General features: G+C 44.4%; 1 protein-coding gene across 5 annotated transcripts; it reads left to right on the top strand.

Annotated features, from left to right (window-relative positions):
* Nucleotides 1–50,350: 50,350 nt before the first annotated feature.
* On the top strand, nt 50,351–132,030 carry ZBTB40 (zinc finger and BTB domain containing 40). 5 transcript variants are annotated; one of them, XM_087446603.1, is made up of 20 exons: nt 50,351–50,487; nt 69,202–69,398; nt 73,753–73,844; nt 90,294–91,062; nt 91,503–91,636; nt 99,817–100,009; nt 100,625–100,767; nt 105,046–105,238; nt 107,034–107,167; nt 107,576–107,777; nt 108,153–108,286; nt 109,903–110,071; nt 110,391–110,855; nt 111,643–111,849; nt 115,432–115,596; nt 118,228–118,442; nt 119,683–119,845; nt 120,572–120,658; nt 121,890–122,116; nt 123,871–132,030. In XM_087446603.1, the coding sequence occupies exons 4-20, from the start codon at nt 90,378–90,380 to the stop codon at nt 124,063–124,065; spliced, it is 3,711 nt and encodes a 1,236-aa protein (XP_087302729.1). In that variant the 5' UTR covers nt 50,351–50,487; nt 69,202–69,398; nt 73,753–73,844; nt 90,294–90,377; the 3' UTR covers nt 124,066–132,030. The 5 variants fall into 5 exon arrangements, with proteins under 5 accessions (XP_087302729.1, XP_087302727.1, XP_004425752.1 ...); XM_087446601.1 differs by lacking the exon at nt 73,753–73,844; XM_004425695.3 differs by lacking the exons at nt 69,202–69,398; nt 73,753–73,844 and having other exon boundaries at nt 90,304–91,062.
* The last annotated feature ends 12,149 nt before the right edge of the window (nt 132,031–144,179 follow it).

Genomic DNA, 144,179 nt, shown 5'->3' with positions numbered 1-144,179 from the left:
CAAGAAAAATAACACTTCTTAACACCATGGGAAATGCTCATGCTATTATGCTGGGTTAAAAAGAAAAAGATGCAAAATGTGTTTCCAACTATATTCATATATAAAATAGAAAAAAGTTCAGAAGGAAAAACACCCAGAAGATAACAATAATCTCTGGTTGGTGGAATAATGGAAGATTTTCTTTTACTTCTCTATTTTTGCTTTTAAACATTCATTCATTCAATCGATATTTATTGAGAGTCTACTACAAGCCAGGCATTGTTTCAGGCCCTGGGGACAGGCTGTGTACAGGACAAACATAGGCATTATACAGAGCTCTGTGTTCACATACTTAAGTTCTATGGGGGGATAGACACCGAACCCAGATCCGACAAAGAACTATCTCTGAGATAGCGATGGGGGCTGTGAGGACCATAAAGCAAGGGGGAGGAGAGAGAACTGGCCTGGCACTTAGTACTCACTCGATGAGTATTTCTTGAATGAATGAAGAACTCTTAGAAGATTTTAAGTTAGAGGAGCTAAATTATCTGATTTCCATTTTAAAATAATTATTACTAAAAAGAATTTATTTTTGAAAAGATAATACATGTTTGTTCTTACAAAAATTCAAACAGCATCAAGGGAAAAATATAAGAGAAAATGTAAAAATCCCATGGAATGTAGCCACATCGAGAACAGCCACTGCAATCATTTTAGCGAACCTCCTTGCATCCTCCTTACTCACTCCCTCTCTGTTCCTGTCTCTCTCTGCCTCTCTTTATAAATATATAAAAACATTTTATGCAAGTGGCTTCAAACCATTCATGCTGATTTGTAAGTTGCTGTTTTCCTGCCTTTGTAATTTTATGCTCTTGTAAACTTTCCACAGCGGGCATATATTACTTTTATAATCCAAAGTGTAAAAAAAAGCAAAAGACCACAAAAAATAAAGCGAAACCCACAAATACAGGATGAGGGATCGCTGGCTGAGCACTAAGGCTGTGAAGAAAGGCTTTGGGGTTTAGCTGACCGCAAACTCAGCATGACTTGACGGCACAATGTGGTTTCTAATTTCAGTTCGGTTCATGTTATCAGACAATTCTCCAGCTCCTAGAATGGGAAAAGCAAGAGGCCACAGGAGCAGGCTTCTTTGGGTAACTCAGTTCTGCTCAATCCTCTGCCGTATAGCTTTGAAAGCACCTACTATGTGTAAAACCAGAATGGTAATAACAGCTGATGTTTAATGAGCACCTAATCTGTGCCAGGCGCTATTCTAAGAGCTTTACAAATATTAACTCATTTAATCCTCCCAACAACCCCATGACATGGATACCATTATTATTCTCATTTCACATATGAAGAAACTGAAGCCCAGAGAGGTTATGTAACTTGCCCAAGGTCACACAGCTTAGTAAAGCATCATGAGAAATACCAAGAGGAGCAAGCTATGAGTCTGCCCTCAAGGATCCGACAGTCAAAAAGGCAAATATAACAAGTTTACATTAATTCATTCAACAAACATTCACTGTGCAAGAGGTCCCATGAATACATTCTCAGCCTAGCCTCAGCAGATGTTCATTATTCAGTCATCTAACAAATTTTTATTGAGCACCAACTATGTACCAGGCATGGTGCTAGGCATTGAGGAAACAGTGGTGAACAGGACAGAGGCCCCACAGTTCAGCTTACAATTGAGTGTAAGAGACACTAAACAAGCAAATGAGTACATCATCTAATTCAATGTGGAAGTCGGTCCTATGAAGGAGAGTAAAGCAGGCCAGGGCGGGAGCAGATGGGTTTGCAGTTTGAGCAGGAGAGCCAATGTAGGCCATTTAGAGAAGGCTTTCAGGGAAGGCCTCTCAGATAAGGCAGCTTTGGAAAAGTGATCTGAACAAAGGGAGGGAGCAAGTCTTGGGAACACGTGGGCAGTGCTATTCAGGCAAGAAGAATGGCAAGTGCAAAGGCCCTGCGGTAAGAACAAGCTTAGAGAGGCCAAGAACAGCAGGGAGGCTAATGTGTCCGGATCAGAGCGAGTCTGGATCAGAGGGAGTGAGGCAGAATTGTAGGAGATACGGGCTGAGCAGCAGTCAGGAGTCAATACCATGCAACAGGGAAGTGACTGCCAGGTAGGACTGTATTACACCTCAGCCAGAATCACCTGAGAGTTTTAAGCAGGGCAGCGACAAAATCTGATGCCCACTTTCGAAAGATCACTGGACTGGAGGGTAGCAGGGGAGGGAAGCAAGGAGACAGTACAAGGCTAGTTCAGCAACAGGGGCACAAGCTAATGGGACAAGAGCGGGGTGGCAGTGGGGTGCCCGTGGGAGTCAAGAGTCCTTATTAAATCAGCACTTGCCAGGCCTGTGGATGGATTGGCTGCAGGAGGTGAGGGAAAGAGAGGAGGCAGATGGCTCCAGGGGGTGGGGCCATTGACCGGGAGGCAGAAGACCGAAGGAAGAGCAGGTTTCGGGACCTCGGTCTGGCTTGAGAGGCAGCAGGAACTCTCCTAGTGGGAAGCTGGATGTGACAGTCTGGAGCTCCAGGGGAAGGGCTGCCTGGAGATGGATGTTCGGGAGATGTCAGTGTATAGAGAGACCATGTCTACAACCTCAGATGAGATGAGACCACCCGGGACCGGGTGGAGAAGAGCCCTGGGTGCTCCCACATTTATCCATCTGGAAGAGGAGACAATCCTGGATGGGAGCCTGAGAAGGTGTGGCCAGAGGAGCAGAAGGAAAATCAAAAAGTGCAGAGGCTTGGAAGCCAGTGCTTAAGTTAGGAGGGAGCATGCAGCTTTGACACAGGCTGCTGAGAGGGTGAGGAAGATGAGGCCTGAGATTGCCCATTCCACAGCTGGAGGCCACGGTACGGGAGGCATCTTCTCTCTGGCATCCCGAGACCCAGAGTCCCCAATTCCCAGCTCCAGCCACAGACCCACCAGCAGCCCAGTGACCTCTCCTCAGCCCACAAGGGGTCTGGCACAGGGTCCCAAGAAAACTTCAGCAGACGTACTGGCACAGCCCTCACAGACCCCACCTGGCACAGCCCATCCTGCCAGGACGAGCTGACACACATGGAGCAATTTTCCAGAAGCCCTGCCCTGCAATATCTGCCCCCTGCAGCCCACCCAACCCTGATGCCCGAGATGACAGCCCCAGACACGGGAGTCAGAGCACCTCTCCCCACAAAGATTGCTGTGGGGACTAAAGAACCCGAGAGGAGTCCTTGTCAGCTCAAACACACTGAGCAACGTAAGCTCTGATCATGGTCGTCAGATATTAACTTCTTCCTCTAACGGACCTGGACCCAACTCACCAGCCCCCTGGCTCCCTGCCCCACCTCACTTAGCCCATCTCTGTTTTCAGCAGTCTCTCTGGTCTTGCAATTCACAGTTCTTCCCAATCTGCTCAGCCTTCCTCCCTCTCTCCTCATCACATTCTCTCCCACCCTCTGCTGGGGAGAAAGCAGAGCAAGAACGAGAGAAGTTGGAGTTAGAGTTGATGATGGTGATGATGATCATAATGATTGTGATGATGGTGATGATGATGATGGTGATGGTGGTAATGAGGATGATGATGGTGATGAGGATGATGATGGTGATGGTGGTGATGATGAGGATGATGATGATGGTGATGATGATGATAATGATTGTGATGATGGTGATGATGAGGATGGTGATGATGGTGATGATGATGGTGATGATGAGGTGATGATGAGGATGATGATGGTGATGATGAGGTGATGAGGATGATGATGGTGATGATGATGGTGATGGTGGTGATGATGGTGATGGTGGTGATGATGATGGTGATGATGGTGATGAGGATGATGATGGTGGTGATGGTGATGATGGTGATGGTGATGATGATGGTGATGGTGATGATGATGGTGATGATGATGGTGATGATGGTGATGATGATGGAGATGATGGTGGTGAGGATGATGATGGTGATGGTGATGATGAGGATGATGCTGAGGATGATGATGGTGATGATGATGAGGATGATGATGGTGATGGTGATGATGAGGATGATGATGATGGTGATGGTGATGATGATGGTGATGATGATGAGGAGGAGGAGGAGGAGGATGGTGATAGTAGTGAGGATGAGGATGATGATGGTGATGATGGTGATGATGAGGAAGATGATGATAGTGATGATGGTGATGATAATGATGATGATGGTGGTGATGATAATGATGATGGTGATGGTGGTGATGATGATGAGGAGGATGATGCTGAGGATGATGATGGTGATGATGAGGAGGAGGATGGTGATGGTGATGATGATGGTGATGGTGATGATGGTGATGATGATGATAATGATGGTGATGATGAGGATGATGATGAGGATGAGGATGATGATGAGGATGATGATGGTGATGATGGTGATGGTGATGATGATGGTGGTGACGATGATGCAGAGGACGATGAGGAGGAGGAGGAGGAGGATGGTGATGAAGACACTGATTCCCCTCACCGAGCATTTCTCCACGCCTGACCTGGTGAGATTTCTCGTCTCTTCTTCCCTGCAGCCACCGAGGCAGGTACTCCCCAAGTGGCAGTGGCCGTCCCTGACATCAGCAGGATAATGACAATGCCTACTATTTATTAAATACTTACTGTACGCCCAGTTTGGGATAAGCACCTTCTACTCACTCTCTCTTTTCAGCCTAACATCAGTGGTAGGAGATAAATTCTCTTAGTCCATCCATTTCGCAGGTGAGAAAAGTTTGAGTTAAGTAACAGAATAAATGTGGATCAGAATTCAAAATTTTAAGGTAAAAAAAAAAAAGGAGGCAGAGAGACTCCCGAAATGCCTGCTAACCATTGTGCCACCCTGAGTTCCTGGAGAAACATATGCAGGTGTGGGGGGGTGTGGTGTGTTGGTGGGGTAGCAGGGAAACACGCAGCCCCGCCCCCTGCGAGTCACACCCTGAGGAGGGACCCGTGGGTCCGTGGCTTCTGGCACTAGGTGTGCTGCTGGAGGGCCACGGGTGGCTTGAGTGCTTCCCAGCGGGACTCTGGCAGCCTTTGCATTTTTGTGGCATGAGGTGGAAATTTGAAATAAAGAAAGGGAGGAAAGAGACAAAAGAAAGAAAGGAAAACTGAGGAAACAATAAAATGTTACCATCTTGCAGGCGCCAGGCTGGGCGATGAAGCCACTACTGAACCCGAGGTTCTGCGGAGCCCAGCATCTAATTCAAACCAGACAGATAACAGCCACGGAACGCGCCCACCCCAGCGCTGAGAATGCGCCGCTCAAAGCAAGGCTGGGGTGCGAGTTCCCCCACCTGCTGCCCATCCGTCCATCCAGCAGCTCCGCCGGGTCCAGCCAGGTGCAGGGAAGAGGTGCGGGAGCTGGAGGCGGGCGAGAATACCCCGACCTGGTCCCGGGAGATGTCCTGCTGCCTCCTCTCCAGGGAATGATCCGGAGCATCACCTGAAGCCAGCTTACCCACAGCTCCACCCGCTCCCCATTTCATCCCCATCAGCGTTCCATGTTGGGGGCTGTAGACCCTGCTAAACTTTTAGGGAGCTTCTACCCTGTTTTGCCTACTTCTGAGCATTTGAAGGATTTTCTTTTCAGCTCATCTTTTCTAAAAGCACTTGCTCACTTGAATAATCAACTATAATTGTATTTTGATCATTATACTGTGAGTTTACTCCTTTCCAAGTATTTTGACTTCCCTTTAAGTATGTTAGAAGCAGGCTAGTGTAGGGATGTTGGAGTCGGGAGACCTGGGGCTGAATCCCAGCTCCACCAGCACTAGCTGTGTGATCTTGGGCAAGAATTAACCTCTCTGTGCTTCAGTCTCCCATCTTTAAAACGGAGATAGCGATAGTCTCTACCTCCTTAGGTTGTTATCAGAATTAAATGAGATGATATGTGTAAAATACTTGACACTGGGTAAGCACTCAATGAACTTAGCTGTTTTGTTTACTTTGACGCATTTTATTTATTTGTTTACTTGAGTATTAAATGAGTACTTCCTGGAGTCAGGTGCTGGGCTGGGAACTAGGGAGACAATGGTGAACACAACAGACAGGTCCCTGCCTTCTGTGGTGCTCCCAGTCCAGCAAGGAAAGCAGACCAGGAAAGAGGTAACTATAATACAGTGTATTGGGGGTAAGGGGCAGAGCACATAACAAAGGCACCCAGCCAGTCATAAGCAATCAGAGAAGGCTTCCTGGAGGAGGTGACATCCCAGTTAAGGCCTGAAGGACAAGGAGGCATTAGGCAGTATAGAGGGACTGGGTATCCCAGGTAGAGGGAACAGGGTTTGTAAAGGCTCAGAGGCATAAAATGCCAGGATGCTCTTAGAGAACTGCAAACAGTGCTGGAAAGTTGAGTGCGAGGGACAAAGCAGCTGACAAGGCTGTGGAGGGAGGCAGGGGCCAGGCCACGAGGGGCCTCCTCAGCCTCCAGTGCTGGGCTAAGGAGCTTGGACACAGTTATGAGGTTGGTTTGAGCCTTGTTTGTGAGCTTCTGTTTCCTCATGTATAAAACGGGGTATCTCGCAGAGCTGTTGACAAAACGACACGAGGCAGGTACTGTGCTTACCCAGGGTCTGCCGCGTCACCAGAGCTCCTCACACGCTAGCTCTAATGAGCGTTGCTATTGATCTGATCGAGCAGACCTATTATGAGACTAAATGAGATCACGTAGGCCAAGTTCTCAGCACACGGGAGAGCAGGATGTGAAGAATCCGAGCTCTGGAGCCGGACTGCTTGGTTTGTATCCTGAATCCACCACCCAAGGGTGGGCAAGTTACCTCCCCGTTCTGAGCCTCAGTTTCCTTTTTTGTAACATGGGGGCATTAACCTCATAATGTCGTGAGGCTGAAGGATGCACATAAAGCGCTGAAAAGTTCCTGGCAGGTGATAAGTGCTCAATAAAATAAAAATGTGGCAATGATTAGTGCTGATTCAACACGACCAGTATCTTGACAAAATCCACCTCCACGTCCAATTTCAACTCAATTACACACAAGACTATTTGATGAATAGTTGATCAGCTGCCAGATTTTTTTTTCAAGATGGTGGAATAAATCAAATCCAAATTCCACTGCTTTTTCAAATTGGGGGAGAATCACAAACCCCTTAAAGTTATTGTGGATTCGTAGGTAAAGAGAGAGACCCCTGCTAAATGCTCAGTCCTCAACACTCAATATACACGGTCCGTGTTATTAACAACGAGCACCTGTCCTCCATACACTTAGCAAAGGGCGTTCCTATCCACCACGCTTTGAGGTGGGCCGCATCCCCACGTGGCATTACGGAGGTGGAGCCTTGGAGAGATCCCTTGGCAGCCAGCACTCGAATCCCAAGCCTGTGTCCTGAGTCAGGCTGTGTGCTCTCACGGGCCACTTTTCTGAGCTGACTGCCAACGCCTTGGGTGGGAGTTGGCAGGGTCTTACCCTCCCTTACCAGCCTTACCCTCCCCCCAGGTCTTCTCTTCATAAGCAAGTTCCCCTTTCCCTGGGCTTCAAATAGCATCAGCCTCCCCCCTGAATTCTCCACGGAGCCGCCCTTTGGAGGTGGACTGGATGATTCTCCCTGTGTTCCTGCAGAGACCACAGTGACTTGTAGATCGTGGAGCTGGGCACGAAACATCACACTACCCAGCTTAGGAGGCCCCTGCAGGTCCCAGAATAACTGGAAACATTCCTTCCAGTGTGCAGGGTGGGTGCTACAGTCCACAGTGTAATGAAGGGGGCAAAGGAAAGCACCAGACTCGGGGTCGGCTCCCGACCTGCCATAGGAGGCCACTGCTCTCAGCATCAGTTTCCCCATCCAGGAAATGGGGACATTAATGCATGCCCCGCCTTCCTCACAGGTAGGGTGAGATTTTGCCACTGATAATAAACCTCAAGGAACAACATGCTGAAGGTCACCCAGCCTCTAAGCACCTAGAGGTGTGCTTAACACAGATAATAAGGGTGTCTACTGTGTGGGGCGAAATCACAAGACTTTCTTAAGCACGGAGGGCTAAAACTTCTCACGTTTCCTAAGCTGCCATTGATCCGATGCTCCAGTTCCATTGCATTCTACTGGTTGTAAGTGACAGACAATGAGAATTAAAAGGAAGACAGACAGAGACAGACAAAAAGAGACAAAAGAAAAATGCTGCGGAGAAAATGACAAGATGGAAGGGAGAGGGAGGAACAGAGAGGGGCCTAAGACAATCAGAGGGACTGAAAAAATAATGCATGAAAGGGCAAAAAATGCAGGACAGAAAGTGAGGATGGGAGAGGCTGAGGCTGAACGGGGAGAGGCAGAAGACTGGGGAAGCCAACCAGGGCCTGGACCCTGGGGCCCCGAGATGCGGTCCTCAGTGACAGGGGAAGAGTCGGAGGGTGAGTGGCCAGGGGCCGGTCTGCATGATTCCTTCACCTGCACGGCTCTGGTTTGGGTTCAGGAGAGGTCTGTGCTCTCCAGACCCCACCAGAGAGAAGACCATGTTTGGTTCCTGACGCCAGAGCCTCCTCTCAACCACCGAAGTCCAGTCCAGAAAACCAGCATGTGTTTACCACTCAGATATTAACCTTGTGCACAGATGGGTGACTTCTAGAAGGTCACAAGCAGGTGGAACCTCAAAAGCCAGGTTGTTCAACGCCCCCTCTCTCACTGTCCACTATGAGGAGACCTGCCCAGGTCACACAGGGAGATCGTGGCTGTCCAGAAGCACAGCCCTCGCCTCCTGGCTCTGGAGGGGGAGGGCAGAGAACAGGCGGAGGAGGAGGGTGAGCGGATGTCTCAAAGCTGGGAGGCTGGAGGGAGGAGGGAGGCTGAGACTGGAAGGATGGAGGCTGCGAGGAGAAGGGAGGCTCTGCCCTCTGCCCAAGGCTATGTTCACGCTCACAGATGTGTCCCCAGCACGGAGAAGAAGGCCTGGCACATAGGAAGTATTTAATAAATATTTATGTCAGACCCTGAGGCAAAGGAAAGCCATCTGGTGACCCCTCTGCCCTCGACCAGAGCATACCGCTGGCCAGCCTTGGGGCCAGGGCAAGCTGGGGCTGAGGCTGGCACCACGGTGTGCAAGAGCTGGGAGCAGGATGTAGGTGGGTTAGGGTAAGTGTTCGGGCTGGGCTGTCGCTGCGATGGGTCTGAGGCTGGGCCTGGGGTTGGCTGAGCTTGAGTTGAGTTTGGGAGAGAGCTGACGTCTGGATGAACTTGGGCCTACGGCAAGGTGTGGGTGGTGTTTAGAGCTGGGCTGGTGCCGAGTTCTGGCCAGGATGAGGGCTGAAGGGGGGTTTGAGGTGGGCGCTGATGTCCAGCCTGAATTGAAGCTGGTTTGGAGTGGAATGGCCTTGGGATTTGGGCTGGGGCTGGTTCTGGGACTTTTGGAGGAAAAGGATCTAGGGCCCCCTTCCTTCCATTGCCCCCGCCCTATGCCTCTCTCCACCAAGCTTGCCCAATGGGTCCTTCCCAGAGTCCTGCCCACAGCCCACTGGAGCTGTGAGCTGCAGAGACATGGAGGTGCTCCAGTGGGGACAGGCTGGGCCCCGGCTCCAGCAGGGACAGAGCATCCTAACAGCTCTGCTGAACAGGCCAAAAGTAATGGGGCCCTGCCATTTATTGCTTTTTCATGAATAAAATATATCAAGTGAGACTTTTTTTGAGGCAACAGTCAATATTTATCGGGGTTGTGGCTTCCTCGGCCCCTGATTTATAGGGGACCGGGCTGCGGGGCAGGATTCCCCCTGGGGCTTCCCCAGCCCCGAGCTTATGCGTTAATGGCTGGAGTCTGATTTCTATCCCTCAGGGCTGGGCAGGGAGGTGTGGGTGGAGCCAAGAGCACCCATCAGAATTCTGCAAACTGGGCAGAGGGGACACCCACGTGGGAGTCTCCGTTCCCGCCTCTGCCTAATAGCACAGGATTGGGATCAGCTCTGGGACCCATGAATCAGCTACCTCATCTCCCTGGGCCTCAGTTTTCATTTCTCTACAATAGGGACAATCTCTCCCACATAGAGCAGTTGGGAGAATATGCCCAGCTCAGTGTCCATCTTATGGGAAAGATTTGCTGTCCCTTCTCTCTTATTGAGGTTGAGAGAATGGGCTCTGGACTCTGACAGACCTGGGTCTACATCTTGGCTTTGCCACTCATTCTCTGGGGGGCCCTGCGCAAGTCACTTCACCTTTCTGAGCCTCAGTTTCCTCATCTGTAAAATGGGCAAAATAACAGCATCAATCGCATAGGGATACATTGTCAGAGCAAACGGTTGGAAGCAACAGAGCCTAACTCTGTCTCTCCTGAGTGCCAAAGGGCGTTTATCGGAAGGATATTGGGAGCCCACAGAATCTACAGAAAGCTGAAAGACCAGACCTAGAAAGTGGGCAGAGAACAAGGATTGGTAGAGGGCAAGGCAGAGAGACCAGCCCAGGTGCAGGCTGCAGCTGCCGTGATGACCAGGACTCCAGTGCTCCCCGAGCCTTCACATCATTTGCTCAGTGTTCACGGCCCAACCTGAGTTCTAGGCCTGTCCCCTGCCCATTTCTTTGGCTTCCATAGTGGGGGCAGTGTGACCTCCCACCAGTCTATGATCACTGAGGACTCCCCAGAAATTATCAGGGTGCTCACGAGAAGGGGGTTTGGAGCTAACAACAAAGGTCCGTGACAGGGGTCTGTGAGAAGGAAATAAGTCAACACACCTGGATCCGCTGTGCCTGGCACCGAGTCACACTCTGGAATGGCAGCTATTAGCTGTCATGACAGCCTCTTCTAACACAATCCCTGCCTGCAGAGACCCCTGACCTGAAGGTGGCAAATAGGACATTGCTGGGGGATTGGCTCATGAGGCATCGTCTACTCATCAGGCAGCCTGATGTGCAGGAAAGAGCACTTGACTAGGAGTCCGACTCTGCTTCTCAATCCCCTCTGCCGCTAATTAGCAATGCCGTCTTGACAGGTCCTTCACCTGTCTGAGCTCCCTGTCTCTCAGCTGAAAAACAGCATCATGCTCGATGTCCCCAGAAGCTGGGAAGAGCATATGTGATAACACATGGGAATATTGTTTTAAAATTTTTAATGTTTTCTAAGAACTTTTAAATCTTTTAAAATAATTCATGTACCATAAAATTCACCCTGTTAAAGTATACAATCCAATGGTTTTTATTATATTCACAAGATTGTGCAACCATCACTACTATCTAATTCCAGAACATTTCATCACCCCAAAAGGATCCCTGTGCTCATTAGCAGTCGCGCCTCCTTCCCCTCAGCCTCTGGCAACTGCTAATATACTTTCTGTCTCTATGAATTTGCGTGTTCTGGACGTTTCATACAAAGGGAATCATGCAATTTGTGGTCTTTCGTGTCTGGCTTCTTTCACTCAGCATAGTGTTTTCAAGGGTCGTCTATGTTGTAGCATGTGTCAATACTTCATTCCTTTTCAAGGCTGAGTAATATTCTGTTAAATGGATATACCACATTTTGTTTACCCATTCACGTTGGATTACTTTTAGTTCACACAGATCCAGGGCTGGGGCCTTGAGTGTTCTCAGAGGGAGGAAGACCAGAGCAGAACCAGGAGGAGGGGCCATGTCTGGATGGGGAGGTGTGTGCAGCCTGAGATCAGTCTGTGGCCCTGTACACCCTCAAAGTGCCTGAAAGCACTCCAGAAATTCCCTGGATTTCAAGCATGGAGAATTATTGCTCCCTAGACTCTGGGCTTTCCATCCTCTCTTCCTCAAACCCCAGGTTGGTATGGGCACTAGTGGGGACTTCCTGGGGTGGAAAGGTAGTGGGCAGAGTGCTGGACCAGGCACAGGGTAAGTGCTCAACAAATACTTGGATGAATAAATGGATGGAGAGAGATACATAGATGATTGGATGAAGGGCTGCAAAGGTAGGTGAATAGATGGGAAGATGGATGAATGGATAGGTGGATGGATGGAAGGTTGGATCAATGAATGGACTGGCAGGTGGAGTTGACTCTATGTTCTTGCCAGGAACTACTTTATGCAGGGGAAAGAGATAAACTTTTTACCTAGAGAGAAATCCTAGACCAAGGCATCCTTGAAGCAAAGGACCTATCTTTTATGCATTAACTCCTATTCAGGAGTAGGAAGGATTGAATCTCAAATCTTTGGAATTTCAAATCAAAATTATCTCATTGTACTTGGCTCATAGTTGGTGCTTAATACTGCAAGTGAGTGGATGAATGAATGAATGGCTTGAACAACTGAGCAAACCTATTTCCCACCATTTCATGAATTAGGAAAGTGACACTCACTTATAAATAAGGAAAGTGACACCTAAGGTCACCCAGGAGACCAGGGGCAGAGTGTGGAGTGGCATCTAGGTCAACTGGAAGTCCCACATTCTTTTCCCCACCCCAGGCTGGTTCCTGGTTCCTGATCTTGGTGGGGACATCCCCTGTAAACCAGACGAGTCACTTCCAGGCCTTGGATTTTGTGTTCTACCTGCGACCAGGAGGTCACCGACGTGAGCACATGTCTGTTTGATGTTTGTTTGAGGGTAGGGGTGTGTGCACACACACTCAAGAAAGGAAAGGCAAATATGTCATGTCAGTGACTTCCACCTTCCTGTTGTCCAGCTGTAGCGTGTCAGGTGTACGGGGCACTCGAGATAAGCTGGTTTTGACACATTGCAGATGCCTTCCTACCTCCCAGGGAGGTTGTGACAGCCCCATGTGACAGGGACAATGACATTCAACATCTGGGTAGCAGCTTCTATGAGCTAATGACTCTGCTGGCACATGGTAAGGGCTCATTGAATGGTGGCTGCTTTCACTAAATAATAACAATCCCCGTGGCCCAGGCATTCTTATCAGGCTTCATACTTTTCAGCGCCATTGGACTGGGAATCAGGAGGTCTGGTTCTAATCCCAACCCTGCCATGCACTCCCTGTGCAACTGCGGATGTCTAACCTTCCCGGGCCTCAGTCTTCTCATCTGCACAATGGAGATAATCATACTCTCCTCACAGGGCTGCTGTAGACTAAACAAGTGGGAGCTAACTACCATGGGCCACATCTGGCCCACCACTTTCTTTTGTAAATAAAATTTTATTGGAACACAGCCACGCTCATTTGTATGTGTATTGGCTATGGCTTCTTTCACACTACAACACCAGAGTTAAATAGTTGCAACAGAGACTGTAAGACCTGCAAAGGCTAAAATATTTACTATCTATCCGTTTACAGAAAAAGTCTGCCAACACCTGCTATTTAGCAATTATTCCCAGGTCTTAGCATAAAGACTGCCCACTTCCCTGGGAGCTTGTTAAAAGTAGCATTCCCAGGCCCACTCCAAGGTTCCAATTCAGTAGGTCTGGGGTGAAGCCTGGGTATCTCCTTTGTGACAAGTGTCCCTGGTGATTCTGATAAAGGGAGGTCCTAGCCCAGATTTTGAAACACACTAGGGTAGACAGACCCGGGATCAAATCCCTGCCCTGCTACTTCCTATCTGTATGACTCTGGGCAGGTTGCTTAACTTTTCTGAGCCTCAGTGTGCTCATCTACAAAATAGGGACAACAATGCCTGTCTCTTCGGGCTCCTGGGAAGATCACATGAGAATCTCTATAAAGTGCTCAGTCGGGCCCGGGTGCTCAGTGATTGATGGTTTTCTTTCCTCCTGTATCCCTGGACAGTCTCCTCCAGACCCGGGGCAAGCTGCATCTCCCCAGTCCTCTCAGAACCCGCCTAGCTGCCCCCCTCAGTCCCGCTGCAGCTTCTCAGGGGACCGTGCCCCCATCTTTGCTGACAGGTCCTGCTTCCCCATCACTTGGTGAGAGGCAGCCTCAGGGTGCTGGTCTGGTAGAGCCCGGAGTCCTCGGCCTGTTTCTGCCACCAGCTCTGTGTTCACACATTTACTTTCACAATATTTGCTTTCCGTGGCCATTATTGGCCCCGGGGCTGATGTCAAATGAAGACAATCAACCAGCCACCAGAGCTTCCAAAGAGCAAGGCCAGCCCCTCCAGTCCCCACTCCACTGTCCCGTCCAGGGACAGGTGGCAAGTGACTTAACAAAATGTGTGGGCGTGAGCCCAGGAGAACAGGCGTGTTCTGGTCCCCACCTGTCGCTGAGCTTGGGCCGGTCTGGTCCTCTCCCTGGGCCTCAGGTGCCTCATCTCTGCCCTGGGAGGTCTGGCTCACCTGGTCTCTACGGCTCCACCCGGCACCGCGATTCCACGACCCTGGGACTCCAAGAGCCCCCGGTTGGAAGATTCCAGAGTTCGCTTGGCTATTCCCTCCACCCGTCTCAAGCTGAGGGAAGGATAGGGAGAAAGAGACGGAAATTGTGAAAACTAAGCCACACTTCTATGTATCTACAACCATGGAAATAGCCCAATCTTTCTCTCATCGAGATAGAAAATAAAAACAGAGAGCAACTACAATCCCTTCCATTGGACCATCTCATGGAGGTGTGTTCCTCCACTGCAGCAAACGTCCCCACCCCAAACATCTTGGGGAGCTGCGGATGGACCAGAAGTCGAGCTTCTTCCACCCACACGCCACTCACTCATCCTGGGAGCCTGGGCAAGCTGCAGGGGAAGCCGCTGCCTCCCAGGGCCAGCTCTGCTCCCCAGGAGGAATCGCGTGCAAGCCCAGGGGAAGAGAAAACTGTCAAATCAATTCAGGGAGTCCCCGGCCCCACTGAAATGCGCTTCCACATCAAGGACATATTGGTCCGTGGGACAGCGGGGGAGGAAAGCCCACACCTCCAAAGGAGTAAATCAAGGATGTCATCTGAAACCTCAGCCTGAGAGACCTGAGGAGGAGGTACCAGCCCCTCCTGCCTTGGCTCAAGGCAGTGTGGGGCTGTGTCGTGGTCGAAGGCAAGTCTGTGGAGCCAGACAGACCAGGGTTTGAATTCCACTGAGGCCGCTCAGTGGCTGGGGGACCCTGGGCAAGCCGTGTCGCCTCTCTGGGCCTGCGCTGGGCCAGCTGTGAAATGGAGATGACAGCAGCTCCTAACTCATGGGGCCGCTGGGAGAACTGAAAGGACGTAGACCAGGGAAAGTGCCCGAGCCAGTCCTAAACGCGTGGTAGGCCCTTGCCAAGCATTGTTCTCCTCCCTTGAGAAGGGTCATTGAACAACTTTTTGAGGGTAATACCAATAGATACTTGCTCTGGCCTGGACAACATCCGTGATCTTGGAAGCACTCAAATGTGCTCCCTCGTTTACAGCATCTCTTACAACAGGCCCCTGAGGCAGACATCGCTGTCCCCATTCTACAGCTGCTGAAACTGAGGCTCGAAGAGGCGAAGCAATTTGCCCAAAGCTCATCCTGAGTCAGCGGCTGACTGAGGCCCAGGCTTCGTCTCCTGGTCCATGCTTTTGCACATCCTCTCACAGGGCAGATCTTACTGGCCCCATACGGCTTGAGTGGGCCTGGCTGTGTCCAGAGGCCTCCCAGTTCCTGGCCCCAGGTCTCCCAAGTTCTCTCCAGCCTGGGCGGACGTTCTGGGCCATCTGGGGTAAGTTCAGCCCCAACTGTGAGGACACAGCGCCCTCCAGTGGCTTCTGTGCAGCAGCGAGAGAGCAGAAGTCAGGGAGACCTCGATTTCACAAGGGCTGCAGCCCAGAGGAGAGGGGCGCAGATCAGGGGTACAGTCGGCTCCCGCCCTCGCCAGTCCAGCTGAGTGCCAGGGTCACTGGCTCCTTAACCCCCTAATATTCCCTCTGTCCAAGGCTGTTAGAATTGCATCACTTTAATCTGAGAAGAAACTTACCACCCTCTGTCTTTGCACAGAGGGAATTATTGAACCCAGAGTGGAGACAGCGCACCAAGGTCACACGGGGAGTCAGGGCAGAGTGGAGAACAGAGCCCAGATCACCTGCCTCCCCCTTCAGCCCCAGCAGGAAGTTTAGGGAGGCTGGATCCACCCCTGCCCCTGCCCCTGCCCCTGCCCCACCTCCATTTTCCCCCTCTGCCCCTGGGGCTGCCAGACACACCAGGTAGAGTGGGACAAGTTGAAGAAGAAGAGCGTCAGTGATGGGCACTCAAAGTCTTGATGACTGTGTGACCCTGTGCAGGGTACTTAACCTCTCTGTGCTCCAATTTCCTCCTCTGTGAAATGAGGAAAATAATAGTACCTATGCTACACGGTTGCTGTGAGGACCAAACAAGGTGGAAAGTAGGAAAGGCCGGGAGCACAAAACCTAGTGGGTAGTAAGCAGCCCCCAAACATGCAACCCCTGCCACGGTGTTTATTGTTATTTGTTTGGTGCTTCTAATTCACTGGCTCACTTCTGAGGGGCTACAAGCTCTCCCAGGCACATCTCCTCTCCTTCTCTCATTCCATTTCTTCTCACCAAACCCCAAAGTGGCAAATTAATCCTGTATCTCACGTCTGTCCCGTGTGAGGCGCTGCAAGAGGAGGTGGCCAGGTGGAGGACAGGAGAGCGAGCACCACGACACTGCCCCCTGCAGGTCATCAGGATGCTCTGGCCCAGGGTGAGCTTGGCCAAGGCTGAGTCTTGGAGAAGCGCTAAAACCCCAGAGGGTTTCTCTGGGGCCAAGAGGAGAACAGGTTGAGGGGCATGGTCAACACCTTCCTGGGCTTCTGGAATGATCCTGAGGGCCCAGCTCTATCAATTGGACACCAGCAGGCTCGAGTTTCAGGATGGGAGCCTTGAAAACCCCTCCTTGGTTTTTCCTTCCCACCAGGTTTGGAGCCAGGCAGATGTGCGTTCAAATCCTGGCCCTGCCACTCACGAGCTGTGTGATCTTGGGAAGAGACTTGACATCTCTGAACCTCAGTTTCCTCGTCTGTGCAGGGGGGATGGTGATAGGATTGTACAGAGCTGCTGGAGTCAGAATCAAGTGCCCAGTGCAGTATGTGGAACGTGGTACTTTGGTTTGCTTATTGAACAGCAATTCAAAATAATTTCACCATCTTTCCCCTCAAATTGTGCTCTTCCTCGTGGATTCCCTCAAGCCATCCAATGAGGAGCAGCCCATGTTGTCCCACCTGTGTCAACTCAGCCAGCGAGGAGGTCAATCCCGTCACAGCTTCCCTGCCCGGCTAATTCTCTCTGCCCCTTCAGCCACAGTTCTTGTTCCAGGACTGGGTTACGGCAAATTCCCCCTCGCCGGTTTCCTCCTTCCACCCCCCACACTGCTGCCATAGTGTTAGCCCCTTTCCATTCGCTCGCCTCACTCTGAAACCCGCACTCTCCCCTCCAGCCTAGAGTCCCAAACACTCAGCATGGCCGGGACACCCGAGGCCCTCCATGATCTGAGCCCCTTCTCCACCCCCTCCCCAGCGTCATCAACTCCCACCCTACTCCCTTGCCCCAGCCATCCCAAAGCACTCTGGTCCCCTGAAGATGCCCTGCTACTTTGGCCTCTAAGCGTCTGCCCACTGCCCCAACCACCCCAACCATCTCTCTCTTAACCCTCCTTTGCAAGCCCTCCGCCTGCCCCCACCTTCCCAACTCTCCCCTCCTGGAGTTGAGCACTCTCTCCTCTGGGCTCGCCAGCCTCTCTCAGACCTCCGCGATGGCCCTTCCGACCTGCCTTTGGCACACTTACCTGACCAGTCAGTCCCAGAAGACAGGAGAGAGCACTGGTTGAGACAAGGCCTCTGGGGCCACGTCACATGGCTTGGGCTCAAGTCCTGGGTCCTCGTGGGGATTTACCAAGAGGATGCGCGCGGAGCCCCAGCATCGCATCTGCTGCACAGTAGGTGCTCCATAAATGGACGTGGTTCTTTTCATTACTCTTCCCCCACAGGACTGCAAATCCCTGAAGGGCAAGACTCCTGCCTTATTTATCCTCGTAGCCCCAGCAACGAGCATGGGATGTGGCCCCTAGTCGAAGTTTAGCAGACACTTTTTAACGGATGTGGCTGGAAGAGGAGGAAGAAATATGTAAGGGCTCCCACTTACCCGGTAGCTAGGCGGTGACAGAAACACGCAGAGCACTTTACAAAGTGATGTCATTTAATCCTCACCCCAACTGTGGAGACAGAGTCTATTTCTGTTCCTATTTCGTGGAGGAGAAAACTGGCTCAGAGAGTGAGGACACCTGCCGGAGTCCCACAGGGACGATGTTGGTGACAGAGCTGATATTCAAAGTCACTTCTCTCTGGCTACAAAGCCCACGCAATTTCCATTTCTCTGCACTGCTTCCTAAAAGGGGCAGTCAGAATGACGGCCAGCATCCGAAGGAAATAATGACTAGCGTTTATTTGGAGTTTGCTAAAGTTGTCAGGTGCCTCACACTTATGATCTCATTTAATCCTCACAAGAAGGGAGGCTGCTGTCTGTCATCCCCATTCTACAGATGGAGATACTGAGGCACAGTGAGTTTGGGTCACTGCCGACAGAGGCAGGGCTTTTTACTGCCGCGTGAGCCCTTCTGCCTTCCGGGTGCTGGTGGTACCCGATGCAGCACAGAGGAGCGAACCTGAGGGGAGCATCCTGGGTCTGAAGGTGGGAAGCAAGCAGAGGCAGGCAGGTATAGATGTCTCCAGGTGTGCAGAGCTAGAGTATGAGGGTGCCCGGCCAATGTTGCTGTTGTTAGTGTTGTTAATAACACACTCTATTATTAGAGATGCTATGTAATAATATGCTATAAAATTACTTACAGCACATGGCACTGTATAATTTTCAGAGCACTTTTGCATGCACAACCAATTTTTCCTCACCAAAGTCCTTCAAGATATGCAAGGCAGGATTATCATCACAATCTTACAAAGCAAAGAGCTTCAGAGGAGTTACAGGAATCCCCTCGAAGGTCATTCGGCTAGTAAGTGGTTTCCCTGGGTCCCAACCTAAGTTTCTCTGACTCCTGAGCCATGCTGTTTCTCAGGCACCGGCAGCCTCTCTGAGACCCTCTGTGGTGGGGTACAGGTGTTCAGTGGGTTGATGTGAGTGTGGAAGGAGAGGGAGAGACAGCAGAGATGGACAGGAAAAGAGAAAGCAGGAGCATTAGGCAACTAGGAAGAGGGCTCTGTTGGGGTGGGAACAGGACTACAGTCCAGGCCTCTCCGGGCCCCTGCCGGCGTCCCAGCCTCCACTCAGAGCCACACACCAGGCTGGTCACCCAGATGCTGGCACAAGATGGCGCCCTTGGACAGGGGACCGACGGGAGCGAGCCTGGTCAGGCTGCAGGCCGACTGTGGGGACTGCTGATGCGGCAGCCTGCAGTTTCCACCCTGCCACTGGGGAGGAGGGCGTCTCAGCGTCAGCTTGCGTTTCAGAAAGACCCTCTCAAGCCTCCTCTCCTGAAATCCTAGGTCAGTCCACTCAAACCCACAGACAGTCAAGCCACACGGTTAATCAGCGGATCACTGTTATTACCAGTAAAGCGCACCCAAACATGAGTGAATGCAGATTTTAACCACAGTCCAGGCCTCCTAGGTGAGTCCCCGGGAAATGCAGAGTAGTGCGTTTCAGCAGAGATCTCCCTAAAGCTTACTGAGCACTTCAATGGGACAGGCGCTACGCCAAGTGCTTCCCCCGCACGTAAGGGTGTCGGATAAAATACAGGCACCCAGGTAAATCTGAATTCCAGATAAACAAGGAATAATTTATTAGCGTAAGTATGTCCCAGATTGTGCACGAGACACACACTAAAAAAACTATTCCTTGCTTATCTGGAATTCAAATTTAACCAAGCATCCCGTTTTTCTATTTACTAAATCTGGCATTCCTCTCTGTATTATGTCATCCTTACAGCCACCGAGGAGGAAGATTCTGGAGCCACCTCCACTTTGACAGGCATCATAATGAAGGTTCCACGAGGTAGAGGAACTTGCCCACGTCGCTCAGCAGGTGAGCGGTGGGGCTGCAGCTGGGGGACCAGTCCAGGCCCACCCAGCTCATGAATCTACCCCCTCACCCGTCTCCTCTGTAATCGACACAAGGGGCCGAGAGAGAAGGCTGAAGTCCTCTGTGCTCTCAGGGAAGTGGCCAGTTAAAAATGGGCTCTGGGGCCCGGCCCGGTGGCGTAGTGGTTAAGTTCGAGCACTCCGCTTTGGCGGCCCGGGGTCCGCAGGTTCGGATCCGAGGCAAAGACCTATGCGCCACTCATCAAGTCATGCTGTGGCGGCATCCCACATACAAAATAGAGGAAAATGGGCACAGATGTTAGCTCACGGCTAATCTTCCTCAGCAAAAAGAGGAGGATTGGCAACAGATGTTAGCTCAGGGCTGATCTTCCTCACCAAAAAAAAAAAAAAAAAAAAAAACAACAAAGAGGGCTCTGAAGGCAGCGAATGTAGATATCCTCAATACGAGGATAATCGAGTTTCCACTGTACAATAGGAACGCGTCTTCTAAATCATCCAGCTGAGAGGCAGCTCAGCTTTGGGGTGAAGAAGTGGGCTCTGGAAACAGATTGTTGGATAAAATCTGCAGCTCCATTTGTTACTAGCTATGAGATTTTGGGCAAGTTATTTAACCTTTCTGTGCCTTGGTTTCCCCATTAAGAATAAGAGGAAAATACTACCCATGTGGTAGGGCTGTTGTACGGATTAAATGAAGTAACACATATATAGCACTTAGCGCCTGGCACTTGTAAGAACCCAAAATTGTACATATTAGCTCTGTGTATGTATCCAACCATCTTACTTCAAGAAGGAGAACCCTGAAGCCCAGAGGGGGAGCTGTCTTGCTCAGGGCTGCACAGCAGATGAGCGGCTGAGCAGAGTCTCAATCCCAGGTCTCTGAGATGAAGTTGGTGACGACAGTCTCTAAAGAAGAAGAGAGAAATCAGCGTCACGTGGCAGGTGAGAGCCCGGTTCCTGGTCTCCCATCCTGCTTCCCCCCATGCCAGTGGGTACAAAGGAATCCTACTGCTGCGAGGTCTTTTGTGGAATTTAAATCTTCCGGTTCTTTTTCACCAGTACAGCATCGTGAATTTATTTCATTCCCTCCACAAACATTTACTGGGGGCCTGCCACATGCCAGACACTGTGTTAGGCACACAGGATAGGAAAGCAAGTAGATACCAAGAGAGACCAGCATGATTAGCACCAGGAGTGGGGAGCCCAGGGCCTGGGGCAGCCAGAGGAGGGACACCTGGCGAGCAGGTGGGAGTGACTGAGAGGCAAGTGATAGTTGATCTGAGCCCTTTGGGACAAAGACGGTTGGCCAGGTAAAGAACAGGCAGGAAAGGCCTTCCAGGCTAAAGGAACAGCATGTGCCAAAGCCTAGAGGCCAGACAAAAAACATGCCATCCCCCTCAGGGCCCAAGACAAGGAGACGGGGGTTATATCCGGATAAACCAAATGCTCCCCCAAGCCCCTTGACCTGTGCAGGTGGCAAGCCCCCTCGAGCAGGACGGCTGCCCCCATTGCTAAGAAGCAGAGCCAAGCCAAGGATGTTCTCACGTCATAAAGAAACCACTGCTCACCAACCTGCCAAGTAGGACCCGAATCAACAGCACTGAAGGAGTTACTCTGTCTTGGAGACGGCTCGGGTTTGACCTCTGTGCTGCTGTGGGTATGAGGGCATCCATCACTGGGTAACTGAAGCGGGAACGGAGGCCAGGTGTCACGGTGCGTCCTGAGAGTCACCAGAATAAAAGCGCGAGCGCCGGCTGAAGGCAGATCTTCGGCAAATCTCTACCTGTTTCATCTCGACGCGCTCAGTGCAGAAGAATTCTCACTGCTACCGGGCTGGAGAGGCGAGCAGCCACGCACTTTGAAGCCAGTGTGGCCACGGCCTCTGGGTCGGAGGGTTTCTTCCAGCTGGCTTTGTGCTCACTTGGATCTTCCTCTGAAGGTCATTATCACCAAGGTCATTGGCAGCACTGCATCTCTGGGAGCCAGGGGTATTTGCTGGTTGTTGGATGATGTTTATTCCAGGGTCCTAAGGGAGCCTCGATTGTGCAAATGCCAGGAAGCCTGAGATGCCTGCATTGCCAAAGTCACTGACGCCATCTCTGCCCAGCAGCCCCCTCCCCTGCAGGTGCTCTCCCCTCCTTTCCTGGGAGTCATCCCCCCCACTCCGCTCCCCGGGAGAAGAGGGAGGTGGATCTGAAGGGGGCATGAGTCTCTAGTCAGCGTCCTCTGAAGTCACCGGCAACCCCAGCATCACGATCATGGGCGTGAGGTGTCACCTCTGGCCGCAGGCCGGTTATAGCCACAAGCCCTAGGCGGCACCACAACCAGCCAGTTGTCCAAGTCAAAACTATGGAGACCATCTTTGACTCCTGCCTGTCCCTCAGCGCCCTGGTCATCATGTCCTGGAGCTATTCCCCCGTCAAGGCTCCCTGTCCATTCTCCACCGGCCCTCACTACCGCCCGGTCAAAGCTACCATCATCTCAAGCCTGGGTACCGTATTAGCCACACAGCAGCCTGCCCAACAGCCTACGGGCTTATCCCCTTGTGATCTATTTGCAATTCTACAACTAGAGTGATCGTCCTAAAATTAGAATATGATCCCCCTGCTTAAAACCCTCCCAGGCATTCATTCATTTAGTCAGTCAGTCAGTTATTCACTTCTCCAATAAACAAGGTTTAGCCTACCATGTGCCAAACATATCTATTGTATCACTAGGAATATATCAAGACAGACAAAGTCTCTGCCTTCTGGCCTTTACCTTCTAGTACATGTGTATCAGGAAATATCCAGCTACGCACGTGATAGATGTCGGGTAGTGATAAGTGCCAGGAAGAAAAATAAAGCAGAGAAGGAGACTGAGAGTGATGGAGAGAGGGCTGTTTTCTGTAGGGTGTTCAGGGAAGGCCTCTTTAAGGGCCGTTTGAGTAGAAACCTGAATGAAGTTGGGGCCCAGCCAGGCAGAGATGTGGAATCTTGGCGAACAAGTGAAAACAGTTGCTCTACTGTTCATCCAGACTTGGTACAAAGCTCCAGAAACTAAGAGTGAAGTGTGGGCACAAGGGTAGACAAAGAGAAGTACACAACAGAATAGAGAGTCCAGAAGCAGACCCTCCCCTATATGGAGATTAGATTTACACTCAGGGGTGACTATGGTCTTTCTGATAAATGGTGTTGGGAAAATTGAATATCTACATAGAAAAAGTTTATCTCCTACCATTCCTCCCACCACACGCACACACAAAATTTAACTGGACTGTAGATATTAGTGTGAAAGGCAAAACAATAAAACTTTAGAAGATAGTATAGGAAAATATTCTCATGACTTAATGGTAGGAGAAGACTTCAAATTGCACCCCGTCTGCTTACCAGCTGTGTGAACTTGGGGTTGTTTCATAACCTCTCTGAGCCTTGGTTTCCTCCTCTCTAAAATGCAGGCAACGTTACCCACCTCTGGTTATCGTGAAGTTTAAAAATTAGCAAACACGGTGTTTAGCACAAAGCTCGATGCAGAGCTGGATAACATGACCTGCCTCCCTTCCTGTTTACTCTTGCTACATGTTTCATACCTACATCCTCCCTTTGAAGGCTTCCCTGCGCAAGAAAGTCAGGCAGTGGGACTTCAGAACCAGAACCTTCCAACCTCTGTACTCCCTCGTGTGTGAAAAACGCACACACACACACATACACACACACCCCAGAGACCCTGATTCAGATCAGAGATGATCTGCAGCAGCCCAGGTGACCCCAAGGTGAGGTTCCCAGATCCGATTTTGAAAAGCACTGTTCCAGAGCCCAGAGAAGGCATGAACACTCAGGCAGAGACCAAGCTGGGCAGCCCAGGGGAAAGCAGAACCACGTAAGATGTGTCCTGGGCAAAGCCTGGTTAAAAAGTGCAAAATATCACTGTTAATGAAAAACAATATCCCATAGGAAACAGTATAATGTTTTCTGAGTATATAAAATTTAGCCAAAGAGAGCAGGTCAGTCATCCTTACAAAACCTAGGAGATGTTTAGAAAAGCATTTCTTAGCTGGACGACTTTCAGCAACTGACTTAACCACTCTGTTTATCTGTTTTCTCAGTTGTAAAATGAAGATTCTACCATTAGTACCTACTCATCAGGTTGTTGGAAGGAAATGAGTTAATGCATATAAAGTGCTGTAGCATGGCTCCTGGGGCACATCCGCTATGACTGGTATCATCATCACTTTGTAACGGGGATCACAGACCCCTTTGAGACTGATGAAGAATGTGCATGTGCACACCCACAATTCAGGACACAATTTTGGAGGTTCAGAGATACCCTGAAGCCTGTCCATGACTCTCCCCTGTGGTGGGGGAGGGCCACGTGGGCAGAGCTCTGAACCCCCAACTCCAGATTCAACTAGAGAAGCTCCGTGGTCACCCATTCTACATAGTTGCATACTCTATTTCTATATGTGATTTCATTTGAAGAAAGGGCTATTGTTTTTTTTTTTTTTTTTAAAGATTTTATTTATTCATTTTTTTCCCCCCAAAGCCCCAGTAGATAGTTATATGTCACAGGTTCACATCCTTCTAGTTGCTGTACGTGGGACCCGGTCTCGCGTTGGACGGAGAAGTGGTGCCTCGGGGCGCGCCCGGGATCCGAACCCGGGCCGCCAGCATCAGAGCGCGCGCACTTAACCGCTAAGCCACGGAGCCGGCCCTAGGGCTATTGTTTTTAAATATTAAAAATGCTCATCTTTCCCCTCTCATTTTTCAGATGAGGAAACTAAAGGTCAGAGTGGGGAAGACACATAGCCCAAGGTCACACTGTAAATTAGGGGCAAAGTCAAGACTAGACTCCAGATCTCCTGTCTCCCAGGTTAGCGACCCTACCCTCGGAGAGAAATATGATAGGGAAATTCGCAGAGGCTTCAATGGGTGAAAATGGTCCCATTAGAGTGGGCACAGCTCAGTGGATGAGAACATGGGTTTGGGGGACAGGCCTGGGTATGAATCCTGAATGGGCCACTTATTCACCTTGAGTAAGTTTCTTAACCTCTCTAACCATCAATTTTCTTGTCTCTAAAGTGATGTAAAAATACTAAGGTGTCTCAAAAGTCCTTTCTCATGAAGGGGCAGTGCTGAGCGTGGAATGGAAAAGACGATGGTACATAAACATGTTTGGCATCACGTTCAAATATGTCTTAAAGCCCTCATGACCGTGTACGTCTACATTTCTTCTGGATAAAAGCCTTGCGTGGTAGACAGTTGCTAAACAAATCTGTGAAGTTGAAGGCAAAGGCGTGCGTGATGTGAAAAGAGCATCAAAGTCCCTGGAGATCAGGTGGGGGGAGTGGGGGGTCTTCACAGGGGCTCTGCACCTACTCCATGTGGTTATGCCCTGCATGCCGCTTTCTGGAAGCCTCTCTGTGGTTTTGACAAATCATAGGCTGAATATTACAACATAATTCTGTTGTTCTATTTATTGCCCATAAACTGCATGCTTATAGGAAAGAAATTTTGAGACACTCTAATATCAACTTCATAGGATTGTTGTGAGGTTTGAAAAAGATAATGGATATAATGAGATTCACCCTGTGCTTGGCATGGAGCAAACTTTTAATAAGCGGATGCCGATTTTAGAAACGTGAGGTCATTGTCACTGTCGAAAGCAGAAACAAAAATTCTGAGGCATGGCCTGTCTTATTTGCCACAGGATCCCCCAGCACGTAGCACCATGCCTGGCACACAGTAGGAGCTCAATACATATTGAATGAATAAATATGTAGACAGGGTGGAAAGATTAACAGCAAAAGGGAGAAACGCTTATAGGGTTAATTATAAGAAATACACTGAACTGAATAGAAGTATAATGGAGAGGTTTTTACAAAACACTTCAGAAAATGCCTAATTCGTGCAGTCACTACATATTTAGTGAGCGCCTTCTCTGTTCCAGGCACTTTTCCCGATGTGGGAATAGAGCCATGAACAAAGGAAACAAAGTCTCCATCCTCATGGAGCTGACATTCTAGTGGGGAGACAGATAATAAGCGAATAAACACATAATATGATATAATAATAAGTGCCATGAAAAATAATAAAGCATAATCAAGGAGCTAGGGGTAATGGAGATGCTGTTATAAATAGCGAAGGCCTCTCCAGAAAAAGGACATTTGAGCAGATAGACGAGTGAAGCCATGTGGATATCTGAGGGAAGTGATTTCCACACTTGGAAACAGTTGAAAAGAGAACAAACGCAGTTCAGCCAGGACCTAGGCCTCCTGTTCAATCGACTGAAACAAAATAAAGATTCTTTGCAGGGCATTGCCTGAAAGTTGAAGGAAATATCCTCAACAGGAAAGGCAAGCCTTTAGTTAATCTGTTTTTGTTGTTATTGAAATCTTAAGTACCTCCTTTATCGCAGATGGCTCACAACCTGCCGGGAAAGAGCAGCTTTAGAAACACAATTCCAAATGAAAAACAAAAAACTCAGCAACGATAATGGCCTCACAAGAAATAACTTGAAATTGTGAGTGCACTGCTTGATGAGATTAAACAGTTGGAGGCAAATGATGCCAGCCCCAAAGAAGAGGATATTCACATGAATCATTACACAAATCTCATGTTGCAGCACAGCAGACTCAGCGACTTTCTGTTTGGGGAATAGTCATCCATTCACCCGAGAAACATTATGGAGCACCCGATTATTTGTCAAACTGGGTGCCTTGTGGGCGGAAAGATGAATCAAGCCCCCATCGATACTTAAGGAGCTTCAATCTTGCCCCAGGTTGGCGCATATTTATTATTTATTTTTATTTTATTTTTTAATTTAATTTTTTTCTGTTCATCTTCCATTTCCTGTCCATTCTCCTTTCCCCATAGGCATTGCACTCAAGTTCTCTGTCCATTTTATGTATACTTATAAATGCATTTAAATTTTAAATGCATATATATGCATTTATATAAACACCATACGGTATTGTTATGTGTGTATATGTAATATACATAAATGATACGTTGCTATATATCTCATTCTGCTTCTTTGGGATCTATTCATGCAGACTCATGTAGATCTAGTTCTCTTCTTTTTTCTTTTCTTTTCTTTTCTTTTTTTTTTTTGGTGAGGAAGATTGGCCCTGGGCTAACATCTGTTGCCAATCTTCCTCTTTTTGCTGAGGAAGATTAGCCTTGAGCTAACATCTGTGCCACTCTTCCCCTATATTGTATATGGGATGCCACCACAGCATGGTTTGATGAGCAGTGTGTAGGTCTGCACCCAGGATCAGAACCGGTGAACCCCCGGCCACCAAAGCGGAGCATGCGAACCTAAACACTACGCCACTGGACCGGCCCCTAGTCCTCTTCTTTTGCCTGTTGCATTACATTCCATCATTTACAGATATTATACTTTATTTAATAATTCCTTATTGAATAATATTTAAGTTATTTCCAACTCTGTTATTATTAAAAATGCTGCAATAAACATCTTTGAACATATCTCTTTGTGTACTTAAGGAAGAATTTCTCTGGGGTTTATACACAAGACAGGATTTGAAGTATAAGTGATATACATTTTGTCCATATCACTAAATCCCTCCAAATTGCTCTCCAAAATAACTGCACCAATTTTTCACTTCCCCTGGCAGTGCATAAGAGTTGCATTTTCCCCACATCTTTGGCAGTTTGATATTATCCCATATTTTATCTTTGGATGTAAAGAGGTATCCGTTTCTCATTTTATTGTGCACTTCTCTGATTTTTAATAAAGTTAAACATCTCTTTATCTGTTTTTTTACCAAGCAAGGGTTTGCTGCGCAATGCACATAGAAGCCAATACTCTGGCACCAGCTTTTGAGAAAAGAAAGGGCTTTGTTGCAAGGACACTGGGGGCAAAGCCCAAATCTGTCTCTTAGAGCTGAACCGAGGACAGACGTTTAAGGAGTTGGGAGTGGGAGTGGTTACGCAAAACACTAACGTGGTGGAATCTGATTGGATGGTGGGAGTGTAAGGGTCTTATAAGTCCGGTGTGCTACAAATCAAGGGAGCCTTACTTCTTATTAGGTTCCCTGTAGCCACTTTCTCATCACATTGAACATTTCGTTCCTAGGCTGCTCGAGGTCATCTGAGGACACGGTTTCCATTTTCTGCACGTGCTCCAGCTACATGACCCGCAGTTTTTGCTCATTGCCCCTGCAGGGTAAGGTTGATATTCTCTTATTGATACAATAGGGCCGGTACAGATGGGTCTATAATGGTTACATGTTTATTAGTCATTCTGATTTCTGGTTTTCCTCTTCTGTGAATTGCTTGCCCATATCCCTTTTTTCCACATTTTTGTATTGAATTCTCCCCCCACCACCTTTTTTTTGCTGATTTCCGGTACATTTCAGGTATTAATGTCAGTCATATATAATGAAAATATATTCTCCCAGTCTGTTAATTGCCAGTTAACTCTGTCTATGGTGTTTTTTTGTTGTTTAGCTACTAGCTATCCCCCACAACTACTCTCTTTTTCTTTCTTAAAACAAACAAATTCTGATTTTTGACTGGACACAAGTCTTCCTAGCATAAAGACTCCATTTCCCAGCATACCTTGCAGGTCTGGCCATATGACTAAGTTCTGGCCAATAGGATATAAAAGAAAGTATTATGGGAAATTTATAGGACATATTCTTAAAGAGAAAGAGCTTCCTTCTTTCCTCTTTTCTCCTCACTGGTTGGAGTATTGGATCATGAGTTGGGAGCCATGTGTTAGGGAAGGGGAAACCACAGTAGAAGGACTGGGTCCCTGATGCCAGCCCTAGCCAGCTTACTTCTAGACTGCTCACTTGTCTCAGAGCTAAACCTAAATCTAACTGATATAAGCAAAAGTTTTTTATTTTGAAGTAGTCAAATCCATCTGTTTTTCTCTCTAAGAAATTCTTGCCAATCCCAAAGTCACAACGACATTTGCCTACATTTTTCCTCTACAAGTTTTATAGCTCTGCTTTTCCACATTAGGTCTTTAATCCATCTGGAAGTATTCTGACTTGTTTTGTTTTGTTGTAGCGTATGATATATTCACTTTCTCCACATTATGAGCCAATTCTCCCACCATCATTTATTAAATTCATTCTTTCCTCACTGAATTGTGGTGCCACAACCCATTTGTTTATGTATTGTCTATGATTGCTTTCATGTTACAATGGCAAGTCAGCAAGTCAAGTAATTGCAACAGAGATTGTATGGCCTGCAAAGCTGAAAATATGTACTGTATGGTCCTTTACAAAAAAAAAAAGGCTTGTTGATCTCTGTTCTATATCTTGCTTTTTAAATTTAGCAGGATATACTGGAGTTCTTTCCCTATAAGGAAGTTAGAGCTCCCTCCTTCTTTTAAGCTGTATAATATTCCATTGAATGGACACATCACAAAATACTTAAGCCAGTCCTTTGGTTTAAATTCCATTTTTTTCCTATTTCAAGAATTACTTCAGTGAATAACCTCGTATATGCATCATTTTGTACACATGCAGGTATATGTATAAACTAAATACCCACAAGTAAAATTATTGGGTCAAAGGGAAAAAGCATTTTTAAATTGTGATAGATATTGTTGATCTACATTGGAATTGTACTAATTTATATTCCAACAAGCAATGTACAAGAGTACTTGTTTACCATCACGTTGTCAAATTTCCAGAATTTTTCCCAATTTGATAGACAGAAAAAAGATATTCCAGGATAGTTTTAATTTGCACTGCTTATATTATGAATGGATTGAGCAGCCTTTTTTTTTTTTTTTTGGTGAGGAAGATTGGCCCTGAGCTAACATCTGTTGCCAATCTTCCTCTTTTTACTTGAAGAAGCTTGTCCCTGAGCTAACATCTATACCAATATTCCTCTTTTTTTGTATGTGGGATGCCACCACAGCATGGCTTGATGAGTGGTGTGTAGGTCCACACCCGGGATCCGAACTGCAATTGGACATCTTTTTGTGTACCATCTTCACATCTTTTTGTGTGTATGTGAACTGCCTCTTCATGCTTTTGCCCATTTTTTAATATTTTCAAAAGACTTCTTGGTTTTGTTCTTGTGAATTTTGAGAAGCTCATCACGTATTAGGGAAATTAATCCTCTGTCTGTAACATGAGTTGCGGAATATATTTCCCCAGGTTGTCATTTGTATTTAGACTGTTTGTGGTTTTTAAAAATGTGGTTAAATTGATCAATCTTTTCTTTTTTGGTTTTGGATTTTGAGTCAGTTAGAAAGGCCTTCACCACCTCAAGACTATAAAGAAATTTGCCTGTTTTCTCTAGTACTTTAATGTCTACAATTTTTAAGCTTAAATCTTTGATCTATTTTTAGCTTATCCTAGCATAAGATGTAAGGTATAGATATAGAGGTGTAGTTAAAAGGTGTAGAAGTTAAAAAAAAAAACTTTTTCAAATAATTACCCAGTTATCCTCAAATCATTAATTATAAAGTTGATATTTACTCTCACACCTTTAGCATATACTAAATTTCTATATATATTTTGCTCTATTCATGGACTTTATTTCATTCCATTGGTTTATTTATTTATGTGCTAATTACCCACTATTTTAATTGTTGAGGCTTTAGAATATAGTGTAATATCTGGTAGGAAAGGTTCTGCATATTCTTTGTTGTTTATTTTCCATTTAAACTTTATAATCAGCTTCTTAGTTGCAGAAGAAACCTGTTGGTGTGTTTGCTGAGAACTAACATTTTTATGATATTTAGCCTTCTTGATATTTAAGGAATGGTATGTAATTCCACTCAAGTTTTTTGTTGCATCCTTCACCAATATTTTAAGTTTATACGTTGGCATTTTATCTTTTGTGGCTATTGTAAATACAGTCCTTTCTTCCATTATCTCTTTTAACTGGTTTCTGTATAAAGTTTATACATTAGTGTATTAGTCAAGGTTCCCCAGAGAAACAAAGCCAACAGGATATAAATAGATATGTAAGAGATTTACTATGGGAATTACAGAGGCTAAGATCTGCCATGACATGCCATTTGTAAACTGAAGAACAAGGAAAGCCAGTGCTACAATTTAATCTGAGTCTGAAGGCCTGAAAACTGGGGGAGCCAATGGGGAAGCTCTCAGTCCAAGGCTGAGGGCTTTCCTCTTCTGACTTATTTCTGTATATTATTTAATTTCCCACCACCACCTTAGTTTACTGCCTCTTCTCCCCATCCCCCATCTTTCTCTCTCTTCTCTCTCATTCTTTCTCTCATAATAGCTTATTCAGTTGACTCTCTTGGGTTTTCCAGGTATATATTCCTATTATCTCTCTTTTGTCTGATTGTGTTGAGTAATCCCAATTTAACGCTAAAAAATAGTGGTGATAGTGGCCACTCTTGTGTTGTTCCTAACTTTTAGAAGGAACTCACTGGGGTTTCCCCATTAAGCAGATGCACTGTGCTAATAGTTTTCCTCTTAAAAGAAATAAAATCGATAAACTGTATTTCATCAAAATTTAAAACCTCTGCTCTTTGAATGACACCATCAAGAAAATGAAAAGGCAAGCCACAGACTGAAATATTCATAATAACATATATCTGATAAAGGACTTGTATCCAAAATATATAAAGAATTTTTATAACTTAACAATGAGAAGAAAAACAACCCAACCAAAAACAATGGTAAAATATTTGGATGCTCCTCCCTCCCCCAAAATATTAATGGTCTATAAGCATGGGAAAGGAAATGCAAATGAAAACCAAAATAAGATACCACTTTATACCCATTAAAAGACTGCATTTAAAATAACTGACAATACCAAATGTTGATGAGGATGTGGAGTAACTAGAACTCCTATACATTGAGATTGGGAGTGTAAAGGGTACAACCACTTTGGAGAACTGTTTGGTAGTTTCTTACAAAGGTAAATAAATAGCTACCATATGACCTGGCCATTCCATTCCTAGGCCTTTACCCAAGAGAGATGAAAACACATGTCCACACAAAGACTTGCACACAAATATTCATAGCAGCATTATTCATAATACCCTAAAGCTGGAAACACCCAAATTAACAGGTGAATGAATACACAAATTGTAGTAGATCTATACCAATGGGCCCAGCAATGAAAAGGAATAAAGTACTGATAAATGCAACAACAGGCATAAAACTCAACTATGTTATGCTGAGTGAAAGAAGCCAGGCACAAAATACGACATATTACATAATTTCAATATATGAAATTCTATAACAGACAGAAGTCATCTATACTGACAGAAAGTAGACCAGTGGTTGCTGGGGGACTGGGAGAGGGAGGAGGGGAGTTGAACTGGGAAGAGGCACATGGGAACTTTTCAGGTGATGAAAATGTTCTAGGACTTCTGGTTTCCAGTCTGGCATGTAAGAAGCCTGGAAATCACCACTCCATCCTAACAACAAGTAAAAAGCTGAAGAAATTGAAAAATCGATAACTCTTCTTAGATCCATCAGAGAAGTGAGGTCACAGGGCAAACTGCTGCTCCAAAAATTGAAGAGACAGACAGGTGCATACAGAGAATCACAACTTACCTGAGCAGAAACCCACAAACATAAACCTCCGTGGGAATCAGTGCATGGACAGGGAAACCTGAACTGTAACTGATGAATTGCTGGGGGCTCAGTGTGGAAAAGTCTGAGAGTTAAAAACTCCAGAGGGACCCATTCATGGGGGGGACACTTTTGTGAGTTTTGCCTCCTGGAGCCCCACCAGGTTCTCACATTGAATATAAGAGAAAAATCCCCTGGTGTTTCTGGCAGGGGAAGGAAGAAAGGAACCATTCTGAAATACACCATCACTAAATGCCTCTTTGCAGCAGTTCCTTTTACCTAGTACATCGTGTCCACCTTTCAACAAAAAATTACAAGGCATACTAAAAGGCAAAAAACACACTTTGAAAAGACAAGCAAGCATCAGAAATAGACTTAGATATGGCAGAGATGTTGGAATTATTAGACTGAGAATTTGAAACAACTATGACTAACATGCTAAGTGCTCTAATGGATAAAGTAGGCAGCATGCAAGAACAGATGGGGAATGTAAACAGAGAGATGGAAATTATAAGAAAGAACCCAAAGAAATGCTAGAGATCAAAAACTGAAGAATGAAGTATCAGAAATGAAGAATGCCTTTGATGGGTGTATTAGTAGACTAGACATGGCTGAAGAAAGAATTTCTGAGCTTGAGGATATCTCAATAGAAACCTCTAAAACTGAAAAGCAAAGTGAAAAAAGATTGAAAAAAAAAACAGAACAGAATATCTAAGAACTGCGGGATAACTACAAAAGGAGTAACATATGCATAATGGAAATACCAGAAGGAGAAGAAAGAAAGTAACAAAAGCAATATTTGAAGCTATAGTGACAGAATTTCCCATAAAAATGACAGACACCAAACCACAGATCCAGGAAGCTCAAAGGACACAAAGCAGGGTAAATTCCAAAAATACTACACCTAGGCATATCATATTCAAACTCCAGAAAATCAAAGATAAGGAAAAAAGTCTTGAAAGAAGTAAGAGGAAAAAAGCACTGGACTTATAGAGGAACAAAGATAAGAATTACATCTGACTTTTCCTCAGAAACCACACAAGCAAGAAGAAAGTGTAGTGGAATATTTAAAGAGTTGACAGAAAAATCCACCAAGCTAGAATTATGCACCCTGCAAATTATCCTTTGGAAGTGAAGGAGAAATAAAAACTTTCTCAGACAAGCAAAAATTTAAGGATTGGTTGTCAGTAGACCTGCCTTGCAAGAAATGTTAAAAGTTCTTTAGAGTGACATCAGCATCATGGTGGAGTGAGTTGTTCCCTTAGTCTCTCCCTCCTAAGTTACAACTAAACAGACATTTGATAATCAACAGAGGATGCCCTACAAAGCACAATAGGACATCTGAGAGGTCCATGCAACCATACATCTAAAGGTGGGGGGATGGATCCCCAGGAAGCAGTGGAAAGAGGTGAGCAGATTGCTCCCCCTCCCCAGTGGCAGCAATCTAGGTCACGGGTCCTCACACAGCAGCTGGTGCACGACTGTAAGAGGAGGTGGGGGGTAGCCAGGCCTGTGCATGAACTCTTTCACTTTCAGAGTTGTGGTCCAGCAGTGGGAGAGCCCACTGTGCCACGGTGGCCCCACCCATGGGAATGCTCTCCACTGAGTGATGTGGCTCAGCCCCAGAGAAAGAGCCCCCACCAAGCGTAGCAGCTCAGGTGAACCACCCATGAGTGCAGAGCCGGCCTGTGGTCTGAAAGAAAGCACCCTTCCCCTCCTGCCTAGCACACCAGCTCAGCCGGTCACCTGACAAGGCAGTGGTCCCACACTATAGTGACTGCATGTGCATGTGTGACCCACCAAGCGGCTGAGGCCAGTGGGCAAATGCAGACCAGCCCTACCGGCACAACTTCCAACAGATGCAATGGGTTCAGAAAACACAACTCTTGCCCTCCCCCCAGAGGTGGCAGGTGGAATCTGTGACCTGATACCATTACAAATGCCCTGGCAAAGGATCAGTTCATGAAACACCATGAAAAACTACAGTAACACTTCAGAGCAGAAGGAAAATGACAAGTCTCCAGAAAGCAATCCTGAAGTCACAGAAATTTACAATCTAAATGACAAAGAATTCAAAATGGTTGTCATAAAGAAACTCAATAAGTTACAAGAAAACTCAGAAAGACAGTTCGACAAGTTCAGGAATAAAATTAATGAGAAGAAGGAATACTTCACCAAAGAAATTGAAACTCTCAAAACAAACAAACAAACAAACAAACAGCAATTATGGAGATGAAGAACACAATTAATGAGATAAAAAACTTCTAGGGGCTGGCCCAGTGGCACAAGTGGTTAAGTGCACGTGCTCTGCTGTGGTGGCCAAGGGTTCGCTGGTTTGGATCCTGGGCGCACCCCAGTGCACTGCTTGTTAAGCCACGCTGTGATGGCATCACATATAAAGTAGAGGAAGATGGGCACGGATGTTAGCCCAGGGCCAGTCTTCCTCAGCAAAAAAAAAAAAAAAAAGGAGGATTGGCATCAGATGTTAGTTCAGGGCTGGTCTTCCTCACCAAAAAAAAAAAAAAAATTCTAGAATCCTTAAATAACAAAGCTGACATTATGGAGGACAGAATTAGTGATTTAGAGGATAGAAATATAGAAATGCTTCAGGTGGAGGAGGAGACAGAACTGAGACTTTTAAAAAAGGAAGAAATTCTTTGAGAAACATCTGACTCAATTAGGAAATGCAACATAAGGATTACAGGTATTCCAGAGGGAGAAGGGAGGGAGAAAGGAGCAGAGAGCTTGTTCAAAGAAATAATAGCTGAGAACTTCCCAAACCTGGGGAAGGAACTGGACTTACAAGTACATGAAGCCAATAGAGCTCCTATTTACATCAGTGCAAAAGGACCTTCTCCAAGGTATATAATAGTAAAACTGGCAAAAGTCAATGACAAAGAAAAAATATTAAGGGGAACAAGGCAGAAGAAAATAACCTACAAAGGAGCCTCTATCAGGCTTTCAGTGGATTTCTCAGCAGAAATCTTACAGGCTAGGAGAGAATGGAATGATATATTCAAAATACCGAACGACAAAAACTTTCAGCCAAGAATACTCTATCCAGTGAAACTATCCTTCAGACACAAAGGAGACATAAAAGCTTTCCAAGATAAACAAAAGCTGAGGGAGCTCATCACCACTAGTTCTCCTTTACAAGAAACATTGAAGGAAGACCTCGTGCCTGAAACAAAAAGGCAAAGGTTTACAAAGCTTTGAGCAAGGAGATAAAAAGTCAGACAAAATCAGAAAATTGCAGCTCTTTATCAGAACAGGTTAGCAAACACTTAATTATAACATAAAAGATAAAGGTAAGGAAAGCATCAAAAATAACTATAAACACTTCAATTTAGTCACAAACTCACAACACAAAACAGAATAATTTGAGAACAATAACTCGGAAGTGGAAGGGGAGAGGGATGGAACCTGCTTAGGCTAATGGAGATAAGAAGCTATCATAAAATGGACTATCTCATCTATGAGATCTTTTATATAAACTTCATGGTAACCACTAAACAAAAAATCAGAGTAGAGCCACAATTCATAAATAAAGTGAAAACCATCACAGAAAACCAGCAAACTGAAGTGGCAGTCAGAAATACAAGGGAAGAGAAACAATGGAAATATAAAACAACTGGAAAACAGGAAATAAAATGGCAATATTAAGCCCTCATATATCAATAATCACTCTAAATGTAAACGTATTGAATTCTCCAATAAAAAGACATGGAGTAGCTGAATGGATTAAAAAACAAGACCCAACAATATGCTGCCTCCAGGCAACACATCTCTGCTCTAAAAACAAGCATAGGATCAGAGTGAAGGGATGGAAGATGATACTCCAAGCAAATGGCAAACAAAAGAAAGCGGATATTGCCATATTTAGATCAGACAAAGCAGACTTCAAGATAAAAAAGACAAGGAGAGACAAAGAGGGGCAGTATATAATGATAAAAGGGACATTTCACCAAGAGGACATAACACTTATGAATATATATGCACCTAATACAGGAGCACCAAAGTATATAAAGCAACTATTAACAGACGAAAAGGGAGACAATAACAGCAACACAGTAATAATGGGGGACCTGAACACCCCACTTACATCAATGGATAGATCATTCAAACAGAAAATCAACAAGGAAATAGTGGATTTAAATGAAACACTAGATCAGATGGACTTAATAGATATATAGAGAGCATTTCGTCCAAAACAGCAGAATACACATTCTTCCCAGTGCACATGGAACATTCTCAAGGATACACCATATGTTGGGAAACAAGGCAAGCCTCAATAAATTTAAGAAGACTGAAATCATATCAAGCATTGTTTCCAACCACAACACTATGAAACTAGAAATCAACTACAAAAAAAAAAAAAAAGCTGGGAAAGTCAAAAATATGTGGAGACTAAACAACATGCTACTCAACAACCATTGGATCAAAGGAGAAATCAAAAAATACCTGAAGACAAATGAAAATGAAAATACAACATACTAACTCTTATGGGATGCAGCAAAAGTAGTTCTAAGAGGGAAATTCATAGTAATACAGGCCCACCTCAACAAGAAAAATCTCAAATAAGTAATCTTAAACTACACCTAACAGAACTAGAAAGAGAAAAACAAACAAAGCCCAAAGTCAGCAGAAGGAGGGAAATAATAAAAATTAGAGCAGAAGTAACTAAATAGAGACCCAAAAACCCTAGAAAAGATCAATGAAACTAAGAGCTGGATCTTTGAGAAGATAAAAAAAAATTGACAAACCCTTAGCCAGACTCATTAAGGAAAAGAGAGAGAAGACTCAAATAAATAAAATTAGAAATCAAAGAGGAGAAATTACAATGGATACCACAGAAATACAAAGGATTATAAGAGAATACTATGAAAAACTATATGCCAACAAATTGGATAACCTAAAAGAAATGGATAAATTCTTAAAGTCATACAACCTCCCAAAACTGAATAAAAAATAAGTAGAGAATCTGAATAGACCAATCACAAGTAAAGAGATTGAGACAGTAATCAAAAACCTCCCCAAAAAACTAAAGTGCAGGACCAGATGGCTTCTCTGGGGAATTCTACCAAACATTCAAAGAAGATTTAATACCTATCCTTCTCAAACTATTCCAAAAAACTGAAGAAGTTGTAATGCTTCCTAACTCATTCTATGAGGCCAACATCACCTGATACCAAAATCAGACAAGGACAACACAAAGAAAGAAAATTACAGGCCAATATTACTGATGAACATAGATGCCAAAATCCTCAACAAAATATTGGCAAACCAAATACAGCAATACATTAAAAGGATCATACACCATGACCAAGTGGGAATTATTCCAGGGATGCAGGGATGGTTCAACATCCACAAATGAATCAATGAGATATGCCATATTAACAAAACGAGGAATAAAAATCACATGATCATCAATAGATGCAGAGAAAGCATTTGACAAGATCCAACATCTATTTATGATTAAAAAAAAAACTCAATAAAATGGGTATAGAAGGAAAGAACCTCAACATAATAAAGGCCATTTATGACAAACCCACAGCCAACATCATACTTAATGGTGAATAACTGAAAGCCATCCCTCTGAGAACAGCAACAAGACAAGGGTGCCCATTCTCACCACTCATATTCAACATAGTACTGGAGGTTTTGGCCAGAGCAAGTAGGCAAGAAAAAGAAATAAAAGGTATCCGAACTGGAAAGGAAGAAGTGAAACTCTCGCTGTTTGTGGACAACCTGATTCTATATATAGAAAACTCTAAAGAATCCACCAGAAAACTGTTAGAAATGACTGACAACTACAGCAAAGTTGCAGGGTACAAAATCAACTTACAAAAATCAGTTGTATTTCTCTACACTAATAATGAATTAGCAGAAAGAGAAGTCAAGAATACAATCCCGAGCCAGCCCTGAGGGTCTAATGGTTAAAGTTCTGTGCTCTCCACCTCCATGGCCGGGGTTCATTTCCCAGTCACAGAACCACACCACCCATCTGTTGGTAGTCATGCTGTGCTGGTGGCTCACATAGAAGAACTAGAGGGACTTACAACTAGGATATACAACCATGCACTGGGGCTTTGGAGAGAAAAAAAAAAAGGAGGAAGATTGGTAACAGATGTTAGCTCAGGGCCAATCCTTCCCTGCCAAAAAAAAAAAAAAAAAAATCATTTACTAAAAAAAGGAAAAAGAAAACAGTCCCATTTACAATTGCAACAAAAAAAATAAAATATCTAGGAATAAATTTAACCAAGGAGGTGAAAGACCTATACAATGAAAACTATAAGACATTATTGAAAGAAATCAAAGACAACGTAAAGAAATGGAAAGATATTTGATGCTCATGGATTGGAAGAATAAACATAGTTAAAATGTCCATATTACCAAAAGCAATCTACAGATTCAATGCAGTCCCAATCAGAATCCCAAAGACATTTTTCATGGAAATAGAAAAAAGAATCCTAAAATTTGTATGGAACAACAAAAGACCACAAATAGTCAAAGCAATCCTGAAAAAAAAAAAAATCCTGAAAAAGAACAAAGCTGGAGACATCATAATCCCTGACTTCAAAATATACTACAAAGCTATAGTAATCAAAACAGCATGGTGCTGGCACAAAAACAGACACACAAGTCAAGGGAACAGAATTGAAAGCCCAGAAATAAAACCACACATCTATGGACAGCTAATCTTTGACAAAGGAGCTAAGAACATACCATGGAGAAAGGAAAGTCTCTTCAAGAAATGGTGTTGGGAAAACTGGACAGCGACATGCAAAAGAATGAAAGTAGACCATTATCTTATACCATACACTAAAATTAACTCAAAATTGATTATAAACTTGAATGTAAGACCTGAAACCAGAAAATTCTTAGAATAAAATTCAGACAGTACACTCTTTGACATCAGTCTTAGCAGCATCTTTTCAAATACCATGTCTTCTCAGGCAAAGGAAACAAAAGAAAATAAACAAACATGACTACATCAGACTAAAAAGCTTCTGCAAGGCAAAGGAAACCATGAACAAAATGAAAAGATAACCCACCAACTGAGAGAAAATATTTGCAAATCATATATCTGACAAGGGGTTAATTTCCAAAATATATAAAGAACTCATAGAACTCAACAACAAAAAAACAAACAACCCAATCAAAAAATGAGCAAAGGATATGAACAGACATTTTTCCAAAGAAGATATACAGATGGCCAACAGGCACATGAAAAGATGTTAAACATCACTAATTATTAGGGAAATACAAATCAAAACTACAATGAGATATCACCTTACACCTGTCAGAATGGCTATAATTACCAAGACAAAAAGTAACAAGTGTTAGAGAGGATGTAGACAAAAGAGAACCCTCATACACTGCTGGTGGGAATGCAAACTAGTGCAACCACTATAGAAAACAGTATGGCGATTTCTCAAAAAATTAAAAATAGAAACACCATATGATCCAGCTATCCCACTACTGGGTATTTATCCAAAGAACTTGAAATCAGTAATTCACAGATATTTATGCACGCCTATGTTCATTGCAGCATTATTCACAATAGCCAAGATGTGGAAGCAACCTGAGTGCCCATCAACTGATGAATGGATAAAGAAGATGTGGTATATATATTCAATGGAATACTACTCAGTCATAAAAAAAGATGAAATCGTCCCATTTTCAACAACATGGACCTTGAGGATATGATGTTAAACGAAATAAGCCAAACAGAGAAAGACAAACACCACACAATTTCACTCATTTGTGGAAGATAAATAAACACAAAGATAAAAAGGACAGATTAGTGGTTACCAGAGGGGAAGGGAGTTGGGGGTGTGTGTGAAAAGCATAAAGGGGCACATATGTAGGGTGATGGATAAAAATTAGACTATTGGTGGCAAGCATGATGCAGTCTATACAGAAACTGATAAGCAATAATGTACACTTGAAATTACACAATGTTATAAACCATCATGACCTCAATAAAATAATTGAAAAAAAAAGTTCTTTAGAGAGGAGAAAAATTATATAGGTCAGAAAACTGGGTCTACGTAAAGAAAGGAAGAGAATCAGAGAAGAATAAGTGAAGGTAAAATACAAACTTTTATTTTTCTTATTTGTAATTGATTTAACAGATAACCGTTTGTTCAAAACAATAACAGCAACAATGTATTTGATTATGTATGCATATACATGCACTTATGTATGCTTATGTATAAATGAAATGAAGAACAGCAATGATACAAGGGACAGGAGAAAGGAATTAGGATTATTTTGTTATTATAAGGTACTCACACTACCTGTGAAGCGGTATAGTGTTATTTGAAAATGGACTTGGATTAGTTTTAAATGTATATTGCAAACTCTAAGGCAGCTACTAACAAAAGTAAAATAAGAAGTATAACTGATGTCCAAAGAAAGGAGAGAAAATGGAATAACATAAAAAGCTCAATTAAAACCACAAAAGAATGAGAAAGTGTGGAAGACAAAATTAGGAACAAAGAAAAAGGAGAACAAATAGAAAACAGTATCAAATATGAAAGATATTAATCCAACTATATCAATAATCACTTTGAATAACAGTGGTCTAAATGCACCAAGTAAAAGAGATTATCACAACATACAAAAATCAGTTGCATTTTTAAATACTAACAATAAACCATCTGAAAAGGAAATTAAGAAAACAATCCCATTTACAATAGCATCAAAAAGAATAAAATACTTAGGAGTAAACTTAACCAAGGAGGTGAAAGACTCATACACTGAAAACTATAAACCACCGATAAAAGAAAGTAAAGCAGACACAAATAAATGGAAAGACAGCTCATGTTCATGGATTGGAAGAATTAATATTGTTATAATGTCCATACTACTCAAAGTGATCTACAGATTCAATGCAATCTCTCTCAAAATCCCAATGACTTGTTTTTTTTCAGAAATAGAAAAACAATCCTAAAATTCATATGGAACCACAAAAGTCCCCAAAAAGCCAAAGCTTTTTTTGAGCAAGAAGAACAAATTTGGAGGCATCACACTTCCTGATTTCAAAATATATTACAAAGCCACAATAATCAAACAGTATGGCACTGACATAAAAACAGATACATAGATAAATGAAACAGAATTGAGAGCCCAGAAATGATAGTCTCTTCAATAGGTGGTGTTGGACAAACTGGATATTCACATGCAAAAGAATGAAATTAAATCCCATCTTACATCATACACAAGAACCAACTCAAAATGATTTAAAGACTTAAACGTAAGACTTGAAACCATAAAACTCCTAGAGAAAAACATAGGACAAAGCTTCTTGACATTGGCCTTAGCAATGATTTCTTGGATATGACACCAACATCACAGGCAACAAAAGTGAAAATATGCGTGGGATTGAATTAAACTAAAGAGCTTCTGCACAGCAGGGGAAACAATCAACAGAGTGAAAGGCAACCTATAGAGTGGGAAAAAATACTTGCAAACCATATATCTGATAAGGGGCTAAAATTTAAAATATATAAGGAACTCCTACAACATAATAGCAAAAATAAATAAATAAATAAACTTGATTTAAAAATGGGCAAAGGAACTGAATAGATATTTCTCCAAAGATATAAAAACGGCCAACAGATATATGAAAAGGTGCTCAACATCACTGATCATCAGAGAAATACAAATTAAAACTACAGTGAGCTATCACCTCATACTTGTTAAAAGGGCTATTATCAAAAAGACAAGCGATAACAGGTGTTGAAGAGGATTTGGAGAAAATGGAACCCTTCTGTTCTCTTGGGAGGAACGTAAATAAGTGTAGCCACTACAGAAAACAGTATGGAAGTTCCTCAAAAAATGAAAATAGAACTACCATATGCTCCAGTGATGGTAGCATATGGGTATATATCCAAAGGAATTGAAATCAGGATCCCAAAGAGATATCTGCATTCCCATGTTCATTATATCATTATTCACAATATCCAAGACATGGAAGCAAGCTAAATGTCCAACAACAGATAAATGTTTGTATCAAACATTTAGTTTGACACAAAATGTGGTATATACATACAATGGAATATTATTCAGCCTTAAAAAGAAGGAAATCTTGCCATTTGAAACAACATGGATGAACCTAGAGGACACTATGCTAAGTGAAATAAATCAGACACAGAAAGACAAATGCTACATGATCCCACTTATATGAGGAATCTAAATAGTCAAACTCATAGAAGCAGGGAGTAGAGTGGTGGTGGCCAGGGGCTGGGGGAAAAGGGAAAAGGAGAGGTATTGGTCAAAGGTGACAAAGTTTCAGTTATGCAAGATTAAGTCCTAGACATCTACTGTACACCACAGTTCCTGTAGTTAACAATACTGTATTGTATATTTAAAAATTTGCTAAGAGGATAGATCTTATGTTGTGTTCTTATCACAAAATAATAATAATAATAAACAGGGTAGGAAATAACTTTTGGAAGTGATAGACGTGTGTATGGCAATGACTGTGGTGATGGTTTCACAGCTGTATACATATCTCCAAACTCATCAAGGTGTTTACATTAAATATGTACACCTTTTTGTGTCAATCATACCTCAATAAAGTGGTTTAAAAAAACAGATTCTCAGAGTGGATCAAAAGATAAGACATAACTATATGTTATCTGCAAAAAAAAAACCTCACTTTAAATATAGACACATATAAATTAAAGTAAATGGATGGAGAAAGATATATCATGCTAACACTAGTCAGAAGAAAGCAAGGGTCACTATATTAATATCAGACAGAGCAGATTTCAAAGTAAGGAAAGTTATCACGGATAAAGAGGGTCATTACATCATGATAAAGGGGTCAATACTCCAAGAAGACATAGTAATCCTTAATGTGTATGCACCTAACAACAAAGCATCAAAATACATAAGGCAAACTGAAAGAAATACAAAGAGAAAGAGATGACTCCGTTATTATAGTTGGAAACTTTAAACATCTCTCTATCAGAAATGAACAGATCCAGCAGGCAGAAAATCAATAAGGATATAGTTTTAGTGAACAGCGCCATCAATCAACTGGATATAATGGACATCTATAGACAACTTCATTGACTTCCTCCAGCAATAGTAGACTACACATTCTTCTCAAGATCACATGGAACATTCACCAAGATAGACCATATTTTGAGCCATAAAACACATGTCAACAAATTGAATAGAAATCATACAATCTCTGCTCTCAGACCACAATGGAATTAAACTAGAAATCAATACCAGAAAGATAGCTGGAAAATCCTCAAATACTTCTAAAAAACACATAGGTCAAGGATGAAATATCAAGAGAAATGTAAGGATATTTTAAACTAAATGAAAATGTAAATACAACTTATCAAAATTTGTGGGGTGCAGTAAAAGCAGTGCTTAGAGTGAAATTTATAGCATTGAATGCATATATTAGAAAAGAAGGAAGATCTAAAACCAATAATTTAAGCTGCTACCTTAGGAAACTAGAAAAAGAACAACAAATGAATTCCAAAGTAAGCAAAAGCAAAGAAATAATAAGAATGAGAGCAGAATTAAATGACACTGAAAAGAGGAACTCAATGGAGAATATCAACAGTACAAAAGCTGGTTCCTTGAAAAAAAGATCAATAAAATTGTTAAGCCTCTAGCCAGGCTAAGAAAAAAAGGGAGAAAACACAAATTACTAACACCAGAAATGAAAGAGGGGTCATAACCACAGATCCCATGGACAATAAAAGAATAATAAAGGAATATTATGAAAACTCTATGACCACAAATTTGATAACTTAGATGAAACGGATCAATTCCTTGAAAGACAGTCTACCAAAACTCACACAAGAAGAAACAGACAATCCAAATAGCCCTATATCTATTAAAGAAATTGAATCAATAATTAATAACCTTCCAAAACAGCAAGCACCAGGCCCAGATGGTTTCACTGATAAATTCTACCAAATATTTAAGGAAGAAATTATACCAAGTACCTATAATCTCTTCCAAAGACAGAAACAGAGAGAATACTTCCTAACTTGTTCTTTGAGGCCAGCATCACATTAATAACAAAAACAAAGACATTTCAAGAAAAGAAAACTACAGACCAATGTCTCTCATGAAAATAGATGCAAAAATCCTTAACAAAACATTAGCAAATGAAATCCTACAATGTATAAAAAGAATTAGGCACCATAACCAAGTGGGATTTATCCCAGGTATGCAGGGCTGGTTCGGTATTTGAAAATCAATAAATGTTACCCATCATATCAGCAGGCTAAAGAAGAAAAATCACATGATCATATAAATAGATGCAGAAAAAGCATTTGACAAAGCCCAACACCCATTTGTCATAAAAATTCTCAGAAAACTAGGATTAGAGGGGAACTTTCTCAACTTGATAAAGAACATCTACAGCTAACACTATACTTAATGGTGAGAAACTCGAAGCTTTCCCAAAAATTATATTGTGGATTTTGACAAATTGATTCTAAAGTATATATGGAGGGGCAAAGACCCAGAAATAGCCAACACAATGTTGAAGGAGAAGAACAAAGTTGGAGGACTGATACTACTCAACTTCAAGACTTACCGTAAAGCTACAGTAATCAAGACTGGTCCTGGCAAAAGAATAGATCAATAGAAGGAATAGAGAGCCCCCCCAAAAAATAAACCCACATAAATAAAGTCAACTGATACTGGACAAAAGGAGCAAAAGCAATACAATGGGGCAAAGAGAGCTTCAACAAATGGTGCTGAAACAGCTGACATTCACATGCAAATAAATGAATCTGGACACAGATCTTACTCTTCACAAAATTAAGTCAAAATGGATCACAGACCTAAATGTAAAATGCAAAACTATTAAACTCCTAGAAAATGACATAGGAAGAAATCTAGATGACCTTGGTATGGCAATGACTTTTTAGATACAACACCAAAGGCACAATTCATGAAAGAAAGAATTGATAAGCTGGGCTCGTTATATTAAACTTTTCTGCTCTGCAAAATGCACTGTCAAGAGAATAAGAAGACAAGCACAGACTGGGAGAAAATATTTGCAAAAGACATACCTGATAAAGAACTATTATCCAAAATATACAAAGAACTCTTAAAATTCAACAATAAGAAAACAAACAACTTGATTAAAAAATGGGCCAAACATCTTAACAGCCACTTCACCAAAGAAGATATACAGATGGCAAGTAAGCATATGATAAGATGCTCCACGTCATATGTCATCAGGGAAATGCAAAATAAAATAACAATGAGATATCACTACACACTTATTAGAATGGCCAAAATCCAGAACACTGACAACACCAAATCCTGGTGAGGATGTGGAGCAAAAGGAACTGGCGTGAATGCAAAATGGTACAGCCACTTTGGAAGACAGTTTAGCGGTTTCTTACAAGACTAAACCTCCCCCTACCATAGTTCCAACAAGTGTGCTCCTTGGTATTTACCCAAATGAATTGAAAACCTATGTCCACACAAAAGCCCGCATGCAGACGTCTATAGCAGCTCTTTTCATAATTGCCAAAACTTGGGAGCACCCAGGATGTCCTTCAATAGGTGAATGGGTAAATAAACCGTGGTACATCTAGATGTGGAATATTACTCAGTGCTAAAAAGAAATGAGCTATCAAGCCATGAAAAGACATGGAGGAAACTTAAACGCATATTACTAAGTGATAGAAGCCAACCTCAAAAAGGCTGCATACTATATGACTCCGACTATATGACATTCTGGAAAAGGCAAAGCTAGAGAGTCAAAAGGTCAGTGGTTGCCAGGGGTTGGGGGGAGGGAGGGACGAATAGGTGAAGCACAAAGGATTTTTAGGGCAGTGAAACTACTTTGTATAATGTTATAATGGTGGATACATGTTATTATACATTTAACCAAACCCATAGAATGGACAACACCAAGAGTGAACCCTAATGTAAACTATGGATTTCGGGTGATAATTATCTGTGAATGTAGGTACATCAGTTGTTACAAATGTACCATTCTGGTGGGGGACGTTGATGGTAGGGGAGGCTATGCCTGTGTGGGGGCAGGGAGAACATGGGAAATCCATGTACCTTCCTTTCAATTTTGCTGTGAAGGTAAAATTGCTCTAAAAAATAAAAACATTCTACATCTTGAGATGGTAGTGGTTACACAGGTGAATATATTTGCAAAAATTACACTTTAAATGAGTACATTTTCTTGTCTGTAATACACTGAATAAAGTGGATTCTGAATGAAATGAAAGACTACGCTACTTGCTGTCTGCAGAACAAAGTCAAGGATATCAAAAGAGGCTGCGGGAGGAGGATATGCAGCAGGTGAGAGGTAGAGGTCATTTGGATTTTGGCCGTGGAAATGGAGAGAGTATATTTAGAGGTAAAATCAACAAGACTTGGTGACTGGTGGAAGGTGAGCGACAGAAGTGTCAAGAACACCCCCAGGTGTCTGACCTGAGCAATCTGGGCAGAGAATGGTGGGTGGGCTGTCCTCTTTGAGCTGGGGAACTGGAAGGGAGAAGCAGGCTTGGCTGGAAAATCAGAGTTGCTGTTCTGGATTAGATGAATCTGAGGGGCCTGTGAGCCATCTCCGTGGAGATGTTGATTCCGCATTCTGAATGCAAGAGAGCCTTTTGTCTCCGGGGGGAAACTGAGGTAAAGGATTCATTCACAATATACTATATTGGTAGGGCCAGACCCACAGAAGTGCTCCAGACTCTCATTGGCTGGCCAGCCCCGTTGGAGCCAGGCGGTCTCTCCCTCCTCCTGGTCTTTTGTCATCCCGGATGGATGAGCAGGCGGCTGACCTTTCCGAGTCATTTGGCAAATTCCAACAGCATCCTCATCTGAGACTCGCTGGTCTCCACTGGGCAAGCTCTGAAGACTAAGCTTCATTTGGATCGGAGAAAAGGGTAGTGAAATTCTAACACTTAGAAAGCCGGGAAAAAGAATGCCAAGGCCCAGATACCTACTCTAATAAATAAAAACATGTGTTGAGCCTCTAGCAAACTTCACTTCTACAAATAACACCGCTGCCTTGGGGAGCAGCAGAGACATCTGACTGGGCAGCAGCTGTGCAGAGGGTGCTATTTAAAGACTCAGCTCTTGCAGCCCAAGGATTCTGGGCTTAGGATTTGATTGGAAGGTGGCGAGAATACAGCAAAGACCGAGGAAAGAACCAGATTTGGGGAAAAACATCACCAGGTGGTTGGCTGCTGATGTGAAGCCTGAAGATGTTAAATGAGCTCATTTTAATAAAATTATATCTATCCATCTCTCTGAGTAAATTAAATGTGTTAATTCATGGAAAGCCCTTGGAACAGTGTGCAGCACATAGGGCTTACTGGAGGGAAACTGTCATTATTATCATTATCTCTCCATCTACCTACCTATATGTATATATGCTCAGAGATGGAGAAACGCTCGTCTATGATATGTTACTGCTAAGTGGTAGGATTTATAGTGATTCTGTTTTAACTCTCTTCTTTGTATTTTTCTGTAATCCTTAAATTCTTTAAAATGAACATATATATTTTGTAAAACACCACAATTAATTAATCTGGGGGAAAAAGTAAAGGCTCAGGAGTCAGACTTCTTAGGTTTCAACCTCAACTCCACTGCTTAGTGGCTGTGTGACCTTCAGCAAATTATTTACTTTCTCTGACTCTGTGTTTTCTCCTGTATAAAAGCAGGTAATGATGTTACCTACCTCACTGAGTGGTTATGAGAATTCAATGAGATAGTCTAGGTAAAGAGCTTGGCATGGTACCTGGCAGAGAATAAGAGCGAGATAAATGATGACTGCTGATACTAGCAGTAGAAGTGGTGGTGGCTCTGTTATTTCCTACCAGAGCAAGGACCATGTTTTGTTCACCCCAGTGACCTGGTACGTAGTAGTCTCTCTGGAAACAGTTGGTAGTTTAGCTAGAGCCACCTCACGCATCGCCTGGAAACATTTTCTGTCAAGGTAAAAAAAAAAAAAAAAAGGGTGAAAAGTCCCCAAGACCTTCCCCTTCAAGGTCAAGGATTGGGTCCTCTGGAGACTGGAACGCACGAGTTATTTCTCCAAAACCCTTGAGGCTCTCCAGAGAGACGAGGTCCTTAGAGGGTCCAGCCATTTTTCTCTCATGTGATGGCCAGCCAGAAGCAAGGGCCATTGCTCTCCGTGACCCTATGCTGTTCTTCATGAACTGTAGGCAAGGCAGTCCCATGGGAATTTCTAAGAATGCAAAACCTCACGTAAACAATTATGGATAAACTGCGGTCATTGACCTGTTGACTATGTGTGGGTGTGTGGTGGTCTACTGGGGGAAGGCATTCTTTGTTATGTCCAAAACAATCATTCAGAAGGAAAGAGTCCTTCCTTTATTTTCTAAATACCCTACAACAAACATGTTTTTGTTTTAAAACATGAAATAAAATAAGAAATAAAAACTTTAAAAAATAACAATAAAAACTTAAAAAAAAAAAGTCCTATTCTTTGTAACCATAGTCCCAGGAATTCAGCGTGCACACGGTAGCCACAGTTCTCATGCTTTCTCCTTCTAGTCCCTATAGGACACAGAGTTTTGTTAAGTGGAACAGGGAGAACAAATTGTGCCTGCAAACTATTCCTATTGTTTGAGACTGATAAGCCTCAAGTTATCCACATTCACATACAGTACATTGACAATAATACTGTTTTTTTTTAAATCCATTAATTCAACAAATATTTCTTGAGCACCCACCATGTGCCCGGCACCATTCTAGGTGTGTGTTTGCTAAATCTGGCAACCCTCTACTGGGGACCCACTAAAGGAGAATGCAGGAGATACTGGAAATGAGTGATCGGGAGACACAACAGCTGTGGTGTGGCTTCCAGTGACTACAAAAGTGACTGAATGTCAGCTGCAGTAACTCTGACCCTGAATGTGACAGTGATTTGTGAGTATAATAGTGAAAGTGACTAATTGGGCAGTAACAAGGACAGCTGTGTACCCAGTAGGGGCCTGCTAAATATTGGCTTGACTATGCAGCAGTCAAAGTAGCTGAGTGACAATGACAGTGAAAACAACTTGAAAGGGTGACAGCTGGGCACACAGTCCAAACGTTATATTGTACAGAACTGTTTGAAGTTTGTGGTCATTGACAGGGATCACACGTCAGACAGCGACAGTAAAAAATGATGGACTGGATGACAGTAACAATGCGAGTGACAGCTCTGCTCAGTAGATTGAATTTTTGATTAAAAACGGTGACAGAGTGGGGTCACTCTGACAATGACAGCTCTCAGAACGACTGAATATTGACACTGTGGAGTAACAGCTGTAACCACAGAGGGATCTCGGCATTGCACTGAGACAACTGGATTTGGGCGGCACGACTGGCAGTGACAGAAAAATTGGCTGCGTGTCAATGCCAGAGTGACAGCGTGAGGTTCAGTGGGCCAGCACTGATGTGACTTAACTTGTCTGATACTGTCTGGGTCTGACTTCATCTGTTTGGATTACAAGGGTGGCAAGAGGAGCTCCAACGTGGAACGCACAGTGTGCAACAAAGCGTGTGAGAAAGGGAAACTGAGGAAAAGAAAAGCTATGTGCACTTTCCCCGCAAAGTCCTAAATCCCAAGACCGGGAGGAGGGAGGGGCGGGATCAAAATGCCTTCAATGCCCACGATTGGCCCATACGTGGGTCTGTTGGCCTCTCACGACCGAGCGGCGCTAAGCCTCTCCACCAATGAGAACGAGCCTTGGGACGCGGCTCAGGTCACGTCTCCGCCTTGCACGTGAACGTGTTTTCAAAAATGTAAAGAAACCTTTTGTGTCCACTTGAAAAAAGATCCTAACCCTAGTGCTCCCCAGCGAGGGGGCGCGGAACCTTACTAGAACTTTACTAAGGGAGTATGGGGATGGGAAGGAGTGGTCAAAGGTTAGAGGTCAGACAGAGGTCAGCAACCGGCTCGCCCCAGCGTCCTAGCACCGGATAGCGCGCGCGCGACGCAGGCCCCGCCCCCGAGGCCCGCCCCCAGCACGTGACTGCGGCGCGCGGGGCAGGCCGGGCCGCCCCTCCCGGCTTATACCCGTTCCGCGCCGGCCTCAAAATGGCCGCCTCCTGGCGTTTCTGGCGCTGTTGAATGGAGAAAGCTTTATTGTTCCCTTCGGGCAGGAGTGTTCGTGTCCTCTATGGCGCTGTCAATAAAGAACGGCAGTTTGAATCGGTGCTGAACAGGTAACCATAGAAACGGGGCTGGGACTCAGCGTGGAGACCCCTTGTGCAGCTGAGGCCCAAGAGGCGCCCCGAATGAGGGGCGCGCAGAGACCCCTCCGCGTGGCGAACTGCGCCGGGCTCTGCCGAGTCCCAGCCACCTCCCCAGCTCCGGGACGTGGACCCCCGGGGGCGGCCCGCATCCCCAGCGCAGGCTCGGCTGGAGTCTCCGGCGGGGAGTCCGCGGGGCCCGGGCGGTCGGTGCGGCCTGGTCCCCGCCCGGGCCTGCCGTCGCCGCACCGCCCGCCGCCCGGCGCGATGGGAGCCTCCGCTCGCCGCTGCTGCTCGCAGGCTCGTCCCCCTCCCGCCAAGCCCATGCACCGGCGTCGGCAAGTCAGGGCCTTGGGCCACATCCGCCCCGCAGCCCCCTCCCGTTGTTGTCCGCCGGGAACAGAGAACGGCTTTTACTTTTTTAAATGGCTGGGGGGAAAAGAAGAATATTTCACATAATTTGTGAACCCAGATAGTCCGGTGTCCGTAAATGAAGTTTCATGAAACACAGCCATGTGCGTTGTTTACGTATTGTCCCTGGCTGCTTTCCTGCTAGGAGAGCAAAGTTGAGTGGTTGCGACAGCTGTCGCCTGGCTTTGATGGCTTGGCCCGCAAAGCCGAAAACATTTTTGTCCGGCCTTTCACAGAAAAAGCGTGCGACCCCTGCCCTAGACACACGTAGATTGGGTCAGTGTTGTCCTTCACGATGCCTCTGGTCCCGTCTCATGGGGTGGGAAACTCAGCTACAACTGCCCCTGGATCTGGAGTTCTTTATAATTTTTTTTTCCCTCTGGGAAAGAGTCACCCTGTGGTAACATCTGTTGCCAATCTTCCTCTTTTTTTTTTTTCCCCCTCCCCAAAGCCCCAGCGCGTAGTTCCATATTCTGGTTGTAAGTCCTAGTTTTCCATGTGAGCTGCAGCCAGAGCATGGCTACTGACAGAGGAGTGGTGTAGTTCTACACGGGGAACCAAACCTGGCACAGAAGCACACTCTCCAGAACTTCAACCACTGGCCATCAGGACTGGCTCTGGAGTTCTTTTGTGGACCAAACACTGGCTTCCATGACCTCTTCTGGTCTTACTGATTTATTATTTATCCTGGGAATTGTTTCCCCTACTTTGGATAACAATAATACCATCCAGCCAGCGCCTACAATAACCCAGATGCTCTGTTTATATTCATACACAGCATTTTTGTGCCAACCATGCTTTGTGAGTAAGTGCCCACGTGTCCGTTTTGCAAGAGTAGGAAGCCGAGATTCTGAGAGGGTAATAAGCTATTTAAAGGTGTACTAGATTAGGCTCAGCAAATTAAGCTCATCCCTGGGAGCCCCCTTCCCTGGTGATGCACCTCATACTGCTTGGACTTGATTCTTTCAAATCGCTCAATCTGAGACTATTGGTTTTTCCTTGGAATGGAATCCAAATCTTCGTATGGTTTATGGAGATTTAATTACAACCTCAAAGTGAAAACTTTCTCTACTTGGCTAAATCAACAAATTTCTGCCACACCTCACTTGCTAATTTAGATGTCTTTCTTTTATGGCAGGTGTTCCCAAACCTAGGTATTCATCACTAGTCTAACTAACAAATGGTTTCAGAACACTCCATGCTTGCATGCATGCATTCATTAATCATTCAGTATTTGTTGAGCACTTACTGTATACTAGGGAAGGTTTAAATTCCTGGAAATACAGTGGTGCACAAGATCAACATGATCTCGGCCCTTCCAATGGAATTTAAATTCTGTTGGGGCTTTGAGGGATGGTATACCTGTAAACAAAGATCATTTCAAATACAGCTGGATACATCATAATAAAATTAGTAGTTAATATTTATTGAGTGATTCTTGTGTGCTTACAGGATTATCAATCCTCACACCAACACTGTGAGATAGGTAGTATTAATATTCTCATTTTTAGAGATGAGGAAACTGAGATTCAGGAGGGGTGTCCAAGGTTACATTGATAATGCATAGGGAGCTGGGATCTGAACCTAAACCGATCACACTCACCACCCTGCATTATTCCATCTGTGTACTCTCTTTCCTAAGCGCGGGAGGTCCTTCAGGGCGGGGACCACACCTTACCTGTTCTTGTATCAGCAGCTAGCCAGTGCCCACAACCTGGCATCTGGCAAATATTAAACAAATAGGCCATTCACTCACCAAATATTTGCATGCCTGCTGTGTACCAGTCACCACTGTGCTAGGCCCTGTGGTTACCAGGGTGAGCAAGATGGACCTAAAACCTAGTGTCTAAGACAGTAAAGAAATAAATTACTCCAAATTGTGGCAACTGCTATAAAGAAAACAAAACAGTGCTGACCTGGGAGACCACCTTTTAACCAGGATAGGCCCAGAAGGCCCCTCCTGAGAAACGTAGTGTAAGCTGAAACTTGTTGAGTGACAGGGATCCAGTCTAGCAAGAAGGGAAGAGAGAGAAGTTGGCAGGAAGAATTTTTCAGCGAGTTCAGAGACCGTGAGGTGGCAAGAGCTTGGAGTGCTGCAGAACGGGAAGAGGCGAGTGGTTGGGCTGTGGTTCCCGGGCCTGTGCTCTTGGTCCCTCACCTTGAACCCGGCTTTACTGCCAACAGAGCTGCATGCGCTTGGGCCCGTTACAGATTAATTGTCTAATCTGTCAAATGTGGACAATGGTACCTTCTCAAAGGGTCGTTGTGTGTTTTCTGCTTGTTACACGTATTGCTGAATTCCAATTAGAGAAACCTAACCAAATTTGACTCCAAATGGAAACTTATTTAAAGTGCTAAATAACAAAAATCCAAAAGCGTGTTACAGACAAAATTGAGGGTGTGTGTGTGTTTTTCTGTCTTTGTGGGGAGGGCAACAGATCTAACTTTTTTCTTAATGTTTCTGTTAAGAGGCACTTTTCAAATGGGATTTAATTTTTTTAAACCAAATTATACAACTTGTCTTATGCAGTGCATTTTTCATCATTTTAGTGTTTTAAGCTTGAAACCGTTTGTGTTTCTCCATGTCAGGCATGTGCATTTTCTTAAGGCTTCTTCTAGTTGGTGGTAATTTTAAAATTTGTTTGAAAAATGCTTTTGGGTTTTCTCTAAAAGTTTTCAAAATAATGTTGCATGCTTTAAGCAGAGCATTGAATGCTTTAAAGCAAGTAGCAGACTTTTTGAATAGGTAAAAATAAGATGACGTTTGGGCTCATGAACTTGAAAAGTTACAGAGGCAGTAATAAATCGAGCGAACTACATAAGAAGATCAGCAATGTCAAGTTTTGCTTTAAACTGTGTCCAGTAACCATATTGCACATGTCGTCAGAAGATGGAATCCAGCCTAGCAAATGGAGCAAGGAACTGGACAGAGAGTGGTGTGTTACTGCAGTGTTAAACAACAAGCCCTGAATTAAATTGCTATTTTAGGTTTGGGTGGGACCTTCACATTTAAAGTATTACAGTTTTCCTCTGTGATTTGAGTCTGTTGGGTTCCGGTAAAGAGTAGGTGGTAACGCCAGCTTTGAAGGATAATATAGAACTGCAGGAAGAGCCAGGGCATACCAATTTGTTTTTCAGTCTATTTTATTTCTCAAAGCATCATTCCAGACAGGCAGCGCAGGCAAACAAGCCACACTTTGGCAATACTCAGCTGCTTTTGGAGATTGAGGAAGACTGAGTATAACCCAAGTGTGGCTTGTTTTCTGGACTATCTGTCTGCAAAGATGCTTTGAACTGAAATAAAATAGATTGAAAAACAAATTGGTATGCTCTCTTGCCTCATACTGAGTATTTACATTATCCTTCTGGAGTACTGCCTGTACCAGCACCCTGGGGGAAGGCAGTGACCTCTCAGCCTCTTTCAACTCTTGAAGAGAGTGAGCTCTTTGATTTTCACAAGGAAATTGAATTGGGATATATGGTTTTCTAGATCTCCAATAGCCTGCCTTCTAAAGCCATCATCTTGATAATGTGAAGAAAGCCAGCTATAACCACATAGAGGAAAGAATTAAATGTTAAGGGCATTTAAATTCAGAGATGAGATTGTCGATTTCTTTAAGTCATGCAGAGGGTGCGGTATTTCATTTGCAAAGAGCATGCAATTTTAAGACTGGCAGCTCTCAAGGGAGAGAAGGGTAAGAAAAGACTTTCCTTACATTTCCCTAATGTTGTTATTTAACTCCATATCTTCAAAATCATGATATCAAGTATTTCATTTCCTTAGATAAAGTAAATACTACATTATAGCTGATCCACATAAGGCAGGGATTGTTAATCTGGGGTAAATGGTCGAGTTGGAAGGGAACCATCAATCCTTTGAATTTGCCTGCAAGTTTGTGTGAATGTCATTTTTCCTGGGAAGAGAGCCCATTACTTTAATCAGATCTCGGAGAGGTCCCTGACTCCTCAAAAGGTGCAGAGCCAACAGTGAAATGTCACATATAACACCACTGAACCAAAGCAGTGACGAGAATCCCCCTGAAACCAGGACTTTCTACTGCTCTGTGGCCTTGACCTCAAAGATTTGAAAGTGTCTTTTCAGGCTTTGTTTCCTGTCTAAAGTGGCCAAGCATAGTTGAATGTTTGCTGTAATATAGGCATTCACCCAGTGAGGTGCCCCAGAAACACCTTAGAGACCATCATTTGTCGTTATTTTACATGAGACTGGTGAAATGGGGACTTACTGTCTCAGCAGCCTTGTTAGCAGATGCTGGATTTGTTTCTCCTGGCGGGTGAAAGGAAGAGGAGGAGAAGCCTAGTACTTTGGCTCTAGGCATCAGCTTCTTGCAGATGGAGGCAGTTCCTGAGTTAGGAAAGCAGGGTTGGGAGGGAGGGAGGAGGAGAGGGATGGATTCAAGGAGGCAGAGACAGGAGTAAAGGAGGAGAGGACCCTTCCCCTGCATTTGTCCTGGGGTCCCTCTGTCTGTGACAGTAAAGAGCTTCTGTTTTGAAACCAGACTTATCTCAGAACTTATCTAATACTAGGACCTCTGAAAAAGTCAATGCATAGATGTAATTTCTGGTTTTATTAGTACCCGACGGGGAAAAAAAGGAAGGAAATATCTTTTAAATGTTTATCTTAGGATATTTTGTAAAAATGGGACCTCAGTAGAAAACTGCTGTAGGCCAGAGTTTGGCCCATATAATGTTTAACTGTTAGTTGCGTATGTTTAAACATCAGAGATTTTACATCTGTCTGACCCCTGGAGGGGTTTTCATGAGTGACTCCTGCTATAGGCCCTAGAGTCCGGTCCTGGGACAAACAATAGAGGACGTTTTATGAAGAAAAGGGCCCAAGGAAGTTGAGGGAGATTAGAAACAAAGGATTACAAGTGTAAATAATTTCTTTTGAGGCTCCAAATATTGATTACTTGCAGGTTTGTTTTTTTTTTTTAAGTATAAAAACAAAAGCAAACAGCATGTGATTCTATTTCTGACTTTGGGAACATTTTACAAGAAGTAATCTAACCCTCTGGCTTCCTCTGTTTCTCAACTTTCTAGGACTGGCCTGACCATTGGGTCTTCCTTCTTGGCGCCCTTAGCTCCTTGTCCCCACTAGCTCTGAAAGCCCGGATCAGGGCTCTGGCAGCAGTTTTGGCTCTGCCATTTCTCTTCCATCTGATACTTCCCTTCGGTTCCTAGTCTCACTGGGCGGCCCCACTGAATTCCCAGAGGCAGAAACTTGACGGTCATCCCATGTTCTTCCCCGTCTCTCAAGCCACCCCCCGCAACTCCCCCCCAACCCCCCCAATGGCACACATTTATTTAGGCTACAAGCCTGTTGATGTCCCCTGTCTCCTTTGGTTAAAGCTGGTATAATCTCTTATCCTGGATTACTGTAACAGCCTTCTAGCTGGCCAGCAGGCCGGCTTCTAGTTTTGCTCCTCTCCAATCTATTTTGTACACTGTTGCCATGATCTTTATAAAGCACAACATGTCACTCCCATGCTTAAAACTGCAGGATGGGAGCCAGCCCTGATGGCCTAGAGATTCAAGTTTGGTGGGCTCCGCTTCGGCGGCCCAGCTGGGCTCCCAGGCACAGAACCACACCCCCGTCTGTCAGTAGCCATGCCGCGGCAGCGGCTCTCGTAGAAGAGCTAGAAGGACTTACAACTAGAATATACAACTCGGTAGTGGGGCTTTGGGGAAGAAAAAAGAAATGGAGAGGAAGATTGGCAACAGATGGTAGCTCAGGGCGAATCTTTCCCAGCAAAAAAAAAAAAAAAACACCAAACTGCAGGATGGCTTGCCTGCCCTCAGGATAGTGTAGTTTCTTGATTTGGCATATGCTGCCCTCAAGCTCTGGCTGTGCCTGTCTTAAGCCTCATCTCTTAGCACCCTTTCCACTCCCCTCTCACCCTTCTACTTGAGCACCAGTCATTAATGCTCAGTGGGCCACAGAATTTCATCCTTCTGAGATAAGTGGGCCACGCTGGGGCTTTCAGGCTCCTCCCTCTCCTTAGATTTCTCTGGCCATGTTATTAACCAGGCCAGTAGCAATGCCGTTATCTACACTGACCATCAGGTTACTGAATGTTTTAGTTTTCTTTGTGGTTCCTTTTGTCCTTAGAATATATGCTACTTGAGATGTATAGTCAATAATGTTGTAAAGTCACTTGATTTAATTATTTTCTCTGTGTAGTTAATGCCACCAACTTCGTAAACAGGCTCATTTGTTTTAAACTTTAAGGATTGCTTTTAAAAATATAATTTTGTTTTTTAACTATGAAAACTATTTATTTATTTGGTTTCAGAATCAAAACTATATATCAAAGTATATTCACAGAACTTTTTATTTCATGCCTGACCCCTCTTCTCTATTTCTCTTGGGTTTGGGGGTTTTGCCAATTTGTTAGGTAAGAAATAATATTTCATTATAGTTTAAATTTGTTTTCTCCTTTTATGAGATACAAGATATCTGCCCAATGTCTGTGGTATAAGTTGCAAAAATATTTTTTCCATTTGACATATGCCTGACTTTACATGTGTTGTTTTATTGTTATACAAAAGTTTTACATCTTTATATAGTCATATTTATCGATATAACAGTGTATTGCTTTAGATTTTGAGTCAGAGTTAGGAAGTTTGCCCCATTCTTTTTTTTTTTTTTTTGTGAGGAGGACTAACCCTGAGCTAACATCTGATGCCAATCCTCCCCTTTTTTCTTGAGGAAGATGGGCCCTGAGCTAACAACCGTGGCCATCTTCCTCTACTTTATATGGGACACTGCCACAGCATGGCTTAACAAGCGATGTGTCGGTGCTCGCCGGGGATCCAAACCTGCGAACCCTGGGCTGCCGCAGCACGCGCACTTAACCGCTTGCGCCACCGGGCCGGCCCCGACCCCGTTCTTAATTTATGAGGAATTCATTAATGTTTTCTTCTAGAATCATATATGATTTCATTATTTTTTTTAAACATCTAAGACTCTGATCCATTTTGAATTTATCTTGGTATTTGGTTTGAGGAAGGATCCAATTTTATCTTTTTCCCATTGGCCAGCCATGTGTCCCAATACTACGTATTAAAAGCTCTTATCTTTTCTCCACTGATTTGAGATGCTGTTTTTATTAGATCCTAAACTCTTGTATGCCTTTGGGTTTCTTACTGGATTTTCTGTTTTGTTCCATTGGTTTGATTGTCAGTTCATATGCCATTTCAAAACCATCTTAATTTTAGAGGCTTTATAATTTGTTTTAATACCTGGAAGGGCCAGTTTTTTCATATTGCTCTTTTTTCAGGGTTTTGCTGACTGTTTTTGCTTGTTTATTCTGCCATGTAAGCTTTGTAATCAATTTGTCTAATCTCAGGATGAAACAACTTCATGGTATTTTTGTTGATATTATGTTAAATTTATAAATTAGCTTAGGGAGAAATGATATCTTTATGATATTGAGTCTTCCTATCCAAGACGATGGTCTGTCTTTCCATTTGCACAAGGCTACTTTTGTGATTTTTCAGGAGAGTTTTATGTTTTTCCTTATATAAATTTTGTATGCCTCTTGTTCAGCTTATTAGATTTCATTCTTATCTTTTTAAAAAAATAAGTAATTCCTTTTAGAATCCCTCTAGAACTTCTCAGAGAAGTTGTACACATCTTTGTTCATATAGTTTGTATACTCAAAACTTTTTGCGTATCATTTTGGATGGTTCATATTATACCCTCCTCCAAAAGCCCATTCTGTTCTCTTGTCTACTCAGAGCCTCTTCTGTTGTCTGTCTTCCTCCCTTTCCCATTCTCAGTACCTACACACAGTGGGCAGTCAGTACGTAGTTGTGGAGTGGAATGAATAAGGCAGTAAGGGGAAAAGGAAAGTGGATGAGAGAGTGAGAAGCCCATAAGACCTGTATTTGAAAGGTTGTCCTTGTTATACAGACGTCCAGATATTCCTGAGTCTGCAGTCTACAGCCGTTCATTCACTGGTTCATAGTGTTTGGTTCTCCTCCTCACCCCATCCCAGAACTTTAAAAAATATCATGTTGATAATAATAGTTACCATTTAGTGAATGCCTACAAAGTGCCAGGCACTCTAGTAGGTGATTGATATAATTATTTCTTGTAATCCTCGCAGCAACTAAGCAATAGGTACTGTTATCCCCATTTTAAAAATTATTATGGAAATTTCAAGCATATAAAAGTGAAAATATCATTATGAGCTCCCATATACATGTTAACTCCATTTCACACTTAAGAAAACAGGTTTTGAAAGGCTAAGTAACTCAAGGTTATGAAGCTAAACTAAGGTTTAGAACCCAACTCTTTTTAGCTCCTTATTATTTTTCGAATTTTAAACTCCAAGTGGCCAGAGAAAAGCAGAAGCAAGAGAGATAGTCAAGAGCCACTCTCGTGGCATTATATCAGTCTTCCCTTCTAATTCACATCACAAATATTTCTCTCACTTCTGTTTGCAAGCATTAGGCCTCCTATCGCTCCATCTTTACTGCTTCTCTTACATGCTCTGCTCACGCCTTGCCTTCTCTTTGTCTAGTTTTATTAGTGCAACCGACATTAGTTGGTTTTTAAAGGCCTGCCACTGTTTTGAGTACCTAGCTCCTAGCGTGATGTTGGGAATATAGCAGGAACTTATAAATTTAAATAACAGTGAAACTTACTGCTCTCATTCATTTAGCCCATAGGTTTGGTGTGGTACTATTTTTGAATGATGCTCTGAAGCCCTGGCATTCGTTAACTTTGACCACCCCAGACACAAGCTGCTCCTACAGCTAGCACTCTGTTGTCAGCTGCCCTCAGTTCCAGCCAGATTCAAACCAGAGGGAGACTTTCTAAGGTCAGGGTCCAAAACAGCAGAATAATTGGCCCCTAGAGTTCTGGATTTTTTCTTGGGCAGCACAATGTTGAGGATGAAATTTTCCATGTCTTCCTTTGAACATTTTTGAGCAAATACTATGGAATCCCATAGGCTCTTTCCCAAAGTTGAAGGCAGTAGAGAAGTTATCCTCTTTTGCATTTTTTTTGTTAGCTCCTTAAGTTAACCTCTTGTCACACTCACTGGTGATGGATAAGAGAAAGAGATGAAAATAATTCCCACTTCTTCAAAGACAAAAGAAAAAGCTTATGGCAGTAGGAGGAGAGGAGAATGGAGTTCATCTATGAAAAGTACACAGAGGTGTGCTGAAGGCTGGGCGATCTGAGTAATATTGCAGGAAGTTGGGGGTCCATAGTCTCTTCAGTGCTTTGGCTACTTAACTACAAAGGGATAATAGAAGAAGGATTTTAAGCTGAAAGTGGTCTCTTCTTCCTGACTGTGCCATAAGCTCCTTGAGAGCAGGGGTTTTGCTGAATTTCTTCTCTATGTTGTGCCAGGCCTCAGTTAAGGGCCTTTGGCTGAGTTCAGTAAAGACCTGCTGGACAGATGAGCACACCGTCCACTGACTAGGCTGGAAAACGGGGACTTGGAGCCCTAACCACAACGACACTGTTACCAGCTGCATGGCCTTGGACAAGTCGGGGGCTAGAGTAATGCGTGGATGGTGCCTCACATAACAGAAAGTCAGTAGGCTCTAAATAAATGTCATCACTTCTTACTTAAAAACCACTTTAGGGCCGGCCCCGTGGCTTGGCGGTTAAGTGTGTGCTCTTCGCTACTGGTGGCCTGGGTTCGGATCCTGGGCGCACACCAACGCACCGCTTCTCTGGCCATGCTGAGGCCACATCCCGCATACAGCAACTAGAAGGATGTGCAACTATGACATGCAGCTGTCTACTGGGGCTTTGGGGGCAAAAAAAAAAAGGAGGAGGATTGGCAATAGATATTAGCTCAGAGCCGGTCTTCCTCCGCAAAAGGAGGAGGATTGGCATGGATGTTAGCTCAGGGCTGATCTTCCTCACAAAATAAAAAAAATAAAATAAAAATAAAGAAATAAATTAAAAAACCACTTTATTTGCTGTGTATCTTTGCACTGCCTCTGAATAGAGAAGTTACCAAAAAAGTAGGGGAAAGACTCAGGGATCAAGAGCTTCACTGCTTTTTAACTTCTCAAGCTTGGGCAGTATCCGGTGGTAAAAGTTCCGGCTCTGGGCTCAGACAGCGTGGGCTCATTTACTGACTCGGCCACTCACTGGCTTTGTGATTTGGGGCAAGTCATTTAATCTCTCTAGGTCTCCACTTTCTCAGTTGAAAGTGCAGTTAATAATAGGAACTACCTCACAGGTTTTGCAGAAATTATGTAAGGCCACCCATGCAAAGTTCTTGACACAGTGCCTGGGGTATAATAAATCTTCATCAGTGTGAGCTCCTGGTGTTAGGTCACTGCCTGAACCCTTCCAGACCGTGTCTGTTTTTCCTCTTCCAAAATGTCTTCCTCACTGCCTTCTCCTTAGGGTAGATATCTAAGACACAGGTAACAGGAGGAGCCTCATTTCTGTCGTTAGTGAACGGGGAGATCTTAAAACACTTCTCAAGGCCTCAGTCTCTTCATCTACAGCTGAGGAAATTGGAACTTGTGACTTCAAAAGTTCTCTGTACCTCCTGCTAATTTTCAGTGAGTTTAAGGTTTTGTATGAAATCTCCCAGATTATAGCCCAGCACTCTTTTCTGAGAGGCCTCACCCTCCCCATTTTCTCTCCCTTTCCTGGCTGACTCGCATCCTAGACCAGCTGTATGAAACTAGCGATGTGGTTGTCCGTAAGTTCTTTTCTTTTTAAAAAAATTATGTAATATTTGACATATATAGGAGATAACATATATAACTTATATAAGTGATGAGGCAGAGTGATTAATAAGAAGTACATCACTGATCACCCAACCTAAGGACTGTAAAAATAAATATTTTGGCTGGTGTATTTTTTTGCTTTCTTTTAACATTTAATGAATGTTGACAGTTACAGGAAATGTCCTTTATGTCTTGACTCATTTACGTGTAGTGGCTTAATGCCTCCAACTACCCCATGAGATTAAGCACTAACATTAGCCCCATTTTATGTGTGAGGAAACTGAGGTCCAGAGAGTTAAGCAACTTGCCAAAGTCACACAGCTGGTAAGAGGGCAGAGCTGCGATTCACCCCTGGGCTGTCTGTCTGCTCCAAACCTTGACTGTTAAGCACACGGCCTCTGGGGTCCCAAGGCCTGGTTTGATATTCTTTAGTTGCCTGAGCTCTTTAAATTTTACATTAGACAGTTATCTTTGAATTTGGAATTTGGTGCTGTGTTACTCTGTGGTCCAGATTTATTCCCTGCTGAAGAAAAGTGTATTCTCAGGATCAAGTTGGTGAAAACTCAGAACTCATCCACATTGTCAGGTCAGAGCAAAATGCCCATCAACACCGGCGACAAAGCCAAGGGGCTTTTTAACACCCGAGAGTTGGATGTGAAAGGTTGAAGTGATGATTTCTTGTTGAGACTCTTGACTGCAGGATGGCAGAGTCGGCATTAGGTGTAACGCAGGCCAATCCCCATCACTCATTAGGTGAATGTGCTGCTCAGGAGACTTTGCAGTCTGGCCTGGGAAGAGTCATCTTGGAGGAACTACTGGATCAGAGCATCATGGCCCAGAAAGGCAGATGAGTCTCTCAGAGCCTCCTTCCATTATCATAGCCTGGAGAAATCGCTTGTTTCTATGAATTAGAAGAGGACACAAGCAGTTTGTTATGCCGAACATTTTGATGTTTTGCCTCATTGTATTTTGTAGAATGCCTCAAAAGAAGTTTCAGTAGAAATTGAGAGATCTGGAAAAAGAAGTTAGTTGAATGTAATGGTTGTTATAGGCTTATCAGGAATCGGATGCTAGCTGCCAGTTTTGAAATGTGGAAAACAACCTTTCTAGTGGTCCTTGATCTGCTTTGTCTCTGCCTCCTTGAGAATCTGGTGGTGAGGTGGTGGTAGTGATAATGGTGATGATGGTGATGATGATGGTGGTGGTGGCTAGCAGCTAATTAATTTACTGAGCACTTACTATGTCTCCAGCATAGAGAGCTGGTGCTTTGGGTTAACTCATTTAATCTTCCAACAACCCGATGAGAGAGGTACTATTATTACCCCTATTTTGTAGATGAGGGAACTGGACTCCACGCAGGTTAGGTTATTTTCTCAAGATCATACAGTTTGTAATTGGACGTTCAAGCCTCACACCCAGGTAGTCTGGCTCCAGCTCCAGCCTTTGACTACTAAGCTACACTACTGCTCATGACAGCTAAGCTGCACTGTTCTCCCCCGGAAAGCGTGTACTTGGACAGCACTGCATGTAATTTAAAGAGCATATGCACTCCTGTCCCCCTTCCCAGTCCATGGACTCAGGTTCAAACCCCACCCTAGACTTAACTTGCTGCGGGCAGAGATTATATCTTATTTAACTTTGCTTGGTACATAGTTGGAGCTAAATAAATGTTTAATGAGTGAATAGTACGTTGGAAATGACACTAGCTTTGAAGCCAGATAGACTTGCCTGGATTTCTATTTTTAAATTTCCTGATTATAAAAATAATGAATGTTTACTAGAGAAAATTTTGAAAGGTATGAATAAGAAAATAAGTCCTCCATAATGACACTACCTAGGGATAACCACTGTTAGCATTTTGATATATTTTGTCTTTTTTAATGTAAATGTGTATATGCATGTATGTATATTTTTAAACCTAATTGGAATTATGTATACAGTTGCATGCTGGTTTTTTCCCCTTTAGTATATTGAGAGCATTTCTCCATGTTATTAAAAAATCTTCAAGAGCCTAATTAAAAAAGATTTATTTAGATATAATTCACATACCATACAATTTATTGTTTTAAAGTGTACAATTCAAAAGTCTGTGTAACCATCACCACTTTCTAATTCTAGAACATTTTCATCACTCCAAAAAAAAACCCCTGTACCCGTTAGCGTTCACTCCCCAGTACCCTCTTCTCTCAGCTTCTGGCAACCACTAATCTACTTTCTCTCTCTATGGATTTGCCTATTCTGGACATTTCATATAAATGGAATCATATAGTATGTGGCCTTTTGTGTCTGGCTTCTTTCACTTAGCATAATGTTTTCAAGGTTTATCGTTGTAGCATGTATCTGTATTCTATTCTCTTTTATAGCTGAATGATATTCCATTGTATAGATAGACAACATTTTGTTTGTCCATTCATCAGTTGATGGACATTTAGGGTATTTCCACCTTTGGCTGTTATGTATAATGCTCCAGTGAATATCAGTGTGCAAGTTTTTGTGTGGACCTATGTTTTCATTTCTCTTGGGTATATACTTAGGAGTGGAATTGCCGGGTCATATGGTTAACTCGACATTTAACTTTTTGACGTTTACCTGTTCCTCAAAACAGTTTTCCAAACTGTTTTCCACAGTGGCTGCACCATTTTACGTTTCCACCAGCGATGTATGAGAGTTCCAGTTCTTCCACACCCTCAGCAACACTTGTTTTATCTGTGTGTGTTTTATTATAGCATCCTAGTGGGTGTGGAGGTGGTATCTCATTGTGGTTTTCATCTGCATTTCCCTAATGACTACTGGTGTTGAGCCTCTTTTCATGTGTTTATTTCCCTTTTCGTGTCTCTTCTTTGGAGAAATGTCTATTCAGATCTTTTGTCCATTTTTTAATTGGCTTATTTGTCCTTTTATTGTTGAGTTGTAAGAGTTCTGGCTACTATATTCTGATATACTATATTCATATATTCTGGATAATAGATTCTTATCAGATATATGATTTGAGAATATTTGTTCCCATTCTGTGGGGTGTCTTTTTACTTTCATGATAGTGTTCTTTGATACACAAAAGTTTTTAAATTTGATGAAGTCCAATTTATTTTTTTCTTTGATTACTTGTGCTATAGATATCATATAGAAAGGCTAATTTTTAATGGCTGCATAATATTCCCTAATATGACTATATACCATATTTACTTAAAAACCTCATATTATACATCTGAGTTTCCATTTTTTTTACCATTAATGCTATTGCTCTGAATATGATGTACATAAATATTTCCTTATATCTCTAATATTTCTGTGTAGATAGATTCCTAGAAGTGGGTCTAAAGGCATAAACATTAAAAAAAATTTTTTTTCTTCTATCATAGACTTCTCGTTCTTTTTTATTAATCTGTAACTATACAACTGACATGTAAACATATTATGGTAAAACATTCAAACAGTGCACGTGAAGTATAGCCTCCCCAACACCCACCCCCCCAAATTCTCATGTCTCTCTCCAAGGACTGTTTTTTTTTCTTTTTGCTGAGGAAGATTCGCCCTGAGCTAACATCCCCTGCCAGTCTTCCTCTTTTTGTATGTGAGCCGCTACCACAGCATGGCCCCTGAGAGACAAGTGGTGTAGGTCCGTGCCCAGGAACCAAACCTGGGCCACTGAAGCGGAGCGCACCCAACTTAACCACTAGGCCACTGGGGCTGGCCCTCCAAGGACATTTTTTATAGCTCTAGATGAGCAATTACTTACTAGATTACTTTCCTGAGAGATTTTTACCAGTTTATACTTCATCAGCACTGAGTGGGCCCCTGTCTCATTGTTCTCTTCCCTGCATTATTAATGCAAGTGATATTTTTATAATAATAGCAGCTACCACTTATTGAGCATTACTGTTGACAGGCACTTTGCTAAAACAATTCAGATGCATTATCTCATTTCATCTTCACACCAAACTGTAAAGACGTTAAGGCTCACGGTGATTAAAGTGACTCGCCCAAGGGCACTGAGTAAGTGTTCAACTCAGCCTTCAAACCGAAGTCTGCCAAGTCAGAGGCCGTGGTCTGAAATCACTGCTTCCCAATTAAATATGATGGTTGCAAAACTCTTCTGGCTGGATTGCCTCCAAATAGTATTAATGTTTAAATTTGCGTTTCTTTAATTGTTTGTGAGGGTGAACTTTTTTATCAGTTTACTGATTTTTTATTTCTTTTGTGAATTATCTGTTTCTCTTTGCCCATTTAAAGAAATTTAAATGTTAACGTTTTCCTTTTTGATTTGTATGATCTTTCTATTCTAATATTAACTACTTATTTTTCACTTCATATGGCACGAAGTGTTCGCTGGTTTATCATTTATCTTTTAATTTTGTTGATGGTGTTTTTTTGGAAGTTTGTGTTTTCATGTAGTCAAATCTATTGATCATTTGTGATTTTCTTGTTCCTTTATGCATAGAAAGGCCTTCTCCATCCTGACCTCAGGTATTCATTAATGTATTATCTTTTAAATATCTTAAATAGTCACTTAAAAAATGTTTCGTTTTGTATTTTTTGAAGTCATCAATCCACCTTATGGTTCTACTAATGACAGTGGATTCAGAAATTTGCAATTTTATATTCCCTGAGACATGTTTGGGCAGTTTTATGGCTTGAGGATAGTGATTTTCTCATTGAAAGAGCTATCAATGGTTGATATTTAAGCATCATTCCAAGAAAAAAAATAGTAAATGTGCTGTATAACATGTCTAATGCTATTGGCTGTGAGTCTGTGAGATACATAGGAAGCCCTCGCCGCTGAGGGCCTGTTCTGTATACTTAGGAGTTTGGCATTTTGTTTCAAGTACTGGCTTAAAAGCCCAGAAACCTGGGTCCTGGATCTGGCCCTGCTATTACCTAGATACATGACTTGGCGGGTCACTTAATTTCTGTCAATTTCTTCATCTGTAAAATGATAGGGCTGAATTACATAGTTTCTAAGGATAATTCTAGTTGCCGAATTTTCTGATTTGTATTATCCTTCTGATCAAATATCATTTCATGTATGTTTGGTATTGATAAATAATTTTTTTTGAGTTTTAATTAGTGATTTGTGGCAGAGTGGCCTGAAGGAAGGCAAAGTAACAGGTGAAAGAAGTGCATGGGAGGACGGCGTGGGTGAGGGCGCAGAGGGAAGGGAGTGAGGACTGGATCTGGGGTAGCCAGTGTCGGGCGGATGACTCCGAGGGAAGTTAGAAGGTGGAGAAGTTTGAAGTGAGTTGAGAGCTTCGTTGGGCTTAGGCTCCTTGAAGGAGGAGTAGTTCCCATCTGCTATAGGTAGATGTTTGGAGCCCGGAAAGAAAAGCCTGTGGGTGGGAGCAACAGGAGGGCACTCCTTACATTCTGAGAGAGACTGAAAAATTAGCACATGGTCAGTGCTATTCGATACCTGCACAAGATTACCTCAGAGACAAAGCTGAGTCCAGCTATGTCAGAGAGAGACTGGAGCCAGGGAGGAGTCCAGGAACTCGGTGATAGAAGAGATGACACAGAATGGCAGCTGGCAGTGCCGGTGCAGTGCACACTGACCCTCAGACTCCACCTGCCCCCGGTCTGGGGGCCAGGCATTTACTTCCATGGCAAAGACAGATGCACCAGGCTTCCAGTGAACGTTGGTAGCACACAGTCTCTTCTGTGCTTCCTAAAAGGCTTTCTGATGATACTTGACCTTGCCGCTTGAATTTTTTCACAGCTAACTGCAAAGAGTAGGCATATTTCACTAATAAGTGAACAAATAAATTGACTTTCTGATTTATATTTCTTCTCTTTTGAGTTTAGACAGTGTTATCCAACCTTCCTAAGTCAAATTAACTGTGAGACTTTTACAGGACAGGGTGTTTGTATCTGCAAGGTTGACAACCAGATTTGACCTTTGGTAAATTAGGTTCAAGCCATCAAGGGAAGTCTCTTGGCAGCCAGCCAGCCAACTGGCCTGTTCCAACAGTGCTCTTTCCCAGATACACATCTCCATCCGTCTTTCAGCAGAGACCACCAGAAGAAACTAGGCCCGTTAAATGCAGGTGCACCTGTCAGGCCATCCAGCAGCACATCTCTCTCTGTGTGAGGGGTTGAGGAATGATAGCCTTGAGCCCAGAAATCCTGTCAAGACTAAGGTAGTCAGTAAGAACAGGGAGCCAAGCAGATCTGCATTTGAGCTCTGCTCAAACTAATTAACTGTGTGGTCTTGGGCAAGTAGCATAAATAACCCTGTTGGACATTAGTTCCTCATCTGTGTATTAGGGATAGTAATGGTATCTACCTCATAGAGATGTTAGGGGAATTAAATGGGAAAATCGTGCTTTATGGACAGTGCTTAGCACAATGGTGGACATTATTACCATCATAGAGCAGTTGATGACCTTGCCAAAGGCCTTCAAGAGATTCAAGGATATGAAAAAGAGCAGAGACCCGTGGACTGGGCAAAAAAAGACTGTTTAATCACCTCCTCTTCACTCCATTGATGAGGGAGGGATTCCGACCCTAGGGTTATGGGATGGCTGAACATACAATGTTGGACACTGGCAGATGAGATTGACAGCAGGTTATTAGTCACTTATACTCACAGCCCTGGAGGACACAGCCGGCCATGTGGGGTTGCACTCTGGAGCAGAGTGAACAACTAGGGGCTGTGGGAAGCGGGCTTTGTAGTATCATAAGGGTGGGGTGCCTCTTGGTTTCTGCCAGAGGATGTGATTGGCTTGTTTGTATAATTTAGGGGACTGGCAGTGAACTGAAACCCACTACTCAAGGATAAGCAGGAACTGTAGCTGGTCCCTTTGATAAGGGGGATTATTTGCCTAGGGGACCTTGTCCACAGGAGCAGAGTAGATCGTAGAATATGTGGTTAGGCCATTTGAGGCCCTCCTGATTTTACCACATATCAAGGTAGCACATAATATTGAGACTTAATTTTAGACTTTATACCATAAAAGAGAATACAGGCCTTGAAATGCTATTTAATATAGCTTTCAGGGGATCTGGGTAGAAGGCTATGGAAGATTGTAAAGTTGTCTGATTCTGTGGGGGAAGACAGATGGCGTAGTGGCTAGAAAGGAAATGTCACAGTAGGTCATAAATAGTGTCATGAGCCAAGCTCTCTTCTCTTTATTCAGCTCAGCATACACCTATTGATTGGCTGTACCATCCTAGGCCCTTCCACGGCTTACCCAGGTTCAGTTGACCACTTCACTCTAGATGAGGAGCGGTTTGACCTCTAGTTACTTTGACAGCAGCCAGGGAAGCTAGGCTAGCCCTGGAAGACCAGGTTGCTGAAATGCATTCTAAAGGAGTTTGGGTTGGTGCCAGGCCATAGAGCTATTCACCTAAGGACTGGTTATTGGAATCCTCCACATTTTGTAAGTTTTATTCCCAAATCTATTCTGGAGTTTTTGTGTATGTGTGTGAGGAAGACTGGCTCTGAGCTAACATCCATTGCCAATCCTCCTCTTTTTGCTGAGGAAGATTGTCCCTGAGCTAACATCTGTGCTCATCTTCCTCTGTTTTGTATGTGGGATGCCTCTACAGCATGGCTTGATGAGTGGTGCGTCGGTCCGCCCCCAGGACCTGAACCTGCAAATCCCGGGCTGCCGAAGTGGAGCACGCGAACTTAACCACTGGACCACGGGGCTGGCCCCTGGAGTTTGTTTTTGTTTTTGTTTTTGACGGGAGCAAGGGCAGGTACAAAAGAGAAGGATTTGAGGATGACTTGTGACTTTTTAGAGGTAAAGGTTGCTTAAAACATATTTGATGGTAATTAGATGTGAAAAAATGTGATTTGAGAACAAGCAATGTCATATAGTGCTTTGCTACTCAGAGAGGGTTCCTTGGACCAAAAGCATCCATATCACCTGGAGCTTATTAGAAATGCAAAATTCAGTCCCCACTCCATACCTTCTGGATCAGAATCTTTTCTTTGACAAGATCCCCACGTGATTCTTTCGCACATTCAAGTTTGAGAAACTGTTCTAGTGGATAGAAGGGCATGAGCTTTAGGCTCAGGCAGACTGGATTAAAATCTCAGTTCCTCTGCTGATTTGCTATGTGATCTTGGGCCTGTTCCTTAACCTCTCCACTATCAGGACTTATTTGTAAATTGGGTTTAACTATCCTGCTGGGTTGTTAGTATTAAAGGAGGTAACATGTAAAAAGTGCTTAGAAACATAGTAAGGTTTATTAGTAATTATTAGTAGCTCTTATTAGTGGTTATTTGATGAATAATATCCTTGTATAATTTGATAGAATATGAAAAGAGAGAGCAGGATATCATTAGGGCTAATTCTGTCATGAGACATGAATTGATAATTGAGAAAAATATGGTCTCCTGAGCAGTGGGCAGTGGATGTAGTTGGCTCACTGACCAGTTCCCTCAGGGTGAGACTCTAAGTGTACTTGTTAAGTAACCAAGAGTTGACAGTTATGCTTCTTAATGGCTGCTGAGCTCTTGGAAGGGAGAATTATCTGCAGAAGTGGTAGCTAAGTCTTGGCATCCAGTGAGGCCTTTGCATTATAGAGGAAAGAACCATGGCTTGAGAATTGAGAACTGGGCTCGTTCTGCCCCTTGTTAGCTCTGTGGCCCTTTACAAGGCATTATATCCCTGAGCCTTAGTCTTTATCTGTAGAACGAGGATAAATGGGATGATGAGGTGTAAATCCCAGTACATAAATAAGATGTTATTATCTCAGCATCATCCCCACTTGGTATCTACCATAGACCTCACTAGACAGCCTCCCAAATCCCCAAAGGTGAATTTTATGCCTGATTCGGCCACTTTAGAATCTTTAGTCCTGGAGTTCTGCAGGTCTGTTCTGGCTACCTGGATTTCCCGGTGACCAGAATGTACCTTAGGAAAGCACAGGACATTTGGGTATTGTTACAAATCTCAAGGATTGAAACAGTAATAGACCAGCATTTGGGATGAAATGATGATGACACTGATGGTAACATGAGAAACAACAATGACAATACATCTGAAAAGATACTACCATGAACCCAGGAGTGTCAAATACAAAAATCTCCATCCTTTACACTACACATTGCTGCTTTTTAGGCCCTCAGTGAGAGAGACCAAATGACAGTTGCTTTTGAACTTGAGAAATCTGGGCCCGCTAAAAGCTATAGTCACCCTTTTCTAACCTCACCAATCCTCCTTGCAGTCTCAGAAATAATTGCTAGTGGTTCTCTTTTAACTTAGCTGATTCCTTAGATACCTTACATTTTAAATCATCTTTTTGTGTGTAGCAAATGCCCCATTTCTTGTCTCTGAATGTGTGATCTTTGCTCTAATTATGTTGAGAGTGCCTCTTATTTCACCTGACTGGTTGTTTGCTAGATACTAAATAGCCATGGGGTTAAAGCCGACTCAGAACAAAGAGCAACTCTGCCTCTCAGGACCTCAGTTTCCTCTCTTAAAAAGGGAAGAGATTGGACTAAGGTCATTTGGTCATGCGACAAGAGTGCGTGATAGATAAAGTAATGAACTTCTGTTTGCTGAAAGCAATGAAAAGGGCTCTCCAAGGTCCCTTCCAGCTCTCTGGTTCCAACAGAGCCCAGTCATCAAGACAGAAGTAAAGATTTTATTCAGAAGATACGGATTATCAATAGCAACAGTAAAAAAAATATTTTAAGCAGATAAGAGCCAGACCGTAAGAGACACGTCTCAGACCGTGAGATAGATGTACCCAAAGGAGAGTGCAGAATTGTTAGGGGAACCCGAATAGTGGACCCTTGATCACAAGTATTAGAATGGCTTTTCCCTCTTGGATATTGGAATACAAAAATCCAGGCAGAGGTGGGTCCAACTTCTGTTCCATGAAACTCCAGGTATTTACTGGTAGACGATATATATAGGACGCCTGTTCTTCCTTCCCATTGCTAGTCTCTTTTCCCTGTTAGTCCATCCCACCTGTCACTGTTAAAGCTCTGCTTCACTTGTGCTGTTTCTATTTCAGAAGCTCCTCCCTCAAAGCAGGTGTAAGTTCCTCCCCTCATCTTCTGTTCTCCCTCACCTAGGCAGCCTCGTGCTCCACACTTCCTCTTACATGGCTGTTTTTGGAGACCCACCCTAGCCAGCCCAGTGATGATGGCAGCCACTTGTTGGATGCCTTTCCAATGCCAGGTGCAGTGCCAGTTGCCTGTGCACGTACGTTGTTTCCAGCATACACGCCAAGCGTGCCTCTTCGGGACCTGGGTTCTCCCTCCCTTTTCACCTTGCCTGTTGAAATTGTACCTCACCTGCATTTACCAGCTCCAGCCCTTTCTGTTTCCTTTACACTCACTGGGATCAATCTGTTTTTCCCTTCTCTCCTCTTCTTCCTTTCCCTCTTCTTGTCTCTTGTGGATTGAGTCCTTTTAAGAGTTGTTTTCCATCATTCCCGTGTTGGGTCAACTTTATTGCAAACTCCCTGTGGACAAGGATCTTGTTTTATGTTTCACTTGGCTCCCACACAGCACCTAGCAATGTGCTGAGTAAATAGTAGGCAATTGACCCATAAATAGTTATTGGTTGACATGTGTGTATTGCTAGCTGAAGACGTCTGAGAAAATAAGTACAGTAAATTGGGGAATGGCAGGTCCAGGACCTGAGGCACAGAAAAGAGCCTCTTAGCCTCCCGCAGTGGCACCAGAGGCCTTGGTTTGAGTGCCTTCCTAAGGACATTGCCAGCAATTGTGGAGTTCAGAACATCTCCTTTATTTAATTAAGCAATGTATATCGAGACTGTAAGCCTTTAGTGTTATATTCCTCTTTGTTCATTAAAGGGATTCCATCTTTCCTACTATGACTTCATTTTCACTTTTGCTCTTTCCGGTTTTTCTCCTGTGTGTGACTGTTGTTTCTTTGTAACGGAAATAATCCTCAAACTTTCAAATCCTTTTTGAAAGTAGACGGAGTAAAAATTTAAATAAATAAATAAATAAATAGTCTTTGTGCTCCTTTTAGAAAGCTGGCCTAGTTTCCACTTTGTGTCGAATTCCCATTTGTGTTTTGGGTCGTTATGCAGCACTTGGTTTAGCCAATTAAGTTTTTTCTTTCTAAGTATCTTTATTCTATATCAGTATAGTCTTTTCTTGAGGCTTTAATATTGTTCCTTTGAGGAACATCTCTCTTTCTGGTGCTTTTTTGTTACTTAAATGTTCTTCCCTTGGGACCTTTGACAATTTTCCCAAGCCTAGCAATTTCAGTAAGTGCCTAATAACATAATTTAGGTTGCCTCTATATGGGAGTCTACAGGACTTCACTTAGAGATTCCAACGTGCAGTGTTCCGCTATAGTCTCTGAACTCTGAAAGGCACGCTTTCACGACATTATATCGAGTGCTATATATTCTCTCCTCCATTTAACTTCCTTGCAAAGGGACTTACGGGGAAACACAGTAAAATTATGTTAGAGGCTTTCACATTTCTGTCTTGAGATCAGCAAAGTATAGTTTAGCCTCTCTCTATGGTACATTTCTGTAGCTCCCAAATCACTAGTGTATCCCTCATGATTATATATTAGATTTACTTAATAACAGCATTCTGTACATGAAAATGGTCTACAAAGATTATATAATTTAATTGTTTTTTTATAGACGCTTCAGCTATCATGTCAGCTAGTTTCAAAACTATTTAGTGAGGGTGATTCACAGTCTCTCTTGGTTATAATAATAACAGCTAACACATGTAGTATTTACTACATGCTAGGCTCTGTTTAAGTGTAAACACACCCACACATTCTCTTGTTAGCAGTATATAGCTGGTTTTTGAAAAATCTAATCAGAGAATCTCTGCCTTTTAACAAGAAAGTTTAATCTGCTTCTTTATTGTGATTACTGATACATTTGGACTTATTTCTACCATTTTCTATTTACTACACTTTCTTTGCCTTCCTCTTTCCCTTTTCCCCCTTGCTGTTGGATATTGTTTGCAAATATTTATTTAGCTTCTATTTCCTTATATCCTTACCTGTTATCATTTACTTCACTTAAACACCTAAAGGCTAAAGTTAATCGTTATTTTTGTCGCCCTCTTGACTGTTAGAATATCCTAACTCTAGTTTCTCTTTGATCTTCCGTGTTATTGTTGGTTTTTAATTTCAGAGAGGCAGTGGGTTTTTGAGAATACAGACCTCAGAGCCAGACTGCCTGAGTTTGGACCCCAGCTCTTCCACACACTAGTTGTGCGACCCCGAGTAAGTTATGTAACCTCTCTGTGCCATGATTTTCTTATCTGTAGAATGGAGATGATACAAGTACCTACTTCGTAGGGTTGTTGAAAGCATTAAATGAGTTAATATATGCAAAGCATTTAGAACAGTGCCTGGCACATAGTAAGCATTCAATAAGTGGTAGCTACTGTCAACTTAAAAAGCAAATTCACCAGTTATTTTACCCTCAAAACAAGTTTATTTGGGAGTAGCCAAAAGAATTGCAATTAGGGATGTGCATGCTATGGTGAACCATAGGCAAATCCTGAGAACAAACAAAGAGGCTAGCTTTTATAGAGCAAAAGGGGGAGAAGGGAGGGGCTGTTCTAAAGAAAAGGCCATTGGGGGAAAGTAACACTTCAGGGTGGCAGTGGCTTCTCATTGGCTGGACTTTTGCCAGATGGGGAGAGAAATCTGAGTTGTACTTCCTGTTGAGATGCAGACATACATCTCTTCCTGTTTGGAGTGATTGACGATGTATGATAGGGCATGAGAGCTCCCCCACAGGCCTTCCTGACTCCAGTTTAGTTGAGTTTTCTCTTATTCATTTCACACTACTATGGTTGTCATTATTCTACCTTGTTTTTAACCTCCCCTTCCCATACCCATTTTTAAACAGTCAGTGCATTTTAGGTATTCCAACCCATTTTGGTGAGATATAATTAACATATAGTACAATGAGTTTAAGTGTTCTATTTGAAGAGTTTTGACAAAAAGCTACTCTGTAATTACCACCCAAAATAAGATGTAGACATTTCTATTCCCCTAGAAAGTTCCCTTGTGTCTCTTTCCAGTCAGTTCCTTTCCCCACACACTACCCTCTACAGCCTCCACAACCATTATCTGATTTTTATCACTGTAGGTTAGTTTTGCCTGTACAGATCTTCCTCAACTTATGGTGGGGTTATGTCCCGATAAACCCATCAGAAGTTGAAAATATTGTTAAGTTGAAAATGCATTTAATACTGTACACCTAACCTACCGAACATCACAGCTTAGCCTCGCCTACCTTAAACGTGCCCAGAACGCTTGCATTAGCCTACAGTTGGGCAAAGTCATCTAACACAAAGCCTATTTTATAATATAGTGTTGAATATCTCATGGAATTTATTGAATACTTTACTGAAAGTGAAAACCAGAATGGTCATGGGGTACAGAATGATTGTAAGTGTATCAGTTGTTTACCTTTGTGATCGCGTGGCTGACTGGGAGCTGCGGCTCACTGACACTGCCCAGCATCACGAGAGAGGATCATACTGCTTATTGCTAGCCCAGGAAATGATCAAAATTCAAAGTGTGGTTTCCATTGAATGTGTATTACTTTCACACCATCGTGAAGTTGAAAAATCATAAGTCAAACCATCGTAAGTGAGAGACTGTCTGTATTTCTATTTCCTATAAATTGAGTCATACATATGTACTCTTTTGTGCCTGGCTTCTTTGACTTAATATTTTTAAGGTTTATCATGTTGTTGCATGTATCAGCAGTTCATTCTTTATTGTAAGAAACCTCCACACAGTTCTCCCAAGTAGTTGTACCATTTTATACTTCCACCAGCAATGTATGAGAGGAGAGTTCTAGTCACTCCACATCATCACCAGCATTTGGTGTTATCAGTCTTTATGATTTTAACTTTTCTAGTGGCTATGTTTGGCAATTTCTTTGCTTGTCACTTGCTATTTTTTCTTACATTCTATCCCTTCTTTCTGGTTCAGTTTTCTTAGAGTAATTCTTTCAGTGATAGTCTACTGAGTTTCTTATCTTTGAAGATGATTTTATTTCAACCTGGAAATAGATTCTTGGTTGATTGTTATTTTCCTTAATATTTGAAAACTTATTACTCCATTTTCTTCTGGCATCTGTTGTTATTAATGAGAAGTCTCTATCAGTCCAGTTCTCATTCTCTTGTAAGCAATATCTTTTCTCTTGGTTTGCTGATGATTTCTTCTGCTCTGTGTCGTCGATATATTTTTTGTGTGTGTGTGAGGAAGATTAGCCCTGAGCTAACATCTGTTGCCAATCCTCCTCTTTTTTTGCTGAGGAAGATTGGCCCTGGGCTAACATCCGTGCCCATCTTCCTCTACTTTATATGGGATGCCGCCACAGCATGGCCTGACAAGCAGTGCACTGGTGCATGCCTGGGATCTGAACCTGCGAACCCTGGGCCGCTGAAGTGGAGTACACGCACTTAACCGTTGCGCCACTGGGCCGGCCCCTGTTGATATTTTGAAGTTTTCATTCTGAAGATTTGTGTCTGTCTTTAATTCTAGAAAATTCTCAGAAATTATATCTTCAAATTGCGTTTCTCACATGTCCTGCATTGTCTCTGTCTGGAACACCTATTAGATGCATGTGCAGCCTTCTCATTCTATCTTCCTTGTCCTTTCACCTCTCTTTCCTATTTCTGTTTTTTAAACTCTCTACTACCTTCTGAGTAATTTTCTCTGATATCTCTTCCTAATCACTAATTTTTTCTGTAGCTATATCTAATCTAATTTATCAATGCGTGGATTTCAGTGACTTAATTTTTTATTCCTAGAAGTTCTTTTGGGTTTTTTTTTTCCCCCACATCTGCCTCTTCTTTTTTCCTATTATCTTGTTCTTTAATTATGACTTCCTTTCATTTTCCCTGTTTATTAAAATGAAACCCAATTAATTTATAGAATTTTTCATAGTATTCTATAATTTTTATGGTTTTCAATTCTTGGGGATGCTGTTTGTGCTGTTCCTGCATCTAATGACTTTCCTTTGTGGTGATTCATTTCCTGTGACTTTTTATTTTTATTTTTTGCATTTTGGGGTGGTGCAGGGAGCCTCCTCATCTATGACACTCCAGTGTTTATCTATCTGGGCAAGGCCCCTCTTGTTTGGCTTTATTTTTCTCCCTCACCTCCAACTGCTACCCCCATTTCTCTCCCCCCTATAGGCACCCACTCTAATGTATTTGATAAAATGTTTTTGGCTACATATATAGCTTTCTCTGATATATAGTATTGTTTTGATTATGTGTTTTTAATTTATATAAATGGTATTATGCTCTCGATCTCATTCTGCTTCTTATTTTTTCACTCAACACTGGGTATTTAAGATCTCTCCGTGTTTCTGTCTGAATAACTAGTTGTTGCTTCTTTCTAATGTTCTATATTCCATAGTATACATCCTGCACATTTACTTCCATTCTTTTAATGATGGACATCTAGATTGCCTCTCATCTCCCTGCTATCAAAAACAATGCCCCAGTGAGCTTTATGGCCATGTTTCTTTATAGACCTATATAAGAATTTTTCTAGGATATGTACCGAGAAGTATGATTTATGGGTCACAAGGCATATATGCATAGAAAATTTCACTAAATATTACCAGAATGTGTTTCCAGAACAGCTATATCAATTTATATAGCCACCTATGGTGCCCTAGATTCAAGTTCATATTCTACCACATATTACTGTGAGACCTTGGAGAAACTACTTAACCTCTCTGGGCCTTAGTCTCCCCCTTCGTAAATGGGAATAATAATAGCATCTGCCTCATCAAGTTGTTAAGAGGATAAAATGAGTTAATAATATGTAAAGCATATTCCTGAGTATAATAAGCATTTCCTGAATATAGTAGACATCAAATAAATGTTAGCTGCTATTACTGCTATTATAACAATTGCTATTGCTTGTTAGCCAATTAAGTAAGCTTCTCCTTTGAATTGCCTAGTTACAGCATTTGCCCACTTTTCCCCCTGGGGTTTTAATTTTTTCCCAAATATTTGCAGGAATTTCTTATATCTTCTAGACATTTATTCCTTATTTCCTTTAAACTTTGCAAATATTATCTTTTATTTCTACCATTTGTCCATTGTCTCTTAATCACATCTGTAGAGTTTTTTGACACAAACATTTAATATCAGTATACAGTCATGCGTCGTTAGGCGATTTCGTCATGTGAACATCACAGAACGTACTTACACAAACCTAGATGGTACAGCCTACTACACACCTAGGCTGTATGGTACTAATCTTATGGGACCACCGTCATATATGCAGTCCGTTGTTGACTGAAAGAAACATCATTATGTGGTGCATGACTGTAGTCAAATTCATCCTTTTTTTTTTTTTTTTTGGCTTTTGGGACATTGTTTAAGAAGTTTCCCTGCCCCTACTTCAAAGATATCTTCTCACATTTTCTACTGCTAGCTTTTATAGATTTACCTTTCACATTCAGGTCTTCCTCATATGGTTTGTAATAGTGAACTCTTTTCTATGTTTTTCTTTTTCCCTGCGTGAGTCTCTGGCCTTGGATTATGAAAGTATTCCAGTTTTTTCTGCTGCATGTCAAAGACCAGTTTTTATATTAATTTCTCAGCTCAGGATTCCTGTATGGTACAGCGTTATGAGTTTGGATCCTACACCTCCGTATGGCGTAGGCCTACATTTTAGATTCCTTTTGAGTGCCTTTTCCCTTACTCAAGGCCTAGGTAATTAGCAACTTTTATTGCTGTTTCCCTGAGCCAGTAAGCAGAGATTTTTCGGACTGCATATCAAGGAGGGATAGGTGTTTGAGGTCTGGGCTTTGTATAAGGGTCTCAGTTCCAACTCCCCCACCTTCTACCTGCCATAAGCTATATTTCCAGTCTCCATGTGAGCATTAATGCTTTCTCCTCCAAGCCCAGGGCCTGTATTGGACTTTGAAACCCTTATGGGCCACCATGGTCTCAATTCCCACTTACTGTTCCAGCTTTGATTTTGATATCTCTTTCATTTCAGTTACCTGGAGATTTCCTTTTTTTTTTTTAGCTTGACTATATATTTTAAAAGCATTTTTGTTATTTTTTATCCAGCATTTCTGTGTCTGTGAAGCGGGAGAAAAGGTCCATTTACATCAACTCAGTGTGTCATTTTGCCAAAAGTCTGTTCTTTAATTAGTATTCCTATTCATCTCAGTAAAATTTTAATTTTCAACATTGCTAACTTACATTCATTAAGTAGCCGTTGATCACCCTTCAATGTTTTCTGCCTTAGCTATCCCCATTCTCCTTTTATTGCTCAAGTTTATCCATGTTTTTAGTATCTGTGTATTGGTAAGCCACATAATTTGGTTCAATTATTTTTAACCTTGCTCAGTTACTTATTCTGCTACAGTTATATTTTATTATTCTCTTATTTAGTTATTAACAAAATTGTGAACTAGCTCTCACCACAAGGTCCTCTAGTCAGTGCTCAAAGTACCTCTCTCTGGATCTTTTAATGGTTCTTCTTATTTTTTAATCTGATAAAAGATTATGGGTACTCTCCCCAGAAAAATGACCAAAAAACAACACTTTAAGGAGGTTTTTATTTTATCCTGAAAACATAATCCCAATCACTTGTTTCTTATTGGTAAGAATGTTTAAAAAGATGTATGACCAGATAAGTCTTTTACTGTAATCCATAAGGCCTATGTCTTGTTTTAGGAAAAAAATCACATTCTACTGATATTATTTGTTCTTTAGAAAAACCACATCAGGGCCGGCCCTGGTCGCCTAGTGGTTAAGTTCAACACGCTCCCCTTGAGTGGACTGGGTTCGGTGCCTGGGCACAGACCTACACCACTTGTCTGTCAGTGGCCATGCTGTGGTGGCAGCTCACATGCAAAAAAGAAAAAAGAGGAAGATTGGTAGTGGATGTTAGCTCAAGACAAATCTTCCTCAGCACAAAAGAAAGAAAGAAAGAAAAACCACGTCAGTGCCTGTTGAGTAGTTTATGCTTTGTGTTTACTTCCAAATTGAATTTTTGCTGGTTTTTTCTCAGATATTAAAATGTAATTTACAGATTTTCAGAATTATGTCCTTTTTTTCTAAAGATAGTGCCTACTTTTGCCTGTTTTAAATTTTATAGATTTTTTTTTGTGGTTTTCTGGAAGTACCAGGAGATAGGGATTCCAGTCCTGCTCCTGCTGCTCTATTACAGCAAGCCAGTTAGCTCGTAGGCTGCAGTTTCTCTGTTTTAAAGAAGTGTGCATTTTTATAATACAGATACTAAGACAAACCGTACTCAAACAGTAGGGCTAGATGTTCTCAAAGATACTCTTTGAGAGTATCTGAAAAAGTTATATGAATTCATGAATGCTCTATAATGTTAGATACCATGGTATAAATAGGGTTTGGGGAAATTAGACCTGAAAAATTTACAGTGATTTTGAGAAAACTTTTTAAGTAAATGAACGTTCTTTTTTAGAGCAGTTTTAGATTCACAGCAAAATTGAGAGTGAAGTACAGAGTTCCCATATAACTCTGTCCCCACACAAGCACAGCCTCCCCCACTCTCCTATAACACAGTGATGTACTTGTTAAAATCAGTGAACCTACACTGATACATCATTATCACCCAAAGTCCATAGTTTTCATTAGGGTACACTTTTGGTATTATACATTTTATGGAATTTCACAGATGTATAATACACGAGTCCACCATCGTAGTATCACACAGAATAGTTTCACTGCCTTAAAATTCCTCTGTGCTTCACCTATTAATCCCGCCTCCCCCAACCCCTGGCAACCACTGACCTTTTGACTCCATAGCTTTGCCTTTTCCAGAATGTCATACAGTTGAAGTCATGCAGTATGTAGCCTTTTGAGATTGACTTCTTTCACTTAGTAATATGCATTTACGTTTCCTCCATGGCTTGATAGCTCATTTCTTTTTAGCACTGAATAATATTCTGCTGACTGGGTGTACAAGTTTATTTATCCATTTACCTACTGAAAGACGTTTTGATTGCTTCCAAGTTTTGGCAGTTATGAATGGAGCTGCTGTAAACATCTGTGTGCAGGTTTTTGTGTGGACATAAGTTTTCAGTTCATTTTGGTAAATACCAAGGAGCACAATTGCTGGATCATATGGTAAGGGTATGCTTAGTTTTTTAAGAAACTGCTAATCTGTCTTCCAAAGTGGCTGTACCATTTTGCGTTCTCACCAGCAGTAAATAGGAGTTCCTGTTGCTCCACATCCTCACCTGCATTTGGTGTTGTCAGTGTTTTGGATTTTGGCCATTCTAATAGGTTGCTTTAATTTGCCCTTCTCTTATAACATATGATGTTGAACATCTTTTCATATGCTTACTTGCTATCTGTATCTTTTCTTTGGTGAGATGTCTGTTAATGTCTTTGGTCCATTTTTTATTCAGGTTATTTCTTTCCTTACTGTTGATTTTTAGGAGTTCTTTGTATATTTTGGATAATAGTCCTTTAACAGATGTGTCTTTTGCAATTATTGTCTCTCAGTCTGTGGCTTTTCTTCTCATTCTCCTGCCATTACCTTTCACAGAGCAGAAGTTTTTTTAGTTTTAATGAAGTCTAGCTTATCAGTTATTTCTTCCGTCACTTATGCCTTTGGTGTTGTATCTAAAAAGTCATCACCATACCCAAGTTCATCTAGGTTTTCTCCTATGTTATTTTCTAAGCGTTATATATATAGTTTTGCATTTTACATTTAGGTCTGTGATCCATTTTGAGTTAAATTTGTGCAGGCTGTGAGGTCTGTGTCTAGATTCATTTTTTACATGTGGATGTCCAGCTTTCCAGCACTGTTTCTTGAAATACTATCTTTGCTCCATTGTGTTGTCTTTTGTCCTTTGTCAAAGATCAGTTGACTGTATTTTTGTGGGTCTTTTTCTCTGTTCTTTCACTAATACCACGCTGTCTTGGTTACTGTAGTTTTGTAGTAAGTCTTAAAGTTGAGTCATGTCAGTCCTCCAACTGTGTTCTTCTCCTTCAATATTGAGGTGGCTATTCTGGGTCTTTTGCCTCTCCAAATAAACTTTAATTTCTCTTTTTTTTTTTGTGAGGAAAATCAGCCCTGAGCTAACATCCATGCTAATCCTCCTCTTTTTGCTGAGGAAGACCGGCTCTGAGCTAACATCTATTGCCAATTTTCCTCCTTTTTTTTCCCCAAAGCCCCAGTAGATAGTTGTATGTCATAGTTGCACATCCTTCTAATTGCTGTATGTGGGACGCGGCCTCAGCATGGCCGGAGAAGCGGCGCATCGGTGCGCGCCCGGGATCCGAACCTGGGCCGCCAGTAGCGAAGCACGCGCACTTAACCGGTAAGCCATGGGGCCAGCCCCAAATAAACTTTAGAATCAGTTTGTCAATATCCACAAAATAACTTGCTAGGATTTTGATTAGGATTGTGTTGAATCTATAGATCAAGTTGGGAAGAACTGAAATCTTGACAATACTGAGTCTTCCTATCCTTGAACATGGAATATCTCTGCATTTACTTAGTTTTTCTTTGATATCTTTCATCAGAGTTTTGTAGTTTTCCTCATATACATCTTGTACGTATTTTGTTAGACTTATTCTTAAGTATTTCATTTTTGTAATTTCATTTTTTGCAGTGCTAATTAAATGGTAATGTTTTGTTTTCAAATTCCACTTTTCATTGCTGATAAGCAGTTAACTTTTATATACTTACCTTGTGTCCTGCAGCCTTGCTAGAATGCTTATTGATTTTTTTTGTTGGTTCTTTTGGGTTTTCTACTTAGGCAATCATATCATCTGTGAACAAAGACTGTTTTAGTCCTTCCTTCCCAATCTGTAAACCTTTTATTTCCTCTTCTTGTCTTATTGCATTAGCTAGAACTTCCAGTATGGTGTTGAAAAGCAGTGGTGAGAGGAGACATCCTTTCCTTGTTCCTGATGTTAGCAAGAAAACTTCAGATTTCTTACCGTTAATGACAACGTTAGCTCTTGGTTTTTTTATAGATGTTCTTTGTCAAGTTGAGGAAGTTCCCCTCTATTCCAAGTTTGCTGAGAGTTTTTATCATGAATCCGTGTTGGATTTTGTCAAAAGCTTTTTCTGCATCTGTTGATATGATCATGTGATTTTTCTTCTGTAGCCTGTTGCTGTGATGGATTACATTTATTGATTTTGAATATTGAACCAGCCTTGGATACTTGGGATAAATCCCACTTGGTCATGGTGTATAATTCTTTTATACATTATTGGATTTAATTTGCTAATATTTTGTTGAGGATTTTTGTATCTATGTTCATGAGAGATATATTCTGTAGTTTTCTTGTAGTATCTTTGTCTGGTTTTGATATTAGTGTAATGTTGCCTTCATGGAATAAGTTAGGAAGTATTCCTTCTGCTTCTGTCTTCTGGAAGAGATTGTAGATAGTTGGTATCATTTCTTCCTTAAATGTTTGGTAGAATTCACCTGTGGGCCTGGTGCTTCCAGTGTTGGAAAGTTATTCATTATTGATTCAATATCTTTGATAGATATAGTCCTATTCAGATTGTCTATTTCTTGTGTGAGTTTTGACAGATTGTGTCTTTCAAGGAGTTGATTCATGTTGTCCAAGTTATCAGATTTGTAGGCATAAAGTTGTTCATAATATCCTTTTATTGTGCATGGAATCTGTAGTGATATCCCCTTTTTCATTTCTGCTATTAGTAATCTGTGATCTCTCTGTTGTTTCTTAGTTAACCTGGCTAGAGGCTTATCGATTTTATTGATCTTTTCAAAGAACCAGCTTTTGGTTTCATTGATTTTTCTCTATTGATTTACTCTTTTCAATTTCATTTATTTCTCCTTTAGTTATTTTTTTTCTACTAGTTATTTTGGATTAACTGTGTTCTTCTTCTTCTAGTTTCCTAAGGTGGAAGGTTAGGTTATTGGTTTTAGATATTACTTCTTTTCTAATATACGCATTCAATGCCGTAAGCAATGCTTTGGCTGCATCCCACAAATTTTGATAAGTTGTATTTACATTTTCATTTAGTTTAAAACATCTTTACATTTCTCTTGAGATTTCTTCCTTGACCCATGTGTTATTCCAAAGTGTGTTGTTTAATCTCCAAGTATTTGGGGATTTTCCAGTTATTTTTCTGGTATTGATTTCTAGTTTAATTCCACTGTGGTCTGAGAGCAGATTGTATGATTTCTGTTCTTTTCAATTTGTTAAGGTGTGTTTTATGGCCCAGAATGTGGTCTGTCTTGGTGAATATTCCATGTGATCTTGAGAAGAATGTGTAATCTGCTGTTGTTGTATGAAGTAGTCTATAGATGTCCATTGTATCCAGTTGATTGATGGTGCTATTGACTTCGACTATGTCCTTACTGATTTTCTGCCTCCTGGATCTATCCATTTCTGATAGAGGAGTGTTTAAAGTCTCCAACTATAATAGTGGATTCCTCTGTTTCTCTTTGCATTTCTTTCAGTTTGCCAGACATAGTTGGATGCTCTATTGTTAGGTACATATAATTTAAGGATTATTATGTCTTCTTGGAGTATTGACCCATTTTTCATTATGTAACACCCCTCCCTCTTTATCCCTGATAACCTTCCTTACTTTGAAATCTGCTCTATCTGAAATTAATAGCTACCCCTGCTTTCTTCTGACTAGTGTTAGCATGGTATATCTTTCTCCACGCATTTACTTTTAATCTATATGTGTCTTTATATTTAAAGTGGATTTCTTGTAGACAGCATAGAAAGGGGTCCTGTTTTTTTTTGATCCACTCTAACAATCTGTCTTTTGATTGGTGTATTTAGACATTGATGTTTAGGATGGTAAGTTTTTGTTTGTTTGTTTTTTATGAGGAAGATTGACCCTGAGCTAACATCCATAGCCAATCTTCCTCTTTTTTTGCTGAGGAAGATTAGCATTGAGGTAACATCTATGCCCATCTTCCTCTGTTTAGGTGGGACACAACCACAGCGTGGCTTGGTGAGTGGTGCATAGGTCTGTGCCCAGGATCTGAATCTGTGAACCCTAGGCCACCGAAGCGGAGTGCGCAAACTTAACCACTACACCACTGGGCTAGCCCCGACATTGATGTTTAAAGTAATTATTGATATAGTTGAATTAATATCTACCATATTTGTTAATGTTGCCTATATGTTGCCCTTGTTCTTTGTTCCTATTTTTGTCTTCCATTCTTTTTCCTTCTTTTGGTTTTAATTGAGCATTTGACGTGATTCCATTTTTTCTCCTTTCTTAGCATATCAGTTATACTTCTTTTTTAACTTTTTTTAGTGGTTGACCTGTAGTTTGCATTATACACTTACAGCTAATCCAAGTCCACTTTCAAATGACACTATGCCACATCACAGGTAGTGCAAATACCTTATAATAATAAAGTAATCCTAATTCTTCCCACCCGTCCCTTGTATCATTGCTGTCATTCATTTCACTTATACATAAGCATATATAAACATAAGCATACATAATCAAATACATTGTTGCTTTGATTCTTTTGAACAAACTCTTATCTGTTATATCAATTAAGAATGAAAAAAAGTTTTTATTTTACCTTCACCTATTCATTCTCCCATGCTCTTCATTCTTTATGTAGATCCAGTTTTCTGTACTTCATCATTTTCCTTATCTCTGAAGAACTTACAAGGCAGGTCTACTGGCAACCAAGTCTCTCAATTTTGCTTTTCTGAGAATGTCTGTTTCTCTTTCACTTTTGAAGGATAATTTTGCAGTGTATAGAATTCTAGGTTGGTTTTTTCTCTCAACACTTTAAATATTTCACTCCATTCTCTCATGCTTGCATGGTTTCTGAGGAGAAATCAGATGTAATTTTTATGTTTGCTTCTCTGTAGGTAGGGGGTTCTTTTCCTCTGGTTTTTTTCAAGATTTTTTTTTTTTACCTTTGATTTTCTGTAGTTTGAATATGATATGCCTAAGTGTAGTTATTTTGGCATTTATACTGCTTGGTGTTCTCTGAGCTTCCTAGACCTGTGTGTGGTTTGGTGTCTGACATTAATTTGGAGAAATTCTCAGTAATTATTGCTTCAGATATTGCCTCTGTTTCTTTATCTCTTTCTTCTCCTTCAGATATTCCCATTGCACATATGTTTTACCTTTTGTAGTTATCTCAGAGTTCTCAGATATTCTGTCCTGTTTTTTTCAATCTTTTTTCACTTTGCTTCTCAATTTTGGAAGTCTATTGTCATATCCTTAAGCTCAGAGATTCTTTCCTCAGCCATATCCAGTCTACTCATGAGCACATGAAAGGCACTCTTCATTTCTGATACAGTGTTTTTGACCTCTAGCATTTCTTTTTCATTGTTTCTTAGAATTTCCATCTTTCTGCTTACATTGTCCATCTGTTCTTGCATGTTGTCTACTTTTTCCCTTAAAGCCTTTAGCATACTAATCATGGTTTTTTAAAATTCTTGGTCTGATACAGGCATACCTCAGAGATACTGTAGGTTTGGTTCCAGACCACCACAATAAAGCAAATATTGCAATAAAGCAAGTCACACAAATTTTTTGGTTTCCCAATGCATATAAAAGTTATGTTTACACTACTATAGTCTCTTAAGTGTGCAATAGCATTATGTCTAAAAAAAAGCAATGTATATACCTTAATTTAAAAATGCTTTTTTTGCTAAAAATTTTAACCATCATCTGAACTTTCAGCAAGTCATAATCTTTTTGCTGGTGGAGGTTCTTGTGAAAAATGCAGTATCTGCAAAGCTCAGTAAAGCGAAGCACAATAAAATGAGGTATACCTGTAATTCCTGACATATCTGACTGTGGTTCTGATTTTTGTTCAGTCTCTTCAAACTGTGATTTTTGCGTTTTAGTATGCCTTGTAATTTGTTCTTGAAAGGTGGACATAAAGCAGGGGGTAAAGGGAACTGTGGTAAGCAGGCCTGTAGTGAAGGGTGGTAAGGTGTGTGGGGAGGAAGTCCTTTAGAGACCTATGATCAGTCTCGGCCTTTTGGTGAGCCTGTGTCCCTGGACTGTGAACTTCACCCTGCTTTTCAGTTTTCCCTTTTGGGTGGTGCAGCATGGCTAGAGTGGGCCGAAGTTGGGTATTTCCCTTCTCCCAGTTAGGTTAGACTCTGGCAAAATAGTTTCTCCTGAGGCTGGGCCTTGTTAAGAAGAGTAGAATGCTCTGGTGTATTTCCAAATGGTTACCTTCCCCCTCCCTCTGCCAGAAGCAGAAGGGAATGTTTCTCCGATATTCACTGTGAGAATCCAGCAGAGCTCCTGGGGGTAAAACTCCCAAAATGATGACTCCATCCCTCTGGAGTTTTAACTCTCCACCTTGTCCACCTTGAGCCTCCAGCAGTTTGTCCATATCCATTTACTTTTCCTGTTCTGGGGCTGGTTCCTGTGGAGCTTTCTGTTGGTGGGTTTCTGCTCCCAGAAGTTGTGATTCTCTGTATCTACCTGTATGTCTCTCCAATTTTAGGGGCAGTTTTGCCCTGTGACCTCACTTCTGAGATGGATCTAAGAAGAATTGTTATTTTTCCATTTGTTCAGCTTTTTACTTGTCAGGATGGAATGGTGACTTCTAAGCTTCTTACATGCTGGACCAGAAACCAGAACTTGGAAATGTTTTTATTTCTATTTTTACCTGTCAGTTCCAAATGTGGGAAGATCAGGAAATAATGGTGGCATGGAATGGGGATCATTGATAATCCCGCTAACAAAGGCAACCAGTGTTATTTTGATATATGTCTTTCCACCCTTTTCTGAGTGTATTTTTTTCTTTATACAAGTGAGATTATACAGTTTTCTTATCATCATAAGATCCTCAAACCCCAAACTGAACTAGATGTCTCCTTCCCTAAACGATCTTTTTCTTGTATCATCTGGATCATTTGGTCATCTGTCCCCACTTACCAAACCAGGAACCTGGGAGTTGTCTTTCTTTTCCCTCACAGCCATTCATACCCTAAATCATGACCGTTACACTTTCTAAATATTTTTGGCTGTGTCTTCCTGTCCCTTCTATTACCGCTTCTCCTGGTCAAAGCCCTCATCGCTTCTTCCCTAACTACTGCAAAAATAGAGCTTGTCTCTAGCATTATCTCCCTCAACTTCTGTACAGATGTCACTTCAGTGATAGATTTAAAATTCACATATAACCATGAGACTTCCCTGCTTACAGCCTTTCAAACCCTTCACTGGCTCCTCATTGCATTTAGGATAAATCCAAGCTCCTAAGCATGGCCTGGGTGTGTCTCTGTGGCCAGAACCCCAGCCTGCCTCTCCAGATTCATCTGCCAATGCTCCCTCTCCCCTGCTCTGTGTAATCCCAACTCCAAATACTCCTCCCCGCCACTTCACTTCTTATCTGTGTGCCTCATGCAGCCTTCCCTGCTTGGAATGCCTCCTCTCTCCCTGTCTCTTCACCTCCTCAATGCCTACTCACTTATTAAGACAGGTCAGCTGTTAGCTCCTCCTAAAAACCTTACTCTAGCTCCTGGACACCCCTCTTCCCCAAACTGGGTTTCTAGGAGCAAGTCTCGATCATTACATTTCCTTTCATTCATTTATTCATTCCACCAACTAACCAACAGTATTAGGGGTGCCCAACAGTATTAGGGGGACATGATGTGGCTATGTGCTAAAAAGATCACTCTGACTACTGGGTTGAAGCTAGGGTGGGGAAGAGGGAGTGCGAGGAAAGGGCAGAGGCCTGGAGACCAGTTAGGAGGTTGTTGCAATAATGCAGATGAAAGCACAGTTTGAAGAGACTGAACAAAAATCAGAACCACAGTCAGATATGTCAGCAACACTGCCCAACAGTGTTAGGCAGAAATTTAAGCACTAGGATACAGCAGATGATAAAAAAGTTTACTCCCTTAGGGAGCTTACATTCTAGTGAAGGAGATACATAATAAACAAGTGAAAATATATTTCCGTAGATGATAAATGCTGTGATGAAAAATAAAGTAAGAGGGATGGAATCTTCTGAGGTTGGAGAGGAGGCTACTATTTAAAGAACATGGTCAGGGAAGACCTCACTGATAGTATGGCCTTTGAGCAGAGAGCTGATGGAAGAGAGAACATGCCATGCACATATGTGAAGAAACCTTGCGATGAGTGTGCTTAGTGTGTGCCAGGATCAGCAAGGAAGGCGATGTGCTTACAGCAGAATGGGTGAGGGGGAGAGTGGTGGAAGATGAGGTTAGAGAGCTCATGACAGCCAGATCATGAAGGAATTATAGGCCATTATGAGAATTTTGGCTTTGGCTTTTACTCTGAGACCCGAAACCATGGAGGCTTTTGTGCAAAGAAGGGACATGATGTGGCTATGTGCTAAAAAGATCACTCTGACTACTGGGTTGAAGCTAGGGTGGGGAAGAGGGAGTGCGAGGAAAGGGCAGAGGCCTGGAGACCAGTTAGGAGGTTGTTGCAATAATGCAGATGAAAGGCGTTGGTGGCTTGGACTGACCAGCATAGAGCCAGTGGAGGTGGTGATAAGTGATTGGATTTTGGATATATTTGGAAGGTAGAGCCAACAGGATTTATAATGGATTGAATAAGGAGTCTGAGAAACAAAACAGGAGTCAAGGATGACTTCTAGGTTTTTGGTCTGAACAACTAGAACAACAGAATTGCTATAAAGTGGGAAAGATGGCAGGAGAGTTTTGGATGTAAGATTAAGAAACCTTTCAGGCCTCTAATTGGAGACATTGAGTAGGTAGTTGGAGGTGTGCGTCTGGAGTTCAGAAGAGAGGTCTGAGCTGGAGATGAAAATCTGAAAGCCGTCAGCATTAGTTGATATTCCAAAGGTATGGAGGAGATGAGAGAGAAGATAAGAGGTGAGATGACTGAGTCCTGGAGCATTCTACACTTGAGAGGCCAAAGTGATGCAGAGGACCCAGCAAAGGAAGCTGAGAAGGCATGGCTAGTGAGGTAATAAGAGAACCAAAGAGAGCAGGAGCAAGTGAAAAGTGCATTTTAAGAAGGAGGGAATGATGACCCATGTCCAGTGTTGCAGAAAGATCGAATAAGATGAGGACTTTGTATTATAAGTCTCTGTTTATGTATTTGTCTCCTTCAGTTGGCTGAGAACTCACTGGGAGCAAGAACGCATACAGCAATGTAGTTCCAGCTTTGAAATCAGTGAGATACAGTCATGCCATTTAATGGCTAATTTTCCTTGGGCTTGTTCTCTCAGTCCCTCTGAGCTTCAGTCTCATCTGTAAAATGGGGAGGATCTAGTATCTTTTCCATTGAGCCATTGTCAGGATCAAATGAGATCATATAGATGAAACACTAAGCGTAATCCTATTCATATACAGTCATGCGTTGCTTAATGATGGAGATACGTTCTGAGAAATGCGTCGTTAGGTGATTTCATCATTGTGTGAACATCATAGAGTATACTTACACAAACCCAGATGGTATAGCCTGCTACACACCTAGACTATATGGTACTAATCTTATGGGACCACCATCGTATATGTGGTCCATCATTGACTGAAACATCGTTATGCAGGGCATGACTGTAGTTAAACATGTGACATTTATTATCCTGACTGTTAATTTAGTATACGTGACACAGTGCCCCTCCCTATTGAGCAACAGTTATTAAATGATTGAGTGAATTGCCTTTTTATTCGTTTGTTTGTTTGTTTTAATATTTTATTCAAGGTGTTTCCTTGTGTGCTTGTGAAGTAGTAATGTGGCATTTTTCAGATCTCTCTAGAATCTAGTGCTGATCCTCACAAAGTGGATTCTGCAAGAAGAGAGGAAGAGAAGTCCTCAGGCAGAGCAGCTGCGATGGAGCTCCCCAACTACAGCCGGCAGCTGCTGCAGCAGCTCTACACTCTGTGCAAGGAGCAGCAGTTCTGTGACTGCACCATTTCCATTGGTACCATTTACTTCAAGGCCCACAAGCTTGTCCTGGCTGCTGCCAGCCTCCTCTTCAAAACCCTGCTGGACACCACAGACACCATCTCCATTGATGCATCTGTGGTGAGCCCCGAGGAGTTTGCCCTTTTGTTAGAAATGATGTACACTGGCAAACTACCTGTGGGCAAGTACAACTTCTCCAAAATCATCTCTTTAGCTGACAGCCTACAGATGTTTGATGTGGCTGTAAGTTGTAAAAATCTTCTAAGCAGCCTTGTAAACTGCTCTGTTCAGGGTCAGGTGGTGAGGGATGTCTCAGTACCATCCTCAGAGTCATTCAGGAAGGAATTGGAGAAGCCAGAAGTAGAAATCCTTTCCTCCGAGGGTGCTGGAGAGCCTCATTCTTTCTTGGAGGTTTCTATCCCTCCAGGGGGCCCTGTGAAAGCTGAGACTGAGGAAGCAATCCAAGAGATGAGTGTGGATCCTTCTACTGCCCAGGAGATTCAGGGGAATGCAGACACCCCCGTGGAGACTCCTCATGCAGCTCAAGTTTGTTCCCTCTCCCCTCTTGTACAAGCCTTTAGTGAGGCAAAGGACGCAAGCACAGAACCAGGTAACATTCATTTAATAGTTGTTTTGTAATCTGTCCTTGTGTTGTCGATGACTGGATTCAATGATCTTTATGAATTTTCTTGTTTCGTTGATAAATTTACCAAAGACCACTGTTAGATAGGAAACCAGAATCCAGTGTGATACTCCTACTGGGGCATCTTCTGTTAAAAGTGTGTGAGTGTTGGGAGTCTGAAGATGAACCACAGAGCAGAGAAGCAGTATGGAAGTACGATGTACCATTTTTGATACTTACGCATCATTGTAACAAGGATGAGGGTGGCACAAAGGAGGAGGAAGCTGTTAGAGATGCTGTTTTCTATTGCTGGTAACTGGTGTGCTAGGTACCAATTATAAATGCAGTATGTGACCTAAGGGTTCTCAGCTTAAACTGTTAAAATCATTTGAAGTAATGAATCACTGATTGATTTGTTTTACATTCAGAGTATGCGAAGAAACACTACCAGCTGAATTTTCTTCTAGAAAATGAAAATATCTTCTCAGACGCACTCTTGATTACCCAGGATGTCTTAAAAAGACTAGAAGAATGCTCAGAAATTAAAGGTGCACAGAAGGAGGTAGGTACCGTGAGTTTTATTTGTTTGCTAGTTAAGTGTTCTCAGCATACCTGATCATCTTCCCATATGGGGCAGAAATATGAAAATACAGAATACCGCAGGGTCTCAATTTTTTCAAACTTTAATTTTTTTCTTTGACATGTATTTCCTAAAGGGCAGTCTTGCAAAAGTACTAGACAAGATAATTTCAAAACAAAGTTATATTTTGATCACTAGGTGAATCGCAGCTTGCAGCCAGTTTTGATCTAGGATATTTAACTGCTCGTACCATTCTCTCCTGATTAATCAAGGATAAAGTGAGGCAGAATATAGTCAGGGATAACCTCAAATCAGAGTAAATAATAAAAACAAAAACAAAACAAAACTATAACAAATACTTAAAACATGGTACAAAAAGGATTTAATGTAAACTTACATAGTAAATTGCATCCAGTGTTTAAGAATACAATGGCCGGGGCCGGCCCCATGGCTTAGCAGTTAAGTGCGCGCGCTCCGCTACTGGCGGCCTGGGTTTGGATTCCGGGCGCGCACCAACGCACCGCTTGTCCAGCCATGCTGAGGTGGCGTCCCACATACAGCAACTAGAGGGATGTGCAGCTATGACATACAACTATCTACTGGGGCCTTGGGGAGAAAAAGGGAAAAAAAAAAAGGAGGAGGATTGGCAATAGATGTTAGCTCAGGGCCGGTCTTCCTCAGCAAAAAGAGGAGGATTGGCATGGACGTTAGCTCAGGGCTGATCTTCCTCACACACACACAAAAAAGAATACAATGGCCATTTTCAGATATAAAAACAATAATGGTGAACATTTATTGAATACTTACTGTGCTACGCTTGGTACATATGTTTTCTCATTTAATCTTCACAAAAATCACTGAGGTGGATACTGTTTTACTATTTTTTAGCCCTGTTTTATGGGTGAGAAGACTGTTTCAAAGAGGTGATGTAACTTGGCCAGGGTCACAGAGCTCGAAGACTCTGAGCAAAAATTCAAACCTAAGCATTCTGACTTGAGAGCTGTTCTCTTACACATTGACTTATACTGCCTTCTAACAGGGTAAAAATGATACCGTGTATGTCCTGTACGTATGCGTGTTTAGGAATTGCCTGACAGAAAACTGCCAAATGGTTATCATGCTCTGCTTCTTAGCTGACTTTTTCTTTTTTCCAATATCTCGGTGAAACACATCCCACCTGTGGACTCTCTCACTGCCTGATTCTTCACAGTTGACCCTGCAGGATTGACTCCACAGCCGCCTTAGAACTCCCTTGCTCCCCCTTTCTCCCAGCCCCGCCTCCTGTTCTGAGAGGTGAGAGGGCATTGTCCCCGCAGCCCTGCTCATCTGATTGTTGAGGTGGTCTGGGGAGGTCTCCCATGTTGCTGTAGGCAATTTAGTGTCTGCTAGTTATGTTAATCCAAGCAATAGATGCCTTCTACTATTGAAATATTATCCTGATTCATAGCAAGTTACTTTTCTAACAACAAACTCAAGGTCAAGTATTTATTTTAACTATGATTAATTGACAGTTGGCTATAAATTGTTTTCTTGAGAGATAAGCTGTTTACAAGACTTGGCTAACCTTGATGACTCTGTTAGGGAGGTTTCAAGTTGTAAATCCTTGGTACTCTGTACAGATTATGCTGAAGGACGTTATGGTTATGTTTTTGCACTTGAATGTTCTCTTAACTATTCAATCCATCATTTTTGTCACTAGTTTGTTACCTTGATAGCTTGTAGACACACCTCTTCATTTTCTCTTAATGCTTCCTCTCCACTTAACTTGGGTTACAGATGAGCAACATGGTTCCTTAGATCAGCGATTCTCAGATTATTAGTGTCACCTCTGTACTCACTTGAACTGTGTCTGGTGTATTTTTTTCCTAACACTGGTGCCTAAAAGTGTCTGGCACAAAACAGGTGCTCAAGAAATGTTTGCTGTACATGGATTCATTCAACATTTATTTTTTCCCCCAAATCTTGTTCTAATCTTTTGATGGCAATAACATTAATAGTACTGTGAAAGAACGCTGATTCACTGTTGGTGATCATTATAGGCTTATCTTATTTCTTCCTCGGTTTCAGAGGTCAGAGTGAGAGCCCTACAAATCGCTTGGTGGCTATATTTAAAACGATTCTTTTATATTCCATAATAAGTCTTTCAGCTGCAGAAAGAAAAAGGGAAAAGATACTTTAAGAACATAAGATTAAATTAAATAAAATATAGAGTTGGGGAGGTACTGCTTTGTGCTCAGGCTCTGTGCTTCTCTCTCTTTTTTACTTTCTTTTAGACAGCTTTATTGAGGTATGGTTGACATACAATAAACCGTACATATTTAAAGTGTATGGTTTGAAACCATCACCCCAATCAAGTGAACATATCCATCACCGCTGAAAGTTGCTGCACATCCCTTTGTAATCCCTCCCTTCTCTTTCCACTCACCCAGCCCCAGGTGACGCTGAGCTGCTTCCAGCTCTGTGGGTTAATGTGCATCGTCTAGAGTGTTATATGAATGGAGTTATATAGTCTGAATTCTTTTTGGTCTGGCTTCTTTCATTCAGCGTAATTATTTTTGAGGTTCATCCATATTGTTGCATGTTTTTCATGCGTGTTGTTCATTCCTTTTTATTGCTGAGCAGTGTTCCATTGTATGGATATAGTTTATCCGCTCTACCATTTACTAGCGTTGTGACCTTGAGCTACTTAATCTCTGTAAGCCTTAAATTCCTAATTTGTAAAATTTGTAAAATGTTATGTATGTTTTGTATGTTATCACCTACATTATAGGGTCATTGTGAAATTAATTAAGATTATTTATGTAAAACTCATGCTAAAATGCCAGGCACATAGAAGGAGCTCAGTAGGTGGTGACTGCTATTTGTTTATACGTTAACTCAGTATTTTTAGACTTGGTGGACCTTGAAACCCCTTTTTCACTTAATATCTTAGTGCCATGGTCATTTACTCTGGCACGTGAGAATGGTTTGCTGTTACTTTAAGCTTAATTTGCAGGTCATGCTTTCAAATAGGTACATTATCCACTGGGAAGTAGCTTCCTGAACTGCAGGTGTAGTGTCTCATACAAAACCATCAGGTTCTAGAACAATGGTTCAGTATGTATAAAAATCATCTGGTGCACTTGTTAAATTGTGCACCTCCAGACCACATTTCTAGAGAGTCTGATTCTTAGGTTATGATAGAGCTTGGGAATCTCCATCTTTAGCGAGTTCCCCATGGACTGCTGTTTTGGCCTCTAGACCACATCTTGAGAAGCACTGGTGGAGAAGTTAATGGCTTGCAAAATTCTTAATGTATGAGGGCAGATGTCCCAATGTCTCTGCTGACAACTCAGTGTTTTGAGGGGCCACTGACTACCCATTTTTCCCGTGTTACTCTTTGCTTTCCCCTTGATTTGCAAATATTTATTAGCAACTGGTACATGCCAGGCATTGAGCTAGCTGCTAGGAAAATAAACATAAGTTAGACTGGATCCCTATCCTTATGGAATGTCTTGACAGCAAAGAAATCCTGCCACATGTGTAATTTTTGGGGAAGTATGCAGGGGAGTCACCAAACTACAGGAATCACCAGAAGACCTCAGTGTTGAGAGCGTTTAAGAACTCTTCACTTGGAACATCATTCTGCATTTCAGCTACCATCGTAAAGGTTGTTTGGGGTTTTTTGCTTGTTTGTTTGTTGTTGTTTTTCTGTTTATACATTTTTAGCTCCCAAAGAGCTTTGAATGTTTTTTATTGTTATTGGTTGTTGTTATTTGGTTAATCATCATAACATAACTTGAGACAGCTTAACATTAAAAATAATCTCCCCTTAGATGTGTAATTTTGAGGCTTGCTAACGCTTGTGAGTGATGTTCTGGTTGAGATGGACCACCCTATTCCTTTTCTGAAAAGGAATATGCATCTGGACTGTATTGAATTTAGGGAGGACACCATGAAGCAGTGTCCTGATTATTTTATTTCCTGAGATAAATGATGACAGGTGGCAAAGCCATTCGCTGAGGAGTGATTGCAGCCACATGAGAAGAGGCTGGGCTGCTTGAATTTTGTGAAACCAAAGCCAAAACTGATTAAGGAGAAGTCTCTTGGGTGCTGGGATGGGAAAGTGTCTTCTGCCTGTCTTGATCTCAGTGTAATATCCCCTACCCGTTAGAAAAAGCAGATACTGACCTAAGAGGCTTTCTGGCTGAGCTGAGTAAAACCTGTATTTAAAGGCAGACTCATACTTTTTTCAGCTTTTATGCTAGAACTTTTAGTTGTTTTCTTTCTTTATTCCTAGCCATGTCCCTGCTTTTAATTAATTGTGTATATAGCGAAGTGAGTCTTTGACTAGAATAAGCAGATAACTTTTTCTGCTATTGATTTTCTTGCCGTTTGATCCACTTTTCACCTAAAGTTCTAGAAAGACTCCCGAAGCTGAAGACCTGGTAGCCTTTTTTTCTCCTTCAATTTTGTTTCAAAGGCAAACAAGTCTCCGCTCCTTCGTGACTGATGTTTTCCAGCGTGTCACTACTTACGAGGTTTGTCAAGAAGTGCAGGTCGTTGTTTCATGGGCTGTGGTGCTGACAGTGTAGGGTGACCCTCTTGAGAAGGGAGTTAGTAGGATGCATTTTACAGGTCTATGAGAGATGAAAATAAATTGTTTTTCCAGATCTCCTCTCTGCTAATTATGAAGTCTAAGATATGCAGCCATAGATAGAAGAACTAGTGGTTTTATGGGAAGGGAATTTCATTCAGTTAAACAAACATTTATTAAAGACCTACTGTGTACCAGTCTCTATACTAATCATTGACACCAAGAGAAGTAGTACAAATTGTCTAGATACTACCCAGTATTCAAAGTCATGTTGATTCTAGTAAGTCCAGTAGAATCCAGTGTAAATGGATTTGGTTACACTCAAAATCTGGAAGATGGAACTCGGTAGAAGGGGTGCCAGGTCAATGGAATGAGCTCATTGTTTCATCCAGGGTGCTCTGCTAACTAGCCGTGCAGCCTTGGGCGAGTTACTTCACCTCTGTGACTCTCATGTAAGTAGTCGTAGTAATGCCTCCAAGGACTAATGTGAAGAGTAAAGTGGATGCACAGTGTCTGGGACGGTGTTGAGCTGTTGTGGTCTGTATCATTACTGCCATGGTCTGGCCCTTCACATTCAGGGGAGGCACCAGCGAACAAGAATAGAGTGTAACCTAAACATAGGGCACATAGTAGGCAGTAGGCAAACCGTTGGGAAAATGAGGAAATTCAATTCAAAGACCTAGGTGTAAGGGAAAGATTAAATGACTTTTCACATATAATAGAGGGAAAGGAAACTGTCCCATCTTTAAATGTGTTGACCTATATTTCACTTAGAGATAAAAGTACTTTGATTACACGTGTGACCATGAATTGATATGAATTTATTGAAGCGCCTTTAACTCTAAGAATCAAAGGAGTTCCAAATGTATGGTTAAAGAACAAAACTCTGTTTGGGTTCATCTCTTAGAGTTCTGTTACATAGTAGCAATTAGTGAACCCCAGCCTGTAGCAATATGTGACACCCTTCTGTTCAGGCAGATGCACTATTTCAGAAAAGCGCTCACTCCACTGTGGAGCCCCAGGCAGCTCAGGAGGCCGATGGATTAACAGTAACAACACTGGCTCAGGTGCAGGTCCCCACTAGGTTCTGGAAGAAAGAGCAGAGAGCAGGGCTTGTCCAGGCAGCTGACTGCTCCCTCCTGGCCCTTTCATCAGCCCACCCCTGCTTCTCTTCCCAGATGGTCACCCTAGCATCACTGCTGAGCAATGAAGTTAACAAATGTTTTAATTTCACTGCTGAGTAGTTCTGCAGAGGAGGATATAGCAGAGAGGATAATGAGAAGCGCATAAGATGCCACCATTGATGAAAGCTTCTCTTCCCCACTGGCTCAAATGGTAATGCCAGACAAATTGGATACTGAGAGAGGTGAATTTGGGATATTCAGAGAACTTCGGGTGAAAAAACACTGGCCTAGGGTAGAAAGAGATAGCTATATGCTATATCAGTTAAGATGCGTAAAAGAAAGGACGGAAGGAAAGGAAAAATAAAGAGGAAAAAAACATGTTTACTAAGGGCATTGGCAATGAGTGGGTCTGTATTCTGTCTATCGCTGTGTAACAAATTACTCTAAAATTTAGCAGTTTAAAAGGAGCAAACATGGGGTCCGGCCCCGTGGCGTAGTGGTTAAGTGCGCGCGCTCTGCTACTGGCGGCCCCGGTTCAGATCACAGGCGCGCACTGATGCACCGCTTGTCGGGCCATGCTGTGGTGGCTGTGGTGGCGTCCCACGTAAAGTGGAGGAAGATGGGCACAGATGTTAGCTCAGGGCCAGTCTTCCTCAGCAAAAAGAGGAGGATTGGCATGGATGTCAGCTCGGGGCTGATCTTCCTCACAAAAAAAAAAAAAAAAAAAGGAGCAAACGTTTATTACCCCGTGGTTGCTGTGGGTCAGGAATCCAGGCATACTTAGCTGCTGAGTCCCTAGCTCAGGACTGATAGGGCTGCCCTCAGGGGATCAGCCGGGGGTGGGTGGCAGTATCTTTTTCTGAGCTCACTCACATGACTGTGGACAGGCTTCAGAAGATCCACTTCCAAGCTCACCCAGTCTCTGTTGGCTGGAGAAGTCAGCTCCTTGCCAGGTGGGCCTCTTTGTAGGGCAGCTCACAATGTGGCAGCTTTCTTCCGGAGCAAAGACAGAGGGAGAGAGTGCACATATAGACAAGATGGAAGTCACAGTAACCTGGCCTCAGAAGTGGCATCCCAGTACTTTTGCCATATTCTCTTCCTTAGAAGCATGGCACTAGGTTCAGCCCAAGGGCCTGAATACCTAGAGGCAGGGATGTTGGGAACCATTGTAGAGGCTGCCGACCTCAGGTCCCTTCCACTGTCAGGGAGAAGGCATTCTAAAGAAATTTTAGGCCAACTAACAAAACTATGAAAGGTTGAATAAATGTAACTGAAAGGGATTAAACATTCAACTGATGTCTTTATCTCATTTGTTTATTATTTTTAAAATAGAGACAAGAAGAGTTAGTTTAGGTTCATGGAAATTACTTATTGCAGTATAATCTTAATGTGGATTACTAAACTGTGTTTTATCTAAGTTTACTTTTGTAGATGACCAAAAAACATAGGACCGTTTTTTTTTTTCAATTTTAATTTAGCTTTATACAGCCATTCTGTGATCAGGAAACAAGGTAAAGCAAAGCCAAGAAACATAGAATCTAACTCATTTATAATTCCTATTTATTTGGGAGGAGGAGAGAGAGATAAAATCTCTCTAAATAAAAATTTTAAATATATAATTACTACCAGAATTTATAATTGTCTGACTGAACTTTGCAAGTGTAGATAATCATGAGATCCTTTGGTGTTATGTGTGTATATAGAAAACTTGAACTTTTTGCTCTCTAAAGACTCTCGTGAGAAATCTCTTATCTTCTTTTATAGTATTGACACTAAAAAGCATCAAAGGTAGGTTGTAGTTTTGCCAAATAGAAATATAAAGACTATACACATGAAATGAAGTTTTGGTTCCAGATTTTTTTCAAATAAATTCATTATTGGTAAAACAGAAATACTAATCCTGCCTTCCAATTCGCCTTCCTCCCATTTGTGTGAAAGATGTTAATTTTGTTTATTTTACCACTGGAGTTGTTGATATTTTAGTACTCTAGGTTTAGAGGAGTCAGGATGGTGAGCTCGGTTTTAGACGTGTGGTGCCGAGACCTCTGGAGAGTAAGGGCATATCTAGCAGAAACTGTGTGGCTCTAGATTTAAACAGAAAGCTTAAGATTAGAGAGCTAGTTTTCAGGGTTATCTGCATAAAGGTGACAGTTAAAGCTATACATGTGAGAGCTTTTCTAAAGGGAGAAAAATAAAAAGTCTTAGGTACTGCTTATGGTTATGGATTTGGAAGAAGAACCGATGAGAAAGGCTGAAAAAGCGTGGTCAGAAAGATGAGTGTTTACCCAAAATGCTTCAGTGTTATGAAGTCCGAGGAGAATTGTGATGCAGAGGCAGTAGTAATGCCAAATGCTACAGAAAAGGTCAAGTAAGCAGGGATCAAATTGTTGAGGGCCTTACTTGCCAAATCCAAGGAGCATGGGTTCTTGTGGCTAGTCTTTCTGGGTACTTCTGTTCCGCAGACCATAATGGGATGTCTTGAGGGTGAAGAAGGACGTTCCGCATTCCAGAGAATCCTGGGTAAAGTGAGAGATGAGAGCCTGGATGTTCAGACTGTTGTGTCCATGTTGAGGCTGTACCAAGATTCTAATCCTGCAGTGAAGACCGTGCTGTCAGACAGAAAGCCAGGAGATGGAGAAGCAGTGCAGCCAAAAGGTAGGAGAAACCCTATCCACCCGAGTGACTGAATTTTGTTCTGGGAAGATGCTGTCAAGTGTGCTCCAATGATACATTTCTTGAGTGGCGTGGCTATTGTTAAGTGATTTTCACATAAATTCTACATGTCATGCCAGAAGCTACATGTTAAATATATACAGACTAAATTTGAGTCTCCATTTCTATCCCCTAGTTAACTAGTCTGACACCTTGCAGTTGGAGAATACCATCAGTGTTCTCCTGCCCTTCAAAAAGCCACCCATCCAAATCAATGTTTTAGTGCCCAGGGTGAGCTGGTTTGCTGACAGCAGTTAAAGGCTGAGGTTTCTCTCATTTGGGTTAGGTACAAAGCAGTAGCCTTGCCAACCAGAAGTTAACCTCTGGCTGGCTCTGCAGCTTTGTGTTTCAACAGATAAATGAAACATTTTTCCTTTCATAGAGTTTAAACAGAATAATAAAGTATTTTCCTTTCCAAAAAGAGCTTCTGCATTCGGGTGCTCAGAAAAGGCTGAGAATCACTTTACTATTCTGTTAGATCTCTCGTGACAAACCCTGCTGTCATTTTCTTCAAATTGACGAGCTTCTCTTGTGCGTCTCGATCTCTTTCTCCCCCAGGGAGCACAGAGGAGGGAAAGACCTTGTCTGTTCTGTTACTAGAACACAAAGAGGACCTGATCCAGTGTGTAACACAGCTGAGACCTATTACGGAGTTCCTGGAAACAGCCAAGGAGGAATTCCTGACTGGCACCGAGAAAAGGGTAACTGTGTCAAGTATCTTTCTCCCTTCTGAAATCAGATAGCACTTGTTTAAACCTCTTTTGTGGCACACGGCACTTTTTGCCTTGTAGTATTTTTGTGTGTGCTACATAGTAAGCCCCTTGAAGTTCAGATTCTTGATTCATGCCTCTTTGTATCCCTTGCAGCAGCTTGCTGAGGGAGGGCCTTGCACGTTGTAGCTGTACATGAAATGTTTAGATGCGTAGACAGATGGATATTCCTGCTCTGACTCAATGAGTTTTTAATATAAAACAGTCGCCCCAAGAATTAAAGTGTTTGGTCACATTTTTAATTATTATGACACTTTTCCTCTTTATAGAAATGATAACACTGTTCATCTGTAGAAAATTGGGAAAACAAGCAGAAAGAAAAAAAATTCAAATCTCTCATCATATCACCACTCAGAGATGATCACCGCTAACATTTTAGAGCATGTGCTCCCAGTCTTTCTCATTTGAATCATCCAGAGATGGGGTTATCATACAATTTTGTAACTTTGGTTTTTTATTTAATATATTGTGAATACATTTCTATACCTACAATGTGGATTTTGGTATCTGTATTGTATTCTGTCTAATGGATATACTCTAATTCATTAATTCTTTATTTTGGGTATTTGTTTCCAATATTTTGCTTTTCCAGTATTTTCTTATTATAAATGATGTTGCAGAGAACATCCTTGCCTACAAATATTTGCATACTTCTAAAATTATTTCCTTAGAATAATTTCTAAGAAGAGGGGTTTGGGAATCAAGAGAGTAAAAATTTTCAAGTGGTTGATATATATTGCCAAATTGCCCTTCAGGAAGGTTGTACCAATTTACTTTCCCACCAGCTAGCTACTAAAATCCTCGTAAAACTGCTGGTATGACTTCTCAGGTCAACTAGATAACTGTGTTTGTTGCTGTTATTGATTTCAACTTTGTGCTAAAAATATTTTTATATCTGGAAGGAAGGAGTAGGGACAGGGAACTTTTGCAGCATCAATTCTTAAAACTGTGGGAAGTGGCTTAAATGTTCAGGAGAGAAAATGTTTAGAAACGACTGTCGCAATGGCTAAGCACTGGATTACGAGTGAGGACCAGATCCTAGATTTTCTCTTTCTCAGTGATCTTATATTCCTATTTTTTCGTGTAAAATGGGAACAATCTTTAATCTCAAAATTATGTTTTGCAAGTTAATTATGTTTTTAAAATTTTAACTGCTTTGAACTTCTTAGAGAAAGATAATATACAAAATAAGATTAAACCCATGTTTTCTCCTTAGACTTCATATTAAGTATAATTTCAGGCACTCGTTAAAGTTGCTTATAGCTCTAGAAGTACCTGATTCCCTGTTTAGTGATTTCATTCGATTAGTCATTCAAACCTTTTCCTTATTAGCTAGATTGAACGTGTCCCTTGAACTGTTTCATTATCCTGGTAAAACAGCATTTGTAGGAAGAACCTAAACTCTGCCTCATTCTCTGCAGCAGGACAGACCAGACTGTCATTTTCTTCTGTCACTTTCAGTTCACTTGACAAAAGGGCTGAAGCAGAAGAACTTAAATCAGTTATAAATCACAAAAACACCCCTCAGGATTGGGGTTACACCAGAGCTTCATTAAGCTACTCCTTCTCACGAAAATTGAAGCAAAATAATAAAGCAGGAGTGTAGAGGTAAATGTTGATTGAATAGCCACAGTGTCTTGACATCATGTGGCATGTGCGCTCAGGCCTTTTAGAACTTTTCTGTCATCTGGAATGATGGTAATTGGGGCACCAGGACCCTTGTTCGTACGTACCTTGGGTTCTGTAAGAAATGATAAATAGGAATGTCTTTACCTCAGGATTGGAAACATACAAAAACAGTCATTACTACAGCTGCCATTTATTTATTGCTTACTGTGTGCCAAGCAGTGTGCTGAGGGCCTTTTAAACATCGCTAAATTCTACCCTCACAGCAAGTTTATTAAGTTATGGATATTACCCTAATTTTAAAGATGAAGAAACAGACAATTAAGAAGGTTAAGCAGCTCACCCAAAGACATAGCTGCTTGGGGCCAAACTGGAACCCAGACTTCTAAACAAAGCATATTCTCTCTTTTTTTTTTTTTTTGTGAGGAAGATCAGCCCTGAGTTAACATCCATGCTAATCCTTCTCTTTTTTTGCTGAGGAAGACCGGCTCTGAGCTAACATCTATTGCCAATCCTCCTCCTTTTTTCTTTCCCCAAAGCCCCAGTAGATAGTTGTATGTCATAGTCGCACATCCTTCTAGTTGCTGTATGTGGCACGTGGCCTCAGCATGGCCAGAGAAGCAGTGCATTGGTGCGCGCCCGGGATCCGAACCCTGGGCCGCCAGTAGCGGAGCGCGTGCACTTAACCGCTAAGCCATAGGGCCGGCCCCAAAGCATAATCTCTTAACGTGAGCACATTAACCACTGTGCATACTGCTTCCTAATAATATCAATAACCACTATCTTTTTTTTTTTTTTTTTGTGAGGGAGATCAGCCCTGAGCTAATATCCATGCTAATCCTCCTCTTTTTGCTGAGGAAGACCAGCTCTGAGATAACATCTATTGCCAATCCTCCTCCTTTTTTTTCCCCAAAGCCCCAGTGGATAGTTGTATGTCATAGTTGCACATCCTTCTAGTTGCTGTATGTGGGATGCTGCCTCAACATGGCCAGACAAGGAGTGAGCCGGTGCACGCCCGGGATCCAAACCTGGGCCACCAGTAGCGGAGTGCGCGCACTTAACTGCTAAGCCATGGGGCCGGCCCCAATAACCACTGTCCTTTAAAGATCACTTATGTCCTGGGAGTTATGTTCGGCTCTACAAAAAAACAACTTCATTTTATGGAATCCTCATAACAACTGTGCAAGAATTGGTATTGTTATCTTCTTTTGCAGATGAAGAAAACAAGGTTCAAAGAATTAAATAACTTGCCCAAGGTCACAAAGGCGATAAATTTTAGAACTGGGCTTCTATCTAGCGCTGTCTGTCTTTGAAGCCTATACCTGCTCTTAAGAGTATCTGGCTGCCTCATTATGTACCAGGTTATTGTTTAGGAACTAAGAGATAGCACTGAAATCAGTATGGTTTTTAGATACAAGCACTTAAATTTTAAATTATGATTCATTTAGGATATTAGACCTTAAACAGAGAATGACTATGTTCTGTACTGACAAGGAATATGACAACTTGATTTATAATATATACATTCCTTTCATATATATAATATAGATATTCCTTTCATATATGTAAAACTTATTTGGTTTTGTAGCTAAATTCATTATTTTAAAAGGGGAGTTAATTTGATAATGGCCTCCTCTGGCATGCCACCGTGACCAATCTGCTTGCCTGTTTCTCATGAGAGCTGGCATTTTCCCAAAGGAAAGCTCAAAATTCAGTTACTGTGAATCTGTAGATTACATGTATTAAAATAATCTCCCACATTATCAGTTCCATAATAACCAAGTTAGCATATTGAGTCGTAATCCATTAAGAAATAGTTCTATCATAATAGGAAACTATCTGTAAAATAGCTGTCACATGTTTTATTTTTCAACCTTTTGCTGAAGCCCCATGCCCTCTTGACTCAGCACATCCCCTAGCACTCAAAGGAAGAAGGGAGTAGACCTGTAGGATGGTGACTGGAGCTTGTGTGTGTGGCTATTGAGAATGAAGGATAGATAATAAAGAATCCACAGGAAAAATAATCCAGAAATGCACAGTTAATCTATTATTTTGGAGGCCACAGACTAATATATAAATTATCTTGGTATTTAAATTGCTATACAAATAAAAAAAGGAAGTAAAATAATAGAATTGGTCTGAAATTGCCACCTGTACCCTGTCATGTACTTTACTGAACAGAGATTGAAAAGCACTGTAACTGTATTAATTGCCAGTCTGTTTCTCAAGCTTAGTGTCTGAACAAACTAAATCTAAGGAATCACGTTAGATGTAAGCTACTTGCTCTACCATATAGGCCTAGTGTAGGAATATTTTCACAAAATGCAAACTGTTGGAGGCAAAGACTATACACAGCTCTGCAATTGAGAAAAAAAGATTTTCATAGAGCTATTTGTTTGGAGAATGTTTTGGATTTTTACTGAAATAGCATAAGGAAGAGACTGTGAAAATAGCGCTGGAGACCAGCAGAGGACCTGGAGACAGGGCATCGTGTAATGCCGTCTTGCTAGGTTTTCCAGTGGTGTGTCAGATACATTGAGAATTGCCGGTAACCGGTGTCTGCTTGATTGCTTGCCACTGCAGGTGATTCTGAATTGCTGTGAGAGCGGAACACCCAAGGAGACAATAGAAAATTTGCTGCATAGGATGTCTGAAGAGAAGACCCTGACTGCTGAGAGTTTGGTAAAACTCCTCCAGGCTGTGAAGATGACGTTCCCAAAGCTGGGCCTTCTGCTGGAGAATTTGCAGAAATTAGCCACTTTGCCGAGCACCCCAGGTATTAGTTAATTGTGGACTCTCTGGACTGGAACCACTCCTACAGAAAATTATAGCTTGAAACACCCTTTTGGTTCCATGCTGGGCTTGTAAGACAGTGTTAAGAAATGCCATTGCAAAACAGAAACTAGCTGTCACAAATCAGTGATTCTCAGTATTTCTGGAGTTAAGATCTGAAATCTGAGAGTGACTCTTCTCCATTAAGCTCCCTCATGATGTTCCTATTGTTCAGGGTTTGTTTAAGTGTGGCTTTCCCAGGGCTGTCGCATATCAGCTGTGAACGCCTAAAGAGCAGACGGGCTCACAAAGCACATGATTTTGACAAGCTATGTTGACAAATGTGACAGCAAAAACTCAAATCTTGATTTCCGTGTCCCCATTCGAGTGCTCTTTGGTTCCAGCAGTGCCCAGAATTAACTGCCCCTCAGTCCATTCAGCTTGGGGAAGTGAGCCTATATCCTGTTCCTTAGAAAAACTACCCAACTCCAGCCAATTCTCCCCTGTCCGAGAGCGTTTGAGACTGAGATGGTTTTCAGAAAAAGGATATTTGGGAAATGAGAGAACTGTTTTTCTAGCTTATAAAAGTAGTATATACTTATACAAACTTGAACAATTTAAAAAATAAAGAAGAAAATAACCTTAAATCCTACCACTTAATTATATACCACTTAATAAAATATTGACATATTTTATCTATTGCATTATATTTCAATGTTGAGATACCATACTATATTTTATAATTTCCCCCATTTAACAGTATAACATAAACATTGTCCCTCACATTTCAAAAATCTCCCTATAAGCACATTTTTTGAAGGCTATGTAGTTTTCCATCATAAGGATGTATGTGACATATTACTCATGCCCTTGTTTGGGGCACATGTAGTGTAATGGTTAAGACTGTCAAGACTATCTGGGTTTGCGTTCTGACTCATTTTGTAGCTATGTGACCCTGAGCAAGTGACTTGGCTTTTCTGAACCTCATCTCTCTGCTGTGAGATGAGGATAAGAATGGAACCTGTCATATTCGTTTTTGTAGCCACTATGAGATAATACATGTAAAACATTTAGCACGGTACCTAGCACATAATGGGCACTCAGTAAATGTTAGTTATCTTCATCATCATCATCATCATCATCATCATCATCAGAAATTATGCATAGATATAGATTTTTTCACCTTTACATCATTTCTTAAGTTAAATTCCCAGAAGTGGAGTTACTGGGCCAAAGAGGAGAATAAAGTTTTAAATATCTGCAAAGCTAAGGGAAAGGCCTGAGAGTTTTGATTTTTCTTTACTTTCAAGTAAATATGATTCTTAAAAGAGTACCTAACTGATTGGCTCAGAGGGCATGCACACAGAAGAATGATGGGTCAGCTCCTCTCCACAGTCCTGACTCATGCCTGCTTGTGTGCTGGATCACCCCATGGATCCTTGACCTCAGGCTGGACGACTCACACCCCTTGAATCTGTACATCTGCATCTCTTACAAGTGCAGCCTTCTAATTATCCCCCTGTTGAGCAATTGCTAGCTTCTACCACCGGGGGCTAACTTTCAAAGTGTTACTGGTTTTGTGATCCTGAAGCACCGCGTGATTAAGTGTAGACCAAGGGAGATCTGAACACATGTGTATGAGGCCCCAAGCCAGGAGCTGAACTAGCTCTCCAGAGGAGATGGAGCTGTCTTGCTGATCTCTCTCCTCTTTCCTTTGTAACCCCGTTCTCTTCTGTAGGAGAAGCCCTTAAGGAGACTTTGTTGTGTCAAACGTTATTGTTTTGCTAATATCCTTACAGTCCAAGCAAGTGCTGATTATGGGACTGAGCTGTTGAGACGGTATCAAGAAAACCTCTCTGAGATTTTCACTGACAACCAGATGTTATTAAAAATGATCCCACATGTGAAGAGTTTAGCCTCTGGAGAAAGAGAGGTAAGGGAGATGGAGGGAGGGAGGGAGGGTAAAATGAGAGTAGGAATAAAGGTGAATACACATGTATATTTGTAAAATATGTTTATATCTTATATAAATATACACATACAGCCATGTTGAGAAATGCTAAGGGGTCAGTAGAGAAGGAGAAATAGGTGATTCAATTTCTAAGGCAGAGTGACAAGTAGGATAGTTGTAATTTCTGCAGTGATAAGGAAACGCATTGACAAGGAGGAATGAAGAAGCTTGTCATGTATAAAACCCTCTCAGGTTGAGCGAGGTGAAGGATGTTGAAAAACTTCTCCCCAGAAGTATGTTCACTGGAACCCAGGACTCAGCCTTGCAGCTCTGCAGCTGGGCTGGTGGCTGTGAAGTCCCTCACATGTGTCTTTGTGCTGCATCTTGAAGGTCATGGAGAAGCTTGTGAAATGTGACTCTGGTTCGGGTGGTTTCAGTTCTCTGATGTCAGCAGTTCTAGAGAAGCAGACTCTCTCTGCAACAGCTGTTTGGCAACTGCTGCTCATGGCTCAGGAGACAAAGACCTGCCCATTGAACCTGCTCATGGAGGAAATACGAAGGGAACCTGGGGCCGATGCTTTCTTCCGAGCAGGTGGGTCACCTCACCCCTGTCATGGCTTTTCCCCCACCAGAGATTACTGTCAGTCTTGCCAGAAAATAGGAGAGCTCTCTTGTGGTAGTCTTCCACGTCCCTACCATTGGAAGTCAGGACTGACAGTTTTGTTCAAGGACATGGGAGTTTGTAAACTTTTTAAAATAAAATACACAGTAAACATTCTAAGCTTATATTAATAATTATACTCTGATTACAGTGAAATTTGCCATTTTCCTCACTCCTGACCCCAGGTAGGAGACAGGAGATAGATGAAGTGTATTCTCATTATGGAGAGTTGAGTTGAGAAAAGGTGAAGGGAAAAAATGATGCTCATAGTTTTACTAATGAGTTTCCGATCCCCCTTTCTTTCAGTGACCACGCCACAAAGTGCTGCCTTAGAAACCATCCTGAGGCATCACAAATTGGTCCTAGAGGCCATCCAACAAAGGATTGAACTCAAGTGCTTTACCTCAGAGGAGGAGAACCTGGCAGAGACTGTGAAAGAGGTGTGGTGGGAATAAAAACACATTGTTTCAGGGAGTTTTACAGAGTTGATGCCTCAGACTATCTTGTTCCTAAGGGAGGAACCAGCTCTGTAGAGCGCCTGCTGTGTGCCGGGCCCTGTGCTGAGCTAACATTTCATAACACTTGCTCTTGTAATCCTCCCAACTCTAAGTGGCTAGCAATGTCATCTGCATTTTACAGATAAGGGAACTCAGGCTCCAAGGGGTTCAGTAACATGTCTAGGATGCTCCAGCTGGGCCGAGGTGAAGCCAAGATTTGAACCCTGGTTCATGTGACTCAAATCTAGATTTATCCCATTTGTCTGAACCTAGGTAAACTCAAAGGGAACCATGATACTGTTCTCTAACATGTTCTAAGAAGCAACTTCTTTCAGAGAAAGGAAAGTAAAATTGGTCTTATTACATGCTCTATTCTGGCTTCTAGAAAGAGCCAAGATAAACATAGAAAGAACAAAGCTTTTGCCCATATGGGGTAGCAAATAGTGCCAACTCATTTTCTGAAAGGCTTCTCACAGTGTGGCCAGCATCCCAGAAAAACCAGGTGGGGATTGGGGTGGCATTCATGGATGTCCAGTCCAGGATCATGTGTATCTTGAGTGGGGAAGAATTATAAAGGAACATAAAATTAAACTGCACATTCACCTGTAGAAGCTTTTGATCCAAGTTAGGCATACAAGGTGTGCAGAAGGGCTGGTTTCTAACTCTGTCTACACAGGTGACAGCCCCACCTCAGTCTGACTCTCAGATGGGAAGAAGATGGCACACATGTCTGTGCGGCTTCAGAGGAGAGATTCATCTGCTAGACTCTCTAGCATGCCTCGTACTTCAGAGATGGGGCTTCTGCAGTTGATCAGTTTTAGCCTCACTAATTAGTCTCATGCCTGCCTCCAGGGACGTCAGGTTTATTTAGATAGACTTGAAAAGAGCAGAAATAAAATATCTTCCAAAGTGAAAATTCCTTTGGCCATCTGTGGATGGTTTAGCTTTATTTTCTCATATACTGACTCTTTTTGCTGATAGCTCTAACATTCTGAAAGAAGATGGCTTTGAAATAATATTCTTGGCCTCTTTAAAGCCCCTATTTGAACCTTTAAAAAGCTGTTTCTTTATGAAAGAAAATGATGTTTAAAAGGGTACATCTAAGTATCTAAAAATGTGAAGCCACTGATCGTACAGAATTACTTCCAGACGTTGATGCATTATGAAAAATTATCTTGATCTTCAAGACAGAAATGCCAACAACCAAATCCTATAGTTTTAAGCTTTTAATATTAAGAGCTAGAAAAGTTCTCTGGGTGACTCTTGGTTTTTGAGAAGATATTTCTCATAGAAAATGCTTAATGCTTCCTTGCTTACACCTTCTCTGTATTTGCACATTTGTCTTGACATGTGCCTTCTTTTTATTATTTTGTTAATTTCCCTGTTCTTTGGAAAAGAGGGCGCTCCACTACATTTATCACAAGAAATGTAAACTTGTTATAGATGGAACAATGCCGTCCTGAAATTAGCTTTTTGTTGTTGTTGTTGTTGTTGTTGAAAACCATGGAGAAAATCTGCCGATATTAACCACAAACCTTTGTCTCATGGTATTCATTTAGATTCTGAGCATTTCCTCTGAGACAGCCAGCCCTGAAGCTTCCCTGAGAGCAGTGCTGAGCAGAGCCATGGAAAAATCCGTCTCAGCCATTGAAATATGTCACCTCCTGTGCAGCATCCACAGATCTTTCCCAGGCCTACAGCCTGTCATGCAGGAGTTAGCATACACTGGTAAGAAACGGGGGGTAGGGTCCTGTCAGGCCCCCAGCTTTTCTCCTTATTGGCGAGAAAAGGCAGCAGTTCATTTAAGAGTTCATCCATCACTGCCTTATTTATTTATTTTATATGCCCTCAGTACTTAGAAAAGTCATAGACATAGATGTAAAATGATGCTATTTGTGTTTATCAGAAAGTAATGATGACGATGATATTGCTTCAGAGTTTTATGAGGGTCCCAAGTAGTCTCCATTCTCCTCTAAGAAGCAAAGGTTAGAAAGCAAAGTAGAAACATAGAGAATTCCCAGAGCCATGAGATTTCTCTCCTATGCAGGTTTCCTTACTCAGGAAAATGGAGAGGAAGGGTGGAAGGTGAGTAATAAATTTCACCTTGAAGCCAACGATGAAGCAGATGAAAAGGCGGCTGAGCCAGCTGAAGAAGACTGCCGGTCTGCGGAGCAGGACGACCAAGGAGAGACTGCTTCCTTGCCAGAACAGCAAGAGAAAGACACTTCTGCCTCCCCAGACTCTGCCAAGAAGAGCTTCGTCTGTAAGGCCTGTGACAAAAGCTTCCATTTCTACTGCCGCCTCAAGGTGCATGTGAAGCGCTGCCGCGTGGCCAGGAGCAAGCAGGTGCAGTGCAAGGAGTGTAACGAGACCAGGGATTCGAGGAAGGAGCTGGAGAAACATCAGCTGGAAGCCCACGGTGCAGCTGGAGAGCCTGACGTCCCCAAGAAGAGGAAGAAGAGGCTTCCGGTGACGTGTGACCTCTGTGGAAGAGAATTTGCTCATGCCTCAGGTACATTCAAGAAGGGGAGGTAGCAGAGGATGGTAATTCTGAATACTGTAGTTTGGATTCCAGGCCTTGCCTCCACTTGTTTGCGGTAGGGCTGTGGATGGGCCTAGAAAATAGAGCAGGTTCCTACAGAGGCGGGGTAAGGTTCTGAGAAGAGCATGAGCTCTGGAATCAACTCTGAGCTTTAATTTCCCCGTCTGTTAAATAGGCACCCTGCTACCACCTACTGTTTTGGATTGTTAGGAAGATTTAAGATAATATAGCTAAACTCCTAGTACAGTGCCTACAGTAGAGTTAATACTCAATAAATTGTGGTGATTATTATTCATAATAATAACCAGCTGTTGAACACCTGACTCTGGTTTCCATGAAGCACTTGTTTCTTGATAATAAACGAGAATCACGGAAACCCCGGGATGTATAGTTGGACTTCTTTTCCCTTGCCCCAGATGTTGGATAAACCTAATGAAACATAAAAGTGAGTTTTGTTTCACTCTTTCTGGGTGACTGGGTCCTATTTAAGAGAGAGAGAGGATAGGAAAGATAAACACAGAACACTTCACACCTGATCCAACCAGGAGTGGGACCAAGGTGACTTTTGGAGTGCCAGGTGGGGGGCAGATGAGCAGCACGGCTATGTGAGGTCCAAGTGAGCGTGCCCTGGTGTCCTGTGGTCCATGCTGTGCTTCCTCTTGAGGCCTAGCCTGAGACAGAGCTGTTATGTATCCTCACGCTGGACTCATAACATTGATTCCTGGTATCTCTCTGGCCCCTGGCACGGCTTCCCTAGGCATGCAGTACCACAAACTGACAGAGCACTTCGACGAGAAGCCTTTCTCCTGTGAAGAGTGTGGGGCTAAGTTTGCAGCCAATTCTACCCTGAAGAACCACCTTCGCCTTCACACTGGGGACCGCCCATTCATGTGCAAGCACTGCCTGATGACCTTCACCCAGGCCTCTGCCCTGGCCTACCACACCAAGAAGAAACACTCAGAAGGTAAGGCCTTGGAGACTTTCTGCATTTCTGCTGCAGAATTGAACTGTGTGAGCTCCTTAAAAGCCCATTTGGAATTAGGCATGATATATATCTCAAGGAGATTAAAAACAAAAACAGAACACAAAACCTCTACGCACACAGATGACTAGGACTACTTACATGCACAGGCATGTAAAATGCTTATGGTGAGAGTTTCTGAAGAGAGGCTGGCTGACGTAGTATTATGGCATTACGGTTGTAGAATTTCTGTAATGCCAGGAATTCCCTGGGCTTTGAGGTGGAGGTCAAGCATGAGAAAAACGTTGGTGGAGCACCTGCTGTGGATCTGGCAGTGGTGGATGCTGAGTGACTGGTTGGAATTCCTGTGCTCACAAGCTGGTGGTCTAGAGAGGCTAGTACAGAGACAGTTGTGGGGCAGAGCCGTCCGTGGAGGAACGTGGACTACTGCTAGGGAGACACAGAAGAAGGAGGCAGGAGTTTGTAGTCCAGTCGGAGGGGAGGGGGTGCGTGGTCAGGGAAGGCTTCTCAGGGGATTCTCTGTGTCACATGGAGCATTTGTGTGTAAGTAGTAATGCCACCACCACCTCACCTGGATTGTTGTTGTAGCCTCCTGACTGGTCTCCTTGCTCTCACCCCTTCCCTGGACAGGCCCAAGTGATCCTTTTGAAACTAAACCATATCCTGTCGCTTCTGTGCTCAAAACCCTGCAAAGGCTTTTCACATTGCTCAGTGTAAAATCTGAAGGCCTTACGATAGCCTGCCAGGCCCCACATGAGCAAGTCCCTGGGTGCCTCTGACCTCATCTGTGACTGCTCTCCCCCGACGTGCCCTGTTCTCCCATTGCAGCCTCCACACGAGGCCTCAGAGCTGCAGGGTACCTGCTGCAGGGCCTGTGTTCTGCGGTTCCTCTGCTTGGAGCGCTTTCCCTTCAGACACCTCCGCGCTTCACTCCCTCACCTCCTTCAAGTCTTTACTCACACTTTACCTTCTCCGTGAGTGCTTTTCCTGACCACCCTGTGTAAAATCTCGGTAACTCAGCCCCAGTTCCCCTGCATTATTTTTCTCCATAGTGCTTATCATATGATATTATCATCTGCTTTATTAGTTTATTTTGTTTATAGTTAGTCTCCCCCTGTTAGAATGCATGCTTCGTGAGGGTAGAGCTGGTAGTCTTTTCTTTTTCCACTGCTTGCATCCGTGGCACTCAGAATAGTACTTAGCAATAGCTGGCCCTCAGTAAACATAGGACTGAGTGAATGAATTTCTTGAGCACTATTCCAGGCACTGGGGATGGTGTAACTAGACACACCCCGCTCTCGTGGAGCTTACATTCCAGTGGGTAAAACAGACCATAAACAAATAAATTCAGACAGTAGTAACTGCTGTGAAGAAGAGTAAAGCAGAGTAAGCAGTGAGAGGACAGGGTTGGGGGTGGGGCCCTATTGGTATCGTCAGAGAAGGCCTCTGAGAGAGGAGATTTGAGCAGAAACCCGAATGAAGTGAGAGATGGAACCAATGGAAGATCTAGGAAAAGAGTGTCTCAGTGCAGAACCCCCCTCCCCATGTGGAAAGGAGCCTTCCCTGTTTGAGACCAAAGAAAACTAGAAGGGGCCAAAGCATAGCAAGCGAGGGACGAGTGTTGAGAGATCAGGTCAGAGAGGTCACCAAAGGCCAGATCTCAGAGGGTCTGACAAGCCAAGGTCAGGACTTTGGTTTTTATGCGAAGTGTTTTAGTTTCTATTGCTGTTATAACAAATTACCACAAATAGTGGCTTACATCAATACAAGTGTGTTATCTTACTGCTTTGGAGGTTACAAGTCCAAAATAGGTCTTATGCAGCTAAAAGCAAAGTTTTGGCAGAGTGTGTTCCTTCTGGAAGCTCTAGGGGAGGATTTGTTCCTTGCCTTTCCCAGCTTCTGGAGGTTGCCTGCCTGCCTTGGCTTGTGGCCACATCAATGCCTCCTCTGCTTCGGTCATCAATGCCTCCTCCTCTGACTCTCCTTCCTCCCTCTTACAAGGGCCCTTGTGATTACATTGGGTCTATTTGTACAATCTAGGGTAATCTTCCCTTTTCAAGATCCTTAACTTAATCACATCTGCAGAGTTCCTTTTGCCATGTAAGGTAACATTCACAAGTTTCAGGGATTGGGGTATGGACATTGGGATATGGGGCCATTATTCTGTCTGCCACAGAAAGCCATAGGAGAGTTTTGAGTAAAGGAGTGGTAGGATCTCATTTACGTTTTTCAAAGTTAATTCTGGCCACTCTGGACATTAAACTGTAATAGGGCAAGAATATGGTCTAAACAGGGAGTCAGGAGCATTGCAGAGTCCAGTGTAGAGGTGAGAGGGTTTTCAGCTAGAGCTGTGCTGGGCAGTAGGGGGGAGAGGATGTAAAAAACGTTCAAGTTTGGGGATATATTGTTGAAAGTGGAAGTGACGGCACTGATGGATTGGATGAGGGATGTGAGGGAAAGAGAGGAATTCAGGATGGCTTTGGGGTTTTGGCAGGAGCAACTAGTAAATCATGCTGCCGTCTACTGAAGTGGGGGAAATTGGAGCGTGTGTGTGTGTGTGTTGTGTGGTGGGGACAGAGAATCAGGAGCCCTGTCCTGGATATGATAAATTTGAGATGCCTATCAGACCTCCAAGTAGAGAAATAGAGGGACAGGCGGTTGGATATCTGAGTCTGGAGTTCTAGGGAAAGCTGCGAGCTAGAGCTATAAATGTGGGAGCCATCAGTGTACAGATGGGCTATAAGGCTCTGAGATAAGATCATCTAGAAAGTGAGGGTAGAGAAGGACTGAGTCCTGGGCTTCTCAATAATTTCAACTCTTGAATCAAGAAATGCTTTTTTTGTAACAAAATCTTATTTCAAAGTCCAATATATAAAAAAATGAGGTTGATTGCTCTAGTTGAAGTAGGCCCCAGGATTTGAGGGGTCTGGCCCTCACCTCCTTGATTCCCCACTTCTCTATTGGCCCATAAGGGAGCTTGGAGGAATGCTTGGTCTAGTGTTTTTTACAAATGCCGGTTTTCCAGACTTGCTCTTTACTTATATTTTCTAATAGTTTTTGTCAGTCTGGTCATTATATTCTCATTATGTGCATGAGAAAATAGAGAAGCCAAATGATTTGTAATAACTTGACAGCAAGTCACTGGGAGAAGGCTTTCATTCTGAATCCACGTCTCTCACCTTTGTGTGCAATTACGATCCTCACTGGATATGTTGCAAGGAATCCAGACTCAGCTATTTCTGGGCACAAGGATGTATCTGTCGCCTTGGAGTGGAGAGAGCTCCTCCATACTTGTGTAGCCTGGTTAACAGACGGGGAATCTTGTGTCCTTATTCCCCAGGGTGAGGAGACCACCCTGACCCCCTCCCTGTGTGATCGGCTGTGTTTGAGGTGCCATCTGATAGGATGGCTCAGACCTCTCACCCAGTATATACAAATTGCCTGAGGTTTTAATGTCATCTCCCAGATTATACTTCCCTGATACATGCCTTAGAATGTGATTTTGTTTTTAGGAATGCTATAAATGTTTAGTGCTGGCTCTACTAAACTCATGTGTATTTCCAGGAAAAATGTATGCATGCCAGTACTGTGATGCTGTGTTTGCCCAGTCCATTGAGCTGTCCCGCCATGTGAGGACCCACACCGGGGACAAGCCTTATGTCTGCAGGGACTGTGGCAAGGGCTTCCGGCAAGCCAATGGCCTCTCCATCCACCTGCACACCTTTCACAGTACGTACTGAGATTGTGCGTGTAAGGCACTCAGCACCAGGCCTGGCCCTGAGAAGGCATGTAAAAATCATGACAGAAGTTGTCACTCCACCAGAGCTGGGCCCCATTAGTGCCTTCCCCTCCCCTATTCTCCTGAAAAAGCCAGATTTCCTCATTCCTATTTCAAGAAGAATTCCATTTTACCATGTCATTGTGTGATGCCTATTTCTCTGTCCAGGCTGTTTCCTTGTCTTCCTTTTTAGCGCACCTGGCCATATTTGGCTGAGAGAAGCAAATTATGTTTGAAGGAAAGAGCCTCTATAACAGAAGGCCAGCAGAGCCCCAGAATATTCCCATTAGTCCACCGAGCTTCCATTTTCTACCCCCACGCTCCTTCCCCGACTCTCATCTTACAGTCCTACCCGCCTCTCCCCATGGAAGCACCTCGAACCCTGTCTGAGTTAATGTATACCATTGTGAGTGGCCCCTGGTCACACGCCCTTAAAAGCCTCTGCCCAGCACTCTCTCCCAAGGGCCGTTGTATTCATTAAGTTAGTAGGGTCTGCCTCATCTTTCTCCCCTTCTACGAGGACTGACACAAACAAAAACAGACACGGGAAGGAGAAGGACTCGCTGTGATCCCTCATTACAGCATCAGGAAGTCACCGATATGGCATTTGCCGGCCACATCACGTCCTCTTCCGCCGCTCTTGTTGCAGCAGGAGTGTGATCGTACAGCGCATCAGGGAGGCTAAGAGCTTGAGCTCTGCACCCACAAGCCTGGCCTTGAGTCTTGACCCTGCCATTCACTTCCTTGAGAGCTTAACCAACTTTCTTTACCTTTCTAAGCCTCTTATGCCCCTTCTGTAAACTAGAGAAAATACTGCTACCACCTTGGATTGTTGTAAGAATTATGTAGATACCACATGTAAAGTATGAAGCTCCGTGCCTGATACCTAGGAAATGCTCAACAAATGCCAGGTACTATTATTGGTGACAAGAGCAGCCCTCTCAGGTGCCATTTGTCCCATCAAAGCATGTCTTTTTTTTATACCATGCACCTTGCATCCCTTTCTTCCCTTCTTCCCTCCACACCCCTGTTCTCCACACACCAGTTTCTAGCTGTCAGCAAATACAGTGCCTCACGAACACCTGCCTTCTGTGAAGACATTCAAGTCTATTGTCAGCCAGCCAGCAAAGGGCTTTGCCAGAGCTCCCCTATGTGCCCAGCATGTGGCTGCTGGACAGCGGGCACTGCAGGAGGAATATAGAGTGCCACCCTGTCCCCCAAGGAGTTTATAAGGCTGTCCAAAAGATCCAGTTGCAATAGACTTCCAGATGAGTGAGATTTGGCTTGGATCCAGTGCCACAATTTTGATGTCCTCTCAACCTCTTTAAATGACATTCTGCTTTAGTCTCCTTTTCCCAGTAGCATTGCATGGGAGTCAGGAAAGAGGAAGACATTATCAATTTTCAGAATGGAAAGGACCCACAATACTTTGCTATGCCTTAGGGTATGTCATCCGCAGCAGGCCCAGCATCCAGGCGCCTCCTTCATTGACTGTTCCTTGCCTGTTTTCATAGGACCACATCATTGCATATGGAGAAATGCTTCAAAGTATCTTACAAGACATGTAAAACTGAGATTTCAAGAGCTCATATCCACAGGGAAACTAGTTAATGATACCAAATGCTGCTGCATATCAGAATTCCTGAATTAATATGAATCAGTGCACACATGAGATTGGCTTGTGGGCTGGACCTTTCCTGTGGGCAAAGGATTTTATTACTAAAACATTCCACTTTCTGTTGCTTTCAGAAAAAGACTGAAGTTTCTTGCCATAGGGATGGCAAATGTGTTCTTCCTCAGTGCTAGTTCTTATTTTTGAGGTGCCACTGAAGAGTTGGCATGTCTGCTGAAGAGTTGGCATGTCCAGTTAAGCATGTAGCTCGGAGCACAGCCCTGGGAGTGAAAGCTGGCATTGTTACCCAGTTCAGCCATCTCCTACTTGTGCTGTTGGGCACTCTCTAAGCTTTGATTTCCCTAATCAGTAAAATAGGACTGATAATAGACCCTACTCATAGGGTTATTGGAAGGATTAAGTGAGTTAATACATCTAAGGTACTTAAAATATGCCTGTCATATAGCACTCATTAAAAAACATTACCTATGAAAATGTTTTCACTGTTGAATCTAAAGTGGGGAGCGGGGGGCCATTCCTCCCCTCAGTCATACTACTGACAAGAGAGGGAATGGTGATGCTCTGGGGAGCGTGTTGGAAATCTCCAAAGAGAATTAGAAAACTCAAAAATGCCCACTGCAGACGAAGAGCAAGGGCGATACTCCCTGGAAAGTAGTAAAATAGAATTTAACTTGTAAGATGTAAAATGAGGAATTAAGGTGAACGTTTGATTCTGCAGAGGTGGTTAATCCAGAAGCCTTGGAGGAATCCCACCTCCTGGGGTGAAGGTAGGGGTGGTCAGGTGATCAATGCACTGACTTCTGGTCCTTGGAGTCTGTGACACTGCATGCCCTCTAAACAGGGTCTTGCATCTGGAGCTGTGTACGACAGCCTACATCTCACTGACTGCTGCCTGTGGTGTTTTTCTTCCCCTCCCCCTTCCTCTTATGGACGTCCCTCATGGAACCAGACATAGAAGATCCCTATGACTGCAAGAAGTGCAGGATGAGCTTCCCCACTCTGCAGGATCACCGCAAGCACATCCACGAGGTGCACTCCAAGGAATATCACCCCTGCCCCACTTGTGGGAAGATCTTCAGTGCCCCTTCCATGCTGGAGCGGCACATGGTGACTCATGTTGGAGGGAAGCCCTTCAGCTGCGGGATCTGCAACAAGGCCTACCAGGTGACCCCAGGTTCTGCTGGGAGCTCTTCCCCCCGTCCCTCACCTACTCTCCCTTTGGCCTTCCGTGATTCCCGTGTTTATGGTTTGTGGAGCACATCTTGCCTTCAGGATTTGGCTGGTTCTCATGAAGAATGCAGCTTGTAATTATTAGATTCTCTAAGGTGATCTTGTCAGAGTAATGCAGTCGGGGAGCTTTAATTGGAGCAGAGTTCTTACCCCTCCTCTTAGATTTCAGCCTGGTCACGAACTGAATGCTGCTTTCCCCCTTGGGTCTCACATTCTCTAGAACCTATTGACCCCATGTGTCGAAGGAGGTGAGAATGACAATGGGGTGTGTAACACTGCCTGGAATTATCTTGTTTATAGCACAATTATTGGGGTTTTTTAAAACTCCCAGGGAAGGACTCTGCTTTTTAACCTTAGACTTTGGTATGTAACTAAAGTGAAACCCCATCTAGAACTAAAAAGAAACCACATCTATGAGAAACTCTAAAACCACAGAGAGAAGAATGGTCCTTAAAAAGAGGAAGATTGGCAGTGGATGTTAGCTCAGGGCGAATCTTCCTCGGCAAAAAAAAAAGAATGGTCCTTGCTGGCATCTATAAGATTTGTATATAGAGAGAAGCACAGTAGCTAATTTCAGCTCAACAAAAATTGAGAGCTGACTTTGTGCCAAGCCTTGTAAGTAAGACCTGGGCCTCGTCTCTAGGAAACCATGGAATTGTAGGGAGAGCGTCCCGATGCTGCTCTGGAACCCGGGAAGGAGGGGGCACTTGTGTATGGAGCAGGGACAGCACACGCCCCCTGCTCCAGCAGGTTTCTCTGCTGCACCCTGGGCCTCTGAAGCATGAGGTATAGCCCAGTGGTGAAGAACAGATCTCTAGTCTGAAGGCTGGGGTTTGAATCCTGGTCCCACTGTTTTATACTAATTGTGTGACCTTGGGCAAGTCTTGTACCTCAGCATTTGCCTCACTGGAAAGATTCTGACACCTCCCTCATAGGCTTGTTGTGAGGAATGAGAGTTTCTGAAGGAATCAGCTGGGCCCTGCCCTGTAGTGGCCTCAATAAATACATAGGTCCTTATTCCCTCTCCTCTCATGTCAACATTTGGTGCAATAGATGAGTGTGATTCCAGAGCCATAAGCTTACCTGAGAACATTTTTCTCTCGCATGAGGGCCTTGTGAAGTCTCCAGCTTGCTGGAACATTCTAAGCCCTAACATTTGCCAAATTTCTTGCAGCAATTGTCTGGTTTGTGGTACCACAATCGGACCCACCACCCCGACGTGTTTGCTGCTCAGAACCATCGATCTTCCAAGTTCTCGTCACTCCAGTGCAGCTCCTGTGACAAAACCTTTTCCAACACCATTGAACACAAGAAGCACATCAAAGCGGAGCATGCAGGTGAGGTTGGGTGCCATAGATAGGGAGTGTGAGCTGATGAGTGGGAGTGGCTTGGTGACATAGGATCCTGGGTTCTATCCCCAAATCCCGTGTCCCAGTGCTAGACTGGTATGCTGTGGTAATTACCTTTGTTCTGCCCCAGCACACCGGAAGGTCCATCAGTAACAGTAGTTTGAGTGGCACTGGTTCTCACACCCGGAGACCTAGAGCAGTGTAAGCTCCTACCAGCCCCTAAGTCATGATCAGTCACAGCACATGGGGAGAGTGGCAGCTTTGGTGGCAGACAGGCCTGGGTGGAAATCCTGACTCCAGTGCTGATCAGCTGCATGACATTGGCAAGTGACTTCTCTTTTCTGAGCCTGTTTCCTTCTCTTTGGAAAGTCAATCATTAAAACCTACCTTGCAGGTAAATTTGGGGATAATCGCAACAGCTAGCAGTTATGAAGCATTTCCTGTGTGCAGGGCACTGTGCTAAGCACTCTGTGTGTTGTCTCATTTAATTCTCACAACACCCCTCTCTGCATCCAGGCAGTCTGGACCCGCATCTGGTGCCCTTTACCACTAGATTGCACTAATATGTCATAGGTATAAGGATCCTGGCACTTGGTAGATGCTTGCCAAGTGTTAGCCATCACCCCCACCCCACCCCCAGCCCTGTTACTCTCCAGCCTGAGAGAGCCATCTTTTTGCTCTTTCCCACCACTTCTTTCCTCGTGTGCTCTACAGATATGAAGTTCCACGAATGTGACCAGTGTAAGGAGCTCTTCCCCACGCCGGCTCTGCTGCAGGTTCACATCAAGTGCCAGCATTCAGGTCAGTGCCCCTCCTGAGACGCTGCGGGGCTGGACCCCTGGGCCCAGGGGTGACTCTCATCTCCATCGTGCACAGCCGGGCAAACTAGGCTTAGTTACTTAACCCACTTGTGCCTCAGTTTCCTCCTCTATAAAATGGGGACAAGTGTAGTGCCTACCTCATAGGGTAGCTGTGAGAACTGAATGTGTTAGTACTCAGAAAACACAGACAGCCTCGCACCTGTAAGCATCCCTTAAGTGTTACCTGTGATTATGGTTGTTACTCCTATACCTCATCAAATCTAAAATGCCAGTTATAAGATGCATCCTTTTTAATGCACCATTAAGAAAGAGAAACTGTTGTCAATTAAACTGTGCTTTCTTATCACTTAGAATTTGCAGGTTATTCTAGGTGCTGTTTTGGACTTAATTTGACATAGATTTTATGCACTCTTGTATGCATACATAAAAAGGGAAACATAAGAAATAAGTTGATTAAGGTAAGAATCCAGCTTCTCAGAGTAGCTGTCAATTCAGATTGTTGACATGCACGTTATTCCATGTGGTGGTATACTCTGCCATCAAGAGCACTGGTGATGGAGCACATGCTAAGGCCACTGGGTTTAGTCTCTTGAGCATTATTTAAAACTAGTCTACTTTTGATTCCTGCTTTAGGAATGTGGCTGAACATCCAGCCCTTACCTCCTCCCTCCTAAACCATTTGACTCCTGTGAGTTAAAAATATGCACCACTCCTGTCTTAGGGATTCCTCCAAGCCGTGGACATGCATTCTACAAGTCTTGATGCTGCCCTGTGGGGCAGGTGCAGTTATTGACAATTACACCCAACTGCCACCTAGCCCATAGCAGCCATAAGATGCCATGGATCCCATTTCGGAGATGTTCTTAGAGTTGATGAGATACAGTATTGTCAGCATCGTTATCTACAGTTGAAAGAATAATGGGCTTCAGCAGAGACAGATTTAGCCTGAATCTAACACTAATGAAGCTATGGTTTCAGGGCCCCTCGTTTGCATGGGAGCCTTCCAAAGCTCTGTCTCTAATCCTGTAATTTTGTGTTATTTTTCCTAAAGAGGGCTCCCCAAACTGTACAAGCTTCAGGTCCCACAGAACCTGAAGATCTGCCTCTGGAGCTGACTCTGCACCTCAATCCTCATTGCTCCCTCCTCTCCCTGCTCTTTTTTCTCTAAGTCATTCCACCCATAGCCGTCCCTTCTGTCTCCCCTCCTTCAGGGTTGCAGCCGTTCAGGTGCTTGTACTGTGCGGCTACTTTCCGCTTCCCGGGAGCACTGCAGCACCACGTCACCACCGAGCACTTCAAGCAGTCGGAGAGCACCTTCCCCTGTGAGCTCTGTGGGGAGCTCTTCACCTCCCAGTCCCAGCTTGACGGTCACTTGGAATCTGAACACCCAAAGGTGACGGGCACTGAAACCCAAGCAGCATCCTCAAAGATGGTGCAGGTGATTCTGGGGCCGTCGGATATGAGGGTGCTAACACGGGGCTCCTAAGGCTTCTCTGGAGGCAGCTCTGTCACAACACCCAGCCTTTTTCACTGGGGCGCTCAAAGGGTCCCAAAAGTAATGCATTCATGACAAAGAGGATCTTGTACAAGAGTGTCTCTGGACCTCTTACCAAACAGAACAGAAAATTCTAGTCTCCTAATGGCTACATTTGAAATGCGCCTGGGTAGAGGGAGCTTGGGGATGGACAGTGTCCCAGAGTCTGCAGCATTTCCAAAAGCAGATTGACCTTGGCTTCTCCTCCCAATTCACACACTTTCCCACCTTCTGCGAAACACTATGTGATGTGGTGCGAGTCGCAGGAAACCTCAGAGAGGGATGAATGAGCTCTTTGTTGGGACCACCTTCAGCTGAAACACTCTGCTAGCTCCTCTGGGCTGGGCACATTTGGACATGTCTGGGCCTCTCACTTTTACCTGAGTGAAAAGCTCACCTCTGATGTTTCAAGGCTAAGCTTGCTCCAGCCCCTCTCTGTATCTCTGGTCCTCTTACTGCTCTTGCTGTCTTCTCCGGAGACGGCGGGCAGAAGAGGAAAAGAAACTCAGTTCTCTTGCTGTAAACTGATGGGACTGTCCACTGCCCAGTCCCGTGGAGCAGGTGTTTGTAAACCATGTTCTTACTGGCCTCTGTGGGGAGCAGAGAGCAAGTCAGGTGGGCAGGCCTCTGGGTGACACTCCTGCTGCCATATCAACCAGGCTCTGCTTTTATCTTTTTTAAATATTAGGATTCTTGGTAAGATGTCCTTTGGGGGCAAAAAAAGGATTCCATTGCTAAGAGAAAAACAGTTTGAAAACTACTATCCTAGATGATTTTTGATTGAACATCATAATTGGTCTCTTCATTCCCATCGCACAGAGACATGGCTGCACTTGGCTTCCCCATTTCTGCCCACTCAGGTCTAGTGCAGGGTGCTCTCTGCCCTCAGCTAGTTCTCCAGAGCCATGGTGGCTGTGCCTTCTGTGGGCACTCTGGATTGATAATATCAGGGAGCATCAACCTGTCCTGAGCTTCAGGGGTCAGAAGCATCAACTTGCAGGTTCAGGCAGGAACCGGGTATACTTACCTACAGGCTAGTTCTCCCGGAGAGAGGGAAGTCATCTTTAACATGACTTTAACATGATGCAGATTTGGAAGGGGTATGTGTGGCCTGCCCTCCAGCCTGGTGAGCCACAAGTAAGCTGATGAAAGTCACGTTTGTCCACCCATTCTTCCTCCTGTAGCCACGTAGCCTCCAAGGAAGGCTCTTAGCCTGATCAAGGTCCAGAGATGCCACCTTTGGCAAACCGAGGCTTCTGGTAAACCATTCCTGCTTCCATGGCTCAAGCATAAAACTAACCACTTTCAGTAGCATTCCCTTCACACGGCACTTACCTCAACAGTGTGATCCTTGAGACAGGAAAACCCAGTGAGAAACGGAGCCAGCTCTCACTGGTGTGTAATCATAGAGTCGGGCGCCCTGAGATGGCTGGGCTAAATTACAGCAATTTAGCACACAGTTATTTAAATTGTTTGCCAGTCTTCTCTTTTGCATCACTGGTGTGTTAGATTTCCCTCTTCCCATTAGGCACATGTAATTGCTCTCCTCAGGTGAAAACATAAATATCATCATTACAGCATGAGATGAAAACCATGTAAATTCTGGGGAGCTGACTGTGGACACTGCCCAGAGCAGCCTCGTGGTCTTTCCTTTACAGGTGATCCACACCCCAGAGCCGGCAGCCCCGACAGAGCAAGTGATCACTTTGGAGGAGACCCAGCTTGCTGGTTCGCAGGTGTTTGTGACGTTGCCAGACTCGCAGACGTCTCAGACCAGCTCTGAGCTCGTGGCGGTAACCGTGGAGGATTTGCTGGACGGTACTGTGACCCTGATCTGTGGTGAGGCCAAGTGAGCGGCTGCTCCTCCCATGGAGGGTCCTGCGTCTGCAGCAGAGAATATGCTTGCCCTTTGCTCCCCACCCCTGGCGGTCCTGAGTGGGGAGCATCTTAGCCTAGCACCAGCCAGAATGGTCTCACTTGGAAAACAGACAGAAGTGCCACTGTTCTCATAGAACCAACGATGTGTGAGTCATCACCGCCAGCACCACCGCCCTCCGTAGCGGGCAGGCCTGTTTCCCCACAAGTCTGCTGCTGCGGCCTCTGGGACACTGTCCATCCCCAAGTGGAGCGGAGCTTCTGAAATAGTCTGAAAGAGCAGTGGATAGGAGCTCTCAAGGCAGCTAGAGAGGTGCGGGTGCCAGCAGCCTTCAGTGTGCAGAATGGCCATTAGACATGGGTCTGTGGCCCACAGAGCGGGGCTGCAAATGCTGCCAGTGCCTTCTGACCGTTTAAAAGTGAGAGAGAAGCACCAGCACACCATCCAGGGACCCCAGCCTTGAGCACACTTGGCCCCTTCCTTGCTTCCAGAAGTCCTCCCACCTGGTTGGGTCACCCAGCCCCCATTGTTGTGGCAATAGGACAGGTGGCAGCGTGTTAATGAAGGAAGGCCTCATTTCCATGCTGAGTCCCGCCCTATCAGTACAGTCAGCCCTTCCCAAAACGAAGCCTTTGGAGTGTTTCCACTCCAGCAGAACAGTTCTGCTGGAATTGTTCCATGTGAGGCCATCCAGCTGCAAAGACTCTGCCTTTCCAGGATATTCTTTGTGGTGTTCTGTACCTGAAGGCTGGTTCCTGCAGCTTTTCCGTGTTGTCCTCATCCCCTTTCCCTAATCAAAGCCTAAAACTTGTACCCAACCTGGAGGCCATGCCCCTCCCTCTGGAGCATGTACTATAGCTAATGAACCAGCGCCGGGTGGAGTAGCGCCCGTGATTGCCCCTGGCTCTTCCTCCTGCCATGGTCTTGCATGCTTTGTGAGTGGCCTGCTGTCTGAGCTCTTCCCGGCTACCACTATTACTGCAGGTCAGTGATCCTTTGGAGTCTGAATTTCACAAAGCTTTTTTATCTTCAGTTCCTAAAATATAATCTGATAATTAATGGTTTGTGGAATCCATTATGAAGTGCAATTAGATGGATATAGGTTCCCGCTGTTTGGAGGGAATTACTTGCATTTATCTTCCTGTCCTCGGTGCCAGAAGGTTGAAGTCGGCTAGAGCAGTGCTTACACGTCCAGCAGGGCTCCCTGCCATGTGGTGTGGCCTGACCCCTTGCAGAGGCTAGTGCCCAATTATATCCCTTGCCCTCAAGCTACAGGCCGCAGAACACAAGCCACCCCTTTTTTCTAAGCACATTTCACATCACCAGGTACAAGAAGGGGTGGGGGGGTCAATCTGGGTCGTGGTCAGGACTTTTATTGCCACCACACACTGCTGGAAAGGCAGGAAGTGGAACCTTAATGCTGACCGGTTTGTTCACAGCTGGCCATCCTGCTCTGTGCAGGCAGCTGGGCCGGCTTACCCCAGGCGTCTACTCCAGCCCCGAGTGTGTCCTCATTTTGATATGCAAATCACTTGAGCTGGTCTGCTCAGGGATCTTTCCATTCCGAAGTAAATGAAGTTGTCAAAGGCACGTGGGCCTCAAAAGCCAAAAACTGACCAGAAGATGGTGCTCAAACCTTTAAGACTTCGCCTCCATGGAAGGCCCTCACTGCTTCTGCTGAGGCTGTCTCTATCTTCTTAAGGATTTCAGTCCTGTGAGCTGGCAGACCAGGAGAGCTCTTATCTGCAAGTGGCAAAATGGCACTGAATCTCCTCTTGGCACCAGAGAAAACCCATTGAAAGAGAATGGAGTGGCCCGTGCCCATAGGGCCTGGAGGCCAAGCCCAGCGGACAGCAGGCTCCTCACAAGCTGTAGGCGAGAGTTGGGAATCACAGTGTCATCAGGACTTCTTCTAGCCAAAAAACAAAATAAATTTAAAAATTAATTGCTGAGGGCCTGTAGGGGAAAGTGATTTTTCTTTTTTAAAAAGTCTTCTGAATAAAGAAAGCTATGCATTTTAAATCCAAGTTTCAGATCCTTTCAGGTACTGAGAAACCCTGTCTCAGGTTTCTGACGGAGACCCAGATTGTGGCAGGACACTCGTTTTCTTCAGAATCACCAGACTTGCAACTCGCTTTGCCAGGAGCAAACAGAGAGATGGGATTCCCTGCTGGGTGTACTCGTTCCCACGGCATACTCGGCGGGCGGCACGCCCCGTGCGGTTCTAGGAAGGATGAGGGAGGGGTCCATTCTGAGTCCAGTCTCTGATCTGAGGGGACCTCCGCAAGACGCCGCCCTGGCAGTGATTTTACAGTGTTGCTCCCTGGACACCCCCAAGCATGGATTTTATTGTAGGAAGACTTTTTCTAGCCATTTTATTATTTTCTCCCACTTCTGCCCCCAAAGATCTTCTGAATTACTGCCACAGAGGACGTTGTTACCGTGTCTCCTAAGTCCACACCACTTACTTTTGCGTGGCGGTGATGTTCTCTTTGCCTCGTTGCTCTGGGTACTGCCCTTGTGGCCTCCGGGCTGAACCCTGGGGCACTCGCAGTGGTGTGAAGGAGTCTCTGGGCTTCTTGGAACACTTGGAATTGTTCAGGGGGACCCCAAGCCTATCTGCTCCCAGAGCTCATGAAGCAGCTGGTGAGGAGGGAAGGGCAGGCAGATTCCAAGCTGGAGTCTAATGGTGTGGGAATAAAGGGGGTCACTTATGGAACAGGATTTGCCCCTCGCAGGTAAGTGAGACAGCAAATAGATGATTCAAGAGCAAGATTGCTGTAGGAAGATGGGACTGGCCAAGTACGTGAGCAGAACCTGGGACCAGAGGGGCAGCAAAGGGGCAGAGACAGGCATGTACTCGTTTAGAAAGCCTGTCTCTTCTGTCTCAGAAGCTCTGTGTTTGGAAAACTTTGAGCCCAGTGAGTACCACAGTGTGCAGTGTGAATACTGGGTTCCTCTGGCGATTCAGGCCCTCTGTGAGGAAGCATCCTGATTCTCTCTCCCTCCCACCGACCACAGACCGCACATCAGCCTCGTCCCCAGGGAAGAGCTCTGACAGTTGGAGGCTGAGGGATGAAATGAGGTCTAGTCCTACAGGGGTGAAGGGGAGACAAGGTCCCTGTTCTCTGCTCACAGTCTAAAGCAGCAATACTCCCCGAGTCGAGGAGAAAGATGAGAGGGGCCCAGAGTCTCTCACCCCAGGTGATGTTGCAGTCTCCACAGGCTGATGACATGGTAATGGGCTCACTGTGCCTTTAAAATCTCATGTGCCTGAGGTCTGTGGACGGACTAAGGGATGGAAGAAACTACTAACCTTACAGAGAATGGGTCTAGGGGATAAGCAGTGTTTCTATTAAATGGGGCTAGACAGTTGGACATTGGTGGAGAGAATACTGGGAGGCTATAATCAGTCCTCCCACAGGAAGAATTCAGCAGCCCAGCCCCGCTCTGCTTGGCGTGGTGTATCCTTGGGATGCTTGGGAGGCAGGGAGAAAATGGGAGTAAAAGAAAGATCTGGGGTTGAAGGGAGTGTCGAAGGCAAGCTGATAATTGTTTTGTTGCCATGGAAAACCTTGGAGCTAGTAGTTCTTGGGCCAAAAGCTCAGAAGCACAGCCACAACCCAGAAACTTGCTACACCTGCGCCGTGGCCTGTAAGGGGGAGAGAAGCTGCCTGTGCTTTGGGGACTACGTTGTCGGAGGGGAAAAGAAATTATCCCTGGGCTAATTGAGATCACTTCCAAATGGTGGAGTGTTTATCGTTTCCCTTACAGAGGCCAGCCCCACTGCCACCACCCGTGGTCAGGACAGCTAGCCAGCACGTGATGCTGTGTAAACTGAATTAGAAACCATTATTCGCGTGCAACTTGCACTCCTCTATAGAAATAAAATATGTGCTTTGAAAAAAGTTATGCTGCCTGAGTTTCAAGTGGCCTGTGAGGATATAGACCTGTTTTCTCTTGGGTTCTGGGCAGTCGGATGGGCACAGGCTTCATAGGCCTGGTTCCTAGGGCTCTTGAGGAGCTTCAGGCCGTGTTAGCATGGCCTGGGGGTGAGGGAGGAAACTCTCCTGTCAGGTGGAGTCTCATTTCCTGAAGCCTCGCCCAGGGAGCAAGTGTGGTATGGCGTCTGAGACAGGCTGTGGGCCCGACCTGGGTACGTCCCAGCTATGCCACTTCCAGACTGTGTGACCTCAGGTGAGATGCTTACCTCTCTGAGCTCCCATCTATAAATGAGGGACATTATTGTATTTACCCCCACAGAATTGTAATACTAATTAAAAGCCTGGATTTAGTGTGGAAATTTTTAGTTGTTATTAATAAAGTCCTTCACATACAGGTCAGCCATTCCTTGCGATTTCTAGCACTGAGGAGAATGTTCATTCCCGCACCTTTACGGGTCTCCCTTCTTCCTCTCTCTCTGAATCCTTAGAGATCCCTGTAGCACCCACCACTTTTCATTTATCTCTTGAATCTCAGCTTCCCCCAGAGCACAAAGTGCTGAGCAGATAACTGTAAAATAAGCAGAAACCTTTCGTGGTGAACAGCTGAAAATGTCACATTGCTGGCAGCCAACAAGGAAACGAGAGGCAGACACACAGGTAGGATATACAGCATTTCTGCAGTAAGAATCCATCCTGTAAGGCAAGTGGAGGTGCGTCAGATCCTGCAGGCTCTAAGCTCAGGTCATCCCCGCGGCTGGGGGAGGGGCTGGCGAGGGGTGGCTCTGTGCTAACCTCTCCTGGGACAGTGCTGGAGCAGCACGTACTGAGCCCTGTCCAGAGCCCACAGGCCTTCATGAAGGAATGCACCTCTGCCTCAGCTGTGTCGTTGGAGAGAGGCTGGAGCTGCCTGTCGTGTCTGGAGCAATAATCCTGAGAGTGTCCCAGCAGCCGCAAGGGGTAGTTGTAACACACTGCCGGGCTCCAGCTGTGGAGGCGAGTTGTGCAGAGGTGAAGAGCTGCTGCTGGTCAGGAGGGATGAGCAGAGGTAGGAAATAGGCCGAGTGCCTCCTGGTGATCTGTCATCTTAGGCCGGGCCGCGGGCTGGCTGTGAGAGGCTGAGCAACACATTGGAAGGGCGTGGACTCCAGCTTCTCAGCCCTGACTCTGCACAGATGTGTGACCTTGGGCCAGTGTTCCTCACAGTGAGTGAGGAGCAAGTTAACCATTGTAAAATGCCTGGCATGGTGTAGATGCTTCATAAATGATGTCTGTTAACGTCTCTAATACTTTAAAGGGGCCTGGGGAAGAGGGCAGGGGGGCCAGGAAAGGAGGATGCTTACTGTGTCCTAGGGAGAGGCCTGGAATGGAGTGCAGGGGTGCCCAGGACCAACGTAAGATTTACCTCTGCGCTGCACTAACAGTTACCCCAGAGCCGCTGTCCCAGACCAGAGCGAGTGGTGAGAAGAGGGGACAGGGTCCCCTGGGTTGGAGTGGGGACTCGCAGCCCCGCGGTCCCACAGCTGAGGGGTCGTGTCGAGTAAAGCACAGACTGAGCATCAGGTGGGAACACGTGGTGAGGGCAAGGGAAATGGAAACACTGGGGTGGTGATTTCTGGCCTTCCTGCCTTGCCACTTGAGCTTTCATATTCACTGTTTATCTTACCCTCCGGGAGCTTATACTCAGGGGTGTGTTTGGGTGGAAAAATGGCTCCACGTGGACGTGTCCTAGACCAGTGTCTTCACCCTTCCTTGGAAAATACCCCAGGACTCAAGGTTTCACCGAGAACCAAGTTCATTTACTTGTTGTGAATGTTCTTCAGGCTTTTCCTTGTGCATCTGTCCCATCTTCTGCCCTGTCACCCAGTGCTACCAGAGCGTAGGGCCCCTGTCCACTGAGATGCCGTATCTCCTCCACACACTTGGCATCAGACAGTGAGCCCGGGGCGCTCAGCCAGGACCAGGCAGTGTTCCTCTCACCTGCCCTCATGGCCGCTCAGGAAGAAGCCAGCTTCCTCATCTCACCCTTGCCAGTGAGGCTGCTCCCCAGGTTACCTGCAGGCTGGTCTGTCAGGACATCCTCCTTCCTTTGTCCTCTGGGGAGAGATTAGCAGAAGGCTAAGAGCAGCTCGCTGGGCCCGGGGCTCCCCAGCCGCTCTGATCAAACACCACTTCTGCCGCCGCCTCTTGCACTGGTTCCCCCAGCGCAGGCCAGAAACAGCTGATCAAACACATCAGGACAAGGTCAGTCCAGGGACCCACAGTCCCCTCCAGGGGAGATTTCATAGACCTGCCACCAGGAGGGTCTGGTAAAAATGGCAGGGGGTGGGGAAGAGGGCCCATGGGGCTGGCACAGGACTGAGCAGGTTTTCATTCCATTTAAGGTTGAAACCTCTGTGCTCCACACAGGGTCCAGACCAAAGCCAGCATTTCCAGAGAGGCCAGGGCTGCAGCTGCCCGTGAGCCCAGGGAACTGAAGCGAGATGTGCGTGCACGCGTGACTGTGGGAGTGAGAGGGATGTCAGGTAAGAGCGAGTGTGGGTGTGGGAGCATGGGATTATTCGATTGTCACAGGATGACTTAAGATCCTCCCTCACTAAACTGTGACCCTTCAAGGGCAAGAACTGCGTTATCCTTTTTGTTAACACACGCACACGCACGCACACACAGTTAGCCTTGCACATCTGGTGTCTTTTAGACCTGAAGTTCTGGGGTCTCTGCGGTCCTATTATGTCCCCTGCTAGATGCTGGATCCAGCTAAAATGATGCGTGATGCCTGCTCCTATGGGACTGATAACCTGGTTGGCCAGGCAGGGATTATATGTGAGAAACAAGTACCACAAACACCCATGCCAGTCCAGACTCCGAGCCTAAAGTACCTATAGATGCTGTGTTTCTTTCTCTCTTTTTTGTCTTTTTCATGGAGGAAGCGTGTTAATATTTCTGAGAAATACTCTCATAATTAATACTTACTGTTATTAAGTGCTTACTACATGTTGGACACTGGACAAAGAGCTTTATGTAGTTCTTATGTCACCCGCACCGTGACGTGTAGGTGTGGCACAGGGAGGAAACCGGCACTGAGACGTCCCCTGACGAGTTACATGGCTGGTGAGCGGCACAGCTGGGTGTGCACCCCGGCTGTCTAGCTCCAGAGCGTGCTCTTCAACACCATGCTACATGCAAGCATTTCTTGCTTACTCCCCACTCAGCCATACTTCCCAGTCCTTAAGCAGCCTGGTCTGTCACACCTGGACTGTTGTCATAGACCTGCCAAGTCTCCCCACCTGCTCTCTCCTTTCTCTTCCCCTCTCTCCATCCTGCCTGAGACAGCCAGCCAGGCCTGAAACTCTGCTTTTCTCTGCTGGAAACGTGGGGTCCAGTAGCAACAGGAGTCATGTCCTTTGCCTTGTTTGGGGACTAGATTGTGTGGCCTAGGGCCCCTGCCGCCCTCACAGTTTCACCTCAGTCGACCGTTGATGGCCCAGTCAGGGCGCTTCCTGGGAGGGCAGAAGGACAGCCACAGGTCCTGCCTGAGCTCCCGCACGGGCAGCTGAGCCCACACGGTGCTTGGCACAAATGTGCAAGGGTGGTTCCCCAACCCAGGCAGCTCTGGGAAGCATCCTGGCCTCTCTGACTTCCCCATCTTTCCCCTAATCCTGGGCTCCTGAAGGAAGAATGATTTCCAGAACCACCACCATTTTATTGGAGAGTATCAGATCAGAAGACAATCTAAATGCAGTGGTTCAGTGCCCCACGTTAGATTCAGCTCTGAGTTCACATCCCTGCTCTGTCCCTTGTTAGATGTGTGACTTTGATAACTTTTCTTGTCTGTGAAATGGAGGTAATGCACACCCTTGAGCTAACTGTGGAGATTAGAGTGGCCCATGTAAGACTGTACGGTCATGGCACGTAGCAAGTGCTCAATAAAAACGATACCCTCATGCTGTCAGGACCCAAAGCTCCCGTCCAGTGGAGAGACCCGCTGGGTGCTCTGGGGCTCAGGAGGGGCAGCTTCTGGGGGGGAGTGGAAGGTGAAAAAGAGGGCAAGCTGGACAGAGTCCTTGGAGGTCAGGCCTGGTCTCAGCCGTCCTTCTATCCCCCATTTCCCTGGTGTCCGGCACATGTCTGTGGCCAGGGAACAGCCGTTGTGTGACTAGGTGAGTGGCAGAACCAGGAGTAGAGCCTGGCTCTGTGGATGCCGGACCGTGTTCCTTACGCCGCTCCCTGCTGCACCGGAGCCACCCAGGGTAAGACCCTGCAGCCCAAAGGGCCGTCACAAATGCAGGCGCACTTCCTGGAACTGACGGTACCCCGGGGTCCCGGCCGTGCAGCCCCAGTGGAGTTACGTCTTGTTCTGGCATCAGCACAACAGGTTGTTTTGACCCGTTTGGTGTCCCTGTTTCTGTCCCAGTGTGGTCTGTTGGCTTGGAGCAGGAGAGGCCTCAGCAGGTGGGAGTTGGGCTCTCAGGCAGGTGGAGCACAGAAGGGAGAGGGGGTGGCAAATGCTTGGACCAACTTGGCCTCCCTCGTTTTTGTACAGGTAACAGGTAGTCCCACAATACCTTGCACTTAAGTAGCACTCTGCTATTTTCAGATCACTTTCATATACATTATTGATCCTCACAGTAACACGGAAGTTTAGAGTAAGTATCTTCATTGTTACCCCTTTCACAGTGAAGGAATTCAGACCCAGCCTCCTCTGTGGACTTAAGGGTCCTCAGCTAGTGGGAGGTGGAATTGTAGCCCAGTTTTCTGACACCACATGTAGGCTTGTCCCACCTCACCTTGCTGTCCCTTGTGTCACTATGGTCCCCATATTTCAGAGCACTTTCAATCATTTACTTGCTTGACTCTGGCAGCAATGCTCTGAGGCTGGAAGGGCATGAATTATTTTGCAAATAAAGAAATTGAGGTTCCAGGAGTCCACGTTACACGGTCACATGGTAAGGCAGCAGCAGAACTCAGTCAGGGCAGCTGGACCCCGCATCACATCCACTGTGCGAGGAAAAGCACAACTTAGGCTAGGGGAGTGTGGAGACTCGGGGCTCAGCCAGAGTCCTCGCAGCAGGGTTGGGCTGAGCACGCCCATTCGTCACTCTCTGCCCTGGCCAGGCCGTGTGCGCATCATCCCCAATGCAGGCACCACGCCTGCATTCAGGTCACCAGAGGAACATGTCCAGTAGGATTCTCTGTGGTGAGGGAAGTGGTCTATTCTGCACTGTCCCATATGGGAGCCACTAGTCAGATGTGGCTTTGAGCACCTGAAATGTGGCTAGTGTGACTGAGAAACCGGATTTTAAATTTTAATTTAAGTAGTCGCGTGTGGCTAGTGGCTATTGTATTGGATGGCATAGAACTAGGTGGAGGCTGAGGGATGAGAGTCAGACAGGAAGTGGCTAAGTCCACATTCAAACCCAGGTCTGTCAGACTCCAAAGCCCATGACATTTCCACTGGAGCCCAGTGCCCGGAAGGAAATGCACTCAGGCAGTAAACATCAGTTGCAAGGTCCAGAATACTTGTTTCATTCATTCAGGCCATCTCTTGCTTTATTCTTGTACCGTTAGTACCATCACCGCTCTGTGCCCTCCTCGTCTTCGTCCTCATAGTTGTCGATACCATTTATTGTGCCAGGGGCTCTACCTCCATCGTGACTGATCCTGATAATTACTCTACAGTGATGATACTGCTATCCCATTTACAGATGAGTACACTGAAGCTCGAAAGGTTGAGAAACTTGTCCAAGCTGGGTGGTCTTTTTCCGCAAGAGTCACAGTGGTGTAAACATAAAACGCCCAACTCTTGCTCTGGTTTCTCTCCAGCTCCAGACAGCTAAACTGAAATTAGGACGTGCCACAGAGGCAGCCAGGAAGCCCTCTCCCTTCCCCGTCTTTGAGAAGACACCATCACACTGAGCCTGCTGCCTGGGCACCAGCCACTGTCCACATGGGGGGGCGGCAGGGCCAGGCATGCTGTCAGGGGCAGGCTCACCTTTGTGTATTTGTGGCTTTCTGACATTGCAGTAGAAGGTACTTGCCTCAATTAAACACATTTTTTTTAAAGCCTGCTATAATCTTAAATTCCAGTTTTGTTTATCTTGGAGCTAACAAGATTTGTGGCAACATGCCAGCACATTTATAATGGAAGTCATGGGAAAACTAAATTCATTGTCACTCACGTGCTGCATGACCTTGGACAAATCTCTTCAGCTCCACCCCAGCAAGTGGCTTAGATGACCTCTAAGGGCCCATCTCCAGTAGTCTGTGGTTCCTTCTATAGCACAGATAGTAGAGGAATCGGGATTCTGGGCCTGACTCTGCCACTTGCACATTGTGCGACTTACCTTTGTGCCTCAGTCTCCTCGTCTGTAACGTGCCGCCCCCACAGGGTGCTGTGAGGACTGAGCCCGGCAGGGGCTGCCACGTGGCGAGTGCGCAGTGAAGGCCCTGATAGGCTTTTGTGCTGCGTGCACAGTACCCGGCAGTACCTCATCGCCCTGCTCGGGGAGGAGACACTGGAAGAACTCCCTGTCCTTAGGTGGGAGGGGAAACGTCTCCTCTTGGGCCGAGACGCTGGCACAAGGTGCTGAGAGCTATACCAGAGAGCCTCCTGTGGAAGCTTCCATCTGGTACAGCCCTGCCTCTCCCTCACCTTAGTGTGGGCAGGGGCCCGTGCCCACCACTGGCCCAGCTGGGAGGAGCTGGCAGGGACAGGTGACAAAAGCATCTAGGCCTGGAAGAGGGAAGCTTCCTAGGGCTAGTGGAGGGGGCCTGCCCCGGGAGGAGAGTGGGGCTTGGGGACAGTGGCTCTGCCCTCCCTGTGAGCCCTGGTCTGAAGCAAGCCCAGGGTAGCCCCAGGGCTGAGGGCTGCGGAGTCACATGGTCTAATGTCAGCCTGCTGCTGCCCAGCACTCTCATTTAGGCGAGTCCCTTAACCTCTCTGAGCCTTATTTTCCTTATCTGTGAAATGGGGAGGATAATAGTACTTGCCTGCCTCTTAAGATTATAAAATAATACCCATGAAAGCCCATCTGTGGCCAGAGAACCCACCCCTGACCTCACAGGGAGAAGCAAGCCCTGAAGCCTGGTGCTTCTGTGTCCTGAGTCTTCCCGGTTCAGCCTGGCTGGCTGGGTGATCAAGACCAGAACCCCAGGTTTACGGGGGGCTTCCTCAACCCACCACTCAGGAGGCCTGAGAAGATAGGGTCCCTGCATTCCATGGGCTGCTCCACAAGCCTTCCTGGGGGCTCACACCCAGGTGCCAGGGGGAAGGAGGTGGTGACAGGAGTCAAGATTCCCAGCATGGGGCCCTGCGTACCCCAGCCAGGCACACATACTCTAGGCCAGACTTACCTCCAGACCTGTCCCAAGCTGTCCCCTCCTCCACCCATGCCCTCCACCTGCCTTTTCCTGCCAGCTTCTCCCCATCGTTCAAGGCCCAGCCTGAATGTCTCCCACTCCAGAAAGTCTCCTCCAGTCACCCCAGCCAAAAGTGTCTTCCCCTGGACTCCCCTGAGACCTTGTATGACCCACAGTGTTGAGCATGTGGTAATCAGTGTTCCTGTCCTTTTGTGTTGTTTTTACTTTTTTGTGTGGTAAAATATATATAACATAAAATTATCATTTTAGCCATTTTGTGTGTGTGTGTGTGAGGAAGATCAGCCCGGAGCTAACATCCATGCCAGTCCTTCTCCTTTTGCTGAGGAAGACTGGCCCTGGTCTAACATCCGTGCCCATCTTCCTCCACTTTATGTGGGACGCCACCACAGCATGGCCTGACAAGCGGTGCGTCTGTGCGCGCCCGGGATCCGAACTCGAGCCGCCAGCGGCAGAGCGCGCGCACTTAACCGCTATGCCACAGGGCCGGCCCCCATTTTAGCCATTTTTAAATGTAAAGTTCGGTGACATATTCATATTGTTGTGCAACCATCACCACCATCCATCTCCAAAACTTTCTCATCATTTCATACTGAAGCTCTGTACCCATGACACGTTTTCATCAACCCTGAAAGAAGCCCCATACCTGTTAGCATCATTCTCCATCCCCACCCCCCCAGTTCCTGGAGATCACCACTCTACTCCCTCTCTTTATGAATTTGACTAGTCTAAGTTTCTCATAGCAGTGGAATTATACAGATTTGTCTGTGTTCATGTCCTAACCCTCCACAGAGCCCTGTGCCTCTGCTGAGTGACTGGGTAAAAGGGGCAAATGAAGGGGCAAAAGAACGAAGCTGGTGCCATGCCTAAGGTGTCCTGAGACAGGCCGGTCCCTGCCACGCCCTCACCCATCACCAAACTCCTAGAATTCATTTGTCCCACAGGTGTCCACCGAGCACTGACTGCGGGCTGGACAGTGTTCTGGGTGCTGGAGACACCACAGCAGAACAGAATGAAACCCCTGCTCTCATGGAGGTCAGTAGGAGAGACAGACAGTAAATAAGTATACAGTATGCGAGGTAATGCTGAGCCTCAAGGAGAAAAGTTAAATTGGGTGGGGGGAGGTAGGGAGGCTTATGGAAGTGTCACACAATGTTGCAATTTTAGGGTGGCCAGGAAAGGCCTTGCTTGTTAAATGACCCAAGCAAAGACCTGACGTTTGAGGGAGTGGCCATGTGAGTGTCTAGGGGAGAACATTCCCAGCAGTGGGAGCAGCCGGTGCAAGGGACCTGAGGCAGGAGTACACATGGCCTGTCTGAGGAATAGCGAAGAGGCCTGTGTGGCCAGAGCAGAGTGGGCAAGGGAGAGAACAGTAGGAGATAAAGTCAGAAAAGTAATCACGGCCCAGATTACACAGGACCTTCTAGGTCATTTTAAGGATTAGGCCAGTGGAGGGTTTTGAGCTAGTGCTGCAACTGCTGTGTAGAGAATAAATACAGGGAGAAAGGGTGGAGGCTTGGAGATTACTTAGGGCGTATTGCAGTATCTCATCACAGCAGAATTTCATAAAAATCAAAAACAAAAATGAGGCTGCAACCAAAATAAGTTTCTGAGTGGTGCGTTTGTTAGCCAAGCAAAGAAAAGGATGATGGCTTCGCCCAGGGTGGTGGTGAGGAGGAGTCAGACGCTGCAGGTAGAGCAAACAGGGCTTGCCGATGGGTGAGACGTGGGAGCTGAGAAAAAAGAGGACTCGGAGGACTCCCGAGATGTGTGGTCTGAAAGTGGGAGTGTAGCAGTTGCCGTGTGCTGTGATGGGAGAACCGCGAGAAGGCAGGTTTGGGAGGAAAGATGAGGAGTCCTCTTTGGGGCCTGTTAAGTTGGAGACGTCAGTTGAACCCCAGCTAGAGATGTAGAGCAGGCAGGTGCAGCATGAGTCTGGAGTCGGGGATGTTGAGGTCACGCCGTCCAGCATTCTGTTTTGTTTTCTGAGGCCCAGCCGGCACCTGGCATCGCCAGAGCTTTCCAGAGACCCAGGCTGCAGCTTGGGCTCCGCCTCCTTAGTGTGGGGAGGAGACCAGGCATCGCAGTCTGCCCTTGCTTTGTCCATCCCTCCATCTGTTTTTCTGTCCATCCATCATCCCTCCATCCATCTATCCCCTGCACATCTCACCTGTGTCAGACAGTGTCAGGCCCTAGGGTTACAGGAATGAGTAAGATACAGCTTCCCCTCAGCAGGATCACAGTCTGGTTACAAACTCTCTAGCCCCCTCGCCCCATACTTCCCTTGGTCTCAAGCTCTCCATTGGTAAAATGAGTTTGGACCAGACAATCTTTAAGGGCCCCACCAATTCAGACCTCCCATAACTTCATGAGGCCACCTTGTGCTTGCCCATCTCTGAGCTGGGCCCCCACAGCTTGGGCAGAGCTGGGAGAGGGATCCGTGTTGGCTTCCTGCTCCTGTAACACCCATCTGACCAGCAGATGTGTCCTGACATCGATTTTGCCGTCTTCATGTTCCACCAAGAAGTGAGTAACTGTGGTGAAGCAATTAAGTCAACCTAGCAAGTGTGGTCTGCAGTCTGCAGGACTCACAAGTGACTTGGGTTAAGGCTTGGATTCTCAAGGGAGACGATAATTGACTACTGGAGGGTGAAAAAAATCTTACTTTTTATGTATGAAGTGCAGATATGCATACAGTACATGCACAGATATACAGTATATCTGTAGTATTAAGATCCCATGGGAGTGGAAATTAGGGGAGAAAATGTCTTAAAAGGCTCTTTGGGGAGCAATACTGAAAAAAACGGTGAGAAGCCCAGGTTAGGAGAGGGAGGGGTCAGGACTTGGACCACACACTCATTTGACCACACAATAGCAGAGGGCTCAGTCCTGGTGCTGGGGACAGAGGCGACCAAGATCAGAGACACTGCCCTTAAGCCACAATCTAGTGAGGGGCAGGCAAGAAAATAGGCAATCACTCTAGCCAATGACAAGAGCCATGCTGGGGGCGGGGGTGCAGGCGGGGGTGCAGGCGGGGGCGGGGCTCTAGCATCAGAAAGGCTCCAGAGACTGGGCCAAGCAGGGCTGCTGCAACAGGTGAATACATAGCTCTGGGCGAGGCCAGCCTTTGGATCCCAGCTCCCTGTCCAGGGGCAGAGTAAGCAGATGCCTACATAGAAGGGTTCCTTTGGGTAAGTGGGGTGCAGAGTGGGTTGAGGGAAGGCTGAGAATTTCCTTCTTTCATATCCTCAGCTCAAAAATAACATCTCACCACAGGAAGCTGTCTGGAATCCCCCCATTAGAGCTTCATCCTCAAGTTGAGATATTGCTCTTGATGGCAACCTGATACGGTGGGAAAAATTCCAGACCAGGTGCTACACTACCTGAGTCCTGGTCCCAGCTGTGCCCTGATGTGCTGAGTGAGCATCCTGGGACAGGCCACCGTCCCTTCCCCCATCTCCTTCCCAAGGGTGATGGATGGGGGGAGGCACATGGAAGCCATCGGTCATGGCCTTTGGATACACGCGCTCATTCGCTCACACACACCTGTGATGAGGAGATTCCTCCCCATTTCACAGGTGAGGAGACTGGGGCACAGAGAAGTTAATGACTTGCCCAAGGCCACACAGTCAGTAACTGGGGGAGCCAGGATTGGAAACCACCGGCTGAAAGCAGGTCTGGGTGGGTTGAGAAGACCCAGGTAGGGCTGGGTTTAGGGAGGCACATGCACCGGGCCCTTCAGGTCCTCTATGCTCAGCTTTCCCATGGGTGGCCCTGGGCTGTCCGTCTGAGAGCCACGATCTCTCACTCTGGTGGGTGCCATTTACAAGCAGAGCATGTGCTGAGGAGACGGGCTCGGGAGCAGCTGGGGGCCCTGGAGACCCCAAGCCGGAAAAGGGGAGGCCCAAGGGGCCCTAGAGCTGTCTTCACAGACCTTTCAACTGTCAGAGAGATGTGCTTAGGACACGGACCCGACCACATCATGCCCTGGCTCCAACCCCCGACGGCACCCGAGATGAAGTCCTGGCGGCTTAGTCGGCCAGACAGGGCCTTCCGAGATCTGACCTCTGCCAGCCTCCCAGCCTCATCACTCGCGATTCCTGCCTCGTAGTTCACTCTCCAGGTTATCAAACTGCCAGTAGCCCCCCCACACATTGTGCTTGGCCCCATTTCTGGGGCCAGAGGGAAGAGCGGCTCCCTGCTCCTGGAGCCTCTGCTTGTGCTCTCCGGCAAGCCAGGAGGCCCGTCCTCCTCCTTCCCGGCCAGCTCCTGCTCGTGCCTGAAGGATTGTGAGCTGTGACTCAGATGTCGTCTTTTCTGGGAAGTCCTCCTTTGTGCTTCTGTTGCACCTTATCCTTTCCCGGGTCCTGGAACTTGGGCAGGAGCGCAGTTGTCTCCGTGTCTGCCTTGCCAGCACATGCCCGGGCCAGAGTCAGCATCTGGGGGTGGACGGACTGCCCAATTGGCCCTCACAGGGAAGCCAGTGCGGCCTCGTCGTGTGTTATTATCCCCATTATACAGGTGAAAAAACGGAGTCTTGGAGAAGTACAGGAACTTACCCAAGGTCACACGGCTGCTAGGAGGTGGACGTGGGGTTGAACCCCGGAAGTCTGGAATCAGGGCATCTCAGCTGTGCTGGAAGAACACTCCTGGTGGGGGGACAGGGAGGTGGAGGACTGAGATCGGTGGCCTTCGTAGACCCTCCTGACACCAGGATTCTCAGATGCTGGCAATATTAACGATAGCTCAAATGTCACTTCTCAAAGAGCCTTCCCTGTCCACACTGCCTAAAACAGTCCCCTACCACTCTCTGGCCTTTCTCCTTTAAGTTTTTTCATAGCACTTACCACCATCTAAATTTTTATAAATCACTCACTGGTGTATCTCCTCACCTACACCATAAGCACCACAGGGGCGGGGACCCAGCCTGTCTTGTTCACTGTTAGCTCCTGTGCCCAGGACAGTGCAGGTGCAGGTGAATGTCTGCTGAACCAATAGATGCCCCTGTGTGCCCGGCAGAGGCTGAGCACGTCACGTCTGCCATCGCCCATCCTCCCAGCAGTCCTTTGAGGTAGGAGTTAGTCACATTTCTCAAATGAGGATGTGGCACCCCAGAGAGGTTAAGTGACTGGCTCGGGGTCATTGATAACGTATCAGAGCCAGTGGCCAGGTTCGTCTGATTCCAAAGCCTGCACTCTTAAGACATTGGGCCACAAACGAGGAAAATATAAATAACGTATTTTATTTAACCCAGTACATCCACAAGCCCAGAGAGGCTGACGGACTGGCCGAGGCCCCCAGCCAGCTGCGGCTACAGACGCTGGCTTTGTTCCTTGCACGGCCCTCTGCTGGGGCCCCGAGGGCCCTAGACACGGAGCAGGTCATATTTTCAGCACTCCCATTCTGCCTTGTATCAAGCATGTAAGGACTTCCTAATTGTCCACAGTGCAGCTTCGCCTGTTTTTTCTTTTTAAATGAGCACAGTCCTTCAGTGGCTGTGGCATCATTAATTCTCTGGCCCCCATCCTTGGTGAGGGCCTCAGGCCTGAGGTCGGGATCCTCTGACAGCCCTGGTGGGAGTCTTTTCAAGCTCCTGATCCACCTCGCAGTTGTTAGAACTCTCAGAACTGATGTCTTCTCATCCCGTCCTAATGAACTAGTGGCCAGGGTGACACGAGAGGAGACTGGTGCCTTCCCACTCTGTCCCTGAGACCTAAGTTTGAATTTTCCAGACACTCCTTGCTGGCTGTGTGACCAGGAGCCAGTCCCTTCCCTTCTGGGCCTCAGTCTCCCCACCTGTACAACGGAGGTTCCGAGTCTTGGCTGTCTGACAGTTCTTCCAGCTCAGATGTTCTGGAACAGTGCAGTGCAACAGACATATAATATGAGCCACGTGCAATTTTAAATTTTCTAATAGCCAGATTAAAAGGGTAAAAAGTAGGTGAAATTAATATATTTTATTTAACCCAATATATCCAAATTATTCTCATTTTAGCATGTAATCAATATAAAAATACTAATGAGATATTTTATGTTTTTTTATACTAAGTCATCTCAGTTCAGACTACTTACATTTCAAGTGCTCAGTAGCCATGCTGGCTGGTGGCTACCATAGTGGACCGTGCTGCGCCAGAATTCATGTCGTGTCCTGCCCCCAGCCTTTACTCTCACCATGCAGGGGGGCTGTGGCTCCTGCTGGGACTGGGCTGTCCTTCCTCTCCTAGTCCCTCCTCCCTGGCCACGGGCCAGCCTGGATGGCAGCTACAGGCCTGTGACCCCAAGAGCTCTGCTCTGAGGCTGGTGGAGTCCTGCGTGGCCTTGAAGGTTCAGGCAGCCCCATAAGGCTTCCCTCCATGCCAGCTTGGGAGGAGAGAAGGGCACTGGCTTCCTCTTCCCCAGGAAGGGGACGTCATGGGGAAGATAGATCTCAGAACCCAGTTCCATTGTTTTGAATGTGTGCCCCTTCAGCTCAGAGTCATCTGGGCCAGGTGCTGGGCTACACCCTTCCCCAAATCCTCTCAGTTTACCTCCCAAGAGCCCTGAGACATGTGATATTCTGCTCCAGGTTTTACAGAGGGGGAAACTGAGGCTCAGAGAGACCAAGTGGCTCTTTTCCTTGCTCCTAGATCCCTCTTTCATTCTGTCTCTCCCTTCCCTCTCTCCTTCCCAGTCGTGCGTGTGCGTGTGCGTGTGTGTGTGTGTGTCTGTGTGGTGGAGGGCTACATGGGAAATAAGCCCCCTGCCACATACAGCCTTGGGGTTGGGCATCAGAGTTCCTGCTTGCAAGCTGCCCCATTGCTGGGGGTCGGGGCAGCGGGTGGAGGACGGGCTCAGAGCAGGACTGTGGAGTCGGGAGACACAGGACTTTGCCCCCTCACCTCTGGAACAGCCGTACCAGCTAAGGTGGGCGGTCCTGGGGCAGGAGGCAGAACTCCCTTCTGCCACTCACCCAGTGCCCTGAGCACAGGCCCCCTCCACCCCCCTGGATCTTGCCTCTCTTGTTCGCCCCTGGGACCCCAGGGCCCTACACCCCCGACACGTGGCCCTGGGCGGGTGCTTAGTCAACGTGGGTCGGCTGAATGAGCCTCTTTCTCAGGGTCTTCTCACCCCTCTCCCGTCTTTCTCAGTTTGCCTGTGTTCGTCCTCCACTCCCTGTCTCTTCCCGCCCTCTGCTGTCTTCCCTGTGTCTCTGTCTCCACCTCTGTCCTGGGGCTCTTCACAGCTCCCTCAGTCTGGAGTTTGGCCTGTTGGTGTCTCTCTCTCCCCCCCGCCCCCTTCTCTCGCCTCTTTACCTCTGGGTCTTCTTGTCTTTCCCCTCCGTCTCTGTTGTCCTCTGTGGCTCTGCCTCTCCCCAGTGCCCCTGACCCCACCCTCACTCTCCTCCTCCTCCTGCTGTCTCAGCGTCTCCCTCTGTCCCTCGTCTCTGCTCTTGGGTCCCCTCCCCCACCCACCCCTCTCTCCCTGTCACTTGTTTATTCCCCTCCTCCCTGAGCTTCAATGGAGCCCCAGCTCCTCTCAGCCTCCCGTCCCCTCCTCGGGAAGGCAGGCGGCTGCCGCGGCAGCCAGCGAGAGGCCCCACTGGATGACAGCCGAGCCCAAGCATCCCTTGGAGCTGTCACCGAGGAAATCACACACCAGCGCCTGAAATTCAAATTAGAGTTTTGCTGAAGCTGCTAAAACTCATCAAATACTACCTTTGAAGTCCTCTAGCAAGCTGGTCATTGCTCTTAAACGAGTCCCTGTTGGAAATGAGAGGGTGGGCAGAGGGTTTGAGCAGGGACACCCTCCCAGGGCCAGGGAGTGGGGGCCCCCCCACTCTCCAACATGCCCAGCCACCAGTGGTCACCAGTGGCCCCTTCAGAGCATGCTCACTGGGTCAACTGCCAGCCTTACCAGGCCAAGATGCGACTGCCCTATGGGCTCCCCACCTCTCCCCCGGGGATCACCAAACCAATGACTTGTGTCCTTGAAGCAGCAAGAAACAGAGGAAGGAGCCCTGGACGGAGAGCAGGAGGCCCTGGGGAGAAGTCTGAGCGTGGGCTCTCTAAGACGCTGGCGTCCGGGTCCTTCTCCCTCTGCAGCTCCCCAGCCTTGTGACCCGGTAACTGACCTCACCCCTCTAGGCCTCCTCTGCAAGTCCGGATACGGGAATTTACCACAGGGTGCGGTGAGGATTAAATGAGTCCTTATGTGAGTAGCCAGCAGCGCTGCTGCTCAGCAAATGGTCGTCATTACTAAAACAATAACAGCAAAACGTGTACAGTCGGTAATCATCATTATCATAGCAAATACGCATCCGGAGTTGTTCTGAGAGCTGTATTTATGTTAAATCATTTCCTCCTCAGAACAACCTATGGGAAGCTATTATTATTATCCCCATTTTACAGATAAGGAAATGGGCCAGAGGAGTTAAGTAGCTTCCTCCCCACCTTCTATCTCCCCCCATCCTCCTCTCCTGGTACTCCACAGTGTCCCCAACCCCAGGATCTAAAGTTCTGTCCTGAGCCTGCCCTTCGCCAACCGCCTGCACTTAAATTTCCCCTGGCAACCCTCTGCCTACCCTGCTGTCAGCCCTCTGACGGTGGTGGCTTGCCGGGCAGGGGCCCGTCACGCTCCCTCTGCCTGCCTGGAGTCACCATCCCTTCCAGCCCGGCCTGCCTGCTTTTCCACCGTTACCTGTCCCCTCCTGCAAAGGTCTGCCCTAACCTTTTCCACCACAGATGATCCTTTGGGGTCTGGTCTCATTACGGGCCACCGCTGGGCAAGCACAGGT

This window comes from Ceratotherium simum, chromosome 22 (assembly GCF_057802395.1).
Source record: "Ceratotherium simum simum isolate JZ-2026a chromosome 22, ASM5780239v1, whole genome shotgun sequence".
In the NCBI taxonomy this organism is placed as follows: domain Eukaryota; kingdom Metazoa; phylum Chordata; class Mammalia; order Perissodactyla; family Rhinocerotidae; genus Ceratotherium; species Ceratotherium simum.
The sequence above is the reverse complement of the archived record's forward strand: the minus strand, read 5'-3'. Positions and strand labels throughout refer to the sequence as shown.

Bases quoted from the DNA above. Each gene is read 5' to 3' on its own strand.
- ZBTB40 (XM_087446601.1), top strand. From the start codon at position 69,378: ATGACTTGTGACTTTTTAGAG. The intron at 110,856-111,642 runs GTACATTCAAGA...CGGCTTCCCTAG, and splicing joins AGAATTTGCTCATGCCTCAG to GCATGCAGTACCACAAACTG. The intron at 111,850-115,431 runs GTAAGGCCTTGG...GTGTATTTCCAG, and splicing joins CAAGAAGAAACACTCAGAAG to GAAAAATGTATGCATGCCAG.